The sequence below is a fragment of the Pteronotus mesoamericanus genome, unplaced genomic scaffold (genome assembly GCF_021234165.1).
Source record: "Pteronotus mesoamericanus isolate MK-2021 breed Mesoamerican mustached bat unplaced genomic scaffold, CSHL_Meso_final scaffold_167, whole genome shotgun sequence".
NCBI lineage: Eukaryota > Metazoa > Chordata > Mammalia > Chiroptera > Mormoopidae > Pteronotus > Pteronotus mesoamericanus.
Window position 1 is genome coordinate 847,652 of NW_026555308.1, and position 121,596 is coordinate 969,247.

At 50.3% G+C, this 121,596-nt stretch overlaps 9 protein-coding genes and 1 non-coding gene across 19 annotated transcripts; 4 read left to right on the top strand and 6 right to left on the bottom strand.

Annotated features, from left to right (window-relative positions):
* Positions 1-4,653: 4,653 nt before the first annotated feature.
* Positions 4,654-56,109, top strand: MAPK8IP3 (mitogen-activated protein kinase 8 interacting protein 3). 2 transcript variants are annotated; one of them, XM_054589393.1, is made up of 32 exons: positions 4,654-5,141; positions 19,109-19,229; positions 21,670-21,740; positions 22,056-22,147; positions 30,842-30,986; positions 34,683-34,929; positions 35,867-35,969; positions 36,227-36,345; positions 43,743-43,754; positions 44,672-44,689; positions 45,971-46,028; positions 46,343-46,495; positions 47,395-47,476; positions 48,711-48,841; positions 49,386-49,442; positions 49,525-49,695; positions 50,489-50,615; positions 50,780-50,875; positions 51,009-51,164; positions 51,829-51,994; positions 52,309-52,491; positions 52,572-52,761; positions 52,866-52,988; positions 53,066-53,146; positions 53,234-53,301; positions 53,428-53,576; positions 54,016-54,187; positions 54,276-54,389; positions 54,585-54,623; positions 54,778-54,957; positions 55,064-55,213; positions 55,291-56,109. In XM_054589393.1, the coding sequence occupies exons 1-32, from the start codon at positions 4,824-4,826 to the stop codon at positions 55,410-55,412; spliced, it is 4,014 nt and encodes a 1,337-aa protein (XP_054445368.1). In that variant the 5' UTR covers positions 4,654-4,823; the 3' UTR covers positions 55,413-56,109. The 2 variants fall into 2 exon arrangements, with proteins under 2 accessions (XP_054445368.1, XP_054445369.1); XM_054589394.1 differs by having other exon boundaries at positions 30,845-30,986.
* Positions 56,110-56,835: 726 nt separating this feature from the next.
* On the bottom strand, positions 56,836-58,050 carry NME3 (NME/NM23 nucleoside diphosphate kinase 3). The gene is made up of 5 exons (XM_054589389.1): positions 57,974-58,050; positions 57,744-57,874; positions 57,538-57,639; positions 57,354-57,466; positions 56,836-57,246 (listed from the first exon to the last, which is right to left on the bottom strand). The coding sequence occupies exons 1-5, from the start codon at positions 58,017-58,019 to the stop codon at positions 57,129-57,131; spliced, it is 510 nt and encodes a 169-aa protein (XP_054445364.1). The 5' UTR covers positions 58,020-58,050; the 3' UTR covers positions 56,836-57,128.
* Positions 58,051-58,348: 298 nt separating this feature from the next.
* On the bottom strand, positions 58,349-59,723 carry MRPS34 (mitochondrial ribosomal protein S34). The gene is made up of 3 exons (XM_054589392.1): positions 59,345-59,723; positions 59,162-59,204; positions 58,349-59,079 (listed from the first exon to the last, which is right to left on the bottom strand). Exons 1-3 carry the CDS (start codon positions 59,663-59,665, stop codon positions 58,787-58,789), a joined length of 657 nt encoding a protein of 218 aa, XP_054445367.1. The 5' UTR covers positions 59,666-59,723; the 3' UTR covers positions 58,349-58,786.
* Positions 59,724-59,725: 2 nt separating this feature from the next.
* EME2 (essential meiotic structure-specific endonuclease subunit 2) lies at positions 59,726-66,546 on the top strand. The gene is made up of 9 exons (XM_054589380.1): positions 59,726-60,034; positions 60,354-60,490; positions 60,912-61,004; positions 61,763-61,854; positions 62,050-62,143; positions 62,319-62,434; positions 62,571-62,760; positions 62,850-63,104; positions 65,341-66,546. The coding sequence occupies exons 1-8, from the start codon at positions 59,803-59,805 to the stop codon at positions 63,018-63,020; spliced, it is 1,125 nt and encodes a 374-aa protein (XP_054445355.1). The 5' UTR covers positions 59,726-59,802; the 3' UTR covers positions 63,021-63,104; positions 65,341-66,546.
* SPSB3 (splA/ryanodine receptor domain and SOCS box containing 3) lies at positions 63,554-69,728 on the bottom strand. Of its 5 annotated transcripts, XM_054589378.1 has the most exons (8): positions 69,648-69,695; positions 69,297-69,425; positions 68,170-68,307; positions 65,321-65,501; positions 65,028-65,215; positions 64,836-64,938; positions 64,630-64,755; positions 63,554-64,368 (listed from the first exon to the last, which is right to left on the bottom strand). In XM_054589378.1, the coding sequence occupies exons 3-8, from the start codon at positions 68,293-68,295 to the stop codon at positions 64,028-64,030; spliced, it is 1,065 nt and encodes a 354-aa protein (XP_054445353.1). In that variant the 5' UTR covers positions 68,296-68,307; positions 69,297-69,425; positions 69,648-69,695; the 3' UTR covers positions 63,554-64,027. The 5 variants fall into 5 exon arrangements, with proteins under 5 accessions (XP_054445353.1, XP_054445348.1, XP_054445352.1 ...); XM_054589373.1 differs by lacking the exon at positions 69,297-69,425 and having other exon boundaries at positions 69,648-69,728; XM_054589377.1 differs by lacking the exon at positions 69,648-69,695 and having other exon boundaries at positions 69,297-69,476.
* A 309-nt stretch (positions 69,729-70,037) lies between these two features.
* Positions 70,038-75,602, top strand: NUBP2 (NUBP iron-sulfur cluster assembly factor 2, cytosolic). Of its 2 annotated transcripts, none has more exons than XM_054589386.1 (7): positions 70,038-70,212; positions 72,561-72,679; positions 72,832-73,030; positions 73,752-73,906; positions 74,039-74,149; positions 74,318-74,387; positions 74,964-75,602. In XM_054589386.1, exons 2-7 carry the CDS (start codon positions 72,668-72,670, stop codon positions 75,107-75,109), a joined length of 693 nt encoding a protein of 230 aa, XP_054445361.1. In that variant the 5' UTR covers positions 70,038-70,212; positions 72,561-72,667; the 3' UTR covers positions 75,110-75,602. The 2 variants fall into 2 exon arrangements, with proteins under 2 accessions (XP_054445361.1, XP_054445360.1); XM_054589385.1 differs by having other exon boundaries at positions 70,038-70,149.
* A 799-nt stretch (positions 75,603-76,401) lies between these two features.
* IGFALS (insulin like growth factor binding protein acid labile subunit) lies at positions 76,402-79,786 on the bottom strand. Its single transcript, XM_054589370.1, has 2 exons — positions 79,641-79,786; positions 76,402-78,582 (listed from the first exon to the last, which is right to left on the bottom strand). The coding sequence occupies exons 1-2, from the start codon at positions 79,654-79,656 to the stop codon at positions 76,781-76,783; spliced, it is 1,818 nt and encodes a 605-aa protein (XP_054445345.1). The 5' UTR covers positions 79,657-79,786; the 3' UTR covers positions 76,402-76,780.
* Positions 79,787-85,543: 5,757 nt separating this feature from the next.
* HAGH (hydroxyacylglutathione hydrolase) lies at positions 85,544-115,082 on the bottom strand. Of its 4 annotated transcripts, none has more exons than XR_008530490.1 (10): positions 114,943-115,082; positions 111,739-111,911; positions 111,158-111,222; positions 108,972-109,089; positions 108,123-108,231; positions 104,424-104,527; positions 104,002-104,103; positions 96,211-96,290; positions 95,546-95,697; positions 85,544-87,997 (listed from the first exon to the last, which is right to left on the bottom strand). XR_008530490.1 is itself a non-coding variant. In XM_054589384.1 (10 exons), exons 3-10 carry the CDS (start codon positions 111,841-111,843, stop codon positions 95,598-95,600), a joined length of 783 nt encoding a protein of 260 aa, XP_054445359.1. In that variant the 5' UTR covers positions 111,844-111,911; positions 112,356-112,427; positions 114,943-115,022; the 3' UTR covers positions 95,414-95,597. The 4 variants fall into 4 exon arrangements, 3 of the variants coding, with proteins under 3 accessions (XP_054445359.1, XP_054445358.1, XP_054445357.1); XM_054589384.1 differs by lacking the exon at positions 85,544-87,997 and adding an exon at positions 112,356-112,427 and having other exon boundaries at positions 95,414-95,697; positions 114,943-115,022; XM_054589383.1 differs by lacking the exon at positions 85,544-87,997 and having other exon boundaries at positions 95,414-95,697; positions 104,451-104,527.
* LOC129083984 (U6 spliceosomal RNA) lies at positions 106,858-106,963 on the bottom strand. Its single transcript, XR_008530548.1, has one exon. It is a non-coding gene; the product is annotated as a U6 spliceosomal RNA (small nuclear RNA).
* Positions 115,083-115,179: 97 nt separating the features above from the next.
* On the top strand, positions 115,180-116,387 carry FAHD1 (fumarylacetoacetate hydrolase domain containing 1). The gene has a single exon (XM_054589387.1). The coding sequence runs from the start codon at positions 115,438-115,440 to the stop codon at positions 116,101-116,103; it is 666 nt and encodes a 221-aa protein (XP_054445362.1). The 5' UTR covers positions 115,180-115,437; the 3' UTR covers positions 116,104-116,387.
* Positions 116,388-121,596: the final 5,209 nt, after the last annotated feature.

The following is a 121,596-nucleotide window of genomic DNA, read 5'->3' on the forward strand; positions in this document are numbered from 1 at the left end:
ACTTGATCAATTAACATTTTAGTATTTCAAAATACCTAGTTATTTAATAATTTTTCTTTTTTAATTTAGTAAAACTCTAAAATTTTAAGTTACCAAATACTTTGGAAAACTATATTTAGGCATATATAATTATTACTGAAAAGCTTTATCAAAAAACCTTTCATTTTAGTTACATTTATTTATTAGTTCTTAATAGCTCAATGAGATTTTAAAGTCAATTTTTACCTAAGCCTTTTTTAAAAAGATTTTATCTATTTATTTTTAGAGAGAGGGGAAGGGAGGGAGAAAAAGGGAGAGAAACATCGATATGAGAGAGAAGCATCAATTGATTGCCTCTTATATGCATCCCAGCTGGCAACCAGACTGAGAGCCCAGACATGTGCCCTGACTGGGAATTGAACCGGTGATCTTTCCCTTTGCAGGATGACACCCAACCAAATGAGCCACACTGGTCAGGGCCACACCTAAGCCTTTTTCTTGACAAGTTTTGTAACAGATAAATTACATGAATTTACTTCTGTAAAAGGCAAAATAAACATGTATTTTATGCTAATAACTTTAAAAAACATTAAAGTTAAACCACCCATTTAGATTTTTGGTGATTATTACATTCTTTTAGAGTATTTAAAAGTGAGCTGTTTCATTACCTAGTGTTCTAAGGAGGCTGGAGGAGGGAAGGGTACCAGGCTTGGGCGACTTCAGCTGCTTCAGTTTTTTAAAGTGGCACTTTTTTCCTCCACACTGAGGTGGGATAGTCACCCCTGCTGCTCAGGCAGCCTGCACAGGGCTAAGGGGTGGCACCCATTCCCCGCATTGTCCCTGGGACAAGCCTCTAGGAGGAGGATTTAGGGTGCTCAGAAGCCTCATTTTTAAAGTTCCCTTTCATTTTGCTAGTGGAAGCTTCCACGTCACTAATTCCAGGACCGAAAGTAGGCCTGCTGGTGTTTTCAGGGCACCCCCCCCCCGCTCACACAGTGGCCCCTAACTGTCAGGGTTGCCACATCATACCACATAGAGTTCTTTTTCCAAACAGGGATTCCCCCCACAACATTGGCAAAGTTTCCAGCCCCATCTCTACCAGCCCTAGACTCTATGGAATTTCTCTGGATCCTTGCCCACTATACCAATTGTTATGCAAAGAGCTGAGGTTCTAGAAAAGCCAGTTCCAAAGAAATAACCCAGAGGACTGGCTGTGAAAGACATGGGTGTATTAGACTTACATGCCCACTGGTGGTGACTGGCTGGTGAAGTTTTCTACAACACAGGCTTTCCCAGCACCAGGTTATGTAAAGTACAGAAAACAAAGCAAACAGGGCACATTGAAGGGAGGTACATTCTTGGACACAAACTGTGACATCAAAATGTTAGCTATTTCTCTGCAGTTGTTTACAGTCTGGGCTCATCTAGAAGCAGTTTCTCTTTGGCCTTTTCTTGACCCAGGAACTGGCCAGGCTTCCAAGGTTGGTCCCACAGTCTGCTTATGGATGGTCTTTATCATATTCCCACAGGGTAGGAGGGGGAGTTGGAGCATGGGAAGGGCCCATTTTCTCACATACCACACATATGCTCACCAGGAAAAACAAAAACACAAACATTTCATTTCTTTGTCCTGACTCATTTTGAGAATAAAACTAACAATTCTATGTGTATTTACTGCATGCTTACTATTTGCTAGACATAGTGCTGAATCCCTTTCATGGATTACTTTATAGTATTCCTAGTAGGTTGGTAATATTTTTAGGCTGAGTTTTACAGGTTTGGAAACAGAATGATTAAGGCACTTAGCTAGGATCAAAGCGCAGACAATCTGAATCTAAGATTGAAACCTTAGTTTATTTTTTAGTGGATGGGTGTGTAACTGAACACAGGTCCAGCTGCCTGCCGCTACAAAAGCCAGTACCCAAGAAGCAGGTGCTGGTGTAAAGGAAAATGGGTTATTTGCAGATGCTGGCCATCTGGAAGGTGGGGGACTCACGTCTCAAAGCCCACCTCCTGGAAGATGGGGGAAGACTTACGTCATGAAGCCCATCTCCACCTCTTAGTGGAGGCAGAGGTTTTTTATAAGGAGGGAGAGGGGAACAGAACAAAGAGATCAAGGGAGAGGGGTGCAAAGTTCTCCATTTGCAGACTAGCAGTCCATTTTGATAAGGCAAGTAATGGTCTGATGTGCATCATCCTGGTTTAGTCATCCTGACCTCACATCATCCTGGTTCCATGGTTAAACAGCAAATCTCCCAGAGCTGGGATGCCTGAAGGTCAAGGTCTGTATCTTTTGAAGTTAGTTCGTATGATTCTTATACAAACATGCTGTTCATCTACAAGCTACATATTAGTCAGAGTCAGAAACATTGTCAAAAGAATTGTTGGGTGGGTTACCATTTCCCACCGGTACAGTTTTCCACTGTCACAAATCTCCACTGTTCATTTTTCTTCCATTTCTGTGGAAGGTAGAAGGTTAGCCAAAACATTTAAGAAATTGAAAAAGTCAGGATCCATTCTTGTTTTCCACTGTCACAAATCTCCACTGTTCATTTTTCTTCCATTTCTGTGGAAGGTAGAAGGTTAGCCAAAACATTTAAGAAATTGAAAAATTCAGGATCCATTCTTGTTTTTTGGCGAAAAATAAAATTTTACAGACAATTCAGTGAATTAGAGTCTCATTTACATAATTGTGTGTTATGGATTTTATTGAAACATATTTTTTCTCCTAAAATTGCCCTCATTTTTATCATAGAGCCAAATTCAGATCAATTCATTTACTGTATTAAGTAGAGTTTCAATTCAGCCTATTTGCATGAACACAACAAGAATAGCAATTGATCATATAGGTTTTCTTAAATCTACTTTCCTGGAATGTTACAAGGAATTTTCAGAATGAACTTCAATTAGCCCCTCAAAGTGGAAAAACCAAGCCACACAGTTGGCATCAGGCTTTGCCTACAATACCTCTATACATTTGGGTAAACTCAGGTTCTTGAGGTCCCCAAAATGTCTTCAGGTTCTTCCTTGCCATCTCCCAGGAAAGCAACTTTCACTTCTTATCTGGAAAGACTGCCATAAACCATGTAAATAAGCAAGTTATCAGGCCATTTCTCCAAGGGGCTTTTCTTGGTCAAGTTCAGTCTTTATTCCTTAAAGCCTTTGCTGACATCCAGAGTCTAGGCATGTCTCTCAGGCATGGCATTCCAGTCAAAGTCTTGGTTAATAAATCCACAATTGGAAACTGGAAGAAAATCAGATTACTATTGAATTTCATGTGAACAAATATATTGCCATGAAAATAATAATACTCACTAAGAGTTTCCAAATTCTGGAGGGATCAAGTAGGGAGAAAAATATAAATACTTCATCATTTCTACAATTTATCAAATTGCTCTATGAAAACAAGAGTTTTTTTAAAGTCAGCGATATTTTGAACAAAGTCACAAGAACATTTTCAATTCATTCAGCTCCATAATCAATTCCTGTTTATACCAATTATTTGCCAGTATCTGTACAAATCCAGTCATTCTCCAGACCCCTATGAATCCCCATTTATTTCGAAGATATGATCTGAAAATTTGTTCTGAGAAACTTTTATTTTAGAATAAGTCAAAATCCTTTCCATTAATTACTTGGTTTGATTTTGGTCAGAATTCACATTACCTGTGGGGCCCCTAAGCTGAAAGCTTTGGGTTCATGGTGTCCTCTTACCTGTGAAAGAAAATAAATCCTCAGAATCAACTCATTTTAAATTCCAGCCTAAAAGTATTTCCACAGATGTAGTCCCAAGGAATACTACCTCAAGGGAAGGGAGAAAGAGCCTGAGCAAGAGTCAATCAAAACAACGTATTGCAAAATCAGATCTGCAAAGGCTGCAGATATTGTTAATTATGAGATTTTTAAAAAGAAACCTAGAGATTTAAAAGAAGTAGCTAAAAATGGAAGACATGAAAGTCTATCCAAATTGATAAAAGAATAAAATTATATAGTAGAAATTTAAAATATAACCATTAAAATTTATAACTCAATGGATGGGTTAAATAGGCTATACATAGTTGAAGTGAATGGGAAATCTGAAGCAGTTACACAAAATGCAGGGCATGAAATAGACTAAATGAAAGAGCTTATTAATTGGATTTTAGGATGATGAGCAACTTGCACTTAACTGGAATCCCAGAAGGGACAGTGTGGATGGCAGCCACTATTTGAAGAGAAATTCTGAATGCTTATTGTGTGAGCGTGTGCACTACGGAGTAGTAAAACTATAATGATAAATTAAAGTACACCAGGTCAGCACCACGGTCACTTCTGAAGGGGAGGGTGGGCACACAGATGCTCGCTTAAGTCTCTAAATTGTACACAATCCCCTATTTATGCTCTTGGGACATATACTAAGTCACTTAAAAGTCCGGGCCAGTGTCTGAGAGCTAACGGGAACACGCTAAACGCTACAGGCGCTAGCGACTGGCAGTAAGTGCCACAGCCTGACCGGAAATCCTCCCCACCATTCTCCTCCGAGTTTCCGGTCCAGAGGGAAGCTTTCTCCTACGCAACGGCCCCTGCGACCCCTAGCGGCGCGGCGCCGCAGGGCTGCGGCAGGACCGATGGGTACTATTCCCTCTGCCCGGTGGGCGGGACTTCCTGGAGGCGGGACTTCCTGCCACTGAGTGACGGGCGCAGCATCAGCACCAGCAGCAGCGGAGGTGTCTGTGCTCTGGGGCTGTTGCGATAGCCGCTGCGACCGAGGCGACTGGCCCCGGCCTGCGAACTAAGGGCAGTCGGGGTGGGAGAGCGGGCGCGCCGGCGGACAGCGGGCCGCGCTGGCGGCAGCGGTGGCCGCGATGATGGAGATCCAGATGGACGAAGGCGGCGGCGTGGTGGTGTACCAGGACGACTACTGCTCCGGCTCCGTGATGTCGGAGCGGGTGTCGGGCCTGGCAGGCTCCATCTACCGCGAATTCGAGCGCCTCATCCACTGCTACGACGAGGAGGTGGTCAAGGAGCTCATGCCGCTCGTGGTTAACGTGCTGGAGAACCTGGACTCTGTGCTCAGCGAGAACCAGGAGCACGAGGTGGAACTGGAGCTGCTGCGCGAGGACAACGAGCAGCTGCTCACCCAGTACGAGCGCGAGAAGGCGCTGCGCAAGCAGGCCGAGGAGGTGCGTGGGCCGGCCGCGCCGGGGACCCGCCCGTGGACCGCGTACGCCCCGCCCCGGGACCCTGTCCCACCAGCCCCTCCCAGCACTGCCCCAAAGTCCTGGGGCCCCTAACCCAGCCCAGGGGATGAACCCTGCTCTCCCCCGACCCCGCCATCCTCTTCGCCTGCTGCTCCAGCCCGAAGGCCGGAGCCCAGAACCACTTGGTTTGATCGGTGGAGCTTGCAACTTAAACAGCCCCTAGCCTCGGGCCAAGCCTCGATTTCCCCTCCGTATCCGCCTCTGGTTCGACACTCCCAATTCTTTTTGCTTTCGTGTTTATTTTTCGCAAACTGGACCCCAGTTGCTACCTCTTGTTGCTACAATTCTTAACGCCTCCACCCCCTCCAGAAAAGGGATTTCTGAGATTCTTACGGTTCTGCAGTAGAAGAGATCTGTTGTCAGACCTTTTCCTTGTCCCTAATCCAATGTTTTGAAGGTCTATGACATGGGTCAATTTGATAATTGATGTAAACCCATGACTAAGGCTAGTTAGGCTCCTTCTCTGGCACCAGGTGAAAGACTCCAGGTTTCTGGAGGTGATTTCTGTGCCCTGTGGTTTCCCTTGGTTGGGAAGATTGTTAGCATAGGTGGAAAAGGCTGAGGAATTCCAGTCTGGCTTTTAAGGAGCTAAAAGTAGAATTTTGAAATACTTATGTTCTAGGATACCTCCATAACCGGGGAATCTCTTACTCGTGAACCAATTAGAAGAACAGTGCATTGTAGGGAGTATCACTTAACTTCATTCATTCACTATTAAATATTTAACACTGACTATGTGGCAGACCCAAACAGATGTGGAATGTGGGTTCCCATCCCTGCTTTGCCTTTGTGACCTTGTCCATGTTGCCTGCCCTACCTGCATTTTGATTTTCCATCAGTAAAATGAGTCAGTTGCCTTAGATGATCTCTAAGACCTGACATTCTGTTATTCCAGGCATTAGGTGATGCTGTTTGATTTACGAATAGGCAGTTTCTTATTCAGTGAGTTAAACTTTTCAATTAATTTGGCTGAACACATTCTTTGCTTTAGCATTGAAATAGAAGATTGTTTCAGTATTTTTTTTCTTTTTTACTTGAACCAGAGTAGTTCATGCCCTAGTTTGGTTTAAAGCATGTTTATAAAAATTATCACTGCCTTGTATTAGTCCTGCTTAGAGTGATTTATTTTGCTTTTGGTTTCATGCGTCTGTCAAGAAACTGTTGTCTATTGATTGGGGTGCCAAGCTCTACCAAAATTGATTTAAAACTCTCAAGGGGGTGCAAAAGCTCATAGGACTTTAGAGTTCAGAGTGGCCCTCGGCATTTACAGGGGAAGGAACTGGCTCTGTGAAGCAGTGGGACTGTACCAAGGTCACATGCCCTGGAAGAGCCAAGCCAGGACCCAGTCTCTTAACTCCCGGCCTAGACTCTTCTTTCCTTGTCATGCTGCTATGGAAGATCAGAAAGCTGCACCCCCTGAGGACTGGAGCACTGAGGTTCCCCTTGCCCACCCATGAGGCTATGGCTGCCTCTCTAGTAGTGGGCAGTGCCGTCTGCTTCTCCGACCACTCTTGGTGGCCATTTGATGCCTAACTGAGGTTTCAAGTAGGTTTGTTTTCTTTCATCAGTATCTATGTGGTCAACATAGTGGATGAGAAGAAACTAAAAGGAGAAAACCAAGGTGGCCAACCATAAGACTAAGAATCATAACCTCTAGCTTAAGATTTATTCTGCCTGGATTAGGTCTCTGTTCTGCTCTGTGCAGTCCTATGCAACCACAAGTGAGTATGCTTCTGACCTCTCACCTCCACTCCCCTGGACTAAGAGCTGGGGGGCGGTGTGCTTGTGGTTTGGAGGAGAATGCCTTCAAGGCCAAACCCCGCTATTGCTCCAGCTATTAGAAGAAACTGCACAGAGCTTCCCGAGCAGAGGGCCATGAGCAAATGCTTGGCTAGCCAGCATTGAGGTTGTGATTAGATGTGATTAGACGTCCACCCTTGGAAAGACTGCAAGTGGTGTTACAACTAAAAAAATGGCCAAATCTTGTAATCATTTTGGCATTCTAGTTCATTTATGAAACCCGGCAGGCATTCACTTTCAGTTTTGTGAAAAGGACCACTGCTTTGAGGATTGGCCTCTTTTTCTAGGCAGGAATTAGATCACAGATGTGTGTCTGATAACATAGGAGCTGGCATGTCATAGGCTGCGACATGTTCATGTTACAGTGTAGCTCCAGCATCCCATCGACTCTGCTCTGGCTCAGTCAGAGCTGAGTAACCTGAGCCGCCTGCAGCCTTGTGAGCAGGCAGAATCTTCAGGGTTTGGTTTTGTTTTGTTTTATTTTTTAAGTCTTGAGCAGAGCAAACAACCCTGTCCTCTACTTCTTGCCTGTAACAACAGCAGTGAGAGATTGCAAATATATTCTGGTCCTAGGGTGGCTCCTTGGTCCCAGGACTGCTCATTCAATGAGAGCGATGATGGCTAGAGGCAGTGGGGTCCAGGGAGAGGGCTTGAGCCTTGGCGTCCGCAGATGCAAGCTTGAGCGCCCGCCCTGCCCTTGGGGAGCCACATACCCGGTGACCAGTCTTCCCTTCTCTGGCTGCAGTGGCCACCTCTGTAAAGTGAGTAGGTTGCCAGACGTGGCAAATCACTTTCCTCTTAAGTGCCAAGTCCATCACTGGCTCTTGTTTTTCTGCAGAATTGCTGCAAGGCAGATGTAGCGGAGTCAGGGAGGAGCACCTTGGTGGATTTTCAGGGAAGCTTTGGTTGGTAAGCATTGGACATCTTAGTCTCTCCTTGTGCAGGATTTACCCTTGTAATTGAGGCCAGTGAATCGCAGTTAAACTTGCAGAGCTAATTGGACCTATTGCTGGCTTCTGCAATTTCTAACAGAGGTCTAAAAAATGCTGAAAGTTTTTTAAAAAATCTAAGTTCTTTCCCATTAGAAAAGAAGGTTGGAAACGAGCAGTTGTCCGGGACAGCTGGAGAGCAAATAGGTGCCTCCCAGTAGTAACCCGAAGCGGGGTGAACAGAGGACTCCATGCATTCTGTTTCCCTGGGCAGCAAAGAGCCCCCTGCCTTGCAGTGCTCAAGCACTTAGCTGATGAGAAGAAAAATGTTTGAGAGACAGGTGTGAGTTTAGTAGCCATCATCTGCCTTAAAGTCTTCTTTGCCTTGAAGAAACTACTGTTTATTACAAGCAGCCCAAGTGGATGTTGTCGAAGAGATATGTATGTGGCTATTTGCTGATACTACCACATTTGGTACTCTTTAAGAAAAGCACCCAGTTGGAGGAAAGTTTGACCCAAAACTGTTTTCTAGTTATATAAAAGTAATCCATTTCACAGAAGAGCATTCGGATTGGATTAAGCTGGAGTGGGGGCAGGGGAACCATATCCTACTCCATAGAGATTATCATTTTGCATTTTTTTCGTGAGCAAGTTAATACATTGAATCAGAAGTTTTTCTTGTTGCCCCCATTACACCGAGTAAATTCACCATTGCTTGGACAAGATATGTGATTTCGTCTTCTGTCACGTTGTAATGTTAAGAGCAGTTTTTAAAAATTGTATGTTTGTTTTAGATGAAGCCATTAAGATTTGGTGGCCTGAGTTGGCTTTCCTAGTTGCCTCCTAAATGTTGGGACATTGCAGCTGTACCAGAGCCACCAGGAGTACACCAAAACCTCCCCCCCAAAAATGGAAAAAATAGGTGTACAAAAGCAAAGAGAGGCACTTTTCAGCAAGGGTGGATGTGCAGGGAAGATGCCCGCTTTGGGAAGGAGGCCTCTAGCCTGCAGCCCTGGTGCTGCCCCCTTCCTGCCATGACAGGAACCCTCTGGTGGCAGTTAGACAGTGGAGTCAAGGACTGGGACAAGTTAGTTCTTCCAAAATTGGGGTTTCTAAATTAAATTTAATATCTGCTTCTTTATTTTTAAGTTTTTAAAAAACTTCATTTTGAAACAATTTATAGAAAGATTGCAAAAATCCTACTTTTAACCCAGATTCCCAGATGTGAACTTTCTCCCACGTTACTCTTTCTCCGTCCCTCCCTCTTGCTCTGCTAAGACCTTAGGGGACTTGTATGTTCCCATGGTCCCCTCTTTCTGGATCGGATCTGCTTTTCATGACCTTGATGATTGTGACATCACAGGTCAGTTATTTTGTAGGATGTCCTTCAGTGTGGCTTTCCTATGGCCTCATACCGAGATTCAGGATGCCCCGAGAGGTGATGTTGAGCTTGTCTAAGAATCTCTTAAATCTTTACTGTTTGCAAGATGGGTGTTGGGGAGGAGACACAGAAGTGTGAGACAGGCTTCCTTCTCTCAAGCTCTGCTTATTGCAGGGTGGGAGGATGACCCCTCAGTGCATAAGAAGATGACTGACTGCAAGAGACCCAACCAGGAGCATTGTCAATAGCAGCACAAAGGGATTTTCCAGGCATTTGTTTCCTGTGCTCTGTTAAAAGTCAGGGCTCTGGGGCCTTCCTTATTACCTCCTGTATCGAGCCACTCACTAAGTTCCAGCATTCTTTTGGTCCAATTTTTTGTCTTAATATGCCTTCTTTTTTTTTTTTTTAATTATTTTTTTAATCCTCACCCAAGGACTTTTTTTTCATTGCTTTTAGAGAGAGAGAGGAAGGGAATAATAAAAACATCAATGCAAGAAAGAGACATCAATTTATTGTCTCCCATACACTCCCAGACTAGGGATCGGCCCCCGACTGGGGATCATTTGTGTCCAGACTGGGGATCAAACCCTCAGCCTAGATATGTACACTGACTGGGAATTGAACCTGCAACTTTTCGGTTATGGGACGATGCTCTAACCAACTGAGCCACACTGGCCAGGGTAATATGCCTTCTTTTTATAATCTTCATTATACCATCCTGGTTCCAGTTGCCACTAACACATTGGTCTCTCTAACCACTCTCTCCTGCTCCCAACCCTTCTCTAGCCAGAGTGCACTACTTTGGAAGCAGATCACACCTCCCTCTCTCACTCATCCATTTATTCATTCAACAAAATATCCTGAGTGCCAGGCTTGGCTGCAGGCTCTCAGGATTTAGGTCCCTTCTATCCCGGGGCAGGCACTTGAGTGGGGAGATGTCGGGGGGCGGGCACTGCCATACATCCAGATAATGATAAAATGGGGGCATGGATTGTAGAGTGAAGGTAGGAATGGGGACTACTTTGAATAGGCAAAGGGACTTCCAGGAGGGGACCCCTTCTGCTTGAACCCCTGCCCCATTGCTCTTATACTCCTTTCTATCCCTTTTGCATGCTGTTCCTACTCCTCAGACCACCGGGTGGTTCCTGTGCACGTCTGGCACAAAGACTGCATGGAACACATTCAGATGCTGGCTGCTTCAATGAGTAAGTGCATGCTGACAGTGAATGGTTCCCATCACTACCGTTGGCCCACCCCAGACCTTCCACACTGCCCCGACCCAGGAACAGACCCCCACTGTGCCTTGCACCCCAGCTTCCCCACACCTGTTTCACCAAGGGCCAGTGCCCTCCCTGAAAACACACCCCAAAGAAGTGCTAATCTGTGAGTGTGTGTGTGTGTGTGTGTGTGAGAGAGAGAGAGAGAGAGAGAGAGAGAGTGTGTGTGTGTGTGTGTGTGTGTAAGCAAGCAGCTTTCCCCTACCTCTGTGCAAATTACACTGAGCTGTCTATTTAGTTCCTGAAGGTCAAGTTGAGTGTGAAGCAGCTGTCTCGTCCAACACAATGTTCTGTGGTGATGGAAATTTCAATTTTGTGCTGTCTGATTCAGTAGCCCATGCCGCACAGGGCCATTGACACTTCAAATGTGGCTCTAACTAATTTAAGTGTAAATAACCACGTGTGGTTCATTGGGATTATCATACTGGGCGTCGCAGCCAAACAGTCAGGCTCAGTCACTTTTCTATAAAGGCAGGCAGTAAACATTTCTGTTACTCAACTTCAGGCAAGAAAGGAAGATGCTTAAAAGATGGATTGTTTTTGTTGTTTCAGGGAACATATTCCAAAAAGAGGGGAGATCCCAAAGCAGTGGGTTTTGATACAGGATACCAGACAAAAGAAAATATGTGAGATGAACCAAAAAAAAAAAAAAAAAGAAGAAGAAGAAGAAGAAGCATGCCAGCTATTTAGGAAACAACAGAGAGGTGATACAATCCTTGAAAGGCTGAGAAGAGGTCTGGTGGGAAATCCCAGGACCTAGAAATTGTCTGGTGCTCATGACCCAGAATTAAATCTTTGACCTGGGACTTTTCTTTTCTTTTCTTTTTTCTTCTTTCTTTCTTTCAACAACTTTATTGAGGTCAGTGCACTAAATTGAACATATCTGAAGTGTGCAATTTGGTGAGTTTTGACACCTTAACACCCAGAAACCATGCCCGCAATCAAGATAATGATGATGATCATCACCCCCAGTTTCCTTATGCCCCTCAGGGATCGCTCTTCTCCTACCCCCGGTAATCAACGATCTGCTTTCTGTCACTGTAGATTAATTTGCATTTTTTAGAACTTTATATAAATGGAGTCATGCAGTGTATACTTATTTCTGTTGTTTTGGCTTCGTTCAGCCAGCAGGATGATTTCGAGGTTCATCCAGGTAGGTGCTAGTTATCCTTTTGCTCAGTCCTTTAGTGCTGAGAAGCGGCCCCCGGTGTGGGTGTTTATCCACCTCCCATGGCTGGAGTAGCAGCTTCCCTGCTCCATAAGCTCCTGCATGTGTCAGTTCTGTTCCCTGCGGCACTTCCACAGTAACTTGTTCTGGAGAGGCTAGAATCAGTTGGTGGCCTGCCTCGGAACTAGGGCATCCTAAGAAAGAATCCTTATTACCAAGGTGAAAAAGTCTCACCCCAAGGAAATGAAATATTTGCAAAGACACTGAGAGTCTGCCTGATCTCAGTGCGGGCCACCTCTTTTGGGCAAAAGATTGGAGAAATGCCAAGTTAAGTGGGACAAGGGAGATGGGGGTTAGGAAGTTTAGATTCTGATTATCAACAGCAACAGATTCAAAGGGATACCTTTCATTAAAGTTTCCTAGGTGTACCTATCCAGGTCTCAGGTTCTCCATGCTCTCTGAATGCCATTCCTTCTACCTCATTGTGGATTCCTGTTCTCTGATCTTACCCACACCAGCCTTCTTACTACTTCCCTCTTCTCAGAAAACAAATACCCAGATCAGGGCAAAGGCCCCTGGGTGCTTGCTTGTGCATGTGGCTGTGAACCTGTCTCAAGTTTACAGTGTTCAGTTCTGGAAAAGAGCCTTTGTCTGCAGAAAGGCAAGCTACAAGCGTCCTTAGCATGTCCCCTGTTAAATTGTACAAGAAGCCAGTGTAAACTGTTAAGATTGCTTTGAAGAATGCAGTTTACTTGAGAATAATTTCTCCCAGGAAAATTTATTCCAAGGTGGGACATATAGTTTTATCTTTCCTATTTCTCCATGCACCAAACATTACATATATGCTATATTTAATATATAAAGTATGTGCTATAAAGTACTATATATTAAATACATAGTATATAAATAAATATATAATATATAAATATTTTATACACTCATACATGTATTTTTTCTGTCTTATTAATTCTGGAAAATCAGTGTGAGTTAAACCAGTGCCATTTGTTGGGATCCTTATTAGGCAGATGCTGAACTAGCAGTCCATTTAACATGAACTTGAGGAACCTTTGCTTTTTTTATGACTTCAACCAGGTTCCTGGATTGCTGCGCAGTGGCCTGGTCTCTCAGACGGGTGTCTAATGCTTGAATACAGAAATGCCCTTCCTTCCCGCTCCTGTGTGTCCACCCAGAGGGCCTTGGGGGCAGCTCTTGTAATTCCAGGGCCCACACGCATGTCCTACCCTACTCACCTGCATTCTAGATCTAAATGGTGACAGTTGTGAGAAATGGAAAAATGAAGCTGTAGAAGAGCATCTGTGTTTGAGGCGTTCCGTGCCCCCTGCGAGCCCTTGGTAAACGTTTGATCATGTCAGGAGGTCCCTATCAGTGCCAGGAATTAGCCATCAGGAGAGGGGCGTCTCCTCCAGGCACGGAAGCCTGCGCCAGGCATCCCCAGTGTTTACCGCTCTGCCTGCCCTAACATAAAAGACCCCCCCAAAAGCATTTTCCTCCTGGAAACTCACTCTGCACCCTCACTCCCAGGAATGAATTAAATGATCAATAATGCAAAAGAACAAGTCTTTTTTTTTTATTTAAGATTTTGTTTATTCATTTTTACTTATTTATTTTTCAAATATTTTATTTATTTATTTTTAGAGAGAGAGGAAGGGAGCGAGAAAGAGAGGAAGAGAAACATCAATGTGTGGTTTGCCTCTCGTGTACTCCATATGGGGGACCTGGCCTGCAACCCAGGCATGTGACCTGACTGGGAATTGAACTACCAACCCCTTGGTTTGCAGGCCAGCACTCAATCCACTGAGCCACACCAGCCAGGGCTATTTATTCATTTTTAGAGAGAGAGGAAAGGAGGGAGAAAGAGAGGGAGAGAAACATCAATCAGTTGCCTCTCTCATGCCCCAACCAGGAGCATGCCTGCAACCCAGGCATGAGCTCCAAGTGGGAGTGAACTGGCGACCTTTTGGTTTGTAGAATGATGCCCAGCCCACTGAGTCCGAAAGAGCAAGTAAGTCTTCGATTCCTGTTGGGTTCATTTCTGACAAGTCAGAGTTGAGTTATTTCCCGTGTGTGACCCTGGCCTAAAGGACATCTAAGAGGGAAGAATTAAATTTAATATGGTAATTTACTTTGATATTAAATAACCTTGAGTTAGAAAAGTCACCCAAACTCTAATGATTACATTCTCCAGGAGTGTTCACCTAGTGAGCTCTCTTGCATTCTGGGAATTGGGAATACTGGCTTCTGTTGCCATTTTATATTTGACATGAAAAGTCAGTTTCTTAACTCTGCTTTTATGTATAAAATGGGAAGGATGGTCTTGTCATTCCCTGGAATACTTGGAAAAGCTTCCTTTGATTCCTAGATTTTGGAAGAGCCCACACTCAGGTTATTTCAGTTTGTATCTTGAATTCACCAAAAAGCAAATTCTGAAAACCAAAGTTGAATTTAATTTTAAAATAGTACTTTATTAATGGGGAGGATTACATCTTAAATCTAAAAAGGGACTCCTGTGGTATGTTGGTCTTTAGAAGTAGGAATTAAGTATTTCATATTTACATAGTAAGAATAAGCCATTCTGGCACATTTTCAATTGTATAATTGCTGTCATTGTTTTTTTGGAATACTTAAAGGTTTGTCGTAAAAGTTGCCTTAAACACCCATGGGTTTTCATGTACTACATGACATTTTGAATAGGCTTGGTAAGACAGATGACAATTCCAAATAAACACAAGTCCATAGCATGTGCAAGGGAGAGGGGAAGGAAGAGAGAAAGAGAGGAAGAGAAACATTGATGTGAGAGAGAAACATCGATCGGTTGCCTCTGGTAGGCACCCCAACCAGGGCCAAACCTGCAACCCAGGCATGTGCCGTAACCAGGAATTGAACTGACAACCTTTTGCTTTTTGAGTTGAAGCCCAGCCAACTGAGCCACCCTGGTCAGGGCAAGACATACTTTTTATACTCCAGTGAGTGCCATGCAGACCCACTTAACCCAAATGCTGAGAGTTAAATTTTTATTTTTCTAAGTTCCATTCGTATTTTGTTATAGTTGGATTCTACTTGAAAATTTTTTCCTTTTCTTACAGAAGACTTTCTTTGCAGACTTAACTTAGTTTCTACCCTATCTTTCTCCCACTGCTGAAAGTTCTTGATTCTTTTAAATCTAAAATAAATGATTGGTAAATAAAAATATTTTTTTCTTTGAAAACCTCTTGAATTTTTTCTGACTTTAATCCAGTTTAAAATATTCCCTACTGACACCTCTCCCCACCTGCCACAGCTGCACTCCCTTGTGTTGGCAGAGCACTTTGATTTGCAACTTCTTTTCCTCATCTGTTTATTTAACTACCAACACAAAGCTTCTGCTTTATTTCTGACCCCATCAACTACTCTTCACTTGTCAAGATAATTTTTACTTCATCTCAAGTCTAGTCCTGAGCATGTCCTCATAAAAAGCAAAGGTTAAGTATTTGTTTAATCTTGGCCAGGCACTGTTCCTTCACATTAGCTATTCCTTATAATATTTGATGAAGATTGCATTGCATATTCCATTATGGTTAAATGGCTAGCTTGCATTTTTGTTAACTAAAATTACCTTAATGACTCTGAAATATTCTTTTCAAGAGGAGAAGAGAAGGATTTCTTTTAAGCTGTAGAGCACCATATTGTGTTTGTAACATTTTCTTAAACTCATAGCCCCTAAGGGTCCCTGGTCATCACCTCTGGTAAGATGCTGACCTCTGAGACTGGGAAGGATCGCACACTGGACAGCAGTGGTCCTCACCCTGCCAGGGAAGCCGGTCAGGGAGGGTGAGGCTGGCCAGGGTCCTCTTGAGTCTGCTGGTAGTCCCTTGTGGGTTTCTTGATGCTTTTTATTCATGTAGGGAGTTGCTCCCCATGAGTGCTCACTCATACCCCTTATCAGCTGGTAGTGCCTAGAGAATGGAAAGGATGTCAGTTACTAAGGTCTAAGCATTTCCTGCCCTGTGGGACCATCTCTTTGGCACCAGGATTCCATGTGGCCAGTGGACTACAAATGATCTTGTGTGTCAGCCCACCCTCAGTGGGACCCATCTCCCTGCCTCGACCGTGCCTTTGCCTTTGGCCTTGAGGCAGTCCGTGTACACAGACATTATGTAGATGTTCCCTCTCTAGGTTAATGTCTCCGCAGTTCCGGATGCTGAAAGGCCTTAAAATGCCATAGTCACAATTTCTGCATGGGACCTGGTTTGGGGCCAACTTCATCAGGAATATATAGGCATGTGGATTTTATGTCATGACAAGGCTTTTTGGCACTGTCACCTATTTTGGATGTTAATGATCGCCTGTCTGGACAGATTTAGGAAGTCTGTGTGACCTTAAGGAACTGGGGGTAGGTTTTCTTACATTGTCTTTAGTTTGAAAATCTTTTTAGCTGACTCCCAAATATCAAATACAGGTAATATGATGAAATATAGATGGGAAAAACTTATAGTGAAATGGCAGTAGCATCAAAGAACCCTTTTTTTTTTTTTTTTTTTTTTTTTTACAAAGCCTCCTTGAAGTGATGAGTTTTAAAAAAGAATTTTCCATCTTCCACCTTCAGCTGCCCCATCAAAGAGTTCTTCACTGGCTCAGGATGACTTTTCACCTCATCCCATACTTAGCCTTGAGCATCTCTGATCAAAAATAGGGACCTCTTTCTGAGAACCAGCAAACTGGTGCTTTTTGACAGGTGAAATGTTTATTCAAAAAATAAACAGGTGACTCAGGATGATTCTCAAGTTAATCTATAAGAATAAGCCAATGGGACTAACCAAGGAAAATGTTTAAAAGGAGACTTGAAGAGGGTGAATATGTATCAGCTGTTAAAAGATGTTGTAACGCTACAAGCCTTTGGCGCTGGCTCAGAAATAGATTGAAATATATGTTAGAATTTAGCATATGATAAAGGTGGCATTTCAAAGCAATGAGAAAAAGATAACTTGTTAAATAAGTAAATGGTACAGAAGTAAATAGCCCCAGCTGGTGTGGCTCAGTGGATTGAGTGCTGGCCTGTGAACCAAAGGGTTGTTGGTTTGATTCCCATCCCAGGCAGGGCACACGCCTTGGTTGCGGGTCAGGTCCCTGGTTGGGGGCACGCGAAAGGCAACCACACATGGATGTTTCACTCCCTCTCTTTCTCACTCCCTCCCCCTCTCTCTAAATATAAATAAATAAAATCTTTTTTAAAAAAAGTACTTGCAGGCATGAGATCGACAAATCTGTGAATAGGTGTATAATAAAGGTTCTTATAAATCATTAAGAAAAATATGAACGTATGCTGGGAAATGGCACAAAGGGATATGAGCTATTCACAAAAGTAGTATACAACGGGTCCTCAAATAACGTCCTTTTGTTCAAAGGCATTTTGTAATAACATTGCTAAGATGCCGTAGGAACTTAACTCTTGTTTATATCAGTTAGCCTACGGTAAAATGCCTTCGTTATACGTTATTTCACTTAAAGTCACAGAAGTTGTTGATGACATTATGTGAGAACTTACTATATATTACGAATAAATTTATGGAAAAAATGTTAAATATTACTAGTAATCAAAGAACTGAATTATTCTAGGCCATTTTCCCACCTGTCAGATTGGCAGCAATGTTGTCAAGCTAAATGGAGAGATGGTGAGAGCTCTGGGAAAGGGGACCACCCCACTGTGTTGGGCGCATGGATTGGGATTCCCATCTGAAGAGTGAGCAGCAGTGTGCGGCCACAGCCTTAGACAGTAGGACGCCATTGGGCAGACACAGAGGTAGTAATGATGGTAATGGACATTTTAAAGAACGATAGGCTATCAAATGAGTAAACTGTGCTTCATGCACACGTACAGTGGAACACATACCTCTTAAAAATGGAAGTGGCAGAATGTGTTTCTTGATGTAGAAAGATGCTCCAGTTTAAATGAATGGTCGGTCACAAAATACTGTGTGCAAAATGGTCGCACATCTGCCCTGCACACTCATACACTCACACACACAGACTTGCCCAATTTTAACTACCGGTGGATGGTAGATTTATGGTTTTTAGAAAATAATCTCCTTTTTAACTTAACACTCTCATACGATTTTTCTACAAAAGCATATGTTGTGTATGCCATTCTTTTAATTTTTTTAAGGAATAAGAATTAAAATTGCCCAATTTAAAAAATATTCTTGCCAGTCAATTAAGAGCATTTGTTCATTTTACATATGTTGGTTATATCCATGGTCATTCAAAACCACTTATTTTTCCTGGCTGTGGGGCGGTTGTTTTTCTTTTTCTTTTTCTTTTTTTGTAATTCACATTACTTAAATTACATGTGATGTCATTAATACAGACTTTCTGCCTGAAGCCAAGTCTTCCCCTGCCCAGTCCTCCTCTGGGGTCCCCACCCTCTCAGTCCTTGCACAGAGTAAGTCAGCCTTCAGACAGGGGCCACCACCCCCCGCCCCGCTGCAGTTTTTAGCGGAAAGGCCTTTGAATAGCTGCTGTTGGGAGAAGTGTCCAGGACCCAGTGTTGGAGTCGGGGTGCTGGACGCAGTTACTACGGGAAACACAGGCGTGGCCTACCCAAGTTAATTGACATTTCTAGATATCCAGAACCTGACATCAGCGATGTTTCTTATTGCCATCTTCTAAGGAACTCTTGTAGGTCTTAACCTACCTGATACTAGTTCTTACTACAAATGAAATTTCTCAGTAATAGTCTTTTTTTGTCTGTTCAGTAATATCGAGGTGTTAACACGTCCCCCTCGAGGCTGTCATAGGAATTAGAGTTGGTGGCATCGGGGTGGCAGCCAGTGCCCATCCCTACCCCCCTCAGAACCTGGCATCGCAAGCCACTTTCAGTGTCAAGCTGGGTGTCCTCCTGTGACCTTTCAGGAGCTTCTTTTATTTTTCAAAGAGATTTCTTTTCACTTGGTTTGAGAATTTTGCTCAGAAACTTAGCACAAGGACCAGCTACATAATTTGTGGGGCCCAGTGCAAAAATGGAAATGCAAGGCCCCTTGTTAAAAAATTATTGAATTTCAAATTAAACCAAGAATGGAACTTTCTAAATTCTGGACCTCATATGATTTCCCGGATAGCTGGTTACAAGCTACAGTTACTCATTCCGTTTGGCCCTGTGGTCTGTGTCCGGGTTTGCCCGAAGACGGTGACAGGTAATGTGACATAAAGGGAGCCTTGCATTCTGGCCCTGAGCCTGGTCTTTCACTTTGGTCCTTAAAGCCTGTGGCCCTTCTGTGGAGGGTTGCCGCCATCTGACCATCCCACATTCATAATGCCAGTTCTTTCCCTTCCATGTGTAGAAATTCATTGAGTTTGAAGATGCCTTGGAACAAGAGAAGAAAGAGCTACAAATCCAGGTGGAACACTATGAGTTTCAGACCCGCCAGCTGGAACTGAAGGCCAAAAACTATGCAGACCAGAGTAAGTAGCCTGCCCGAGGGCTGACATTGAATTCTTTGTTTTCAGGCCTCCCGCAGCTGGGCAGAATGGTGAGAAACTTTGATGAAAAGAGTGAGAAAATCCAGCAATAGCCTTATTTTATTTTACTGTGATTCCTTCAACCAGTACACTGCTATATATTTCTGTAATCAGCCTCCAATGCTTTGTGGAAATAAAATAAATAATTAAGTCCCCTTTGATGATGTAGCACTTTCGCGCATACTGCAGTCTCACCCCAAATCACAAATCTGTGATCCTCACATGGTCCTTTGGGACAGAGCTCTGCAGCTGCCTGCCTGCCCTGCGAGGCTCTTGTCTGCGCACCACTGAGGAAAGATTGCTGTTTTGTGACCTGGAAGTTCGGCCTGATGACGCAGCCCCCTGGAGTGACAGTCCCTAGGAGGGATGCACAGGCGATTTAGGTCCCTATAGGAACACCCTCTGCCTTGCGAAGAGAAGGGAAGAAAGGGATTTTTTTTTTTTTTTTTACTATTTTTGTGACAAGAACTATGCTTTTAGTTTTCAGAAGTCTTTGTTTAAATTATACTGTCAAAATTAAAATGATCTGTGTGATTTCAGTTTTCTGTAGTTAGAAGTTTTGACGATGGACACCTAGTTTGCTGCTTTACCAAGTTCCCTTGGATGGCAGGTGCTTTCATTTCTCTGAAAAATTCAGATAAAATTGGGAAGAAAAATGGTTGGATGAGTTGGGTCTATCACTATCCCAAACCAAGACTTAAAAGGCAGTACCCCACATTGTGTTGGCGAGTTGTGGACGGCCCGCAGGCTGTTGGCCACGTACCTGTGCAGACCTGCTTGTATTTGCAAACTGGAAGCAAACAAAAAGGCCCAGTTTAGGTATGTGTAGATAAACCCTCTCTATAATTACGCAGACTCCTTGACATTTGCTGTGCTTAGAATACTTTTCATAGTGAAACCTTTTCAGCTCTTCTTAGAAGGAAAACATTTAAACTCCAAATTACAGATTGAAGTTGTTCATTTGGTCAGCGCCATGAATGAGAGCCAGAGGAGAGAGGACAAACCTCTGGGCAGCGGTCTGTACCCCCGACCCAGCAGAGAGGTTAGCAGAGGTCCTGGGGCTCTGACCCCAAAGTCCTCTCCAGGGACTCGTGTGCAGACAGGCAGCCCCTGCCGAGGCTGGTGCAGAGGCCAAGGGTCTTCCTCTCGCAACCAGCTCTGTGTGTGTTATGTACCAGCGTCTGTAGGCACTTAAAGCTCTTCCAGGGATGACTAAGCTGTTACTCTGCTTTGTGCAAATACCTGTTGCTCCGCAAAGTTTGGTCCTTGGACCAGCAGCGTCAGCATTACCTGGAGTAATAGAAATGCAGACTCTGAGGCCCCACCTGTTAGGGAGGGAATGGCCTTGACAGTGTAGCCTCCCAGGATGCTGCTGGGAAAGCTACACTGGGACTCATGGAACAGGAGAGTGTATGGGCTGAGTGAGATGTTGAATAGTGTCATTGTTCAATCAGTTTACAACAATAGCCAGAAAGTGGGGCAGACGGAGAGGCTCACATACTGAGGATGGAGCGGGTGCTGGGAGGACTGGCACATGAGTCCTGGGCCCATGACTGTCATGTGTTCTGTCCCTGGCTCTGCATGTCAGCTGTCCCCTCTTGGTGGGACTACAAGGACAGAGTTGCAGTTTGAACAAAGGACTGCAGACAGAAGGTTTTCTTGTCCAGTGGCATGCTTGCTCTGTTGGTGAGATGTAGGGGTGTGGTCACCAGCTGCCGCTATAGTTCCCCAGCGAGGCCTTGGAACAGTCAGACACAGAACACATGCAGGCCAGAGAGGACCGTCCTCTATGTCACAGGGGCTGCCGATTTAGGGGTGACACTGCTGCCAGCCTGAAAGTAGTATATAATCATGACTTGTTTTTTTTTCAGCCCTTGGTACACACATGTAACGGACACTTGTGTGTCTGTTGTGTGTCTAAGTCGTGGATATTCTTTGGCTCTTTAACACATCTTAGAGGTTACTCACTTACGAATTCTGCCCTTTTCCACAGCCTCTTGCTCACTTCTGGTCTACCCTTGACACATCCTGTGAGTTTTGCCTGCATCTCCGGAACCTGCTAGCTAACTTAAGCTTAGGTAGTAATGCTTTGTGTGTTTCACTTGCCCTGTATCTTTTTGTAGCAGAACTGAATAGCCTCAAGTAACACAACACACATACAATACACACCCCCAGAACAAGTCTTCATCTGCATTCTAGCATCCCCAGGGGATTCTGTCCTGCTGACAACAATCTCTGAGCTTCAGATGCTGCAGTAGTGTGCGCCAGCCATTGGCTTGTCCTGTAAACCTCCACCCTCCACCCTCCATTCCGTAAGCCTAGAGCAGTATGGAATTGTGAGAACTGGATTGTGTGGTTGACAAACAGCTGTTGTGTTTTCCAGTTTCCCGGTTAGAGGAGCGGGAATCAGAGATGAAGAAGGAATACAACGCTTTGCACCAGCGACACACAGAGGTAGGTGCCCAGCCATGATCTGCATCAACCTCTAGGCCACACAGGACACACTGGAATGAAACCACAAGAAAGCAGCCACAGCCAGACACATGGGGTGGCCACTGACCTTGGTTGCCTCCTTGGCTTTTCTTTTCCTGGAGTCCGGCTGCCAGGCTGGAAAGCTGTCAGCCTCATGCTGATCAGGCTCCGTTTTGCTGAGCTCTGTCATTTTTTCCATCAGAGCACAGCAAGTCAAGAACATTGCACATTAGAGAGGGGAGGCAGACGGGCCTTGGTCAGCCGGCGTTACTCACACAAAGGTGTCCTTCTCCACAGATGATACAGACCTACGTGGAGCACATCGAGAGGTCCAAGATGCAGCAAGTTGGGGGAAACAGCCAGACCGAGAGCAGCCTGCCTGGGCGAAGGTAGGCGGGGCCAGAGCCTGCAGAGCCCAGTGGCGCCTTGTCCCAGAGGAGGCCAGAGAGCTGCATCCTCCTGACTCAGGAAGAGGGGTGTCTGGTCGGAGTGCGTGGCTTAAGACAAGAATGTGTGCTAAGATTTTTCCAGGTGCCAGAGTAGGGGGGAGGGAACGGCCCATGTGCAGTCACAGGTGCCCAGCGGAGATTGTGTACAGTCCATCCTAATGCTTGCAGATTCTGTGTTTGTGACTTCGCCTACTCACTAAGATTTATTTGGAGCCTCAGAATCAACACTTGTGGTGCCTTTAAGTCATTTACAGACACGGGCAGAGCAGTGAGAAGTTTGCATCACCCAACACACCTGATGCTCACTGAGGTCAAACAAGGTATCGCTACCTGCTTGTCTCAGCCTCACGAAGGGGTGCCCGGAGGATGGAGATGGAGGGCGGTGCCGTGTTGTGCAAGTCTCAGTGGCCCCAGAATCCGAGAGCTGCACTCCTCCTGCAGGGCAGGGCAGTGCTGATACTAGCAGATTGAGAGGCCCTGGCTTGTCTGAGCCCAGGAGCCCAGCGCTGGTTTATTAGAGGAGTGGGGAGAAATCTGCAGAGGCCAGGCTCCTTCTCCATCTCCTGTGCCCTTCGGTCAGATAAAACCAGCCCCCAGCCCCCAAGGGAGCAGGTTGTCAAAGATCTTCAGGGTGTTGACAGCTTCAGGGAGTTGACCCATGAGAGATCTGAGTTATTGACCTGGGCTGGGGAGGTTGGTGCCAATTTTCAAAGCCTCCATCAGGTGAGAGGATGGACCAAGCTGGGAATCCCAGGCCTGACAGATTGTGCTCAGCCACTGGCCCATTTCTAGCTGTGACCTCTCATTCCTGCAGGCAAAGGCTTACAGCACCTAGTCGGGTCATAGGTGTGTAGGCCTTGTTGGCTACAAAAGCTTTTTTTGTCCTGCCTCCTTATGGGGTTGTATCTGTAAACAAGTAGGCTCAGATGCTTCCTTGTGAGCATCCTCTCTGGGTCACTGTGGGCAAAGCTATTGCATTCCTGTATTGGAGTCTTCAAATGTGGAAACAGAAATGCGTACTGTGGCACTTTCAGTCAAGATGGCAGCGTAGGCAGACATGGCTCGCTTCTTTGTACAACCACAGCAAAATTACAACTAAAATATAGAACAACTGTTGCTCAGAACTGACAGAAATCGAGTTGAATGGAACTCTTGACAACTACAGAGTTAAAGAAACCACATCCATCCAGACTCGTAGAAGGGGCGCAGATGTGCAATGGCCCACATTCATGTGTGGTGGATAAAAATTCGGGAGGGCTATCTTGGGAGCGAGTAGTCCCAGAACCACACCAGGCCCGCCCAACCCAGGGTTCCAGTGCCAGGAAGATAAGTCCCCACAACTTCTGGCTGCAAAACCGGTGAGAATTATCTGTGGAAGAAACTTCTGGAGCTTCAAGCAGTTCCTCTTAAAGAACCCACATATGGACTTGCCTACGGGGACTCACTCACTCTGAGCTCCAGTGCTGGGGAGGAGGCAGGAAGGGGACCAGTGGCGTGCAGGGGGAGGCTGAGGTGTCTGGCATCAAAGCAGGCAGATGCCATTGTTCCTTTCCTGGGCCCTCTCCCCACAAAGTCAGAGGACTGGTGCCTAAGATTCCATCGACCTGGCTAACATTGTGTGACCTGCCTTGGAGGTCCCCAGAGACTCGTCCCACCCAACATACAGGCCCATCCAAGCTGATTTTCCCTGTGAATGGCTCATGCTTCACAACTTCCTAAATCTTCTCAAACAAGCAGCATCTAGCTTCAGTGAGCCTCAGACCTGGAACTAGCAGCCTAGATTCATAGCTTGGCTACGCTTGGAAATCTCCAGGCCCAGCACAAGTAGCAGCCATCTCATATTCTTTATAGCTCAGGCAGGGCAACCCTGGGCAAAACACAGATGGGGGCTGATCTTCGCTTCCACCACCCAGGAAAACCCAGGGCCGGCGCACCCAGTGGATGGCTACAGACCACATCTGAGCACCACCACCCTGCCCCTGCACAGCAGATCCTCTGTGGACAGCAGAGATTGGTGGTCAGTGGTCATAGCCAGTCCTTGTAGCTGACTGGCCTGGGTAAATCCCTCCCATTGACCTGCCAACAGCAACCAAGGCTCGACTACAAGAGGAGGGTGCACTCAGCCCACACGAAGGGTGCACCTCAAGTATCCAGCTTGGGTGACGGGAGGCTGTGCCACTGGACCCTACAGGACACCTACTGCAATTGGCCACACTACCAAGACACGGAATCAAAGCAATTCGTGCCTAGTACATAGAAACAAACACAGGGAAGCTGCCAAAACGAGGAGACAAAGAAAATACCCAAATGAAAGAACAGATCAAAACTCCAGAAAAAGAGCTAAATGAAATGGAGATAAGAAATCTATCAAGTCCAGTGTTCAAAACACTGGTTATAAGGATGCTCAAGGAACTTAGTGAGGATCTCAACAGCAAAAGAAAGATCCAGTCAGAAATGAAGGACACACTAATTGAAATAAAGAACAATTACAGGAAAACCACAGTAGAGTGGATGAAGCCGAGAATCAAATCAATGGTTTGGGACATAAGGAAGCAAAAACAAGCAATCAGAACAAGAAGAAAAGAGAATCCAAAAAAAATGAGGACAGTGTAAGCAACCTGTAGGATAACTTTAAGCATTCCAACATTCGCTTCATAGGCATGCCAGAAGGAGAAGAGAAAGAGCAAGAAATTGGAAATATGTTTTGAAAAAATAATGAAAGAAAACTTTCTAAATTTGGTGAAGGAAATAGACATGCAAGTCCAGGAAGCACAGTGAGTCTCAAACAAGATGGATGCAAAGAGACCCATCCCAAGACACATTATAATTAAAATGGCAAAGGTTAAAGATAAAGAGTTGGGAGGGGGGTATGGGAGAATGGGTGAGAAGGATTAAAAAGTACAAATAGGTAGTTACAGAATAGGCATGGGGATGTAAAGTACAGTGCAGGGGAGGGAGCAGCCAAAGAACTTAAGTGCGTGACCCGTGTACATGAACAAGGGTGGGGGGGGACTGCCTGAGGGAGTGGAGGGTGCTGGGTCGGGGGGAGCAAAGGGGGAAAAAATCAGGACAACTGTAATAGCATAATCAATAAAATATAATTGAAAAAAGAAAGACATGCATACTGTATATGCGAAGGCCTAGCGGGGCCCAGGAAGGGTGGACGTCAAGGGATGAGCAATATCTTGCAGCTTTTTGTGAGGAGTAGGATCTCCAACTGCTGTGGGTGTTCTTACTGGAAACGCTCCTGCCCTAGAGAAGGGTATGGAAGCTGTTCTCTAGCCGACCTTGAGGCCCTGTGGGAATTGAGGGGACTTTGGGTCAAAGACTTTGTTAAACTACAAAACTCTGCAGGTATTATTCCTGGGTCAGGTATATCCAAAAGTGGGGAATACAGGTCTCCAAGCTACCGTGTCATGGCTTTGGACATTTTCTCTTGAGCACACCATGAAATCCTCACTCTCGGTTCTCATCAGTTGCTGAGGGAATTTCCAAAAAACTGCATTGGAATTCTAACCTGGAATCAGGGGTCTTCGTGTTGTTTAGGGGGAAGTTTGGTAGGGCAGTTGGAGCTGAGGCATCTCCAGTGGGTGCTGGGCACTTGGCTCGTCCCCGAGCCGCGGCATTCTGGAGCCTGAGGCCGTGTCCCCACTAGCTTTCTTCAAGGCAGGAGCGCCTTGAAGGTCATGCAGGATTGGGCCCAAGGAGAGGGGTGCAGTTTTCCTGGGTGCCAGGGAATTGTGACCTCTGAAATCAGGGCTTAGAGGCCATAAGCATGCAGGGTCCCAAGTCACAGTGGTCAGCACTCTGGACTCCAGGGTTGCTACAGAAATAGATGTCCTCGGAACCTCAGGATGACGTAAGCTCAGCCAAGAGCAGAGGCTGCCCATACTCCATAGCTGGGCCCTGAGGGTCCCGGTTTTCATCAGGGCCGAATCTGACCTCCAGTTTCTCCTCTGCTTGGAAGAGGCACTGTGCTTGCAGGATGGGCTGTGCCTTCTGTGGAAGTCCGCATGTTGGTGGAGGCCGGGCCTTGTCAGGGAACCTGCCATCAGTGTGTGTCATGTGGCCGAGTTTATATGAGCACAGGATTGGCTCCTCCAGTTTCCTTGTCTCTCAGAGCTATGCTTCAGCCCCTGTGGCAGGCAGCCTGTGGGAAGTTAGCCCCTTCTCTCCCCAGAGAAGCCCCTGACCCATGACAGGCACTGTCTGCTTGCTCATGACTCCTGGTCCTTCATGGGGTGGCTCACAGGGTCCCCTCTGAGGCCCTTCAGCAGCTCTTGAAGACTGTGTTGGACCTCCTCCTCTCCAGGGAATTAGAACAGGCTGGTTGTAAGAAACCCATCAAACTGTTGCATAAGGGATGGGTCTGTAGGTCTTTTCTGTCCAATGCCAGCAAGTCCAGATCCTGTGTCCTGCCCGCAGCCATGTGTAGCCTCTGGGTGAGCCGGGCCTTGGGCGCCCAGAGTAGACAGCAGTGCCTGTGGTGAGGTCGTGCCAGGCAGGGGCCTCTCCGCACCAAGCTGTGGCCCACAGAGCGCCTTCATTTGTAAAACAGACCCACTGGCTGTCCAGGAGAGGCTGGGGCTCTGGTCCGGATTTCTGCAAGCCTTGCCTCCCGATCCGGTCCTGCCAGGAGGGGATGCCTGGGGCCCAGGTGTGCACGCTGTGCCGACTGTTGCCGTCCTGTCTAGGCCCTTGGGCCTTCCCTGTCCAGAGTTGCCACCCTGTGCCTGGGTGCCCGGGGCTGCCAGCCACACTCCTCCTGAGGTCCCCAGCTGTAAAGAGGAGCATGCCTCTGTGGGGTAGTGGCTGGAACAGCACTTGTTTGGGCAGCACGGCACAGGAAACGGGGGTGAGTGTCGCGTGTTTGGGTGCCCTCACTGCCCTGCCAGCCAGCTGGAGGCATTTAGCTTCCCCCCCAGTCCACGGGTGGTTGTCCTGTGGCTGCGGCAGCAGTCGTAGGGGTCCTGCCTTCCCTGCAGCAGTTTCTCCGTGGCCCAGACACTGGCTGGAAGCAGGATGTCCTGAGGGCCATCATGTGTGCCTGACTCTGCCCCTGGACCTGTTTCCAGGTGAACAGACGTGGATGGCAGCCACTGCCTCACGTTTTTACAAGGAACACTTGTGGACATAGAGGAAGCATGAGCTTTCGGTCACTGTGCTGACCCCTGGCCTTTGTGCGTCTCGCAGGTCCGACATTCCTTTATGACCAGTGCTGCTACATTGGTGGGTTACGGGGAAGGCCCTGCCTATCACCCTGGATCACTCTTCTCTGGGATGTAGCCTCTGCTGCCACGACTTGGGATCTTTGGGGGACAAATGTGTAATTCCGCCCCAGGTCTTTGTTCAGACTCTCCAGCTCCCGCCATGAGGCTCGTCCTTAGTGCTAGGGAGCCTCTGTTTGCCGCTGACCCCAGACAGGCATTTTCCTTCACTCCTGACTTGGTTTCTGGAATTGTGTGTCTTTAGAATAAAAATCAGTGTGTGCTTGAAACACTTGGTTCAGTTCATGAACACGTGTAGCTGTGTGCTCCCTCCCTGCATGTCCACGTACACATGTGTGTGGAGCCATCTGGAGAGCACACTTGGCCACCATCCTGTGCTGGCTGAGTACATGTGTGACCTGCTGACCTGCTGGACAGGCCTTGTTTGGAACCTTTCCTCCAAGCTAAGAGGGTCATGTGTCTGTGTGCCATGTGTCTGTCACATGTAGACGTCTGCACGTTTCAGCATCTGTCTCCGGAGTGTAGAGTGGGGCGCCTGACTTTGCCATTGCATACGTAGTCTCTGTGTGAGCAGATGCGCTGCCGGAGCTCCCTGATGCTCTCTAATGCTGTCTTCTTGTCTTGCTCTCTGTGCTGTCACTGCCGTTTGCTGGCCCTGTGTATGTCGCTGTCCACAGTCCTCGTCAGTCGTGGAGGAAAAGGTAAAGCCTGCGCAGTATTTGCACTGTCACGCAAGGTGCTTGGGGGCCTTCGGGGTCAGGAAAATTAGGACTCTGGTGGTTCTTAATTATGAGCACAGGAGGTCTCTGAATCCTCTCGACACATTTCCTGCAGCATGGTTACAGATCACAGGCTCTTGACGGGGCATTTACAGGGCCACGACATTGAGGAGACAGCAGGCGGGCCCAGGTTCCCCAAGACAGTCCCAGAGTAGATACTGGTATAGAGACTCCATTCAGCAAATGTCTCCCCGTCCACAGATGGGACTTTGCACCTAACGCTCAGGACTGGCACTGCCGTAGTGGGCAGTGGGTGGAATGGAAACCTTGTGTTCTGGGGTCAAACAGCCTGGCTCAGCCACTTAGAGCCCCGGTCCCCAGAGCCAGCGGCGTGACCGCGACCCCACAGGCAGCATGACCTTTGCAGGCAGTGTGACCCCCTTGGGTTGCAGCCTCTGAAGTGGACAAGAATAGGCATCTCCTGAGGGAGCTTCGGGGATGTAGTGAGAGGACACACTGGACAAGCTTCAGACGGGGCTCTGGGCTGTCAGTCAGCAATGCCCAGCAGGTGCTGACAGGGCTGAGAGAATAGGCCCATTTGCGATTCTGTGGGGAGCTTCAGAGAGATGAGGCAGAATTCCTGGTGATTTCTGTTGGGCGATAGTGGCCTGGCTCTCTCTGGGTGTAGTGTGTGTCTGCACGCAGAGCTGTGGGAGCAGGTTATGGACAGTTGTCCCCTCTCCTTTGAGGGTGCCCATATTCTGCCCCTGCCATTATCCTGAAGGATCTGGTGACAGCTAGGATTGAACTTGTCTGGGAACAAGGGACGCATTGCGTGCATTTCACCCGGGGTCAGAGCCGGCCAGGAAAGGGGCTCCCCGTACCGGCACTGGGAGTCCCAAGGAGGAAAAGTGAGCGAAGGGCAGGCTGGGAGCCCGAGGGAGCAGATGGAAGTTGCAGCCAGTTCTCACCTGGCCCTCCTCCAGGGACATGCTGAACATGTGGCAGAGGCTGCCTTCCCAGATGCCTCAGTCCTCGTGGACTGTGTCAGAGCCTGAGTGAGTGCTAAGCCATGGGCCACTAATGTCTTGATAAATCTGCAGGCTCAGAGCTTTCCGACTTGATGTCTTCCATAGGATCTGAGTTTCTTCAACTTTAATGGACACATCTGAGAAAGCGTCCTCTGTCACAGGTGAAGGGGGCTGTGTGAGGCACTTCCTTAGGGGCCTAGGCCCTGAGCGGGCCCCTCTGTATGGCTCCCACAGGCACGGGCAGCCCCAGCCGCGTGGGAGCACACTGCTCCTCTGGTTCTGTCCCGGCCATAGACTAGCTCCCATGATGGTACAGCCAGGTGCCAGTGGGTCCAGGGACCCTGCTCTACAAGAGGCAGCATCTTCCTGAACAGGGCAGAGGAGCTGATCACAGAGGGGATAAAGCAGGACTCGATTGACAGATTTTGTGTTTCATCCTGTGTGGGGACCCCAGCTAGAGAGACCCCTTCCCAAAGTTGGACTTCACGAGGCCATCTACCCAAACACAGGCAGTCCTGGCCAACAGGGGGTACGCTGCTCCCCCTTTTCATGACCTGCATCTACCAGGCACCATGAGGAAACCTGTTGTCTCCAGAATATTCTAGCCTCTGTGCCTAGTTTCTTGGAACTCGAGGAAGCCCCCCGCCACCCCTTTCATCTCCATCTCTGGGGATGAGCTCTGAGCAGGAAAGGCTGTGGTATGAGGGACTGTAACTTTTGGCCTAAACAGCTCTGAGCAGCTTGGGCTCTATGGGTGCCGGCCTCTGGGGTGCACTGTCTCCCCTGGGGCAGGTGGGAGTTGGCCTTGTCTCCGCCTTCTGGTGCCTGATTTGCCCTCACTGGTATTAAGGCCCCTAAGTGTCTTCTCAGGGACAAGCCCAAGTCTAGGCCAGCAGAATTCCCCAGTTTCCTAGCATAGCTTTAAAAGAACCCCTCCCTGGCGTCAGTGCTCCCTGACAATGGGAACAATTCTGTGCATTCAGCTTATCTGGGAACAGCAAGAGAAGGGTGCCCAGGGGACTGTAGAGGGGGTGACACCCAGCAGAAGGGCAGGGCCCTCTTACTCTGTACTCTGTTCAAACATTTTTTTCAGTGAGGTCTTATGGAAAAGCAATAAAGGAGTAGGGACAGGGGCTGAGGCGGGGCGGGGGCGGGGCGGTGGAGACAAGTAACAGAGTGGAAGCAACAAGAGTTGATTTTTTTCCTACCTGGCTCCAAGACATGAGTCTGGGCTCCACATAAAGGAGACCATCGTTGTAACAGCTGTCACTCTGAGGGACCAGTCAGAGCTGGCCCCTCATCGGAACTGCTGCAGGGTATCTTCGCTCACACACACCAGGTGTCTACTTAAAAACCAAAACTAAAAACGATACATCACAACATAGTGGACAGGGAAGTGTTATATAGGATCGCAGTGAAACAGAGATTCCCCTGAACGTGCAAATGCCTTTGATGAAAGAGGGGCCGTAGGTAGGAGAGGACAGGAGGTTCTTGTGAACGATAGGCTTCCCAGAAGACCTCGCCCTCACAACAGCTGAGCCAGGCACGTAGAACAGTTCCATCTGCAAAATAGGCATCCGCATGTGCAGTGTTCAGCTCTCCTTTCATGAGCCACCGTCTGACCATCCTCTTCCTGTCCTCCCTCTCACATTTCAGCAGGAAGGAGCGCCCCACTTCTCTGAATGTCTTCCCCCTGACCGACGGCATGGTACGTGCACAGATGGGGGGCAAGCTCGTGCCTTCGGGGGACCACTGGCACCTGAGTGACCTCGGCCAGCTGCAGTTCAGCTCCACCTACCAGGTTTTGTAGCCGTGCTGTGGAGTGAGGGTCTTTTCCCTGTCGCCCCATGTCCATTCAGAAAGCCCAGTCTTTGCATACAACCCTTTGCAGCTTTCCCTGGGTTAGTGGGACCCGTCCCTGAGGTGCAACAATGATGGAGAAACTGGACCAGCTTAGGGGGGCCTGGTCTTGCCTTGGCACCTATTAGTCCAGGCTAAACCTCTCTGCATTTGAGGTGTGCCCATTTAGGACTGAACTTAGCGACCGTCCCCCAAATAAACCCCAAAGCACTGGCCTTGCGACCAGAGTGTTCTGTGCTTCTGGTGTGTGAGGTTTGCACAGCAACCAGGAGAGTCAAGGCCAGGAGGCAGTGTCCCTTCCCTGGGCTCTCCTCTCGTGCCTGCACATGCTGATGACTTCTGGATCTCTGAGTTTGAGAAGGCGACATCCTGGGGGTGCACGGCTAACCAGGGAGTGCACCCAGAAGGGGGGGCCCCGAGAAGGCCGAAGGCAGGAACTTTCCATGGCCCATCACTTGTTCAGGGTCCCTGGTCACTTGCAGCCAGTTTTGGTCTATGAGCTCAGCTTGCCTGGCGGAGGCAGACTGACAGGACAGGACACTGACCCCTTGCCAGGTAAGGATGCCACCCTCAGGGGTGGAGGAGGTGACCCTGGGACTGGTGGACTTCCTGTAGAGGCTATTGGAAGACACCTGCAGGTGGCAAAGGGCTTTGGCACCTGGGTGGGGTTAGGCTGTGGACATGGGGCCCAGACGTCCTAGAAATTTCCTTTCTGCTGTAGCTCCTTGCTGACTGTGCTCCGCCTCTGACTGTCTGGCTTGCCCGCAGGAGGTAGCTGCAAGCTGTGACTCCGGTGGCTTCAGCTTTTGTTCCAGGGAGTGAGCGTGTCCCTGTGACATTTGACCCAGGTGCTCACCTGCCAGTTACAGGCTGTCCTCCTATTGGGCGGGGCTGGGCAGAAGGGCGTAGGCCTGTGGGGTCCCAGCTGTCCCCACCATTCAGGCCAGGCTTATCCATTTAAGCTGACTGCTCACACTCACTCTCACCTGAATGAAAACTGGGCTTGGAGCTAGGGCTTCCCTGGAAGCTGTTGAAGAAGCCGCATGAGCCTCAGAAAGCCTTAGCGGCCCCTCTCGCTCACTCTGGTCTCTTGGACTATCATTTCTCCTATTTGTGTCTGAGCCAGCTTTTTTTTCCTCATGACGTCTTTATTCTCTTTTACTATGTTGTCTGACATAGTCTTTCTCTTAATAAATTACTGTTTTGTCTTTTAGTTCTTAGGTGTATTTTATTTGATTTTTATTTTTTTAAACAATTATTTAAGTTCATTTAACTTCATGCTCTAGGTTTTAAGGTTTTTCTAATTTCTTAATTTTTTTTTGTTGTTTTTGTTTTGTTTTTTGTTTTTATGTACTGTATTTTCAGTGTTTTAACCAAACAGTTGTGGCTACTCATGGTGAGGAAAGACCGCTAAGAGTTTGGGTTCTTTGCATTTGGAGGTCACTGCTACACGTTGATGTTTAGGAGGTTGAGAGGTTTGCCTTTAGGTAAGTGGTGGCCAGGGGGAGTGTCCGTGGGTAAGTGGTGGACTGTAGGGCAACGGAGAGCTAAGGGAGCTGGGGGTGTCCTGGTTCTGTCGCAGAATTTCCCTCAGTGATTACCAGGGTCGAGGACACCCACGGAAAACCCACAGACACAGGTTTAAGCGTCAGAGATAGGCTGGGAAACGTGGCTGATGAGGAGCGGACGGTGCGGTTCTGTGAGAGGGGCCTCTTGCACCTAACCTCCCCTAGTCTTCCTGGAGTTCCCATGCATGCAGTCTCCTCTCCCCGTCTCTCCTCAAGTGCTAGCATGGGACCAGGTGGCAGCAGAGTGCCCCCTCCCCGTAGGGCGCCCAGGTGCCTCGGTCACAGTGACAGAGCGCCGGGGGAGCCATCACAAACGCTTTCAGTGTGTGTTGGTGCTATGAAAAGGAAAGAATTTTTCATTCTCAGTTTGACCCTAAGCTATAGACCCCGAACCCAAATTGAAGTGCTTAGACAGAGGCGCTTCTAGGGAGTGAGGGCCAAGTTCTCAAGCAGGGCTTCTTGTCGGCAGTCCAAGGGCGTGGGGCTGCCCTGTGCTCTGCGGGGTGTTGAGCGGCACCCTCAGACTCATCCACTCCACGCCAAAAACATTTACCCTCCCAGATGTGGCAACCACGAGTGTCTCCAGACATCACAAGTATCACCTGGGAACGCAGCCTTCCAGGTCAGAACCCCTGCCTAGAAGAGGATATGGAATTGGGGGGTGCTTGGCAGAGAAGTCTCAGGAGCCTGTTAGATGAAGCCAGAACTCACTCTCCCAGGCTGAGAAGCAGAGTCCTGTCCTGGGCCTGGCCGTGACCAGCCCCAGAGATCTGTTGGGAAAAGACAGGTCTCAGAAGTCTCCCGCCAGTTCTGGCTCCCGATCCCCTAGAGGTCAGCCCTTCCAGCTACAGGCGGGTGCAGGTCGGTCCCAGCATTCACCCAACTTTATGGAGAAGGCGGAACACCCCCCTCATCAGCCCTGTTACAAAGTTTCCCTGGAAGCATGCCCTCTGGGGAAACCATGTGACGTGGCACTGTCCGATGACTGGGGTGTGTATCATGAGCCACCTCTTGGCGGCACCCGTACTCCAGGAGCTTCAGCGCCTCCTAAGACCATGCCCCTTCTCAGCACCACAAAAGAGAGGCCAGGGGCCAAGGGGAACTGGCACCCGCAGGCTGTGGAGAGGCTCTGGGGCCCCTGCTGAGGGGTGACTCAGTGACTAATATTAGTTAATAGAGGAGTGGGAGCTATTTGTATTGCGAGTGTCCAGTAGTTCCATTAGGAAAGACTGCAGGAGAGGAAATTATTTCTTTCAAGTCCTGTACTTAGTCAAGTAGCATGTGTTTTCTCCATGTAATTCTTAAGGTTAACTGTTGGTTGCAGTTTTTAATAATCTAGTTTTTTTTTCACTCCTAGAATATTTTGAGGATATCCCACTCTGTGGAAATGGAATTTCAGTTTGTTTGTATTTATGTAGATAATTAGAGTAGACTTCGGTCCAGCTGAGCTGTGGAGGCTAAGCATTACATGTCCCCTGGTGTCTCTGTTTGGGAGGCCACAATGCGCAGAATCAGAGAGGTGCGCATCCCTTCACAGCTTCTGACGGGCCAGGGTGGGAAGCAGGACTCGGGTGCAGGGGGATAGCCAGCCACTGCCGAGCAGCCGAGTGCTAACCAGGTCAGAAAGCTTCCTCCCTGGCCCCGTTATTAGAGCCCTCTGCCCACCCTGGACTGCAACTTGTTTCTGACCCCCCAACGCGTGCACGCATGTACACACACACACACACACACACACACACAGCTAGCTGCAAAGGGTTGCGTCATATCCATGTAGCTCCATGTCCATTACACACGGCATCATCGGGGAGCATGCAAGCTGAAAGCCCCATCTGAACCGTTTAAATAAGGTGGCAGCTGCCTCCGGAAAGCCAGAGGCAGTGGCTAGATGAGCCAAGTGACTAGGCCATGAGGAATGAGCCGGGAGAACAGGGGTCCACCTGTCCCTTCCAGTGCGGATGCTGTTTTATTATGGTCAAGTGGCAAAGCAGCCGAGCGAGGGGGCCTCACCCAGGGCCCCAGGGGGCAGTGACCCACACAACGAGCTTCCCCTCTTCTGTGTTTGGCCCTAGTGTCCACATGATGAGATGTCTGAGTCAGGCCAGTCCTCAGCGGCTGCCACGCCCAGCACCACAGGCACCAAGTCCAACACGCCCACGTCCTCTGTGCCCTCGGCCGCAGTCACGCCCCTCAACGAGAGCCTGCAGCCCCTGGGGGACTACGGCACGGGCACCAAGAACAGCAAGCGGGCCCGGGAAAAGCGCAACAGCCGCAACATGGAGGTTCAGGTCACGCAGGAGATGCGCAACGTCAGCATAGGTACTGCGACTGTCAGGCGCTGCTGGGTCTGGGCAGGGGGACAGCCACCCACCCCCTGCCACGTAATAAACACCATAAACTGGGCACTCTACACCATAGATGGTTATTTCTCCCAGTCCTGGAGGCCAGAAGTTGGAGATCGGAGCGCCAGCAAAGCTGGTTTCTCCTGAGGCGTGTCTCCTTGGCATGCAGATGCCTTCCCCTCCCTGTGTCCAAGTGCCGCCATCCCTCTGTGTGTCTACATCCTAATCCCCTCTTCTTATAAGAACGGAGTCATGGGATCAGGGTCCACCCTAATGGCCCCGTTTTACCTTGATCGTTTCTTTAAAGCCCCTCTCTTCAAATACACTCACATTCTGAGGTCCTGGGGGCTAGGGCTTCAACATGTGAATTTGGGGGGTACAACTCAGCTTCTAAAGGTAGACCACCATCATCCAGCGGACACAGAACAGAGAAAAGGGAGGAGAAAAACTAGGACATTTGTCCAGTTCAGATGAGACCATGAGAAGGAGGCAGTTTTGGGGGAGAGCTGCCACCCGGCCACCGGCCTGGGAAAAACCTTTTTTTTTTTAAGATTTTATTTACTTATTTATTTATTTTTATTTAGAGAGAAGGGAAGGGAGGGAGAAAGAGAAGGAGAGAAACAATCATGTGTAAGAGAGACATCAATTGGTTGCCTCTCACACGCCCCTCCTGGGGACCTGGCCCGCAACCCAGGCATGTGCCTGGACTGGGAATCCAACTGGCGACCTTTTGGTTCACAGGCCAGCACTCAATCCACTGAGCCACACCAGTCAGGGTGGAAAAGCCCTTTCTTGATAGTCTCTGCCTGGCAGTAGTCTGCAGGGGGCTCTAGACATCGGGTGAGAGGACAACCGTGAGTAATGCAGGGAACTGCTGGGCACCCTCCTGACCTCAGCCCTACTCTGTCCCCCAGGCATGGGCAGCAGTGATGAGTGGTCTGATGTTCAAGACATCATTGACTCCACCCCAGAGCTGGACATGGGTCGGGAGCCCCGCCTAGACCGCACTGGCAACAGGTACTCACTGGGCCCAGGGTCCAGGTCCTGGTCAGCTCAGCGTTCACCTCAGGAGTCCGTGCCTTTGGTGAAGGTGCCCCAACAGCCTCTCACAGCAGCAGAATATCTGGGGCACTGACCTGTTGTCCCCCACCACACCTGCACCTGCACAACTCTTGTTGACATAGAGCGCCTATGTAGGGTGTTGGAGAGTCTCCATACTTGGCCCGTAGATGTTGCCCACTCACTCTGCCATTCCCTGCTGCGTGTCCTCACAGCCCAACCCAGGGGATCGTCAACAAGGCTTTTGGCATCAACACTGACTCCCTGTACCACGAGCTGTCGACTGCGGGGTCCGAGGTCATCGGGGACGTGGATGAAGGGGCCGACCTGCTAGGTAAACATGAGCTGTCTCGTGACCCTAGGGCCCTGGGGCTATTGTTGGTTTTGTCTGTAACAAAAGCAAAGTCGCTGTGAGCTGTGAGCTGGGAATGTCTTTTCTACAGTTTTGACATACACTTCACATACCACAGAACTCAGAGTTGTGCCACTATCTAGTTTCAGAACAGGACATCACCCAGAAAGAAACCCATACCAATTAGCACCAGGCTGGAACACCACCCCTCCGCTCCCCACCAAGGGAGTCCACTCCTAGGAATGTATTGGGTGGTGACTCTTGCCAGCTCCTCTGCTCTGAAAGGAAAATGCCCAGAAAGGCTCAGTGCACCTCCGTGCCCTCGGCACTTCTGGTCTCCACCGCAGCTCCCTGCATCTGGGTCTGACGTGGGTGCAGAGCTGGCTGCTCAATAGACTTGCTGTTGTCCTCCCGTCCTGGGATGGTCATCAGGCATGTAGAGCACCTGCTTTTGCCCGGCGGCTGTTGGTAGCCAAGAACTGCCCTGCTCATATGGCTTCAGGGCCAGGCTGGGGCCCTCCGGTGCAGCAGGCAGGAAGTCGGAAGTGTCACCTCAGGAGTCTCAGTGGGGATCAAACCTCCTGTCCCCAACTATGTGTCCATGTGCCCCTCCACCCCAACCCCTGAACACCCCTAACCCCAAATATCTGTCCAGAGCCTTGAGTCTTGAGAAGCAGCCTTGTCCCCACATCCATGCTGTGGGAAGAGCTCCAGGACCTCAGGGACTGCAACTCAGTGCTTCCTCCCCACTTGACCCGCTGGTAAGGTGGGCTTTGGGGGCAGAGTATGTCTATGTGCGGGGAGCAGTGGTTCTCTTGGTCTTCTCCCCACCCAGTTCCCCTGATATGGCCCACAGGGAAAGGGCCTCTCTGTCCTCATCACTTGAGAGGAAGCAGCATCTGGTACTGCAACCATCAGCGCTCCCTCAAGTGTGCATGTGACAAGTTGGGGTAGAAACTTCCAGAATCTTTGAGGGCTGCCTTCTGATGTAATGATCTGTATTTTGTTATCTGCCAAGGAGAGAGAGCTGTCTCACATTGAAGAGGTTTTATTGCTCGTCTCTGCACATGTCACTTCACTGGTTAACACTGACATTCCAAAAGGTGTCTGGGCTCCCACGCTCAGCACCTCTGTGTGGTCAGCGCCGTCCCCAGTGACGTGGCCAGCCTTCCAGCTGCAGCCATTGCCAGGCCTGGGTCTGCAGGGAAGGGTCCAGTTGGTATTTTCAATCTATCAGTTGTCGCTTTCTTTGCTTGGGGCTAGCGTCTGGGTGTAGGGGGTACCTCCTGCGAGCATTATGATCTGGAGTGTTGACACTAGCACTGCCTTGTGTCTGGAATGGAAGTTTTTTCAGGCAATTTTTAAATTTTGGTAAATTACACATAAAATTTACCATCTTGCGCATTTTTGAGTGTACGGTTCAGTATTGTAAACTGCATTCACGCTCAGTGGTGAAAGACTGAAGTCTTTTCATCTAAGATCAGGAACATGCCCACTTTTGGCAGTGTATATTTTAATAGAATCTTTCTCAGAAGCGTAAAAATTTATATTTAAAAATGTACAGAAACTTTATATTCAGAAAATCTAATTAGGGGCAATCACTTTTAATACTTTGACATTCTTTCACTCCTCTTTATATAATTCATATATATATTCACATATATATTTAGATAATGCGGTACATACTATATTTTAGGCATTTTTTAATTTTAGAAAAACTGATACATGCATATTATAATATTGACATAATATCAGACATTACCGAGGAGGGAGTTAAAACCAGGGGGGTGCCCCCCGTGCCGTGTGTTTTCATGCCTTGGCGATACCCTTCCAGGCATCATAGATCACGCGGGACGTGGATTGTCAGCTCATGTCTGTCCTTTTCTTTGTGGATGACATTACCATTTCCCTGAACCCCTCCTATTCTACACATTTTAACTTTGTTTCCTTTGTGTGACTGTAAGTTACCTAATCAGTTCTCTCTTGGTTCTGATTTTTGCTGATTGAATACGGCTACTATGGATATCTGTGGCTGTACATCTTTGCCCACATCTCTGATGATTTCTTTAGGACAGGTTTCTAGGCATGGGAACCCCAAGGTGAAGAGTGCAGACTCTTGAGGACAGGCTACATGTTGCTTTCCTAGAGGCTTCTTCCCTTGGGTTTGCACTCACACCAGTAGGCGTGGGGCCTGGTTACTTCGGGCAGGTGTACTCGCCATGGGAAGGCCACGTGTCAGCAGCGTGAAGTGGCCAAGGCTCTTACATAGTCCCGCACACCGAGACGCTGGGGCGGCACCTTTCTGTCCTGGTGAACCTTGGAGGCTACACCCCTGCGGGCCTGGCAAGCACGTCCTGCAAGCGTGCCTCTCCGGCAAGGGGGTGTGGTGTGTCCTGAGAACTGACCCAGTAGATCATGACGTGCTCTTAAGCTTTGGGGACTTTTTTTTAAAGATATTATTTATTCATTTTTAGAGAGAGGGGAAGGGAGGGAGAAAGGGAGAGATATATTGGCCCACAACCCAGGCACTCGCCAGGACTGGGAATTGAACCTACGACCTTCTGGTTTACAGGCCAGTGCTCAGTCCACTGAGCCACGCCAGCCAGAGTGAGCTTTTGGGAATTTGATAAATACATAAAAGCCTCCTCCCTAGAAAAGCACATAGGCAGGTGACATTTGCATCTCTGTGCCAGGGTCTGTGGACCCAGCTAGGCATTCCCACTGCCACCAGAGGAGCAATGGAGGAGGTCTGAGGCTATTGCTGGGCAGCCAGGGGTGGCAAGTGGAGTGTAGGGAGGGGTACCAGGAGCCCACTGCACCTGTACCTATCTCCAGAGTAACGCCAGCATTTTATGTTCATGGCCACTGTTACCGCATCGTACTGTTCGTGTCCCCATTTTAGAGATGAAACTGAGGTTAGCGAGCGTGAGGTAGAGTGGCAGGGCCAAGAATCAAACCCAAGTCTGACTTAGAGTGACATCCCTGCCTCTGACCCCCTGCTATGCTTTCTTTTAAAGAGCTTTATGGAGAAGGAATTTCACACCGTACAGTTCTCCCACCTAAAGTGTATCTCGTGGCTGTGAGCATATTCAGAGATGCACAGTCATTAGCATATAAGTTCAGAACATTTTACCTCTGGAAGGGAACTCTACCTGTGAGCAGTCGCTCCTTGCCCCTCCCCAGCCTGCAGCGCGCTCTTCTACTGCCCACCTACACTCTTGCCGATTTTTGATGTTTCATACCAGTGGGCCTTTCCTGTCTGGCTGGGTTCATTTAGCATAATGCCTTCAAGGTTCATCCAGGCTATACTAGGTACCAGAATTTCATTCCTTTTTATGGCCGAATACTGTTTTATTGTCTGGATGGATCACACTTCCATACTCATTCATCTGCTGATGGACATTTGGGTCATTCCACTTTTGCCTGTTGTTACCAGTGCTCCTGCCACACTTGTGGCCCCTCACATGATTCTGGAGGGTTTTACCAAAGCTAACCAGCCTCCTTACTACCCAATGACTCCGGGTAGCCCGCTTGTCTGTCTGCCGGGGGCCCCAGGCTGCAGAACTCTCCTCCCTGGCGGGCCTCTTCTTGTCACCATTTCCTCACTCCCATCTTGGAGCCCTACGGGCTGTCGGATGCTCTAGCATGTGACTGCCTCTTGTCATCGTTGACTCCTGATTTAGATAACATCACTCCAAATGTCACTTTCATACAAGTCTCCACAAATAGTGATGGGAGGAAAAAACAGTGAACTAGAAAGTGCACAGGAGTGAATTTTACCTGGAGGCCACCTTGACTGAATTGGTCATTAAAGATGGGGGTCCCTAACTCTTAGATGCGGTAGGTTCCTGGAAGGTAACGATGTCTGAACAGTCTCCTAGGGTCAGTTCACTAGCACAGGGAGTTTGGCATGGTCTTTTCATGAGAAGGCCTAACCAGTGCACTGGATGGGTCTTTGTTCTGAAGAACCGGAAACCAAAACCCTTTTCTCCTAGGGGTACAGAGCATGAGTGAGTCGCTGTGCAGTCAGCATTTCTTCTGTGATGCCTTTTTCTTTTTTTTTTTTTTTTTTGCAGGATGGTGGTCGTCCTGGGCACCACTTAGTTCTGGTGGGAATGAGCCCCTGCTCTTGGATAGACCTTTTGGTGCCTTTCCAGAGCCTTGAACACAATGAGCATGTGAAAGTCAGGCAGCCTTGAGGAACAGGAGGACCGAGTGCTGTTAGGGTCTGTTGATGGAGCACTGGCAGGGCAGCCTGCCCTATGTCTGACAGGGCGGAGGGATGAGCTGGGGTCTGCTCTAGTCCCTTCCCCTGAGGGACCCCCTCACCAGAGTGTGGCGCAGCCACAGTAAGTGTCAGTGGCGGGAACTTTGGTCCCCTGGAACCATACTTCTGAAGGTATCTGCTGCAGGAGTAAGCACCCGACTCAGTTCCTTGTGTGGCTGCTAATCTGGGAAGAAACTGGGACAGTGGGTGGTCCTGTCAGTCTTGGTTTTGTGACAGCTTCCACAGTGGGAAGATTTTGTAATTTCAGAAACACATTAATGTGTTTCTAAGCAATAAGATTGGTGGTTCTTAAGGCAGTTGGCATGGTTTATGACAGCATCCCCAACCTCTAAATGCTTAGATTGGCTATTTCATGCCTCTCTTGCCAGGACTGTGAATCTCTTTAGCAAAGAAGGAAAGCAAAAGGACCCCAGGTAGGCATATATTATCATATTTCACTGAACCCATGACACCATTGATTATGTGATATACCATTATTTTAGAAATCTCCAAGAAAGAAAAAAAATGCTGCAAATTAAGCTATAACATGTCATTGATTATAAAACCCACTTATAATTTCAGAAATGTTATAGTATGAAAATAGACATCATAGAATTAACCTAAGTGGGGAGTAAGGGAATTAATACTTACTGACCGCTTAGCAGGGAATGAGCCTACACTAAGGAGATTATGTCTTCATTGCACAAATGAGGAAACAGAAGCTCAGAGAGACTAAATAGCTTGCCCTGCATCACTTAGTTTGAATCTGAAGTTCTGTACAGACTGATCTGACTTTGTCACACTCTGCTGCACTCAAGTCCAGCAGCAGGTCCCAACCACTTAGAAACGAGACCTAAAAAATGTCTATAAATAACCATGAGAAATAGAAAAACCTTTGTAAACAAAGTTAAAAAATATAATTGAAGAACATGAAAGAGACCTCATGTAAACAGAGAACTATGACACGTTCTTGGATCTAAAGGCAGCTCAGTAAAGCTGTCAGGTGGCTCACACACAGATCAGCCCATTGTTCAACTGTGAATTCATTCAGTACCAGTGAAAAGATCCACACAGCTGGGTTTTTTCCTGGAACTTCCTGAATTCTGAAGGTCACCGAGAAGAGTAAATGTGTGAGAGTAGTCCAGAAATTTTTGAGAAAGAACAAGGTTGCAGGATGGCCATCCAGGTATCAACATTTTGTAAAGCTGCAATGATGCGAACAGGCAGCTCTGGGACAGCAATGAGCCAGTGATTCTGAGTTCCTGGTAGAAGAGCTAAGGACAGACCTGGAGTCATGTGGGAAATCATTTATGATAAATGCAACATTTCAAGTTGTTGGAAAGCTGTGGATTATAGATACTGAATTAGTTGAATAGCCACTTGGAGAAAAACAAAGTCTGATCCCAACCTCACATCATACACAAAAGTAAACTCTAGGTGGATTAAAGATCTAAACAAAAACACAAGGATAATAAGAACTGGAGGAGAGTATAGAAAGTATTTTCATAATCTGGGTCTCTGTGTAGCTGTAGCCATAGTGGAAAACATTGACAGGTGTGATCACATGAAAATTGAGAATATATGTTTATGATCTCTATCATTAAAATGGAAAGAAATCAAGTACAGTAGAAAATGGGAAGAGGATAAAATAGGATATTCACAGAAGATACCAACAATTGTGAAAAGATACTCAATTTCAGAAATAATAGAGAAATGCAAATTAAGAGAAAATAGAGATAACTCTTTCTGCAAAAGATTGACAAGAACAAAGCAGGCTCGATTTCACCCCACTGGTGGGACGGCGCTGGCAGTGGGTTAGTAGCTGCACACTCAGAGCAAGCAGGACCACACGCTCTCGAAGAACACCACCTTGCCCACACATGGGGCTTTTCATTGGAGGATCCTGGGTGGTCATGCAAAACCGGAAATGCCCTAAATGTTAATGGAATGAGCACTGTAGTAAATGATGGGACATTCCTATACAGGAATATGACGAAACACTTTAGGTGATCATAGGTCTTTTACATGGTAAGTTCTGTGATACAGTGTTAGGCGAAACGAAGTAAGTTGCCCAAGAAGATGGATAATGTGGTTGTGTTTTCTTCTTTAAAAGCTGATGTTTATCTAGAAAGAGGTCTGAGAGGAAGAATATCACGTATTAAGAGTGGTTGCCCTGCGAAGGAGAGATGAGAGATTGCACTTTTGAACTGGTGCACTTCTTTATTTGAATCCCTATGATTCATTTCATTTTGCCACTTAAGTTAAAGTGACTCTTTATAACTTTTTCTTTCTTTGGAACCAAGTGAAACAGTACTGTCTCATCAAGTCTTCAGCTTTATAGCAGAGAGCGGTTTGGACCCATGTAAGGATGGCAATGCTAACATGTCCCATCCCCATCTCTGTTCTCTGACTCAGTGTTTTCCTTCCTGCACAGTGGGGCCCTGCCTCCTGGTCACCTCTTACCTGAGGTTGCAGCCTTCCTGCAAGACCTAGGCTGGCCAGGGGACGCTGCAAAGCCAGGTGCCTGTCTGCTGCTCTCTCACTCAGAGAGTTCGCACACTCTGAGAGGCGTCTTTGTGGTTGGACACCCTCGGCACCTCACCACAACCCACCCACTAGCAACCAGACACATACATACTACATACCCAACCACACTTATGCACACATGCCCAGCCACTCACACGCTCATGCAACCACACACACACAACCATGTACATGCACCTGCACACAACCACACAGACACATTCATCTTTGCAGGCCTTACCCATTGGGTCAGCAGAGGGCCGATGGATGGGTAATGGGGTTAGAGGGGTGAGCAGGCTTTAGATTCCCATGCCTGCCCCCCGGTGTCTTGGGTACTTCGGGCCCCCGGGAGCCTGAGGGGTGTTCTGTTCTGGGCTCCCTTTCCCTTCAGGGTTTCTGCCCCCAGTGGGATTTGCCTCTACAGCTCTGGTGACAGGTGCTTGTATTCTTTCATGCTCTTCAACATAGAAATGGCTGATCATTGTTGCCTTTTTCTTTAATAAGAATTTATTTTGTTGGTTCCAGTCACCAATTGACCTTTGTCACTTCCTCTCCCCATCTCTTTGTGCTTCGCTGGACATGGCCCCAGGGGAGTTCTCAGGTGTGTATCTCTCCCGCCTGTTGGTAGCCCCCTCTTCTCCTCAGAGGAGTCCGGGTGGAGTGGGGTAGTGCCCCAGGGACGCTCCCTGCTGCTGTCACACTCCAGTCACCACTGGCCGGGCAGCCTCTCCTTCCTGATTCCGTTGCGGTTTACTAAGGCACATGTGCTTTTGCTCACCAGCCTGCTGCTGCTCGGAAGCTTATTTTGGTTTGCTCTGCTATCCCACTGATAGCGACCTTGATATCTGAGGGAGAAGCTGTGCCCTGACCCTGTCTTCTCAAAGGCTGACAACCCCCCACGGTCACTTGGGAAGGTCTTACAGAGCTGTGAGAAGCGTAGGACAGTTACCTGGACAAGGCCTGCGGGCCCCGTTCTGCGGTGTCGCTCCTCTGCCGGGCATGTCCCAGGAGTCGGGGACACCGTGAGGCCCCTGCCAAGTGCAGCTCAGGGGTCTTCTCCTCATGTGGCAGGTGGACCGAGGTCCCGCTCTTTTGCTTTGCAGCAGGAGCTTTTGAGGCCCCCACCTGCCCAAGTGCAGCCTCTGCAGTGTGTAGAGGCACGAAGGGCCGGGCACAGCTCTCCTTCCCTGCAGAGACTTCTTGACTTTTTACCCCACCCCTCACCACCCCGGTTGTGGTATAAGGTGTCAGTGCATTGCCTTGACCTTCTACCTCACTGACAAGTGCCCTTGGCTGGATGGTCTGTGCAACCTTAGGATAAACTTTCCAGAAGGAGTAGCTGCCTCCCTCCCATCCTGCTCCTCTGTCTACCTCCAACCCAATAAGCAGCAGCCCTAAAATGCCTCCACCTGCTGTCCACACAGGCTTAATGCGCTTGTTTTCTCTCCCTTCCTCTCTCCTGATCCTTCCTCCCGCCCTGGTTGCCCATCTCCTGTGGGACTGGGACGGCTCCTATAGTACGCGATGATTTTTTTGGTAAGGCCAAGGCCCTGTTTCAGTATGTGTTTCTCCTGGTTTGGGCTTCCTTTGTGTCCCCAACACCTTCTCATGCTTCATGAGCCGTCTGTCTGTTCTGCATGGTGGGGCAAAAGTGGGGTCAGCAGGGACTCCCGGGGTGGGGGTGGGGGAGTGTGGGCTTCCGCCCTGCCACCCCAACAGCCTCCCGCAGAGCAGACCCTGGTGAGCTGAGGAGGGGCAGCCCCAGCCTCTCTGAGCCCCCGTAAGCTTAGGACAGGCCGGCCCCTGGTGTGCTGAGCTGCCTGGGGTGAGCCTGCCTGGTGCCTGCTGTGTCCCCTCCGAGGGGGTAGCAGGCCGCATGTGAGGCAAGGATGTGAGAATGGAGACGGGCAGAACCCTAAGCCGAGCACAGTGTGTGCCTGTGTAGCTTGTCTCACAGTTGTGTTAGGCTGTGGAGGGAAGTGACGATAGGAGGAATAGACTTGGGTTTCAGGGCTTTCCCAAAGGGTTAGATTCAGTACTTTGGGGGGATTTTGTGATGCGCCTGCAGAGAGCTCAGTCTGCGGGGTCCACTGTGGGGCCTGGTCACAGAGGAGCCGGGTGCTTTTCCTCACTTCCACTCCCTCTTTCATCTCCTGCTGACCCCACCACCGTGGGCCACTTCCCAGCAGTCCTGCTCCGAGCCCCAGCAGAGGGCTGTGCTTGCTGTGGGGCCATCCTGTCTCCTCTGCTAGATATTCTCTGTTTCTTGTGCTGTCTTCTCTGTTCCTATCACCACAGCTCTAACCTCCATTCCCCTGGGGGCAGTTCTGTGGAGTAAAGGGGGTGATGCTGGAATGGGGGGGGGGGCACAGAGATTGAAGTGGATGCATAGAGACAGCTCAGAGTCTGCGCAGGTGGGTGTTGTCAGCCCTGATGGTATACAGGCTTCATGTCGGTAGAAAGCTGTAGGAACCCAACCGTGAGGTCCAGAATGTAAGCCCAGGGCTGCTGCATCCACCAAGGCAGTGGGGACCTGCCCGGTGCCTTCCAGAGGCCATTGCGGGCCCCCCTTGGGGCTTGCATGCAGTAGGTTCATCCCTGGCTGCATTGCTGGATGGCGAGCCCTCCTGACCAGCAGAGGCTTTTCCCGTAGTCACTTGGCCTCCCTTTGCAGGTCAGGCCTCTGTCCTGATCGCTTCTCATCGGCGCCCCCAGGAGTGGGCCCCACCCCGGAGGGTGTTTGTCACTCTAGAGTAGGTGTGTTAGCATCAGTGGCTGGTTTTGCCAGGCACAATACCTCTGCACTTTTTGTTTCAGGAATGGGCAAGGAAGTGGGGAATCTGCTGCTGGAGAACTCACAGCTTCTAGAAACCAAGTAAGAATGCCCTTCTCCAGCGCCTCGGTTGCTGAGATAGCCCCCAACCTGGGCCTCCCTGTGGCAACTGTGCCAGCCCAGCCCTGAGGGCAGCCGCAAAGGAGACCTGGAGGCGCACAGCTGAGCTCGGCCCTCCTCGGAAGAGTGGTCACTGCCTTTCTTGGAGGCATGTGGTAACCACCTTTAGCCACATTCTGGACCAGGATGTGCCTTCTCAGATACACAAGTGCAGGCATGTGGACCCCTCTGCAACTCCCATCACATAATGTTCATGCTGGTTCACACAAGGCTCCGGTCTTTCTGCCTTTTCAAAGAAATGCTCTGAACGTGGTGAAGAATGACCTCATCGCCAAAGTGGACCAGCTGTCAGGGGAGCAGGAGGTGCTGAAGGGGGATTTAGAAGCCGCCAGGCAAGCCAAACTGAGGCTGGAGAGCCGCATCAAGGACCTGGAGGAGGAGCTGAGGAGGTGAGCAGGGCTGGGATTGCGCCCAGAGCTGAAAGCTTGGAGGGCAGAGTGAGATACCCCTCCCCGCGCCCCGCCCTCCACCCCCGGGCCTCTGTTCCCTCCAGCCTGTCTTCTGCCAGCTACGCCCCACAGGTCATTCCTTCCCAAAGTGGCTCACTTTGCATATGCACTTCAGCCTCCCAGCGCTCTTTGAGTTGCGTCTTGTGTTTGACTCCACCCACCCAGCTACTGAGTTGTCCGTCAGCCTGTCCCTTTCCTCCCCTTCCTTGTTGGAATCCCACAAAAGGGATAGTCGTCCTGTCTTTGGTGCCTTTTCCTTAGGGGCTGAGCTGGGCCTCTTCCTGCTGCTCTCACACCATTATGTTTATTTTGGGGGAAGAAAGGGAGGACCAAGAGCTGGCTGCCTTCTGTACCCTGTGCTCCCCAGCCCTTGGTCAGCCAAGATGCAGCCATGCAGCCCATTTGGGAATCTCCAGGGTTTCCTCCCCAGCACTCTGCGCTTCCCTGTAGCCTTTTTCTCTCAGCCTGATCCTCACCCAGTTCTCCCAGAGCAGTGATGGGAAAGGGGAGGTGTGAGTGGAGGGCCCCAGATAGGTGGCACCTGTGCCGGGTTTGTGGGAGTGGGAGCCAGATCTGCTCTGGGCTTTCCGGAAGCCCGCACTGCCTGTGCCCTGAAGTGTAGCTGGCTTGGCCTTCCCATCAGCACTTGACTGCCCACGGGAGGTCATGTTCCTTGGCTGGAGCAGCTAGGACAGATATCTGGGCTTCAGGGCACTGGCAGGAAGGCCTAGGGCCTAGAACCTGAGGGAAGAGTCCTGAGCCCAGCTCAGAGGTGGGACAGTCTGTGGGCTGGTGCCCAGGGGGCCCTTACTCTACCTGGCATCCTTCTCATCCTGCAGAGTGAAGTCTGAGGCCATCATAGCTCGCCGTGAACCCAAAGAAGAGGGGGAGGATGTAAGCAGCTATCTCTGTACAGAATTGGTATATTCCACTATTAACATGTGGGGCATGGGGGGATGGCAGTGGGCGGGCTACCAGGGAAGCACTTGTTCTTCTGGGCCTCTGGGCCCCTCATCCAACCTATAGGACAGCCACACCTAGCAGTATCCTCCCTCACCTCGGGATGTCATGAAGTCAGAACAGTTCCTCCTCAGCCTCAGGTCCTAGCGGATACATTTTGCACAGTCTCAAGCAGGGTTTCCGTGCCTACGCAGCGCAGCCGCTGCCCCCTACACTCCAATTTGTAGAACAAGGCTGCAGAAATAGCGTCAGTTACCACTGTCCCTAGTAGTTGAGACGCAGTGAGGCCCTCGGACTGCTCACCGGTCCCCGCCTCCACCCTGAAGTGTGCAGAATGTTCTGAGGAAAAGTCGGCCCCTCTGCTGCCTGAAGAAGGCAGTCATGGGTCTTCACCCCAGGTGAATTTTGGACCTAACCTTTCACTAGCTATTCATTTCCTATGATGCTCACATCAGGATGCAGTTCACATAGCAGACACTCAGGAAACAGCAGCTATTCCTGTACAGCACTTCACTCCAAATACTCTAGGAGAGAAACAAAGCTGCCGGTGAATCGTGGAGTTGCCCCAGGCGCCTCCCATGTGGTGATGGAGCTACCCGTGTGGGTGGGGCCTGGGCTGCATATGGTGGCCGCCACAGGGGGAGGGTGCGTGCACTCTCTCACCTGGCAGCTCCCCTCCGGACCCCCCTGCCCCTGCACCAGCCTGCAGCCACCTGGCACACAACCTCACAGAGCAGACTTGGTCCAGCCACAGAACTCATCACTAGCAGACCCCTCATAGACCCACCAGGACTTCAGCACTCAGCTTCCTTCTCCTTGCTGGACTTTCCTTCCCTAGAACCTCTCTTCCTGTGGATTCACCTTGGGCCAGTCCTACCTGTTAGTTTGACTGGAGACATTTGGGATTGCCCCAGTGTCCAGGGGCTTATAGGAAAAGTCACTTTGTGTCCTTCAAATGTATCCTATGACCTTCTGGAAAGAAGGGGGCACTGTTGGTAGACTTCAGCGTCTGCTGTTCCCTTGTCCACACTCTCCCCACCCATTTGCCCGAGTCTGTGAGAATCCACACTTGGGTTCACCCATACCTGAAGGCCCAGCCCAAGAGGAGTCTAGGTGTGGCTTGGCCTCGGAGGGCCCTGGACTGACCTGCCAGTTGGTCCTTCACTGGCTGAATAGCAGTGCCTCTTCCCTGCAGGACAAAATCCCGATGGCACAGCGCCGCCGCTTCACGCGAGTGGAGATGGCCCGTGTTCTTATGGAGCGCAACCAGTACAAGGAGCGGCTGATGGAGCTCCAGGAGGCCGTGCGGTGGACTGAGATGATCAGGTAGGCCCCTAAGGATGCCCGCAGGGTCTCGAAGATGTGCTGCTGTCTCCATATGTGAGACATGGTCACTGTAAGAGGTCCTGGCAATGGGCTTGAGGCTGACCTCCACCCCACCCACCTCCTTCTTTTCTAGGAGGATTGGAAGGGTGAGGGGGCTCTCAGGTGGGAGCCTGCAGGGGGCAGGAGAGCCTGGCCTCAACTGCAGCCTGGACTGGCAGGGAGATGCCCGCCAGACTAGAGCTGGGCAGGGACACGTGCGGGCTGGTGTGTTAGGGCCCCTCTGGGAAGTCTGAGTGACCCGCCCAGGACCCCCACTACTCTGTCGCTGCATTCCCAGTGTGTTCTGGGTGAGGGTCTTCTGCAAGGGAGGCAAGGGGGAACCCAGGAGAGTGGGGCCTAGTCAGATTGGGTGGGGCCAGGCCCAGCCAAGGCAGATGGGCTGGGCAGTGGGTGGGACAGAGTGAAGCCGGCACAGTTGGGTGGGTTGGGAGGTGATAGTCCGGCAGTGGCTTAGCTGGGCTCCCTCCCTGCCCCTCCCTTGTAGGGCATCCCGGGAGCACCCATCTGTCCAGGAGAAGAAGAAATCCACCATCTGGCAGTTGTGAGTTGGGGCGCTGGGCTGAGGAGAGGGCAGGGAAGCTCGCCCCAGGCCCACTCCTCACCTCCCGTGCCTCTGCTGGCAGCTTCAGCCGCCTCTTCAGCTCCTCATCCAGCCCCCCTCCAGCCAAGCGGTCCTACCCCTCGGTGAACATTCATTACAAGTCGCCCACTACAGCTGGCTTCAGTCAGCGCCGAAGCCATGCACTGTGCCAGATCTCAGCGGGCAGCCGGCCCCTGGAGTTCTTCCCAGATGAGTGAGTGTCCCGCCCTCCCCCTGCACCTCCCTCCTGACCAGCACAGGGCGGCCACCTGGCCCGGAGGCACTGAAGCAGGAACCGCCTCACCTCCATGCTCTGGGGCTGTGCCGCTCGAGCGGATAGAGTCCCTGGTGGATGGACACTGGCTGGGGCATCAGCGGAGGCATCAGGGTCCGTGACCTCTCTCTGAACATACTTTGCGCCCCTCTGCCCCCTAGTGGGAGCGTTGACTGTCCCTTTGCACTCCCCCTCACTGTCTCACTCCCAGTGGGCTGCGCCCCCTTCTTGAGGATCTCACTGCAGCAAGCTGATCCTGCACACCTGTGCTTAGCAAGCTGACAGGAAGTTTTCCTGCAGGGTTGGGTTTCTTCCTGTTTGTAAGTTGGGTTTTCCTTTGTTTTGAAACCAAGAAATCCAGGGCTCCAGGGCAGAAATGGGGAATTCTGTGCCTTGGGTCAGAGCTGTGGAAGTTTCCCTAGAATGCCCAGGGGGGTGGGAGGCTACACTGTAGGTCCCTGTCAGCTGGCCCTTGGTGACAGGGACAGCAAAACGGGAACCTGGACGGTGTCAGGTGCTAGATATGATCTCCAAGTCCAGTGCTTGGAGACCCACCCTCCCATTCGATGGCAGCTCAACCAGGGCAGTAGGAGCCCTACCTCAGTGGCTGAGAAAAGGCAGGACAAGATCCGGAGGGAGAGCTCTGGGGGCATCTTGTGCTCCCGGTAGAGCAGGCCAGTGGGCCTGTGGGTCACTAAAGCCTGAGAAGTACCCCATCATTCCTCCCACCCAGTGACTGCACCTCCTCTGCCAGGCGGGAGCAGAAGCGTGAGCAGTACCGTCAGGTGCGCGAGCACGTGCGCAACGACGATGGGCGGCTGCAGGCCTGCGGTTGGAGCCTGCCGGCCAAGTACAAGCAGGTGCTGCGGGGCACAATACACATGTGCAGGGCGGGGTGGTGGCACAGGGCGGATCCTCAACCTCAGCCCCAGTTCTGGAGGGGTGGGTAGCCGGACCACTATCCGTGCACCTGAGCCACCCCTCAGGCCTCGTGCCCACGGTGCCTCTCTGCCTGTGGTTGCAGCTGAGTCCCAATGGGGGCCAGGAGGACACGCGGATGAAGAACGTGCCTGTCCCAGTGTACTGCCGCCCTCTGGTGGAGAAGGATCCCACCATGAAGGTGAGCCCTGGCCTGACGGGGAACTGGATGAGGCAGGGGACGTTCCCATCTAGAAGCTGAGTCTGGGCAGGTTTGGGAAGCTGGGGAAGGCTGTCACACGTTTGCAGCAGTCCTAATGTCCCTGTCCTCTCAGCTGTGGTGTGCTGCGGGTGTCAACTTGAGTGGGTGGAAACCCAGCGAGGACCACACTGGGAATGGAGTCAAGCTCGAGCCAGGCTCTGACCCTCTGACCTGCAACCAGGAAGTAGAAGGAGAGGCCAAAAGCAACCATACATCCCCCGAGAAGAAGGTCAGAATGGCAGGGGGACCAGGGCTGCCTCCACTTGTACTGTACAGCCTGTGTCTGCTCTTGTTTGGATGCTTAGCCTGTGCCCAGCACCAGAATCTGGGTGGCAGTGACAGAAACAGAGGAGAGTTAGGGACAGTGCTCAAGACTGGGCTCATCCGAAGTTCCCTTCCCCTTTCTAGGGCAGGCCTCTGGTTCTAGCCCAGCGCCCAGGAGCTATGAGCTGTGGTGGCAGGGGAAGATCAGAGGGGTCGAGCCTCGGCGGGCAGTAGGTCCAAAGGCGTCAGCTTCCCTCTCTTTGCAAGGAACAAATTTCACTGCCTGCAAAGGAGCAGTGGAAGGGGCTAAGCAAGGAGGGTGGCAGAAAATGCTTCACACTTGGAGCCCAAGCCTTTGTTTTATGCCCAGCTTGATATGGAAAGCCAGAGACTTAATGGCTTGGAGCTCATGGTCTTCTCCTGTGGAAGACAGACCACGTGTGCCAGCAATCTAGATACAAAATGCAGTTTGGAGTGCTCCCCATCCTGGTTATGAGACAGGACCACCATGCCCCCTAAGGCCATGGGCAAGGCTAGATCCTAAAGATTCCAGGAGGCTCCCAGGACCTCACGTGACTGCTGGAGTCGCCCACCTTTGGGCACCAGCCCAGTCTCTTGTGCTCTGACAGACAAAGGAGCTTCCTGAGACGGATGCCACCTCCAGCCGGGTATGGATCCTCACCAGCACCCTGACGACCAGCAAAGTGGTGATCATCGATGCCAACCAGCCAGGCACCGTCGTGGATCAGTTCACTGTCTGCAATGCCCATGTCCTATGCATCTCCAGCATCCCCGGTGAGTGCCGCCCCACACCGGAGCCAGTGCTCAAAGGGGCGGGGTTTGCGCTGCTCAGAGGACACCTTGGATGTTAAGGAGACTTGCAGAGCAGCACCTGCCTTCTGTGACATGCTTTGGACACAGAGGAGCTGGTGGGGGAGTGTCAAAGCAGGGCCTCATGGGTGGCCTTGTCCTGCTTAGTCTTAAGGATACAGGAGAAGATGCAGTGTGATGCTCACCTGATTAAAAGTAGATGGAATGGTCTCAGCAGGTGACCCCCATTTCCTCCCTTGCACCCCACTGGGACATGAGCTCTGGGTGTGGTCTTGCAGCGGCCAGCGACAGTGACTACCCTCCAGGGGAGATCTTCCTGGATACCGACGTGAATCCTGAAGACTCTGGTGCAGATGGTGTGCTGGCCGGCATCACTTTGGTGGGCTGTGCCACCCGCTGCAATGTGCCACGGAGCAACTGCTCCTCCAGAGGGGACACCCCAGTGCTGGACAAGGGCCAGGGTGAGTCCTGGGCCTGCGCCCTTCTCTCTGCTCCCTTGTTCCTCTGCTTGCCCAGCCAAGCTTCTCCCTCCCTTCCACAGGGGAGGTGGCTGCTGTCACCAATGGGAAGGTCAACCCATCTCAGTCCACGGAGGAGGCCACAGAGGCCACAGAGGTCCCTGATTCTGGGCCCAGTGAGGCAGAGGCAGCTGCAGTGCGGCCTGGGCCCCTCACAGAACATGTCTTCACAGACCCGGCCCCTGCCCCACCCTCCAGCGAGCAGCCTGGCAGGTGGGCGCTCTCAGATGGGCGGAGGCAGAGGGGAGGGAAGGCTGACGGAGGTGGGCAGGGATGGGCCTCCAAGGGCTTCCCTGGAGCCGTCATCCTTCCTGCAGTGAAAATGGGCCAGAGGCCAACTCGAGTGGTGCGCAGCAGCCCGAGCAGGAGCCCACTGGAGACCCCAAGGGGGCCAGCAGCAGTGCCTTGCCCACCATGTGGCTGGGAGCCCAGAATGGCTGGTAGGTAGGGTTCTGGGGGCAGGGGTTGTGGAGGGCCCCTTGGGCAAGCCCCTGCCTACCTCGGCCTCCTCCTACAGGTTGTATGTGCATTCAGCCGTGTCCAACTGGAAGAAGTGCCTGCACTCCATCAAGCTGAAGGACTCTGTGTTGAGCCTTGTGTACGTGATTCCGAGCCAAGGGCCAGGCATTGGGAGGGGCCCTTGGACGGCCCAGCCTGCGCCTGGCTCACCACCTTCCTCCTCCAGGCACGTGAAAGGACGAGTGCTGGTGGCTCTGGCAGATGGGACTCTAGCCATCTTCCACCGAGGTGAAGGTGAGGCCTGGCAGCAGTGGGCCGGTGGGCGACATCTGATGGGCCTGGCAGGGTATGAATCCACCCCCACTGTGAGCAGAGGTGGGAGCTGGCCAGGCCTGAACAGGTGTGGTGGGCTCTCTGCAGATGGCCAGTGGGACCTGAGCAACTATCACCTCATGGACCTGGGCCACCCACACCACTCCATCCGCTGCATGGCAGTCGTGTACGACCGCGTCTGGTGCGGCTACAAGAACAAGGTGCACGTCATCCAGCCTAAGACAATGCAGATAGAGGCAAGTGCTAGCGGCGGGGGCTTCAGGGATGGAAAGGGGCTCTTGGCTGCCAGCATTTCTGCCGACACATCCAATAGATGTTGGGGACAAAGGAACTGCACTTAGGGAGGTGAGTCATTTGTTCAAGGTCACAGGCAGGCAGAAGGCAGCTGGGCTGTGAATGCCAGACTCTCTGGAGCCCACCTGCTGCCTCACCTTGAAACAAGTCAGGCCGACACCTGCATGGGATCCACATGCCTACCCTCAGCCACCTGGGTGCAGGCTCATGGTGTGGAGTGGTTGGTTGGGGCCCTCCTAGGAGCCTAGACCCGTGGGAGCAAATCGGGCACTAGAGCAAATGTCACATGGAGCTGGATAGACGTCAGGGTGAAGTCTTGGCTGTGGCCGATTCAGCTCCCCATCCTCTGTCCCCCGTTGATGGGCTGCTGTGACCTTGCAGAAATCATTTGATGCCCACCCACGGCGGGAGAGCCAGGTGCGGCAGCTGGCATGGATCGGCGATGGGGTATGGGTGTCCATCCGCTTGGACTCGACGCTGCGGCTGTACCACGCCCACACCCACCAGCACCTGCAGGATGTGGATATTGAGCCCTATGTCAGCAAGATGCTGGGTAAGGTTGTATGGGGCTGGGCCTAGTGGGGCAGAGAGGAGGACCCAGGAGGCAGTGCTGACCCTGCCTACTCCTCCCCCAACCCCAGGCACAGGCAAGCTGGGCTTCTCTTTTGTGCGCATCACGGCCCTGCTTATTGCTGGAAACCGTCTCTGGGTGGGCACCGGCAACGGAGTTGTCATCTCTATCCCACTGACCGAGAGTGAGTGACCCCAGACATCTGCAGAGATGGTGATGGCAGCTGCTAATGGGCATGTGGCAGGGCCCTGGGGCGGGCATGCTCTGCCAGGCCACACACAGGAGGACACGGGCTGCGTTGGCCAGCCGTCCTCAGCCTGCCCCTCCTGTGACTGCTTCTTTCCTCTCCCTTCCATGCTCTGCCCCTCACCTCCCCCAGCTGTGGTCCTGCACCGAGGCCAACTCCTGGGCCTCCGAGGTAAGTCCAGAGGCCTGCCTCCTGCTCTCAGAAAGAAGCCCCCCAACCCGACTCCCTGGCAGCCCTGCTGTGCTCCTGCCCTCTGCCCTCGCCCGCCTGCTGGAAATCTCCACCAGGGACGCAGCCCCTCCCCAGGCACTCTTTCTATCTCCAGCCAATAAGACATCCCCCACGTCTGGGGAGGGGGCCCGCCCAGGAGGCGTCATCCACGTGTATGGCGACGACAGCACGGACAAATCGGCCAGCAGCTTCATCCCATACTGCTCCATGGCCCAGGCCCAGCTCTGTTTCCATGGGCATCGGGATGCCGTCAAGTTCTTTGTCTCCGTGCCAGGTGAGTGGCCCGGTCCCACTCCCTGCAGGCAGCCCCTATGGCCTCCCTTCAGGAGCCTTCATGGGTGCTCTGGCTGTCCTACTAAGGTCCCTGTACCCCATGACAGGGAATGTGTTGGCCACTCTTAACGGCAGCGTGCTCGATAGCCCATCCGAGAACCCTGGGCCTGCCGCCCCTGCCTCAGATGCCGAGGGCCAGAAGCTGAAGAATGTGCTGGTGCTGAGCGGTGGGGAGGGCTACATTGACTTCCGCATTGGTGAGTGGGTGCTGCCTTCAGGCCCCGGGGAGTCCCTGATAAGGACAGCCCCTCATAGCCATCTGCTCTCTCTCTAGGAGATGGAGAAGATGATGAGACGGAGGAGAATGCGGCAGATGTGAGCCAGGTGAAGCCCATGTTGTCCAAGGCTGAGCGCAGCCACATCATCGTGTGGCAGGTGTCCTACTCCCCTGAGTGAGGCATGGCCTACACTGCCCCCTGCCTGACATCATGTACATACGCTCCGCCCGGCTCACCTGCCATGACTGCCTCTTGGGGCAGCCCACCAGCCCCTCTAACCTCTCAACCTGCAGCTTTCACCTTAGGTCTGGCCTGGGAGCTGACAGGGGCAGCAAGCAGCAAAGCAGGTCTGGCTGGGAGGGAGGATGTGGGTGGGAGGGGCAGCCTCTGGGGATACCCTTTTCCCAGCAGTTCCTGGCCCAGAGTCCAGAATTCCAGAATAAGCAGCCCCCAGGTAGCTCTCAGCTGCACCCTGGGCTCCCCATTCTCATTACTCATTCCCAGGATGCCCAGGACAGGAAGCAGGGACTTCAGTCTGCCAAATATTTCCCCAGCCAGGGCCCACTTGCCTTTGCCTGCTGTCTATGAGAGTGGGGGCCCGAACCTATGGGAGCCAGCCCAGCCACTAGCCTGCCCCAGGTCCCCCCCTCCAGCCCTACGCCTGCCACCCCAGGAACTGGCACGAAAGCATGCATCCAGGCTCCCTGGGGCGGCTGTTTGAGAAGACAGATGCCCTCTTCCTGCTCAAGCCCCCTGATTGTCCTGTGTGGCAGGCTCTCAGGAGTCCTCATTGACCCATGTCTCCTCTCCCTGTCCTGGGCAAAAGACCACATTATAGAAGCAGTCCTGTAGTCCTGCCCCTCGCTGGAAGCTCTAGGGAATCCCTAGGATGGAATATCTCAGTCCACCAGGGCACACCCAGGCCTCAGCATAAAGGCGGGGGGGCCATTGGGATGCAGGCTCAGCCTCAGGGTGATGGGGGAAGGTGTGATCCAGAGCCTGCCTCCCAAGCAGTCTCCAAGGTGCCCAGCTCCCTAGACACACTAGTAAGTGCCTCGGGCTGGTGGTGTGGTCTTCTCCCTTGAGGGCAACTGACAGGTTGACAGCAGAGACCCTAAGGGCTAAGGACAGGGACCATCTCCCCAGCTCTAGGAGCATGCACTCACCTGCTTTGAAGGGCACTGCCCTGGACTGCCGCCTCCCCACCTGCCCAGGCCTTACTCCTGCTCCAGAAGGCACTGATCAGGCAGTCCCAGGCCCTGCTGCCCACCCACCTCCCACCAGAGAAGCACAGATCTTGGGCAGCCATCCCACAGCCCAGCCAGACACCACTGCAGTCACACGTAGCTGCAGGCTTCTCCCCACCGCCCTGCCACTGTCCACTGTGATGTCCGTCAGGTCCCTTGTCTGTTCCCACAGGGCCATGAATGACTGGGGTTTATCCGGGTGGGTGCAGCTGGGGAAGGGCTGGGTGACTATTCTCCTCAGGCTTTGGCCCTGCAAGCAAACCCATGTATCTGCTCTGTATGTAATAAATGTCTTATCATGGTACCTCTGTGTCCCTGAGTCCAAACCAAGATGAGCTCCAGGTTCTCTACAGTTTATTGTAAAAAACAAAAACAAACAAACCCCACAACACTGGACCAAGCTGGGTGCCAGGGACACCGCCCCGGTGCATTTCCAGGCATGCTGTAGACAGTGGCATGCCAGGGTTTAGGCAGACCCAACCTCCCCTGCTGGAGGTCCTAGAGGGGTACTGTGAACCCTGCCACAGAAGGGGTGTTCTGAGTACCACTTCCAGGGCTGCAGCCTATTGTAGCAAGTCTATCCCAAGAGGCCCTGGGGCCCTGGCGTCGGGTCCCCTGCCACTTAAAGAGGAACGGCCCGCTCCCCATTACTCATACAGCCAGTGTTCGGTGCTGTCCTCCCAGCAGAGGAGCTCCTTAGGATGGAACCAGAGTGCGATCTCACGGCGGGCGCTCTCCACCGAATCACTGCCATGAATCACGTTCCTGCGCGGGAAAGGCGCAAATAAGCGCCGGAAGGGCAACAAGGGCTCCCACGTTGCCCTTCCGTGGTCGGGACCGAGGATAAGAACGTCTCCAGGGGCCGGCCTTACTTGCCGACCTCGATACAGAAGTCCCCGCGGACGGTGCCGGGCAGGGCGTCCGCCGGATCCGTGGCCCCGATTAGCGCCCGCGAGGCACTCACGACGTCCAGCCCCTGCCACACCTACGGACGGGGTCAGTGGGGCGGGGTCCGTGGAGCCGGGTCCAGCGCGCCTCCCGCCCTCCGGCACTCACCATGGCCACTACCGGCCCCGAGCCCATGTACTTGACCAGGCGGTCGTAGAAGGGGCGCTCGCGCAGGTCGGCGTAGTGCTCTCGCAGCAGCTCCTCCGAGGCCTGGGGAGGGAGGGGGTCCGGCCGAGTGCTCCGAAGCACCGTCCCTTCCCGCGCCCACCTGTCCCGCCCTGCCCTCTCCTGCGAACTCCCGCTCCCGACTTCACCTGCACCAGCTTCAAAGCCACCAACTTGAAGCCCTTCCTCTCGAAGCGCCGCACGATCTCACCCACGAGCCGCCGCTGCACGCCGTCCGGCTTGACGGCCAGGAAGGTGCGTTCGTGCACGCCGCAGCAGGCTGCGGGACCGGTGAAGTGGCACGCGTCAGGCCTGGCTGCACGCCCCCCCACACACACACACACCCGGCGTAGCCCCTCGACACAACCGCGCCGCTTACCCGCTGGGAAGAGGTTAGCGAAGATGGTCAGCACCAAACAGATCATGATGGCGGCAGCGGCTGGGGCAGAGCGCAGACTGGGGAGGCGGGGGAGGGGTGGAGGCGGGGCCTGCGCTTAAAGGGACCGCCGTCCGACCCCGCCTCGTGCTGTCCTTCTGGACTGGCTACCTCTGTGGATGCGTCGAGGAGGGCGGGGGCTGGGAGAACGCGGGCGAAGCAGTGAACCCTGCCTGTCGTCCACGTCCATCCTGGGACCTCTCAGGCAGAGGGGCCGGAGATTTCCATGCGACGACCACATCTGTGCCACCCCCAATCCGCTCCCGTCTCAGTCCCTCCGGCCAGGTACACCACGGTGTGTCTTTCTCCCAACACTCCTGCAGCCCATCCACCACGGTGTCTCCCAACCCAAACTCGAAGAAACCACAACCCGGGGCTGCTTCATTTGCTTTTATTCGCGTTCAAGCTTTGTGCCTGGCTGAAGTAATGCACGGATAAGGAAGGCAACCCAACATGGAAGTGACAGGGGCCAGTGCTGGAGCTCTGCAACCGCTAGTCCAGCTTTCAGCTTTCTCCCAGCAGCTATCTCCTGTGTGGCCTTCTCGGTGAAATTTAGGTGTTGGGCAACAGGTAGAGAGGAAAGAAACAAGTGGGTCTGGCGCCAACCTTTGTTCAGTGCAGTCTCAGAACAAATCACGGAGGTCGGATAAGATAATCAGCACCCAGGAAACTGATTCAGGTGGAACCCAAAAACATTTTATCAAAATGGTGCTCACTGCCTTACACCCTTCAGGGCAGCCTGCCTCTTCTGGCATTTTAGACTGGAGTGCCCCTGGCCTTACTCTTTGCCTGCTGTTTCACAGGGTAGTCCCAGGGATCAATGCACGTTCTCCCCAGATTCAGCATGGGCTCCTCGGTGCTATTGTCCCCATTTTTCTGTCGCTCTGCTAGAATCATGGCCCGGAGCAGCGGAGGGTAGGGCACAGAGTGCTGAGTGTCCTCTGGCACCGGCGTGAAAGCGGTAAACGCTTCCTCCTCGTGCTTGGGCACCAGCCGCCAGTCGTGGTACATCACCTGTTCGATCTCCCGGGACTCGCCGTCCGTCTTTCCTGAGGAAAAAGGATGGAGTTTATTGCACAGACTCGCGAAACACTCTGTTAACCGCCACCCCACCTGTCTCCGACTCCTTACCTTTGAAGGTCAGGATGCCCCAGGCCTTCCCATGGTCCAGGTTCTGCAAAGCAAATAGGGAGGGGATCAGCACACAAAGCTTTCTTGCCCCCAGAGATCAGGATGCAGGAGACCCAGTCCCACAACGCCGCAGGCAGAAGGGGCAGTGCAGCTCTGCGTTGCTCGGGAGCCGGAAGCACGAACCTGCGCCGTGTAGTCCGGCCGGACACGCGTGAGGCGCCAGTAGCACGGCTCGTCGTGCTGCCACAGCCAGGACTTGCGCGTGACTAGACGGCCCAGGCCGAAGGACGGGAGGCGGCCAAGCAGCTGCAAGAGGCGGCTCTCGCGCTGCACGTCGGCCCAAGCTCGCACTGGCAGCCGGCGGCCAGAGTGCGGCCGCGTCAGCGTCTCGTAGTCTAGGGAATAACGCTGTGAATCGCGCGGTCGCTCCCGCAGCTCGCGCAGGGCCCGCACCCTGCGGGCCAGCTCGGCGATCAGCCGCGGCCGCACTCTCTTGCGAGCCATGGTCTGTCCGTAGCAACCTGGTCCAACTGGAAGCCGCCGCCGAATTTCGCTACGCCCGCCCCGCTGCCGGAAGTGGCTGGTGTCCTCCGCAAAGGTGTCCGGGCGCGGCCGGAAGCGGAGGAGAGACCGGGCTGACCATGGCGAAGGTTGGGCCCCAGAGGGCCGGGGGCTCGTGTCGGGCCCGGGGACAGCGGCGGCCTCCCACCTGGGAGATCTCGGACTCGGACACGGAGGCCGACGCAGACGCCGACTCGGAGGCCGTCAAGAGGAGCCGGGACCCGGCGGAGGAGCGCAGAGCGGCGGCCGAGGCGCTGCGGCAGCTGCGGCCCGAGCAGGCGCTGCGGCGCCTTACGGTGCTCGTGGACCCAGGTGCGCCCAAGGGTGAGGGCAGGGGTCCTGGGAGACGCTGCAGTTCTGCTGAACCTCGGGCGTTGGAATCTCTTGGGAGGTTGTCCCCAGCCCACTGTGGGGTGAGAGGAGCATCTGTCAAGGCCGCCTCTTGGTCAGGAACTAGCGCCCGCTTTCCAACTGGGGAGCCTTATGAAAAGACTCCGGGATCTGGACCCGATTGCACTCTTGGAGCTGGGGGAATCCGTGTTTGTAACACGCCGCCCAGGCTGTGGGTCCACTGTGAGTAGCATTCTCATGGAAAAAAAGGAGTAACAACTGTCTATTCTGCCTACCCCAGCTATTCTGGAAGATGCTGGTGCTGACATCCTAATGGAGGCCTTGGGCACTTTGGGCTGTGAGTACCGCATCGAGCCCCAGCACCTCTCCCGCAGCCTCAGGTGGAGCAGAGTGAAGCCAGAACCTTGCCCCAACAGTGTGAGTGTCTTAGCAGCCTCCTTTCCTGGGTTTACATAGTGTGGCCCTGGGTTGGATGTTTTACCTCCGTGATTTCATAGGAAGCAGCAGTTCTAATCATGCATATAAGCAAGAGTGGGGAATGCAGAGTGGGTGATGCCGAAACCACTCTGCTGGTCAGATGGAGGCCTGGGTCCGGGGTCTGAACTCAGCTCGTGCTGAGGGATGTTCCACCCCCATTGATGCTGTGGTCAGTGATCCTGCCAGCCCTATGGGCCAGCCCTGGTCTTGGCCTCGGCAGGAAACCACATTCTTTAGAGCAGTCCTTGTGGGCATGGGCTTGCCTGTGGCCATGAGCCTTACGGCTGCTGTGGTGCTCAGCCCGAGGCCCTGGGCACTTGAGGCTGAGGGTGGGCAGCAGTACCCCTGCATGTCTCTATAGGTGCCTGCTGAGGTGTTGGCTGCAGGTGAGCAGGAACTTCTGCTGCTGCTGGAGCCTGAGGAGTTTCTGCAGGGTGTCTTCCAGCTGACCCAGGTGCTTGGTAGGGGCTGGGTTCCCTGCTTGGATGTGATGTTCTGCCAGTCCTTATCAAGGGCAGAGGGGCTGGAGAGGGCATGCAGTGCACTAGGCCCCCTGTCTGTTCAACAGCCAAGATGTTGTGGCTGAGATGGGGGAAGCCAGCTGGGCTCTTGGCCTTGGGAGCAGACGGGAACTGTAGCTGTTTCTGGAGGGCAGAAGCAAGGATAAGGAGGGCCCTCTGAAGAGCTGAGTCAGAAGCCAGAGGTAGGAAACTGGTGGGAGGAAGCCTGGAGATTTGGGCTGTGGGTTGGTTGTGCAGTCCGGCAGTGCAAGCCAACAGCTCAGCCCCGACCCGGCTGAAGGAGAAATAAGGACTGCTCAGCTGGTATTTGCACCAGAGTGTCATTATGTTAGACCCTCTTTCGGGTCCCAGCATCTGAGGTTCAGCATTTATCAAGCACCTGCTGCCAGGCAAATGCCAAGCTGTGGTGCAGAGTGGACCAGGAATAGGAAGAGGGACGCAACCCAACTCTTCTAGGAGCCTGAGGCAGGCTCCCAGGCTTTCATAGGTTCCCTTGACTTCATGGGAGGCACACAGCTGGTTTTCTAAAGAGAATTGGCTGGGAAGAGAAAGCCTGCTCCAGTCTCCTCCCAGCAACAGTGGGCCTTTCTTGCTCCCCGTCTTCCTGCAAACTGGCAGTGGCCTGGTGGCCTGTGAGCCTGGCCTGCCGCAGCCCTAAAGAGTAGGTGTGATAAACCTTCTTCACTTGCAGATCCGTGGCCCAGTCTGCTCAGTGCCCTGGGTCTCTCCTGAGAGCCCCACCTGCCCCCACCTGGCTGTCATCGGACTGGATGCCTACCTGTGGTACTGGGCCACCCTCATACCCTTAGCAGGCCTGGCTGGGTTGGGGGAATTCAGGGAAAAGGTCAGGGTAGCTCTGCAGCTACTTTGACGTGGCTAAACCCCTCTTGTGGGCGGGCTCTTGGGGCAGCAGGAGAACTCAAGGAGGGTGGGACTGATGGAGTACGGGGAGCTGGAGGGATAGTCATCTCTACTCAGGTCTCGCGAGCCCAGTGCTCAGAAGATGCGGCAGCCAGAGAGTCCAGGGGTGGCCCATGCCGAGGTGGTGGTTGGCTGGCCTGAGGTGGAGGAGGTGAGAGCAGGTCAGGTTGGGTGAGGTGGTTGGACTTGGCCCTGGCACTCAGGCTTGTCTCTGAAGCCCAGCACCTGGGTTTGGTCACAGGGAGAAATGTGGGGTTGGTATCAGCCGGGTGTCCCCCAGGGGATCCCTCCTCTGACCCACCTCTGTGGGTTTATGTTTTCCTCAGGCCCTGGTGCTCCTGCAGCTCTGGGCGAACCAGGACGTGTTGCTGGTGGCCTCCTGGCAGGAGCTGAGTCAGCACGTGTGTGCCTTCACCAAGGCCCTAGCCCAGCGCCCCTTCAAGTGCGTGCCCTCTACCCCAGCTGGTGGCTGCTGCCAGGAGGGTGATAGGGACACCTGGAGGGGTGGCTGCTGGGGGGCTGGGTGGTCGGGAGAGATGAAGCCTCTAGAAACCTCCCTGTACCCTCCCCATCCTCAGGCAGTGCCAGGAGTCCACTGCCTTTTCCTTCTGCACAGCCAGGCGCTGGGTGGCAGGCGAGCGAGTGACAAGCGATGATACAGGGCTTCGGGGGGCCTGGTGGCGGCAGGTCAGGCAGTTCAACCGGGTCAGCCCAGCAGTGGCAGATGCTGTTGTCACTGCCTTCCCATCCCCCCGCCTTCTGCAGCAGGTGAGCCCTCTCCCATCCCCCTACCCTGGACTCCCAGAGATGGAGGCCTGGTCCCTGAGGCCTACCCTGCTCACCCGTGCCTAACCTAGGCGTACTTGGCCTGCGGCACCGAGCACGAGCGCCTGGCCCTCCTGGCTGACCTCCCTGTGAAGGTGGGTGAAGGTGCTCGGCCCCGAAAGGTGGGGCCTGACCTTTCTCGCCGAATCTGCCTCTTCCTGACCTCCACCAACCCTGACCTCCTGCTGGATCTGAGCTCCTGACTACGCCTGCCTGACCTACAGCCTTCTCGGCAATCAGCAAGACAGCAGGCAGCCCAGCCAGCAGGTGACCAGAAACCGCAAGAGGTGAAAGGGGGAAGGCGGTCACCTAGCACAACCTGTCCTTCAGCCTGGGGAGGGGCTCTCTGTCAGGTCTGAACCCAAGAGGAGGGCACAGGTAGCAGGAAAGGTCCTTGAATAACTGGGATGACCCTCCAGGTGGTAGGCTGGCTCAAGGGGGCTGGAGGAGATGGGGGCAGGGCCCCACACATGCTGGCTGCAGGCCTGGCAGCCAACTGGGACAGTCAGAAGGGCTGGGGAGCACCCAAATCCCTGCTGGGGGACAAGCACCGGTCACTTGGAGGCTTGGGGGTGGCACCTTCAGAGAGTAGTGGTGAGACAAAGTTTTGGAGAAAAGAGAACCAGGCTGCCTCTTTCCAAGGCAGAACCAGACAGCACTACCAGAACCATAGGGGAAAAGCTAGGAACACCCGTGAGTCCCAGGTCCCAGTATGGATTCCTCTTCATTCTACCACTATGGAGGTGTCAGGCATAAACTCTTAAGTTTATTACGGCTGTTTCGGTCTTGGACAGGAACAACTGACAACATGCAAAGCAAATAAGGACAAACCCAAGGTTCCCCAAGGCTGGTGGCTACAGGAAAGCTGACCTCTGATGAGGGTGCAGACCACAGCCTCCCAGTCCTGCAGTCTCAGTCCAGAAGTGCTGGGGTGGCCACTCCCAAGGGACTCTAAGGAGGGAAGCAGCTGCTTCCATACCTGCCACACGAAGCAGATGGACTCAAGACAGTCCTGGTATCAGGATCCCAGGGCCTATGGCCCCTGGACTCCTGTGGCAAGGCCCGTCCCAGCCTCTGATGGTGGAGGGACAGTCCAGACAGACCCTGGGCTCAACTCCTCCCTCTCCTGTTACCCTGGAGCATGGCCTGAGGGAAAGGATGGAGAAAATGCTGTCTCAGCCTCAGAAGGCAGTTTTCACTGGAAAATAAGTTAGGTCCTTCGGCAGCGCTTCCTCTGGTAGCGCCGGGTCTCTGGGCTGTTGGGACTGGCCGTGGCCTTGGGTGAGGGCGCAGGGGACTTGTGGTGGCCACAGCTCATGCTCAGGACCCAGCCCAGCTTGTGGTGTAGCACCTGCTTGAGGCCAGGTGGCAGGGGCAGGCCTTCAAGTGTGTCCCCAGAGTTGGGCCGCAGCTGGCGCAGGCGGTGGCAGCACAGGTACTGCAGGGAGGTGGCGCTGGCACAGGAGCGGATGACCTTCATGCTGCTCTTCGCCGCCGTGGAGCACACCATCGGATAGAACTTTCTGTTCTGCAGCTTGGTGGCTGCCACTCCTAAAGGAGGGGGCACAGCCTGAACACTGGGCCAGGAGGAGGCTTAGCTACTCCTTGGACATCCTCCTGGGGTAACAGGTGGCACTTGTGCTGGCCCACCTTCTGGAGACCTTTGGACCTTAGACTTCTTTCTTCAAGGACACCTTTTCAGGGAGCCTCAAGACCGCTCAGCCTGGGCCCCAATCTCTGCCCCTGCAGTACCTCAGTAAGAGCAGCACCCCACAGGCATAGTGTCTCCCCTGGGATCCTGACCACCCTTACCTATGCACTTCCTATTCTTGAAGAAGGTCAGTGTTCCATGCCAGGTGTCCAGGTGCACGCCAATAATGGAGCCCTGGCCGAACCGTGAGGAGAAGCTCGTCTTATCACCCTTGTGGTGGAGGAGCCCTGGGAGATAGCAGTGTGGGGATTAGCTCTGATGCACGGGGGCTCCTCCCAGCCAGCCTGCCCTTAGGGACCCCATGTACCTGTGTAGGAGAGGCCCCAGCTCTCCTCATCCCTGCCAAGCAGGCTGCAGAACGTGTGGTGGTACTTGTCTAGGTCCACGTCTGATGTCCCGATGCCCACCATCTGGAGATAACAGGCCAGGCAGAGAGGACCCAGGGCCAGGACACCCGGCAGTACAACCCCCCACCACCCCCGCCCTGCCAGCCACTTACCATATCAGTGCCATAGACAGGTGAAGTCATCTTGATCTCCCAGAAGTGCTGCCCTTCCCCCAGCTCCTTGGTGCCTCGAATGGCCGCTGTGCCACAGCTATACTCCACATGGAAGTTGACCTTCCGGTTGTCACAGCTCAGCAGGGTGGCCGAGGACTTATTCAGGTCGTCCCAGACCCAGTCAAAATCTGGGAAAGGCCAGATCGGGGTAGTCTGAGCCCCTGCTGCGTCCTCCTTACCTGGTCCAGGAGATCTGCCCCAGCTGCCCCAGGTGACCCCACACCGGCGCTTACACTCATCTTCTTCCCCACAGCGGCAGTCCTTGCCCCGGTGGGCCGCCGTGTACAGGCTGCTGCAGAAGGAGGCCTCGCTCTGATTATCACAGTTGCAGAAGGACTCTCCTGTCACAGGCACAGCGCTGGGGATGGACGGCGGCAGGGACAAGTACTCAGGGTCAGAGTCAGAGTCACTGTGCTGAGGAAAAAAAGGCAGGCTGTTCCCCCCTGCTGTGCCTTCTGCTCTCCGCCTGCCAGCAACACGCACCACAGGCCAATGGATGAACTGCTCCAATGCCCCCAGGAAAGGATCTGGGAGTTTGGCCCTGGGTCCCAAGGGCACAGCTGGTCCACACTCCTAGAGTGACCCTGGACACCTCCTGGCTCAGGAACTGGGAGGGCCTCCTTCCAAAGGCCTGCCAAGCTACTAGTTTCCTGAGAGTAGGCTTAAGGGTTCAACCCCATGTTTGCACATCCAAAGGGGCCTGGCGGCCCAGGCACTGATGAGCCCACAGCAGTACTTCCTGCTTGGCCATTGTTCTCCAGGCAGCTTCTACATCATGGAATAGCTATGGACCCACCAAGGATGGCCTGAAGCAGGGAGCCTCTTGGCAATGTCCACTGGCAACCTACTGAAGGCAGCCCAGGTCTCCCCACAGGCAGAAGCGGGGTTCCAGTGGGGGCTCTTAACTGTGGCTCTTTTGTCATCCTTGCAAGGGGTGGCTCTTAACCCCTATCCAAGGGCCCTAATGAGCCCAAGGGTTTCATGCTGTTTCTTTTAAGCTTGTCATAGAAAAACATTCAGTGGGTACCTGGCCCTCACCATGCGGGGGGTTGATTCTGGGCCTGACCCCAAGCTGAGCTCATCAGGTTATGGCAAATGCTGCCCCACCCTCTCCTGGAGGCTGGTGAGAGATGCTCTGTGCAACTAGTCATTCCTGCTCTGAAGCCACACAGGCCCCTCTGGATACCTGCCTTGGCTCGGGCCCCCCAGGCGAACCCTGGTCTCACTGCCCAGGGCCCAGAGGGTACAGACAATTTCTGCTTGCCTGCTCTGCCAGCCCTCTTGGGTGGGCCCAGGGGTGGAGTGGGGGTTGGTCCTGGTCAGGATTCAGCCTCCACACTAGTCTCTGGGTGTTCCTCTTGCCTTCTTGAAATACCCTCTATGTATTGGCCCAGGTGACCTTGCTCAGACCTGGGGCAGATCATGCCACCCTAGAATAAAGCCCACACTCTCTATCAAAGCTTACTAAGCCCATTCCCTTGCCCTGAACCCTCCCCCATTTCCCCCACCTGTCATAGGGAAGGTCTCTTTGCCCCTGGATGGCAGCTTTCAGATATCACTTCAAAGATGCTCTTCTAGCCCTCCCTCCAGGGTCCTCTTCTCATCTCTCCTCCGACAGTCTCCTTTGTCCTGTTGGTCTGTCTCCTCCCACCAAAACTGAAGCTCTGCAGGGGAAGAGCCTTGTCCTTGTTACTTTCCTATTATACCCAGGGCCCACACAGAAGCCTGTGAATCAACCAGAGAGACTGAGCTAAGGGGGTTGAACCCAAGTCAGAGAGAGATCCCAGAAAGGAGACGGGAGCAAGCCCAAATCGCCCCACTAGCATGGGCTGGTGATTCCCCCAGGAGCCAAGGCAGGCACACTGTCAGCCAGACGCAATCCCCTTCCCAGAGTCAGGAGCCAGGGGTGCAGACCTGCGTACTGCAGGCCTGGCGGCCAGCCTGGGCAAAGGACAGACCCAGCCCCAGGGCAAGCCGTAAGGGCAGAAGGGAAGGAAGGTATGTGTTCAGCCTTCAAAGATGCCAAGGTGACACACCCACCTGTCAGCCTACACACTCAAGTACTCCAGACCAATTAGGTGATGGGGCAGGCTGCACGCAGGCATGTGTCAAACACAGTACCCCAGCCCCACAACACTGCCTGCATCCCAGAGTGATGAGCCAGCGAGGCAGGGACAGACACAGGAACACAGACTGCTTCAGGCCACATGGTCAGGACAGGAGCTGGAGGCGGGACAGGAATGCAGGCCAGGGTCTCTAGCTGGCCTGGGCAGGGATTTTGGGGAGGCCCCAGAACGCTATCAACCCAGAATAGTTGCCTCCAATTCTCCTTCAAGGCCTAGCAGTTCCACGGGGCTCAGCCCTCACTCTAGGGAGGAGAGGTGCCCACAACCCCACCCCCAGAATGCCTGGCTGAGCCAGGGCAACATGCGGAGTGTGTGTGACAAAGCACAGACAAGTCACCCAAAGATCAGCCTTGTAGGAAACAGCGGAGGTGACTCAAGGCAGAGCCAACCCCCTGCTCTTATTCAACAGATTCTGGAAGATGACTGAGAATCCACCTCCCAATCACCCGGCAATAGGCAAAAAAGCCACACAGCCTAGGCATTCCCAGGGAAGAAACAGCCAGTCTCTGGCTGCAGAGCCCTCAGGTACATCAGGCAGTCTGCATTGAGACAACAGCTGACCTGTGGTTCCAACCTCAACTTGGCAGCCACTGCGTGGGGGAAGGCATAGGAACTGTGGTTTTCAAGACTGAATGTCTTTTTTTGCATACATACACACAAATACAGATCACACATTTGTACAGAGGAACTGTCCAGGAGGCTAACATGGAGTTAACAGCTACTGAGAAATGGAATGGAGATGTTCTGTTGAATGAACTGACCAAAAAACCAACTACCACCCTCCTCAGTGGAAAGAGTATAAAGAGGAATTTGGTATCTGTCCTGAGGTCCTGTCACCTTAGGGTGATGTGGGTCCTTCACCAGGGCAAACCCAGGGTGAGCACCAGGATCCTATTGCCCCAGGGAAAGGCCTGCCTCGGGGGTCTCCTCACTTTATTCCAGTAGTACCCACTTACCTGCCCATCAGAGTCATAGCTCCAGTTAGTGGTCCCTGCCAGAGCCATGGCCCGGGCATCTGCATCTCGGTGGGCTGCACTAAGGACAAAATGCCATGCTCTGCTGCTCCGGGGGCGCCTGGCCATGGTGGACAGGATCTGGGGGGAGGGAAAGGGGGGCAGGAAAACAGGTTTTGAGCAAAGAAAATACCCAGCACATTGGAAGGTCTGCAAAAAAACCCCTGCATTTGGCCCTTGGCCAGCCATGCCAGACCACCCTACCCCCTCCATAAAAGGTGGAGGATCTCTTGAGCCATGTGGGTGCTAAGGTGGGGCTCCAGAACTCTCCTCACCAGGTCCTACCTCACTCCAGTGTCCAAGCACCTTGATAAGACATAGGTACAGAGTGTGAAAAGCCATCCAGACGCCCATGACTCTCAAATGCTTCTCAGCCCTGCTCTGAGCACAGCCTAGGGAACCCAGATGGGCAGCCTATATGTCCCTCCAGCATCTCAAATCTCACCTGGCTCCTCCTCCGTTGTCCAGTTTGACAAATGGCATCTCCAACTTCCAAGTTCCTCATGCCAGACTCATAGCTGTCACCCCCACCTACCGGCCTTCTTCCTTCCTCTCATTTCCTGAGGGCCCCCACACACCCCACGTCACCTCCACAGGGCCAGTTCCACCCCGCCCACTTCACTCCCTGAGTCAGGCTGTTTTTGAAACAAATCTTGAACAGTTAAACAAATCTTAAAACTTCTCGGGGCTTACCACTGTTCTTAGAATAAAAGGCAAAAATCCCACAAAACCTATCATGTTCTCCTGCGCTTCTCCAATCTGCAGTGGCCTTGTCCCAGTTGCTATCTCTTCGTTGCCCTTTGCCGGGAATGCCTTCCCCTGCCTTGTTTGGCTCTCAGCTTCCGTATCCGACTTACAGCAACACCTCGATTTCTGTGATTATCTACTGCCTCGCTCTCCCTTGGACTGAAGTCCCCAGGAGGGCAGGCGCTGTCCCGCAGTGAGGACCCCGCCAGGCACAGGCCAGCACTGTTGGTGAATGAGCGTAGGCCCTGCTTTCCAGGATCGGGAGCGCCGTCTGCAGAACCAGATTCCCTCCCTCCAGCAACGCCGCCGCACAGCTTCTTCACCTGCGGGTCGGAGCCACCCCATCGGCCGGCTCCAGTGGGCCAGCCTAGTCAACATCCGCTGTGTCTGCAGCGCCCAGTAGGCGACACGCGATACACGCGGAGTGGCCGGCGTACGAGATTGTCTCCAGCCTGGAAGCAGGAGGACTCTTACTAATTCCAGTTTCGGGCGGCGTTGCGGCTCCTCCCCGCGCTGCGCGTCGGGCCTACCGAGTGGGTCAGACCGCCCCGCCCGCCCCGCCCCAGCTCCGGCCGCAAGAACAAATGCGCGGCTGGGCCCCGCCGCCGGGGTCCCGCAGGGCCCCGATCCCCGCGGCGGGCGGTCGGGGAGGCGCAGACGCGACCCGCTCTCACCTGCACTGCTCCGCTGTCGCCGCCGGCCGTGACCCACTTTCCGCTCCCAAGCGAGACGTAAACAATCCCCGCCCCTGGCATCGCATTGGCCGAAGAGCCACAGGCGGGGGCTCCCGGCCCGGGGCTTTGGTGGACCTCGCGGCCCGCGCCGCTTGCCAGGAGGCTGCTGAACCTGTCAATCTTGACTCGGTATCCTTATTGGTTACATCTCAAGCTGTCGGGGACAACGCCCGCCCAACCCGTGGGACGACGGGCGAGGTGGGGAAGCTGCCCCACCCTCGGGCGTTGACAAGGCAGTGGGTTCATCTCCGGTACGGCGTCCGCGCCGGAACTGCGTACACCCTCTCTGCAATTTGGTTGGTTAGGGCCTATCACTAGAGGGGACGGGCTCGAGCTGCCCATTGGCCCACTGGCACTTTACTCTGGCTGGAGGCGGATGGAGAGAGAAAGAGGAAGCCGACTGAAGGCTTGCAATCGGCAACAGGGATGGAGGTGACGGCGGGTGAGTGTGCGGTCACCTGAGGTAGAGGGAAGAAGTCGCCCCGCATCTGCTGGTCGGGACTCGGTGTGTAGCGAATTTGTAGTGTAGTCTTATTTGCAGTGAAAAGGAGACGCACGTGTACTTATGCGTGTATCGTCCTCAATTTATAAGTTTTCGTGTGACTGCAGCGCTGGTAGGGAACGTGAATACAGGGGTACTCAGGAAAGGGGACGTAGGTGTTTGTCGTTAAAAACACCGTATCTACCGGATTTATGCCATGGTTTTTTTTTTTGATTTGGCGATGCCTCAAGAAAACAGAAAGAAGTTTAAATCCAAGGATTTAAAAAGACACCAGAACGTCACATACTTTTAAATTATTTTGGGGAGTTTTATTCTAGGTTTCTAAACCTTAATACTTGAAAAAAAATGAAAGTTGTGTTGGATGGAATACAAGTGGGTATAATCAGATATGCAGAGATTAACCAAAATGGACTTTTATAATTAGCGGTTTGCCATATTATCTTTTGAAAGACCTCTAGTCTGGTACTTGGGTTGCTAAGCTCGTATATGGTGGATTCATCTATCAGATTGTAAGCATAACACTGAGGGGGGAAAAAAATCTGAAGCAGGTTGTTAGAATAAGGGCAGACTTGCTAAAAGATAAGGACAGCTTCTAGATTGATTAATGTTATTAAAAAGAGCTAGTTGCCTTTTTAACTAGGAGGAAATGCACATAAAAATAAAAAGGCCTAACCAGGTATGCAGGGGGGGAAAAAAAAGTTTGACCAGGAATCCCAGGCATCAGTTACTTGTATCTTTCTAGAAAGAGTCCTTACATACAAAGAATTACAAACTTGTCCAGTGTATCAAGTAATTGGGATTGGATTTAACCTTGGTTGTACTTGGACGAGACTGAGTGGGACTTGTATTCAGGAAAAGGGCTCCTCACTTTCTTGTGAGGGGAGGATGCTTCCAACACAGCCTCTCACAGGTCGTAGGAACTTGGTAGTTTACTTAGGAGTCAAAGGTTCTGTGGTTAACCTCTGAGGATTGTTGTCTGAGAAGCTCGCCTTCCAGTTACCAGATGAGAGGATGAGTGTCCTGTTTGATTCTCAGCTAAAATTTCCCATTCCTACCAGTAAAGAAAGTGAGTCATAGTGATTAGAAGCTTGACTGAATTAACTAAACTACGATCCAGATCTGGCTTTTCTTATGTGTCTACCTAAGCCCTCCCCTCTGTCTCAACAAAAGCAAAATTCATTCCTAAATACCTTTTGATGTTAAAGCAATTAATCTTTTAAATTGCTGGAGGGGTGACCTCAAGCCATGGTGTGGGGCTTCGTGTTTGCAGACAGTGATCCTGGTCGAGGTTGTGTCCTTTCCATGTCACCTTACAAGATATCCCAGCCCCAGGTGCTGGACGCGTATCTAGAAAAAGCATTGGCAAAAAGGAACTGCCCCAAAAGCCAGGGTAGGCACCCTCTGAGTTCTTCCTGGGGAGACTTTGGAGGTGAGGGCCTCTGGACATACCCTTGAGGGGTGGGTCAGGAGGAAGGACTGTATTTCTGTGTTGATTGCTGAGCCCTGTCTGCGTGTGCAGAGGGCAGTGGAGAAAGCAGCTTGTTGGAGGAATGGTGAGGTCCTGAGGGTGCCCGGGGCAAGACACGGGGGTATTGCAGAGGTGCTGAGGGTTGTGTGTATGCAGATGGTAACCACTGCAAGGTGCAGGGATTGGGTTGGCAAATATTTATTTGGGGCTCATTGGTAGGAAGAGAGCTGGGTGAGAGTGCTTGGCTGCCAGCAGGGGTCCACGGAGTTGTTAGGCCCAGGACCTGTGGGAGTCCAAAGAAGGCAGGGACATCCTCTGGTCACCCTTGTGTATCTAGTGTTTCTTAAGGCATGGCTGGCAGCCAGGTGACACCAACATTCACACACATGCATGACTGCAGCTGCTCTAGGTCCCCAGAGGTGTAAGGGTCCCTCCTGAGAACTGGAGTCCAAGGCTGCCTTGAGTGCCTCTCTGACCCCAGATGAGTGGGCTGGACACCAGCAGATCAGACCTGGGTTTTAGGAGCAGGGTGGGAGCTGCCCATGCACAGCGGTGTCTCATGGCCGTAATGAGCCCATTTGCGTTAGTCTCCATCTGTTTCCATTGGAATCAGCTGGGAGCCAGCAGGCTTTGGCTCACTGCATGTGTGCACACCGGAAAGAGGAGCAGTTTGGGGCATTGCAGACAAGAGTGGGAGCAGCAGCATTGGAGGAACCAGTGTGTCGGGTCTGGGCCCTACAGGGAGATGTCCCAGTGAAGCGGCAGGTCTCAGGACTGCCCTCGTCTCAGGACTCGGGACACAGGAGGAGGGACGTGGTTTCCCAGTGAGTGAGCAGTAAAGAGCATCTTTGTAAAGGGCCTCCTCACTTATCCTTCTGCTCAGAGCCTGGAAACTTGGCTGGTGTCCGGCACATCATCCTAATCCTCTCTGGAAAGGGGGGGGTCGGGAAAAGCACCATCTCCACGGAGCTGGCCCTGGCCCTGCGTCACATGGGCAAAAAGGTGAGCACCTCCCACCCTCAACCACAGTACCTGTTCCCTCCTGAGCCACTCCTGCCCCTGCCCCTTGTGTGTGGACATACAGGGAGGCCAGCTGGTTTCTTCCTGCCTTGGGAGACCCCTACACACCATGTGAATGTCCTGGCTCCTTGCAGGTGGGGATCCTCGATGTGGACCTGTGTGGCCCCAGCATCCCCCGCATGCTCCGGGCACAGGGCAAGGCCGTGCACCAGTGTGACAGTGGCTGGGTGCCCGTCTTTGTGGACCAGGAGCAGAATGTCTCCCTCATGTCCGTGGGCTTCCTGCTGGAGAAGCCAGATGAGGCTGTGGTGTGGAGAGGCCCCAAGAAGAATGGTAATGACCAGGCCGGGGACTCCACTGTCAGCCTTCCAGCCTCCCGCAGCTGATCCCTCGATGCTCAATTAGAAAGCCGAGCAAGAGGCTGGTCCTCCCCGCCTCACAGGCCTCCCGCTGCTCGCCTGACCAGTCAGGCCCGGATGCGGTATTCGTGTCCACGTGGCGGGCATGAGCCAGGACAGCAAGATGGCTACGTGGCCATTAGCAGTGGAGTCCCCTTCCCCAGGCAGGAAGGGTAGGTCTGCTCAGACCTGAGCCTGACCTGTGTGTGTTGGGTGTGAGGGGGCGCTAGGCTGGGCTCCTGTGCCTCTGCACCGCCAGGTGGCATTAAGCCCCCTCCAACCGGCACTGAGGCTGCAGGTGTGTCGGATCGGGCGCATGGTGGGCGCTGTTCCACTCATGTCATTTCTCAGGCTGTGAAAGCTGAGGTGTCCACTCGGCATCCCAAGAGGGTCCCGGCTCCAGCTGGCCTTTACTGAGGCCTGAGCAGAAGCCCTGTGGGGTGGGGTGGCCCCTGCTGGGAGGAAGGGGTGCTTGTGGTGGACAGGGCTGGGGGTGCCTCCCCGCTGCACTGTGTTCCCCCTGCTCTGGGTGAGGAGCAGCTTGGAGCCCTCCTGCTCGCTGAGTCTGTACAGATGGCTGTGCCCTGGAGGCTGGGTGGAGACGGTGGGTGTGGAGGACCCCTTTTGAGACCCCTGTCCTGCCTGGGTCTTTGCAGCTCTGATAAAACAGTTTGTATCTGATGTGGCCTGGGGGCAGTTGGACTACCTGGTTGTGGACACGCCTCCAGGGACCTCTGACGAACACATGGCTGCCGTGGATGCCCTCCGCCCCTATAGCCCTCTGGGGGCTGTCGTGGTCACTACACCCCAGGTACTGCAGAGTATCATCCTCTTTTCTGTGTGCCACCTCACCAGGGTAGGCACCTTTCCCTGCTCTTCACACTCATCTTGGTTACTGCTCAGGATCCCCACTGGCTTGTCCCTGTTCTTCCCTGGTTGCTAGGCGGTGTCAGTGGGGGATGTGAGGCGGGAACTGACATTCTGTAGGAAGACAGGGCTGCGGGTGATTGGCATTGTGGAGAACATGAGCGGCTTCGTCTGTCCACACTGCACAGTAAGTTGTGGAAAATTGTGGGGCAGTGACCCACGGGGGGTGGGGAGTGGGGGGTGAGCCTGGGGTGAAGAGGACACTGCACCGCAGCTCCCCATTCTGCTCCCTGGGCCCGGGCCGCACTCCCCAAGTGTGAAGAATCCTCAGGTGGACCCTGCGCCCCTCTCTTAGGAGTGCACCAACGTCTTCTCCAGGGGAGGCGGCGAGGAGCTGGCCAGACACGCGGGAGTCCCCTACCTAGGTGAGAAGGTCGGGGCTGCCCCTTGGCCTCTGCTTCAGGTGGTCCCACCTGCCTATGCCTGCACTGCCCAAGAAAGGGAAAGATAAGAACAACAATGTCCACTTGTCTTCCTTGAGTTCTGGGTATCAGTTCCTCTTTAATGCCAGTCCGAGCTGACCAACTGGAAAGAAACGGCCTGAGGAGAAGGCAGGCCTCCCCAGGCTTTGAGTGGGCCCACAGCTGATGGCCGCTGAGACCCCATAGGAAGCAGAAGGACGGCTGCAGCTCTGGCTCTGGGAACGCCTCTGTGGGCGTGGCCATGTGTTCCTGGTGCTTGCCTTGCACTTTCCGCAAGTGGACAGAGTTCAAGGTGGCAGAACTGGGCCTGCTGGGTGGGCGAGTGCCTGTTCAGGTAGAAATGGAGCCCAAGGGCCCTTGCAGGCACCTCAGCAAGAGTGAGGCTGATGGGTGTCCAATCTGGGCTAAAGCAGCACTGACAGCGGCTCCCAGGCAGTGGGAGGTGTAGGGACATGGCCTCCCAGGCCTCGCTCTCACCGCCTTGCCCCTTCCCGGGCCCCCTTCCCTCTGTCTTCACAGGCTCTGTGCCTTTGGACCCTGAGCTCACGAGGTGCCTGGAGGAGGGCCGAGACTTCATCCAGGAGTTCCCTCAGAGCCCTGCCTTTCACGCACTCTCCGCCATAGCCCAGAAGATTTTGAAGGAGACACCTGCTCAGCTCTCCTGACTGAGACGTCTCCTCCTGGTGCCACTGTGGGGCTCAAGCTCACAGACTCGAACCTGGGTCCGGGGTGTGGTTCCTGGAACCTACAGAGCTGGCCCATGGGGCTGTGCACCTCTCCCTGCCTGGGCCCTTTGGAGACTTTTCAGCACTTCGGCAGCATTTGGGCGCCAGAGCTGCTGACAATGAATGGTTCTGCTGGGTTGGTCTGTGGCAAGCCCCAGGGGACAGCGTGAGGTCCTAGTGCCATCACATTAGCTCTGGTGCCTGCACACACTCTCTTCATGTTGTATTCATGTGCCCCAGACTGACAGGCCGCACCTGATCCCCAAGTCTCCACACTGCCCACAAAGCTTGTGGGTCTAGAAGCCGGCAGGAACTTTGTCGTCCTCAGATACTTTGCTGCTGGCAGGGCTGTGAGCGACCATGATGGTGGTCGTGGACCATGATGGTGGGAGCACCCTGTGAGGTATTAACCTCAGAGGTGCTCACAATTAAATGTGTACCACCACCACGGTTACAGGTCTGGCATTTCTAGGTCATTCCACTTCGGTCCTGCCTCTGCTTTAGTGTATGGCTGTGTCCTATAGCGACAGTGTTCACTCTCAGTCCCGGGGCTGGGTCAGTAGTTCAGTTGTCAGCAGGCCCCTGAAGACGAGGGTGAGGATGTGTTTGAATGGAGTTTGCAGAGGAACCTGTCATGCCAGAGAATTGTGTGCGCGGGGGCTTCGGCCAGCCAGTAGTGCCAACTACAGCCCTACCCTCCACACTGCGGGGGCCTGGGGACAGAGCTAAGAACAGAAGGGGTGCGTGTGAAACGCGGTCAGTTCCGCGGCTCTTCTGTACCTTCCCCAGGGAGGCAGGAGAGAAGACCGTCTGGAAAGCCAAGTCAGTGGCAGGAGTGCCCCTCCTTCCAGGGGAAGAAGGGCTGTCGGCAGATAGGGTGTGGCCGCCCTGGGATGGCAATGGCAGGGGGGTCTGGGGGGGCAACCCCGGGTACCACTTCCTGGGGGTGTCGGGGTGCTGAGGGTGAGGGGATTGTGCCAAGAGGAGGAAAGTGCAGGGAGATGGAAGCAACATTAAGGGCTTTGGCCAGGAGGAGGTTCTGGAGGGGGGACTGCACCCACTCTGGCCCTGGTTGACACTAACTGCTGGGCCTCCTGGAGAAGAGGCTGCCTCAGAGAACCCGAGTCAGTGCCCTCTGCGCTCAGGTGGAGGCGGGCACCCTGGGAGGACCCGGGGTGGGTGGGCATGAAGAGGGTCCAAGCACAGGGAGGGAAGAAGAAGGGTGAGGGGCTGAGGCAGCCACGGGGTGGGCTGAGCTGACATCAGGAGAGGGTTCCACAGGCGCACAGGCTGATGCTTTACTCCCCTCCCCCAGCTTTCATCCCTGTGGTCACAGGCAGTGTTTATAAGATTGCTTTTAATGGATGACAGCTGGGGAGGGTTGTGCCCCCACCCCTCCTGATCTGGCCTTCAGGGACCAGGTCAGCACCCACAGGTCCTGAGCCCTTGGCCAGCAAAACCCCTGGGACTGTGTGTTCCCTGGGGGAGAGACCCCCCCACAAGTGAGCAGTGTGGGCCCTGGGAGCTGAGGGGTGGAGTGCCCACCAGGCTCCAGGGATGGCGAGGGCTCATTCCGACTCCACGGCTGCATCTGGCCTGGACAAGCCTCGATCAGCAGTGAGCAAAGTGGTCCTCACCAATGTCACGTAGGTCAAGTCCCGAGATGCCAGGAGGGCTGGCACAGGTGATGTTGTTGTAGGTATACACAGGTGGCTGGCGATCGTCCCCTTCTGGGACGGCCTGGACAAAACGGGGTACCACAGTGGGGTGCTGCAGGGCAAAGGCCCTCAGGGCCCGGAGGGGGCAGCCACAATGCCAGGGGTTGCCTTCCAGCCATAGGCGCTCCAGGCCAGGGGCCTGTGGCACAAAGGTCCGCAAGGAGTTGTTTCTGAGGCTGAGGTAGCGTAGCCGCCCCAGTGGCGAAAGGATGCTCTCCGGCAGGACCTCCAGGTGGTTGTACGAGATGTCCAGCCAGAAGGTGCGCTGCAGGGGCCTCAGGATTTCTGCTGACAGTGCCGACAGCCTGTTGTGGGACAGGAGCAAGTACTCCAGCTTGCTGAGGCCCTGGAAGAGCTGACTGGGCAGCTGCATGAGCTGGTTGGAAGTGAGGTCCAGTTCCAGGAGCTCGGGGAGCCCCCACAGGCTCTGCTCCTCGATGGCCGTGATGCCGTTGTTCTTGAGGAAGAGCCGGCGCAGCCCCGAGAGGCCAGTGAAGGTATGCTGACGGATGCGGCCCAGGCAGCTGCCCTCCAGGTGCAGGCTGTGCAGCTTAGCCAGGCCCTGGAACACTTTCACTGGAAGGTTCCGCAGGCAGTTGCCGGAGAGATTCATGACAGCCACATTCAAGAGGCCGAGGAAGGCGCCCGCCTTGACCTCCTGGATCTGGTTGTCATTGAGTGTGAGCACCTCCAGCTGGCCCAAGCCCTCAAAGGCCTTGTCTGGCAGCTGCTGGAGGCGGTTGTGGCCCAGCCGCAGCTCCTCCAGGAAGTGCAGGTCCTTGAAGGTCCGGGGTCGCAGGCTGGTGATGGCGTTGTGTGAGAGGCGCAGGACATGCAGGCCCAGCAGGCCTGGGAAGGTGTCCTCCTGGAGGCCACTCACACGGTTATGTGACAGATCCAGCCAGCGCAGGGCTTTCAGGCCCAGGAAAGCGCCCGGGGCCACGGCAGCAATAAGGTTGTGGTCCAGGTAGAGCTTCTGGAGTTTGGGCAGCTTGACAAAGATGTTGGCTTTGATGCTTCGCAAAGCATTCCTGCTCAAGTCCAGCTCCCGAAGCTCTCCAAGGCCATAGAAGAGAGGAGGTTGCAGGTAAGCCAGCTTGTTGCCTGCAAGTACCAGCTCACGCAGGTTGGCCAGACCCTGGAACACAGTGTCAGGAAGCACGGCCAGGCTGTTCCAGCCAAGATTGAGGTCCCAGAGATTGGCTAGGCCCTGGAAGAGTCCTTCATCCACCCTGCTGAGGAGGTTGTTGTTGAGGCCAAGTGAGGCGAGACCCGGTGTGTGCAGGAAGGTGCGGGCTGCAAGGCTGCGCAACTGGTTCCGCTCCAGGTGCAGATGGTACAGGTTCTGCAGGCCCAGCAGCGCCTTTGACTCCAGGCTGGCCAGCCCACTGCCCTGCAGATTGAGGAAGCCCAGGCCAGAGAAGTTCTGGAAGGCTGCCTCGGGGATGGAGGAGAAATTATTGCCATCCAGCCACAGGGCCCTGGTGCCGTCTGGGATGCCATCAGGCAGCTGTGTAAGGTTCCGGGAGCTGCAGAAGACGCTGAGCTCATCCGTGTAGTCATCGTGGCCGCAGGTGCAGACGGCCGGGCACTGCAGGCCCTCGGTGTCCCCTGGCACTTCGTGCTCCACTCCCTCCAGGCCACAGGGGCCTAGTGCTGCCCAGGAGACCAGCAACACCACCAGGGTCAGGCCTCCTGCAGGGAGAGGAGCTTGGGGAGAGGCGGCACTGAGGGGTTCAGGATGCGAACCCCTGTGCGAGTGAGGCAAAGGACGCTTATGGGCCTCAGCCCGTACGTGTGGGCCACCATTTAACTTAACACCTGGCCCACAGCAAGCCACTATAAAGAGAGGCACTGCTGGTTGAACTGGAGAAAGTTGAGACATGCGGTCACCCCACTTAGAAGCAAAAGGCAGGCAAATCAACTGGGATGTTCTCTGGCTCAAAACCATCACAGGATTAACAAGGTAGTGACATCTGTTCCAGAACAAACTGAGGACCGGGCACCTGGCAGTTAGGCCATGTGTTCATTTGTATCCCCAAGGCGGGACACTCAAGCCAGGCCAGGCTGCATCTGGGCCTGGAGGGAGGCATGAGCAAGAGAATATTCTGGAGCCGACCTGGGTGGGTGTGCACTTGTTGCCTTTGGGGGCTGGATGGACACGTTCAGCCTGCACCCAGGTACTTGGCCCAGCACCACTGTGGGGAGAGGAACAGTGCAGGCCTTGGTGGCAGGCAGGGACCCAAGACTGTCAACTCACAAGGGTCAGGTTTTGTCTCTGGACAAAGGGCGCCAAGCCACCCAGCCACAATGCCCCAGAAACGCTGCTGGGCACCGGGCTGCCCCCCACATTGGCCCATCCCTGTCCTTGGAGAGCTCGGGGTGTGACAGGCAGCAGTGGAGAGTGTCCTATATCCAGGTAGATGGGGCTAGGCCCTGAGATGGCACAAGATGGCAGTGGCTTGGCTTCCAAGTGGCTGAGAGGGCAGCAGGCCCTCGCCCAGCAGAGGATCCAGAGCGTGGCCCCAGGTGAGGGTGTAAGGAGACACCCACCCTTCCTCCCTTGTGTTGTCCTGGGCCCCTGGGCAGGGAGAGGAAAACGAGACCCTCTGGGGCCAGGCGCAGCTGCACCCTCCAACACCCCTGCAGTCCCATTCCCCCCAGGGGCTCCCAAAAGTTCAGGCTTTCCCAGAGCTGAGCCATCCCTGGGGGCTGCAGGGCCCCAGTGGGCTTGGGGACACAGGGAGCCTCACCTTTCCTCAGGGCCATCCCGCATGCAAAACAGGCAGCAGGTCTGCTGGGGGCTGGCTCTTCCTGCCCTCTGGATTTCCCCACCTCCAGGGCAGCCAGCACCCTGTCACAGGCCAACCCTTCCCCACTACCCTGGGCTCCATTAACCCCCTCCTGTCTGGTGGCCAGGTGCCCTGGGTGTAGATGGCACAGAGGGGAGGCTGGGAGCCGCATCCACCGTGAATCCACCCTCAGGGTCCAAGGTGGGCCATGGTGCAGCTCTGAGAGGCAGCAGGGCCCTGCTCTGGCTGCACCGCCTCCTTCCCGCCCAGGCAGACAGAGTTGGGCCGGCAGGCAGGTGGGGGGTGGGGGATGGGGGCGCCCATTGGAGCAGCCTGTGAGGGGCTGGTGCTTGGCTGGTTTGGAGAATCCCGGAGAGGAGGCCCCATGCTCAGCTACCCTGGCCACGGATGGGCCTCCTTGGGCAGCACCTGGGGCCCCTCCACTGAGCAGATGGCCGTTTGAGGGTTAAGCAGGAACCACCACATTTCCCAATGGGCCTGCCCATCTGCCCTGGCATGCTGACCACCCCCTTCCCATTTCCTAACAGCCTGGGTGGGGTCGCCCAGCCCAGCCTTGGCTTTTTCTGTGACCTCAGGGTCAGCTGGTGTCTGGCTACTGCCCCTCCCCCACTCTCCTAAAAATGCCTGGCAGAGCCCAGCCACCTTGTGTTTGCTTTGAACAGGCAGGCACTACTTTCCCTGGAGGAGAATGGGGCTGGCCTGGCCTTGGGAGCAGCCTCTGCCTGCTGGGAGCCTCTAGGGCTGTCCTGTAAGGCTCCTGTGGGGACACGACCACCCCCTTCCATACATAGGCTGCTGGGATGTGTGCCCAGTGCCTGGCCTGAGGTCAGCCCCAGGTCAGGAGATAGAAGAAGGTGACGGCTGGCAAGGCTGTTGGAACCAAGGGAGTCCCACCACGCCCTTATCCGCCAGCCCCCGTCTCTCAAGGAACAATCTGGGGGACCCTTCGTCTGGCCGTCAGCTGCACCTATCCACCGGGGTCCCTCACTGCCTCGGTTGGTGGGCCTGTGTTTGGAAAGGACTAGAGAAGGCACAGCTGGGTCTGGGGAGAGCAAGGCTCGTTGAAGTTTCAGGGACTCTCAAATGGAACAGGTCTGCGTCCAACTGGATGGACAGTGGAGAGAGGAAGAGGTGAGGCAGGCGCAAGCTATCGGAATAGACCCCTGTGGGCTCTGAAAGCTCTGCCTGGCCGCTGGGTTGGCTACTCACTGGGCCCAGGGGCTGGAACCCTCACCCTACCCCTCCCCTGCCTCACCAGTGGTAGGGTAAGGGGAGGCGGCTTTATCTCCCTCCCTTTATTGAGCTTTGATATTTTTCCAGGTCGGCTCTCAGCTTCTGAGAAATTATAGATCTGCCAGGGAGAAAGTCCACACCCAGAAATTTACAGAGTAAACACACATTTACACAGTAGAAAGTGCAGACTCAGCAGGAGCTCTGGGGCCTGTGGGGCCTCTTCTGGAAGGTTCCCCTCATGGATGGCCCTCTGTGCTGGAGAATGAGGCTGGAGCAGGGTGCGTGTAGGTAGGCGCGGAAAGGAGGGTTAGTGGTCCTGTCATTGAGCATTTGAGGGTTGGGACAGGGAATTCCTGTGACTCCCAGTCGAGCTTGTGTGTCTGGGAGACCTTCACAGGATTTTGGCAGCTGAGTTGGGCATTTAAAAATCTTCCTCGAGTTCAGCAGTAACATCAGTGCTCCATATTCTGAAGAGAACAACTCTGCCACCACTGCCTGGGTAGCTCTGGTGCCTGCTCCCCGCTGGTGGCTTGACTGGTCACTGCCCAGCCTCTTTCTAGTTGACCAGCTGAGGGTCTCCCTGAGGAGTTCTGGTTTGTCTGTTTTGATCTTCCTGTAAATGGTGGTACACAGAAGCACTGGGTCTGGCTGCTTGTCAACACAAGTGTGAGGTCTAGGAGATTAGCCAAATCTGGCTAGAAACAGCTGTCCCTGTGTTCTCATTTGGGGACAGCTGTTTCTAGCTAGATCTGATGCATTTATCCACCTGCCTAGGGACATCAGGACATTTCCAACTGTCAGTGCTGCTGTGAGGCTTTCGCGCCTGTGTCTCCTGGGGGCAGAGATACATTTCTGTTGGTCCTGAATGGGTGTGTCTTAGCAAGTGAGGCCAACCCTTGCTGGGTACATAGGGGGCCACACCCTGCTGGGGCACCAGAGGCATCCTTGACACCATATGCTGCTCTGCCTGTTCTTATCCTGGAGGGGAGTAGACAGTGGGTTTCCTTGTTCTGTGTCTTCTCCATCACCAACTGGACGGCAGCTCCTCAGAGGCTCACTGGCTGGTCCATTGTCCTGTCCTGTAAAGTGCATTTTTCAATTTGGTTATCTGTCAAGTCTGACTTATAAGATAAGCCATTTGTCAGGTGTGTGGGGCCCATGTTTTCTGCTCTGCAGTTTGCCTATTTTGTGCTCTTTATCGTGGTTGTGGCAAGAGTTCTTAATGTAGTGTCATAAGATATTCCTTAAGTGTTACATATTGAACTTGATTTCTCAAATACCACATTAGCCAAAAAGTTGGTTTTGTTTTTTCCATCCGATGGCTCTAGTAATGCTTAGTTGTCTATAACTTCATTTGAAGCATTTGTTAGATTGTATTGTGTCAGCTGTCATATCAGTGTGCATTTTTAAAAAAACATCAAAATTGGTGAATTTTTGTACAGCCATTTTAAAATTGAAGAAGATATGCAACATTTTTGGTGTATTATGCTTTATTATTTCAAGAAAGGACAAAATGCAACTGAAATGCAAAAAGAGACTTGTGCAGTATATGGAGAAGGTGCTGTGACTGACTGAACGTCTCAAAAGTGGTTTATTAAGTTTCTTGGTACTATTGATATTTTGGCCAAATAATTCTTTGCTGTGGGGCTGTCTTACGTGCTGGAAGATGTTTAGAGCACCCCTGGCCTCTACCCACTAGGAGTCAATAGTGGGAGATAGCCAACACACTCAAAATATCCAAATCAATGAAGTTATTGCTAAAAATGAAAAATGTATCTTTTATGGAAAAAAATAAACAGACTTTTTGGCCAATCCAATACCAATAGTAAAGACAGAAAAAATCAGCCCTGGCTGGTGTGGCTCAGGGGATTGAGCACCAGCCTATGAAACCGAAAGGTCGCTGGTTTGATTCCCAGTAAGGGCACCTGCCTAGGTTGGAGGCCAGGTCCCCAGTCAGGGGTGTGCAAGAGGCAACTGATCCATGTTTCTCTCCCTCCCTCCCTCTCGCTAAAAAAAAAGTAAAAAAACAACAAAAAGAGATGGAAAAAATACAAAAAGGTTTTTCTTATGTAGTCCAATTTACCAAACTACGGTTTCAAGTCCTGTTTGGCACTTGACTTTAATTTCTCCTTGATAGATTCTTAGGAGTGGATTGCTGAGTCATGTAAAGTTTAAGTCTAATTTTAAAAACAAACAAACAAACAAACAATTTTCCACTCAGTGGCACCCACTGAGCAGATGGACTCCTCTCGTTTGTGCACCTTGCTCAGCTTCCTCTGCAACCATGTCTGACAAATCTGATATGGCTGAGATTGAGAAACTCAGTAAGTCGAAATTGAAGAATACAGAAACACAAGAGAAAAATCCACTACCTTCAGAAGAAGTGATTGAACCAGAGAAGCAGGCAAGCAAATTTTAATGACACACTACTAGGATGCACTGTACAAGCGTTGCTTTATTTCTTTTAGCTGTTTAACTTTGTAAGATACAAAAAGGGTAGATCAGTTTAAATGACTGTGCTGCCCCTTTTCACATCAGAGTACTACTAACAATGAAGGCCGCACCTGCCTCTCCCATCCACCTCTCCGGCTGGCAGGGAAGGAAAAGAACTTGCATGTTGGTGAAGGAAGAAGCGGGGTGGGACAACAGTGAAATGTAGTCCAAGTTGGTCCAGGGTGTCCTGCAGGCTGTAAAATGCTGTTTAATCAGAGTGCCATTTTTTTTTTTTGTTCAAATGATTTTAATTATTGGAATGCACAATTTTTTAAATATGCAAATAAAGTTTTAAACCTGAAAAAAATTAAACTTTTCCAAAGTGACTATAATATTACAAAGTATAAGACTCCAGTTGTTCACATCCTCACCAACTGGTATGGTCAGTCTTTTTTTCAATTTTTAGCTATTCTAATTTTAATTGTGTTTTCTCTGACAATGTTGGGCCCTTTTCAAATGTTTATTGGCCATTCTTATACTTTCTCTGGTGAAAAGAAAACATGTCTGTCTGTTCAAGTATTCTGCCCATTTTTTAAAGAATTTGTTGATTAGAGAGAGAGAGAAAGAAACATCGACCTGCTGCTCCACTCATCCATGCATTTATTGGTTGATCCCTGCAAGTGCCCCAACTGGGACCGAATCCTCAACCCTGATGCTCCAACTGAGTACCTGGCCAGAGCTCTTCTGCCCATTTTTAAAGATTTTATCTATTTTTAGAAAGAGGGGAAGGGAGGGAGAAAGAGACGGAGAGAAACACGGATGTGTGAGATACAGAGATCGGTTGCCTCTCACAAGCCCCCAACCGGGGACCTGGCCTGCGACCCAGGCATGTGCCCTGACTCACAGGCCGGCACTCGGCCCACTGAACCACACCAGCCATGGCAAAATGCTGTCTTTCAAGGTGCAAGTTTTTAACTTTAATGAAGTCCAATTTATCAATTTTTTTCTCCTTTATCCAAAAGTGGATCACACTTTTGGAGTTGTGCCTTAGAAACAATACCTAACCCAAGATGACAAAAAAGTTTTCCTGTTTTCCTCTAAAAGCTTGATTACTTTTAGGTTTCACATTTAGGTCTATGGTCCAATTCGGGTTATGTGTGTAGTGTGAGTTAAGGGTCTAGGTTCCTTTTTTACATACAGATACCCAACTGTCCCTACACCATTTGTTGAAAAGACTATCATTTACCCTACTGAAATGTCTTTGCATCTTTGTTGAAATCAGTTGACCATAAATATAAGGGTTTATTTCTAGACTCTCAATTCCATTAAACTACGTGCTTATTATCCTTGCACAAATATATTTTATTACTGTTGCTTTATAGTAAGTTAAAAATTTTTTTTATCCTCACCCCAGGACATTTTTCCATTGCTTTTAGAGAAAGAGGAGGGGAAAGAGGGAAACATCAATGGGAGAAACATCAATTGTTAGCCTCGGGTACATGCCCCAACCAGGGATCAAACCCACAGCCTAGGCATGTGCCTGTTGGGAAACGCCCTGTCTGGTTTCAGGAACTGTAACCCCGCCGATAGGCAGGAGGGCCCCAAGGCTGGAAATCATCAGGGAGGCCTTAGAAAAACAGGCCCCTGAGGAGACAAAACCTGTCCTCCTGGCAGGGGCAGTGTCCCTGCCCCTCCTCGCATCACCCTGCTTGGCTCTGTGATGGTCACTTGTTGATGATGGGTAAGTTTTTCCCATGCAGAGAAAACAACCTAAGACAGACATCGGTCGGCACGGGCAGCAGACATGGGCATGGGGGGACACAGAGAAAGGGCAAAAAAGCCCGCACCCCTTGGCTCGGCTTGGACATGGCCGGAGTCCTCATTCTATCTGAAAGCAGTCTCCTTGTCCCTTGGCGGCTCCCTCCCCCGACCTGGCTCAGGCTTGAAACAATACCGGAGACAGCTCTAAACTAGATCTGGCGGTTCCCAGGGAAATCAAGCCTAGAAGTAAATTCTTTAAAGTGTGCTTTGTTTTTCCCTCAAAAGATACAATAGCCAGCTCATGCTGGGAAAGAAAGTTACATTATTCACAGACCCTAACCCTTTGGTGCTTTCATGTTTACTACGCTCTCATGTTTAGTTGCTTGTTTACTAGCCTCCTCTCGGACCCACTGTGTTCCTGCCATTTTTTTCCTTCAAAACATCACCCAGTCTCTGTGAACATTAACACAGACGTAATGAGATAACCTGTGCATTCCTGTTGCCCAGCTCCACTGATAACCCTTTCAATAAAAGCCTTTGGACAAAGTGGCTTGGGGCCTTCCCCACTAAGAAGGATGTGCCATGTCCTCTCTCCAGGCAAACAGAGAAGTGTTTGTAACGACTGGTGTTTATACCCCCCATCAGTGACAACCCCGGGACAGGATCTCCGGGATTCAGAGTCCGTGGTCCCATCTCAGCTGGCCCCGGACAGTAACCCTCAGATCCCAGAGCGCTGTGCTCCCGACACGCTCCCTCTCCCGCGGCAGTTGTTGTCCAGACCAGGGATGAGCAGTGACCAGCAGCGCTCCCCCATGCACCACACAGCATGTGCCCTGACTGGGAACTGAACCCACAACCTTTCGGTTGCAACACTCTAACCAACTGAGCCACGCCAGCCAGGGCTATAGTAAGTTTTGAAATTAGGCAATATAAGTCCTCCAACTTTGCTCTTTTTCAAGATAGTTTTGGCTCTTGTATGTCCTTTGTATTTTCATGTAAATTTCAGGATCAGCTTGTTGCTTTCTCCCAAGATCCTGCTGGGATTTTGATAGGGATTGCATTGGATCTAAAGATCAATTTGGGGAGAGGGTAACTTTTTAAAAAATTTTGTAAAAAATATTTTTAAAATATATAATCTTTATATTTTTTCCATTACTATTTAGTCCCCTTATACTCCGCTCCCCCCAGAAATCACCACACTGTTGTCCATGCGTCCTTCTTCCTTCTCTGGATCCCTGTACCCTGTAACCTCCCCCTCCCAATAGCTGTCATCCGTTCTCTATGAGCCTGTCTCTGTTTTGCCTGTTAGTTAAGTTCCTTCATTAGATTCCACATATGAGTGAAATCACATGGTATCTGTCTTTCTCTGGCTTATTTCACTTAGCATAATGTTCTCCGGGTCCATCCATGCTGTTACAAAGTGTAAAATTTTCTTCATTTTTACAACTGAGTAGAATTCCATTGTGTAAATGTTCCATAGTTGTTTTATCCACTCATGTATGGATGGACACTTGGGCTGCTTTCATATCTTGGCGATTATAAATAGCACTGCAATGAACATACGGGTGCTTTTGTTTTTTACTTTTTTATTGAAAAATTTTTAAGAAGATGTTATTTTTAGAAAAAGGGAAAGGGAGGAAAAAAGGGAGAGAAAAAGAAAGGGAAAAAAAACACGGACTGGTTGCCTCTCCTACATGCCCTGAGTGGGGACCGAACCCTAGGCGCCCTGAATGGGGACGGAACCTGCAACCCAGTCAAGTGTCCTGACCGGAAATCAAACTGGCAACCTTTCACTTTGTGAAAAAATGCCCAACCAGCTGGGCCACATAGGGCGAAATTTATTGGGGTGACATTAATAAAATTATATAGCTTTCAGGTGTACGATTCTATAAAACATTATCTGTATATTGTGAAAATTGACATCTTAACAATAGTCTTTTAAGTCATGGAATACCTTCCCATTTACTTACATCTTTAATTCCCCTTACCAGTTTTTTACAGTTTTCAGTGTATAAATCTTACACTATTTTTGATAAATTCCTCAGTATTAGTTTATCATACTACTATGAATAGAATTGTTTTCTTAATTTCATTTTTGGCTCATTATAAAAATAAAATGGATTTTTCTTTATTAATCTTGTATCCTAGGACCTTGCTAAATTTACTAGTTCCAGGTATGTGTGTGTATCTGAATTCCTTAGAATTAGCTAAATGTAGGATCAGGACATTTTTAAAAAATTGACTTTAAAGAGAGGAAGTGGGAGAGAGAAACACCGACTTATTGTTCCACTTATTTATGCATTCATTAGTTTCTTCTTGTATGTGCCCTAACTAGGAATCGAACCCACAACCTTATGTACTGGAATGATGCTCTAACCAACTGAGCTACCTGGCCACAGCGAAGGACATTTTTACTTCTTCCAATATGTCTACTATCTTTTTCTTTTTTGTGTGTGCCTTATTGCATAGCCAGTAGTGTTAAGTAGAAGTAGCAGGAGAAGACCAGACATTCTTGCCTTGTTCCTGATTTTATAGGTAAGCATTCAGTCATTCACCATGAATTATGATGTTAGCTGATGGTTTTCATAGATGCTGTGACAGGCAGTATGTTCCCAACCAAAGATATCCATGACGTTATCCCTGGAATTGTGAATATGTCAAGTTACATAGCAAAGGGGAATTAAGATCAGTAATCAGCTGACCTTAAAATAGTAAGATTCAATGGATTTTCCAAGTGGACTCTGTAATTACAAGGGTACTTAGAAGTGGAAGACAGGGTCAGAAGAGGTCCTCCTCTTCTGGAGGAGTGTTCCCTCCTCTTATTTTGTGGCTTAAGATATGGTCCATCCTGGAAAATGTTTCATAGGTACCTGAAAAGAATATAAGTCGAATGTTCTATGAATAAGTAGGTTCATTTGAGTGATAGTGTTCAATCTTCTTTATTTTTGCTGACGTTCTGTCTAGTTGTCCTAAAATCTCCACTTATGATTGCTCCATTACCTTCTTTTCCTTTCAGTTTCTAAGATTCTTTTTCTACATCAATTGCCCTACCACCCCGCCCATGAAACCAGACGTGAGGTGCTTGTTGCTGAAACAGAGGAATGTTATAACAAAAATCATAGAGAAAAGAGAAATTATTGGTTGTAGAGCTTACGTCAAGGTGATGGCCTAAGAATATTTGCTGACAAACAGAAAGAATGGAAAAACTCTGAGCTAGGGTTCCAGGTAGAGAGTGAAAGGAGACTAAGGACCTGGTCCCCAGTGTCCTGCCTCCTCAGTCCCTTTCCCCCACAAACTCGCCTGGCCTCAGTGGAATCCTGGATGGGTGTGGGGGTCTGTGTTCAGAGGTTCAAGCAGACAAAGGTGTGCGGGAGGAATGTGTGTATCCTGGGGCCTTTCTCTCAGGGTCTATCTAGGGTCCCTTGACCAGGCTCCCTGCACCCATGGAGATCCACTTTTTTCCCAGGCCTCTCTGCTGTCCCGACTCAGAACCAGTCATCCATAGAAGTGGGGGGACCGGGAGAGGCCTCTCCTTTTACAGTCTCACTCATAGATTAATGTAATGATTACAAGTTTCAGATTACTAGGCAGAGGAGGGGGCTGCACAACATTGTGAATATACTAAATGCCTCTGAACTGTATATGTTTAAATAGCTAACTGTATGTTGTATGACTCTTATCTCAATTTAAATAAATAAAAGTAATTCTAAAAGGTTCTTATTAGTAAAACACAGTCACTACTAAATCCTAAGCAATTTTATACCCAGAGAGAAATGTACCATACTGGGACTAGAACATGATACACAGCACATCAGCGAGGTAACTGTCAAAGAAATAGTAAGGACCTGGTCAGGCCAGTGTGCCGGCCCGCTGGGTGTGAGACCACCATTCAGTGGGCAGGTCCCAGAGGCATCCGTAAAGGGTCACACTAAATGCACAGGGACATGGCTTGGTGAGAGATGGCGCTCGTATCCAGGGAAACAGGTGACAGACCAGTTGGGAAATACTTTAAAATAAAAATCCTCAAAAGGAAGAGGGAGGACACTGTGATGAGTCATCGGTAACAAGGGCTCTGTTTATATTTGATAGAATAACTTCAGTCCACCTCAGACCCCTGTGCATATGTCAGAGAAGAAATAAAAATGAGACGTCATGAAAGTTCTATGCAGCCACATGTGTCATGCCTGACACTGGACACCTGAGGGGCATTTTTAGCTTTCTGCTCCTACTGGGAAAGAGGAGAGATTCCCCAAGTAGTTGAGAAAGCAGGAGCCTGAAGCAAGAGGACAAACAGCAAAGAAGGACTCTGTTTAGAAGGAGAGGGAATCCAGGCGCTCATGTTACAGACCCAAGGACATTGCGAACACGATTTGTAAATATAGGGGGGGGGGAAACAACTTATCAAAAGCAGCAGCAGAAGAGAAGTAGTCCTTAAGCCATTAAAATGCCCACAAAAGAAAACACCAGACTCAGCCTAGAATTACCTTCTACAAACTCTTGAAGAAGTGAAGAAACATTGCATGTTACTTTATCATTTACCAAAACTAGACAGATTGCATGAGAAAGGAACCAGCCAATCAAACCAGCAGCTGACGTTCTGGTGAAATGGAATTTAGCCCAAGACTATGGTATGACGACTTAGCATTGAAAACCGTTCCCATGATTCATCAGACCAAAGGAGAATGGTCAACTTTGCAGGAAAATTATGTGATAAGATCCAGTTCCCATTTGGGATGGCTTCTCTCAAAGAAGAAAAAGAAAGGGACGTGCTCAATGTAGTAACAGCTACTCAGCCTAACAGCCAAACTTGAGGGGACGAGCGGCCTTCTGTGCCCCTGCCAAACCTGCCACTTCCTCTTGGCAACACCACTCCTCTTGTTTTCCTCCACCTAATGGGCTCCGCGTTGGTTCTAGACCTATGACATTTTGACTTCACTCTTGCATGACAGCACCCATCTCCTGGCTTTAGGACTCACCCACAGGCTGGTGACTCCTTCATGTGCATTTCCAGGCTGGGCCTTGCCCTGAACTTCCTCTGCCTACCCAGGTGTTTCAAAGGCATTTCAAACTCGATCTGTCCAAACCCAACCCCACACATCTCCAGTAAGTAAATGGACATGGGGTCCCCTTAACTCAGCACTCACGGCTCAGATCCAAGCTGGGAGTGGCCTTTGCCTACACCTCAGCTCGCACTGGGGACCTGCCACCTCTCCTACTTCTCCCCGGCCCTCCCCAGGCTACCACCCCAGCTGCCTCTCCAGCAACCTGCCGTGACATTTAGGGAAATCCTACTTAGGGTCAGCTCTGGCCGGCCTCTGCACATGTCAGAACAGATGCCGAGGTCCTCACATGACCTATGCGCTGACCCACCCCGCTTCCCTCGCTGCCCTCACAGGCTTGCTCTTCTGCAGACATACCTCAGCGACTCTGCACTTGCTTTTCTTTCTCAGATATCCAGGCAGTTTGCTCCCTCAATCCCCTCAATTTTTACTCTGTCACCTCCTCAGTGAGGTCTCCCCTTAGCTACTCTATTTAGGGAGATGTCCTGGGTGCTCTATGTACCTTTTCCTGCTTCAGTTTCTCTGCACTGCTTCCTCCATCTGACCTGCCAGCACTTCAACCACCTACGCTGTCTTCATCCCTTCATCAGAACAGAAGTTCGACAAGGGCAGGGACTTTTGTTCACTCTGAATCCCCCCGAGTGTCCACCATCTGCCACATCATCAGTATTCACACATTTATTAAACTAATGAAGTCAGAATAAATGTCACTGTGCCCATTCGCCTCACTTTAACAGAGAGAGATGTGGAAAACAAATGTCCCATTGTTGTGTTGGGACTACAAAACATCTACAAAGGAAACAACATCAGGATGAGCAAGTTTAGAGGGTTCCCAGGAACGAAGTAAACCCCCCTTTACTTTCTGACCACTGGAGGAATTTAAAAGAAGGTGTCACTGTCCTGGCCAGGTAGCTCAGTTGGTTGGGGCATCGTCCCAATATGCCAAGTTGTGGTTTCCATCCTTGGTCAGGGCACATACAAGAATCAACTGATGAATGTAAAAATAAGTGGAACAACAAATCGATGTTCCTCTCTCCTTTTCCCTTTCTCCCTCTCTCTAAAATCAATGTTAAAAAAATCTTTAAAAGATACTATTTACTACACATCAAACAAAGTACCCAGGGACCAGACATTCCCAGAGAACTGGCCTCTGGGGAGGTTATAAAATCTGCCGATAGAACAGCATCTGCCACAAAATAAAGAGTTTCTCTGGCCTTTTCTCCCTATTGAGGGGAAGGAGCCTCTAATTCCTTGGAATTCCCCTGGCCACCTAAGTTTACACTAATGAGGTGACTCAATGGGGGCCGTCACACAAAAAAGACCTACCCTGTGATCAGAGGACTGGAAGTGTGTGTGGCAGGGAGGGCTGGAGTTCAATCATGTGACCTGTAATTTCATGGCTGACAGAGTGACACCCCAAACCAACTGGATAGTGAGGCTCGTGGAGTTTCCTGTAGGTGAGCACCCTGATGTGCCAGGAGGGAGACACATCTGTATTTTATAAAGAGGGCATAGCTCAGTGTCCTGGACCCTCCCAGACCACCCTGTGGGTCTCTTCACTTAGCCAGTCCTGGTTTGCATCCTTTATACTAAATAAAACTTTTTTTTTTATCATATCTTTTATAATAAAGTCAGAAGTATGATGTCTCCCTGAATTCTAAGTCATCCTAATGAGTTACTGAGGGGTTCATGGGAACTTCTGTAGCCAGTTGGTCAGCAGTGCAGGTGGCCTGGCGGCCCCAAGCTTCCAGCTGGTGTCTACGGTGAGGGTGGTCTATGTCTATGTTGGGGACCGAGCCCTTCACCTGTAGGGCTGCACTAACACTGGTGGTCAGCATCAGAGGTGCGCTGTAGTGGCACAGTGTGGATGGCACTAGAGATGCAAGTGGGTGGACAAGCAGCATGTTCAAAATCTGAAATTGTCCATATCACAAAGTCATTTCTTCCCAATCTAGTGAGTCAATATTACTCCATTTCAAATCTCAGATATCAATATCCTAATATTTACAAGTAAGAGCAAAGGGCCAACACTCTCCTGAAGGATGAGGTTGGGTCATGTCCCTTCCTGGAAATGAAGAATTATTCTAAAGCTATAGTGACAGGGAAGGTGGGGCTGGTGTCGGGACAGACAGACATATCAACAGAATGTGGAGCCACGAAACATGCTGTGCTCCAGAGACTCACCAGGCCTGGCAGAGCTGACAAAGGAGGGGCACCCAGGTACCCCATCACCAGCATAAGTAGCATTTGCACATGAATTATAAACCTCAGTGTGAAAAGCAAAACAAAAAAAGACTGGATGAAATTATAGGAAGGCATCTGAGGAGGGAAGGAATTGTTAAACCGGACACAAAAGCATTTACCATGAAGTGGAAAAAAAAAAAAAAAGACTCATTTGACTATGACAAATTAAGAATTTCTTCAACGAGACACCAGAGTGTGAAGCTGGGTACAAACTAGGTGGTAACTGCATACGTGCATAACCAAAGAATTCATGAAGTATGATGTATGAAATGAAAGGCCTCCTGGTCAATAAAAAATAAAACTTAGCCCTGGGTGGTGTGGCTCAGTTGGAGCGTTGTCCCATAACTGAAGGGTTGGTGGTTCAATTCCCAGTCAGGGGACGTACCTAGGTCGCCGGTTCGATCTTCCATCTGGGTGTGTACGAGAGGCAACTGATTGATGTTTCTCTCTCACACTGATGTTTCTCTCTATCCCTTTCTCTTTCCCTTCCTCTCTCTGAAAGCAATGAAAAAAACAAATGTCCTCGGGTGAAGATAAAAAAAGGAAAGGAGGGAGGGAGGGAGGGAAAGAAAGAAAAGGAAGAAAAGGAAGGAAGAAAGAAAACCTAGTAGAAACCTAGTAGAACCTAAGAGGAGAGGCCATTCACAGATGAAGAAATCCTAATGGCCAATAAGCCTGTATAAAAATACTCAACTTCCCCAGTAACCAGGTAGATGCTGGTGAAGCCTCCATGAAGTGCTGTCATTCCACATCCTCTAGATGAGCAAAAATAAACAAGTTTAAACCCCGGGTGTGGCACTGGTGTGGGTTTGCCTGCTGATGCAGTGCACTAGTTCACTGTACTAGAGGGGCCAAATGTTCTCCTGAGTTCAAATGCACATCTTTCCGTCCAGCATTTCTGCTGCCAGCTGCAGCAGGGGCTGGAGGAGAGTGGCTCAAAGCTGTGAATCCAGACCCAGGACACAGGCCACACATCCAACATCGACTGTAAGAACACCGGCCCCACAGACCAGGTACAGCGCCAGAGACCCCCAGCAAATCCAGGAGGGCAGCTGCAGGACCCCAACACAAGGGAAAGCAGCCATTCTTCAAGGCTCAGCTCTCCCAGAGGATGAGGAAGAGGGATGACCCTGGGCAGCTGGGCTGTGGGGCACATTTTCCTTATGTTCCGTATATTTTATAAATATTTTTTCCCTACTCTTTGATATTTAAATGTGCAATCAGGAAGAGATGAACTGAGGGAGACGGAGGGTGCTGGAGAGAGGGTGATCTGTTGGCAGTTGGTTAAAAAGAGAACCACTCCTCCTGAGCACAGCCTTCCTGTAGCCAGGGAAGCCACGCATGCTGGTGGGAACTAGCAGTTACCACAATGTCCCTGGGATGGGGCTGTCAACAACACGAGACACCTGGTGAAACAGACACCAGGCCCAGGTGTCCACATGGACCTTTGCAACCTCCAGTGTTTCCAGCTTTCATAAAGCAATGGAACACCATGTCCAGAGGCATCTGCAACAGTATTTCCACAGTTGGTAGAAGGCTACAAAATGAAGCATCTAGAAGGACCTATGAAAACCCCATTCCATGACACCCCTACATGAGTGGGGAACTGTTGGTCACAAAGAGTTTTGGCTCCATCTAGAATATCTGGTCTTCGGACAAAGAATGTTTCTATGGGATTTTCACGCAATTTTTAAATGTCCTGGATTCCCGGACTCACAGCAGCATGGCCCATGCAGGCAACTACAGAGTGATGTGTGCCCCAAGCTCAGCCAAGAACAGGGACAAATGACCTTTGGGATCTGAGGACTCTAGGGAGAGTGATAACAGACAATCATGCTTCATCATCACCCGTCTGGGATAAGGAATAAAAGTGCTATCAATAGAAACAGTGGCACACAGTCTGAATATCAACACAACAGGAAATACTGACCAGTGGCCAGTGCCTGGAACTATTATTTTGTCACAGATAGAAGCCAAACTGAAAATGTCAAACACAGAAGAAAACTTCCAGATCCAGAAAAATGTTATTTGGGAACAAACGCCCTTCTTTCTTTCACCAATTGTTCTCCAGGTCTGGGCCACCCAACCTGAGTCCTATCCCGACCCCCTCCCACCTAAAACCCTGAGGGCCATCAGGACACCCCACGGCGGCCCCTCCTCATTCCTCCTTGCTTGGACAGCCCACCCTCTCTGCCTGGGAAGGGATTCAGTGCATGCAGAGCTTACCCAGTGTGCTCAGGGCCTAGGACTAGCCTGACATTGCAGCTAAGGAGCCATGCCTAGTATGGTGGCTTCCCAAAACGGCTGCAGTTCCAGTTTTCTCAGGCAAAAACAGAGGCTACAGCTGCAGAGTGGGGACACCTAGATGTCCCCCTCAGCCTCAGCCTCAGGCTTTCCCACACTGCCACTGGAAACCTTGCCTGCCCAGCTCTCAGTTGGTCAGACCTTGAGCAGGGCTCCAAGGTGCCAACATTCATGTCTCACAGCCACATGGGCGCCCAATGAGTCTCCACTGCAGATGGCATCCTGATGGCCCTCCCATCAGCTCCTTTGCTCACAATGGTCCCTAGGAACGTCCCCAGGACAGGCCAGCCTTTGCAGGGACTGGGGTGTGTGAAGTTTGGACCGTGTGGATACTGCGTGCCAGAGGTTCCCAGCCCAAGCCCCCAGGCCTGGCCCCAGCCTCTAACCTCACTGCATCAATGACCCAGCCAAGGGAGGTGCTCAAGGCCTGACTACATCTACACAGAAGTGACTCTGTGAAGATGATGACACAGAACCCTTGAAAGAATGACTTCCTTGAGAAGTAGCTGAGGGAGGAGGAGGAAAAGGGGGAGAGTGCACCTCCTTCCAAGTGCCCTGTTCTGGTGAGCACAGGGCTGCTGGCCTTGACAGGGGAAAGAGGAACAGGCATTCCTGGGGTGTCATGCAGGGGCCCCATACAAAAGCCAGAGAACACACAGTCTGCAAGCACAACTTCCAGGAATAAATACTTTCTAAATTCTTCTCTTATAAATATGCATTAAAACATTTGATAACACAAGCAAAGGACTCTGGAATTAATTTAAAACTAAACCAAGACTTGATGTCCTATACTCCCAGCAGAAAGTTCACCTAAATGCACTTGAAGTCAGCAGCCACGGGCACCCCAGGCCCCACGGCCACCTCAGTCCCGGGGCACCTTGAAATGGTCCTTCTCTTTGCGGATGGCCCTCATGGTGGTGACAGGGTCCACCTCGCTCGCATGCTGCTGCACAGTCTTCTCCCTGCAGAACCAAGCATCAGGATGCAGGCTGCAGGCTGCAAGCCCCGCCTACCACCCCTCCCAGGACACCAGGGAAGAAAAGAGCCTGGAGGAGTCCGGGCATTCTTAAAAATGAAATGCAACAGCGCAAGGCCAACTTAGGTGTTCCTAACAGCGGACAGCATGCTGCCCAAACCCAGTTCTGCTGGCAACCCAGAGAGCGGGGACATCTGCCCTGTGCTGGCGTCCAGCACTGCCCCACACCGTGAGGCTCCCCAAGAATGCACCTCTCCCACCTACGGATCCTGACCCCATGCCCTCGCTAGGGCACCAAGAAAAGTGTCCTGCCCCCTCCCGCCCCCTCGCCTTTAAGAAAACATGTCTGATTCTGTGGCTATACTTAATAAAGATTTCAGGGCAGTCTCCTCCACCATTTGGGATCTTCAGAGGGAGTATCAGCGAGTGGACACAGTGTTTGAGTGAAGCAGAGGCCAAGACGCCCAAGGACAGCACGGGCCCCTGCCTGCACCCTCACCTCACTCTCATGAACGGATTATAGGTGAACTCCTCTGCAATGGTGGACGGCACTGTGGGTTCCCCAATACTGTACTTCTCCTGCAAAAGAAACACATCGCTTTAATACAGAAACTTCTAAATACCTTCATTTCAAAATGCCTTCTCATGATCTTCATACCATCTGACTGAGAAAGCAAAGTGAGCAGTCAGGTCACTGTAAGGTCGGGCCCCTCCTGCCTGTGGAGATGAGTGTTGCAGCTGCCACCGACAACTCGTCCTCCTTCCCTTGGAGTTTTGGAGGTGGAGGGGAACATGGAGCTTTCTTCTCATTAATATGAAGTTTATGTTTTACATTACAGAAGTAATAAACAGCAAAAATGCAGAAAACACAGAAAAGGAGAAAACACCCACTGCTCAACTCCCAAGACAGTGCGTAGATTGTGCACAGCTCTTTGCTGGGAAACACAGTAAGACAAATACCCAGGGTCCCTCCCCTGGGATGACAGCCCACTCTAGAGGGTAGTAAGTTCTCATCATGAGGTGTTCAGGCAGGGCTTCCCCTACACGGGCTCCCAAGAGAAGAGCACCCAGGAAGAGCCTTATCACCTCCAGTCAGGATGATTTCGCCCCTGATCAACACTGACCAAGGCAAACAGAGAGAAGATGCAAACCAGGCTGTTTGGCCAACTGTTCGCTTCTACAGAAACTCTAGGGGAAGGTCAAAATTAATAGCTGGGGGTCTCTGTCCTCCCAGCAACCCTTGCCCTTTTGTCTAGCTAACCCAGAGGGTCACAGGGCCAGAGCTTGGACAATAGCTGCTGACACCCAAGCCCAGGCTTCCTGACCACCAGTGGTCCCCAGACCTGACGGTCTGGATTTTACCACCCCCAGCACTGTGATCACTGGCATCAACAAATAATCCTTCCACTGCTTTGAAAGAATGTTATGTACCACTACATTCATTGCAGCATTATTTACAATAGCCAAAATTTGGAAGCAGCCCAAGTGTCCATCAGTAGATGAGTGAATAAAACAGCCACGGTTCATTTACACAATGTAATACTACTCGGTCGTATCACCCTTTGCAACAACATGGATGGACCTGGAGAACATTACGCTATGTGAAATAAGCCCGTCAGAGAAAAGACAAGTACCATATGATTTCACGCAAATGTGGAATCAAATGAACTGAATTAGCAAGCAAAATAGAGCCAAACTAACAGGGAGCAGGATGACACCTCTGAGGAGGGTTGGCACAGTAGAAGGATAAAGCAAAAAAGGGAAAAAAGAGAGAAAGCACATGCACATACATGGACAACAGTGTGGTGACTGCAGAGGGGAGGGGGTGGGTGAAGGTGGAGGAGGGTATGGGGGGATAAATGGTAATGGAAAAAATACAGTAAATGAAATAATAAAATAAAAATAAATTAAAAAGTAGAGCCTTAAAAAAAAAAAAAGAAAGAAAAGAAAGGAAAAGAAAGAATCCTTCAACCGTTAGAAGTATATCCAGTAGGGATCTGGCAGGAGCTCAAGATGAAGGTTTACTGCTGATCTCTGTTCTTTCCCTTCGGTAAAAACAAGCTTAGAATGTTTTATAATATCCTCTGTGTTTCTCCAGTGTTCACTTCTCCTCAACAATCTCTTTGGCTGGTGTGGCTCAGCAGATTGAACACTGGATTGGGAACCAAAGTGTCTCCAGATCCATTCCCAGTCAGGGCAGATACCTGGGTTGTGGGCCAGCTCCCCAGCAGGGAGCGCATGAGAGGCAACCACATCTTTATGTTTCTCTCCCTCTCTTTCTCCTTCCTTTCCCCTATCTCTAAAAATAAATAAATAAAATTTAAAAAGAGAGAGAGAGAGATGATGGTGTTCATTTGAAAATAATATTTAAAAAAAATCTTATTCTATCTCCTGTGAGGGAAGAAAACAAGTTAACACTTCTAAGGATAATTTTAAAACAGGTTCTTACACATTCAGTTGGGGGAGTGTAAACTGTCATAACCTTTTAGATTATCTATTAAAGTGAGGGTTAACGTGTAGTGATTTTCCTACAGAAGCAGGAAGGATGCAGAAGTATAAATACTGCAGCACAGTTCATAAGAGCAAGAGGGTTGGAAACCCTAAATGTCCTCCCTAATGGAATTGGTAAAATGATACATGGATGACATCCACACATGAGTGTATTTGAAAGTAAGAGGGATGGACAGACAGGGACAAAATAAGTACAGTACAATGTTAGTAGTAGAAAGTAGGTATTAGGTATGTGAATGTTCACTATGAAATTCCTTCAACATTTCTACATATGTGAAAATTCTCATAATAAATGTTTAAAAGACTAAAAAAGTTTAACACAATTCATTACATGCCATGTGTCAAAGAAGCAATCACAAGGGATATTTTTTAAATATTTCAAAGTGAAGATAATGAAAATACAACAGCTGAAAGTTTGTGGGATGCTGCTAAAGAAGTACTTGGAAGTAAGTTCTTAGCTTTAAGTGCTCATATTAGAAAAGGAGTAAATGGGACTGGAAGAAATGAAAGAAAGAAAAGAAAAGAAAGAGAAAGAGAGAGAGAGGAATGAAGGAAGGGAGTGAAGGAGGAAGGAATTAAGTAAATCGATCTAAAATCAATGAACTCAGATTCCATATTAAGAATCTATAAAAAGAAGGGCAAAGTACATCCATAGTAAGTAGATGGAAGGAGTTTTAATAAATAAAAGCAGAAATCAGTGCAATGGAAAAACAAACAAGGAAAATTAAGGCAAAGTTGTTCTTATGAAAAATCAACAAAATTGTAAGAATGATGAAGAAAAAGAAAACAAATTTCCAGCATAGAAAATTCTGACCTTGGGAAAAGTAGAGATTTCTTAGTTAGGAGACAAAAAGTATGAACCATAAAAGAAAGTTAATATGCTGGACTTAATCAAAATTTAAAACGCTGTTCAGAAGACATTGATGAGAAAATAAAAGGCAAGCCACAGAATGGGAGAAACTATTCACCACACATATACCTGACAAAGGACTTGAATCCAGAACATACTTTCAAAAAATGCTCGTATTATTAAGTAGAAGACAATCCAGTATTTTAAATGGGCAAATAGATTTGAACAAACACTTCACAAAATGGCCAGTAAGCAGATAAAATGATTCTCAGCATTACGGGGCACTAGGTAAATGCAACTTAAAATCACAATGAAACACCACTACATAACCATTAAAATGATTAAAATTAAAAAGACTGACAATACCAAGTGTTGGTGAGGATGTGGAACAACTGGAACTCTCATACTTTGCTGGTAGAAATGTAACATAATACAAATACTTATGAAAATAGTTTGACAGTTTCTTTATAAGTCAAACATATATTTAATACAACCCAGCCATTTCACTTCTAGGTATCTAAAAGAAATCAAAACAAGTCACACAAAGACTTGGAGAGGGATGTTCATAGCAGCTTTACTTACAACAGCCAATTACTGTTGTAATTGAAAAAAAAAACAGATGCCTATCAATAGATGAATGGATAAACAGAATGTGGTATATCCAAACAATGGAATACTATTTAGCAATAAAAAGGAATGTACTACTGATACAGGCAGCAACATGAATTAATGTGAAAATCATTCTGCATACTGGATAGTTCCACTTATATAAAATACTGCACTAAAAAATGTAAGCTAACCTCTACTGACATACAGTAAATCAGTAGTCCTCTGGAGCCAGGGCAGTGAAAAAGAGGCATGAGGAAGATTTGAGAGTGATTAAAATGTTCTGTGACTTAATTGTAGTGGTAGTCGTTTCACTGGTATACACATCTCTCAAAATTCACTCAGTTCTTCACTTTAAGCTGATAGTTTATTACATGTTTACTAAACCTCAACAAAGCTGATATTAAAAAGGGAACAAACCGTATGAAAACTCTGGCAATAAATTTGAAAACCTTGATGAAATGCACAAATTTCTTGAAAGATACAGGTTGCTAACACAACTCAGGAAGATATAAAAATCTAATAGCTCTACACAAAAAAATTAATTCATAACAAAAAATCTTTCCACAAAAAGAATTCAATATCCACATGGCTTCAGTGATGAATTCTAACAAACATTAAAGAAAGAAGGAATAACAATCATAGAAAACTCAAAAACTAGTAGGAGGAAACACTTTCTCATTTTATGAGGCCAGTATTACCTTGATATTAAGATCAGACAAGGATGATGCAAGAAGATAAAACTATAGACCTATTTCCCTTAAGGGCACAGATACAAAAATAGACTCTAGCAACATATGAAAAGGATAATAAAACTATGACTAAGGTTTATCCAAAAAGGAAGGCTGGTTTTACACTTGAAACCAACTGATGTACTCCACCAGATTAACAAGAGTAAAAAAAAAAAAAAGAGAGCGAGAAAAAAAGTGATTATACAATAAATAAAGAAAAGCCATTTGACAAACTTCAACACCAACTCATGATAGATACTCTCAGAAAACCAGGACGGTAAGTGAACTTCATCAGCTTGATAAAGAAGATTTATGAAAACCCACAGCTAATGTCATATTTAAAGGTGAAAAACTGAATGCTTTGTCCTTAAGATTGAGAACAAGCCAAATACATCCACTCTCACCACTTTTGTTTAACTCTGTACTGTAGCCAGTGAAATAAGGCAGGAAAAATAATAAAAAGCATATAGATTTGAAAGGAAGAAACAAAACTATCTCTATTAGTTGATGACATAATTGTATCCTAAGGAACCTATGGAAAACATGCTAGAATAAGTGAGTTTAGCAAAGTCACAAGGACGTGAGGTCCAAATACAAAAATCAATTGTATTTCTAAAGACCATCAACAAATAATCATTTACAATAAAATCCAAAACATGTAGTACTTAGGGATACATTTACCAATGTGTGCAAGATCTTTAACAGAAAAAGTTAGGCACTGGCTGGTATGGCTCAGTGGATTGAGCACCGGACTGTGAACCAAAGAGTAGCCAGTTCGATTCCCAGTCAGGGCACATACCTGGGTTGCTGGCTATGTCACCATTTGTGGGTGCTTGAGAGGCAACCACACATTGATGTTTCTCTCCCTCTCTTCCTCCTTCTCTTCCCCTCTCTAAAAAATAAAATCTTTTTAAAAAAATTACAAAATATGCTGAGAAAAACTAAAGGACCTCAATAAATGGAAAGTTATATCATGTTCATGGAAAGACTAAATTTTTTTTAAAAGATTTCATTTATTTTTAGAGAGGGAAAGGGAGGGAGAAAGAGAGGGAGAGAAAAATCTATTGGTTGCCTCTTGCACACCCCCAACCAGGGACCGAACCTGCAACCCAGGCATGTGCCCTGACCAGGAATGGAATCAGCACCCTTTCATTTTGTGGGACGATGCCCAACCAACTGAGCCACACTAGTCAGGGAAAGAATCAGTAGTGTTAAGATCTCAATTCTCTACAAATCTTTTGTTACAACACAGTCCCAATCAAAAGCCAAGCTGACATTTTGTAGAAATTAAAAGATGACCCTACATTTTACACACAAATGCAGGAGACTTAGAAGATCCAAAATCCATTTAAAAAAAAAATAAAGTTAGAGGATTTATACTATTTGATTCCCAGATACACCATAAGCTATAGTAATTAGGACAGTATTATTGATACAAGGATAAGTCATACAGGTCAATGGAACAGAATAGAATGCAGTAGATTCCTACTGGGTATATTTTATTCAGCAAAGATGCTTAGGTAATCCACAGAGGAAAGGAGAGTCTTCAAAAAATGGTGCTGAGCAATGGACTGTCAATATGCAAAAAAGTGAACTTATACCCTTACCTTATACCATAAACAAACATTAACTTGAAATGGATCACTGACCTATGTATAAACTTATATGAACATGAAAACCAAAACTGTACAGCTTCTAGGAGAAAACAGAGGAGAGTCTTTGTGATGTAGGGGTATGCAAAGATTTTTTTACATAGGACACAAAGAGCATTAAAAAAGTTAATAAACTGAGCTTCAACAAAAGTATAAACTTCTATTTTTTGAAAGATACTGTTAATAAAATGAAGCAGGCCACAAACTGGGAGAAAATATTTGATATCTATATCCAACGAAGACTTATTTCCAGAATATACAAGGAATTATTACAACTCAGTAAGAAGACAACTCAACTTTTTAAATGGACCAAAGATTTGGATATACACTTCACAAGGAAGACATATATATACCAATAAGCACAGGAAAACCGCAAGGAGGTACCACTATATACATATTTGAATGGCTAAAATTTAAAATATCAGCAATACCAAATATTGGTAAGCACATGGAGCAACTGGATTGTTTATGCATTGCTAATGAAAATGCAAAAAGGTACACCCAATTGGAAAACAGTCTGGTAGCTTCTTGAAAGTTAAATATACACTTACCATACACCCCAGCAACTTTACTCTTAGGTATGTTCTCACATGTGTCCACACAAAGACTTGCACACAAATATTCATAGTAACTTTATTTATAATAAGGAAAAGCTGGAAACAACCCACGTGTCCATCCACAGATGAGTGGGTAAACAAACTGTAATATATCCATATGAGATACTACTCAGAAATAAAAAATGAATGAATCTTAAAACCATTATGCTGAGGAAAAGTGCCAGGCACATTAGAGTAATGTTATATGAAAGTCTAGGAAACTGTAATCTATAGTGACAGAAAACAGACCAATAGTTGGGGGCACTGAATGGGGAGGGGCAAGGAAACCTTTGGGGATAGTGTAAATGTTTATTGTGATTGTGTTGGGGGTTACACAGGTACATACATTGTCGAAATTCATTGAACTGTACAATACTCACTTGGGTACTTTTCATTGTATGTAAATAATGCTTAATAAAATTTAGTTTTCAAAAAGTAGATAACCATGAAAAGAATGAGTTCAATATGTATAAAATGCTATGGAAAGAGCACTACGACCCAGTATTAAGTAAAAAGAAAACCACAAAGCAGTATGTATAGACTACATACAGGATGAGCTTTATATATTAAGTACTCATACATGTGCAGTGTTAAAAAATGGGATATTTATCCACTGATTAAGACAGTATTTGAATTTGTATAGGTATTATAAGCCCACCCTCAAAAATTGATAAGGATGCTCAACAAAATCAGTTAATTAATTTATTTTTTAAAAAACCCACAAAAAACCTGTGTGAGGTAGTTTTACTCACTCAACTCAGCAGAAGGGAGCCCACCCAGCCCCTGAGGCCTTCCAGGTTTGTGTTTCTTCCTGACAGCCTTTCTCAGTGACTCAAGTGCGAAGACAGACACCTGGAGTCCAGGAGAACCTCTCTGCCTACCCAGGGCACCTGTGGCTGTCTTTTCAAATCCCTCATAGAAGACGCCTCTAGGGCAGGTCAACCCGTGGGCTGAGCAAAGGAACAAGTTTGGGGCCATCGTTGAAATAAATGACAAACAGCCTCCAGAGCAAAACCGCTGCCACACAGTCCCACCTGCTGCCCAGGACATGAGGAGTGTGTGGGGATCTGCCACTTTGGTCTGCTGGGGCACTGGTTGGAAACTCAGACTCCCAGGCCCACCCCAGACCCGCTGAGTCAGAAAAGATCTGACAAGCCACCAGGTTCCTGCACAAAGTTTGGTGGGTCTACAAGCTAGTCTGTTTATGGCCCTGAGGAGCACTTGCTGCCCATTCTGGAAATGATGGCTTGAGTGCCAGCAGACTGAGTCCTACATGGTCCCAGGAAACCACTTCACAGTAACTGACCCACAGGAAGTGCCCCATAGGATACATGTCCCACTCACCTTGGCCCAGGCCAGTTTCTCCTGAATGGCAGTGTTGTCGGGCTCCACGTGGCGAGCAAACTTGAGGTTGTTGATGGTATATTCATGGCCACAGTACACTCTCTAAGGAAAAAGCCAAACCCATGAGTTCTGAAGAGACTTCTTAATCCCTCCTCAAACTCCTCAGAGATGGGCCCCAAGGGCCCTGCGCTGGGCCAGTGACACCCAGGGAGACATCCGTTAGGACAAGACACTCCTTGCATGTATGTGAAACAACAATAAAAAGTACTTTGAGAGAAAACCCACCGTTCTAAAGAAAAATGCCTCCACCCTCCCACTCTTCCCCACACACAGGGGTAACCACGGGATTGGGGGAGGTGGGACAGGAGGTAAAGGGACAGAATAGGAGAGCAGCCAGGGAACTTGATAAGTGCTCTGCCTACTGTGTCAGGAGGGAGCCGACCCAGGACCTCGAGCAGAGCTTTGTACATCTCATCCGCTGTCCCTTCATAGAACTTCCCGCAGCCAGCCACAAACAAGGTGTCACCTGAAAGCAGACAGCCACGGAGTGGTGAGGCCACCAGTACAACACACCCCCTTGAGAGGCTGGCGGTTCACTACTGGACGATGCTAATCGCCACCATCTGTGGGCCAAGGCTTCACTCCGTCCCCTGGGCTGATGGGAGCCCAGCCTCAGATGCATCCTCCACCTAGATACCTGACAGGGCCCAAAGACAACCCGCCCCAAAACTTTTCACTGAACTTTCACCCACTGGTGCCACCAGCCTCCAAACAGCTGCTCAAACCCAAACCTTAGAGTCATGCTGACTCCTCCTTCATTGCCCAGTCCTCTCAGCAGTAGTGCCAAGATCCCCTCATCCAGCACTTGTTCCTACCTGCCCAGCAGCCCCCTTCACAGGCCTGGCCTCCACGCATCTTCCCTTATCCCAGGCATCCAGGGCGATCTGTAACACCCTCTGTGATCTCATCAGCCTCATCTGAGCCCTCGGGGAGCCCCTCACAAGGGACAACAGACCATGAGGGCCCTCAAGTGCAAACGTGCCGCCAGCAAATCACTCCTTCCTGCTTCCGACCTTTAGACAGTGTCCCCTCTGCCTGACACGCCAGGTCTCTATGCACTGTTGCTTCCTTCTCCTGAGAACCAGCTCTGCGCCAAGTGAAGCCCACAGGCATTTGTTCTCTACGCCCTTTATGTGAGGAGGGTCTGGGACCCGTCAACACTGAGCAGCATTCCTCTTCCATCAGCACCTGCCAAGCCTCATCCCTGGCACATACAGTAAAAGCCAAAGCTTCCCCTCAAAGCTTCCCCTCCCTGTGGAGTGAGGTAGAGGGATAGCCTATGAGCAGAGCCTCAACACACAGGTCAAGGGCCCTGCAATTTGAGTCTGGGGACTGGCAAGTGGACACGGAGACCCAGAGGAGAGCAAGCCACTTAGGAGCAGGAATCCCGTCCAGGGACAGGCAGCACCTGCTACTTGCGCACCTAGGAACTTCATGGGCCTTCTGCCATTGCAGCCAGGGGAGCCGGGTCCTCATAGCTTGCATCATGGAAGCAAGGACACTAAGAGAGCTGGGGGCCTCTGTGGCCCTCCCTGACAGCCAGAACCACCATTCTTCTGCACCTTGGCCTCTGAGTTGTCTTTCTCACCCTCTGCGATCAGCTATGATCATAGCTGCGATGAGCTATGAGTGCCAGGGGGCATACCACCTCTCCAGCAGGCCGCCCCTCTACCCCCAAGTCCTGTGGAGCTAGCCATGGTTCTAGCATTCGCTGCAGCCTCCTTCCTCAAGCACCTGAGCTGTTCCTGTGGCTTTGGCACTCACTGCCATGAGCTGGAGTCCAGGACCTGAGGTCCAAGACGATCCTAACCTTTCAAACGCAAATGTCCCACTGGCCAACATGCCACTGCCCTGCTGCCTCAACCAGGCCTGTCCCCCAGACCACCTTCCCCTCCTCTTCCCCTGACCTGTCAGTGCTCAGTCCTGCCTACCACATCCCAGGGCCAAAGCCACACCCTTCTCTGGGCTGTCACCTCCTCTGATTACATCTTAGGGGAAGGGAGCATGGCCCTGGATCACTCAGACCTGGGCTCAAAGCCTGGGGCCATGAATATTCCCACCTTTGGATGCTGCTGATGCTGCAGGTTCCTTTGCTGCACACACAGGCCAGCTGGGGCCCTGCTCAACCGTCCTCTTTCCACACCATTAGTCCTTACTGTAGATGCCCCAGACCCCTTAGCTGCCCCATTGAGGACACTGAATGATTTTTCACATATTTATTATTAAAGTCACCAATAAGACAATATACTGCCTGCCAGCTGCTTTCACACAGACAACAGTAAAGACTCATGCACAACATAGTTCAGGTCTGTGTTTGCAGCAATCAGTGCTCCACACCTTCCAAAGTGGGACTCAGCTTCTAAAAGCACAGTCCCCAGGGACCCACCCACTCCCCAGGTCCTGACAACCTTGAGAGGCTGACAGATGAGCAAGCTGATGTCTGGTAGGAACAGGAGAATGATGTACTGAGGGTTTGCCAAGCCAGGCACCAGTTTGTACACATCTTACACCTCAGGCCCACACCACTCAGTGGGGAATACTTTGCTCTCATCACACACACAAAGGCAAAACCACTTCAGGGTAGTGTACATATGGTATGCAGGCCAATTTACCTACTCCATACCACAGTGAGACTCTGTCCATTATGAGGCCAGGGGCTGCGACAATGTGCCCAAGGACTTGCAACCTGACTCACAGCCCCATGTCTCCTTCACTGCAATAAAGATACTGAGAGCAGCTGTATATTTTATAAAAAACAAAAACAAAAACAAATCCTTAGATCTGGAGATATTTTTTTTCAATATGGAACGCTTCATGAATTTGCCTGTCACCCTTGCGCAGGGCTACGTTAATCCTCTTCGTATTGTTCCAATTTTAGTGTATTTGCTGCCGAAGAGAGCACAGATCTGGAGATAATCTTGGGTTTGTAGACAAGCTACAAAGATTAACCAGAGGCCCCTTATGCACCCCGACTCGGTTGGCATTTCCCTTAATATCTTATGTCACCTGGTATATTTGTCAAAACTACAAGCCTGCATCCCTATATTGTTATTAACTAAACTCTACCCCAGCCTCAATGCACATTTCCCATTAACACCCTTTTTCCATGGCAGGATCCATTCCAGGAGCCCACAGTGCATTCAGCCATCATATTTTTAAACTAACTTTCATTGCAGTTACAATATCACAATTGTAACTTACACTTCTGGAAGGGTCGGAGCTTAAAAACTGTTTACAGGTAGCAGTGGGGCTCTCTGAGGCCAACAAGCCTGCTCTTGGCTAGACAGTGTCAACCATTACTGCTCATCTGTGGCCACTCGTTCATGCCACCCTGGTTGCCGCATGGCCATTCCACTTCACAGGTTCCCCAACTGGCATCGACACTCTCATTTTTTCTCCCAAAAGAGGAAAAACACCTCTAATTGCTGGAAAGGCCTGCTTGCCCTGACTGAGTGCTGCTCACACAGCCCAGTGCTGGGCCGTGCTTCACAAACCTTACCCAGGGTCACAGCCACTGCAGACTGTAGCCATTACCCGAACTCATCCAGCACCATCTGAGCTTGTCTGGGCTGCCAGGCAGGCCGCTTTCAGGGTTGCTTTGTGTAGGAGACCACGACCGGGGGCTGGCTACTGACTTTGCCAAACCCAGCTCCCAGCCCATGGAGGGAAGGGCAATGTGAGTACACTGAAAGGCATCAGCCCCACATGAGGCAGGTCAGAGACTCACTGCCCACCTGGCAGCTGACGGAGGTAGTGGGGGCTGGGGCTGCATCCCCACCAGGCAGTGTCTCAAGGAAAGGCTTGTTCCCAGAGCACCTGACAGTGGTTAGAGGGAAGCACAAGACCAGCCCCACCAGGAGGTGCCACTCTCCTCTACATCCACCCGGCCTGCCCATGCCCCGGTGTGTCTGAAGCTAAGCCCCAGACTTTACCCCTATGGCTGTGGTCTTCCTAATTCAGTCCTGTGTAGTTTTAGGCAGGAAATGCTCTGCTTCTCTTCCTCTGTGCCAAGGTCTTTGCAAAGAATGCCCAACCTCCAGCACACACACCTGAATCCTCACCTGTAAACACTGCAGGGGGCTCAGCACTGCCGGGCTTGCTCACAAAGTAGCAGATGTGTCCAGAAGTGTGACACGGTGTAGAGAGGCACTTGATGTTGAGAGACCCCACCTGAAACAAAGCATGTGCTGGGACTCAGTCCTTGAGTACGCCTCCAGGGGCAGGGACCACTTTAGAACCTGGCTGTACAAAACTAAAGGGGTTTATTTTGTTTTCTCCCTCAAAATCGGGCCAAATCTGAACCAGGAGTCTTGCTAGAAAAGACAGTTTTGCTACTAAGGAGCATGGCCTTTTTTTCTTTTTTTCTTCTGTCTTCCTCCCCGCACCCCTTTACATCAAAAATACAAAAAACTGAAATAAAGATGAACATCTGTATGACCTTTACCTGAATCACCAAATGCTGACAGTTCCATCCGCAGTAGGCGCTCTCTCCACACACATGCATTTCAAGTCACACACGTCCTGACAAATTGCCCCTAAATACTCCAGCTACATCTACTAAGAAAAGAACATCCTCCTCCATAACCTCGCTATCATCACATCCAAGAAACTTAGCATCAGCACGAGAATATGATCCTACGCAGGGCCTATATTTAAATTTCTCCAATTATCTCTAAGTGGTACCCTACAGCTTCTTCCCTTATCGCGTCACCAATTGCACACTGATTTGCTTGTAATGCTCTCAACACAGGGGTCTGTCCAGGCCCAGGCAGCCCCAAAAGGCCCGCCCCCATCCACAGGTCAGGCTATCTCCAGAGCCCAAGCCTTTACGTGTCCCTGGGGTAATGGAGGGGATGCCCACACTAGGCTCTAGGGCTTGGCATCCCTTTCTGTTGGGGTTCATTCCTCACCTGCAGTGTGGACAGTTGTGTGACCTTGTGAGTCAGGGCCCCGATCCGGTCATCGCCCCCATACACCTTCAATCCAGGCTCCAGCTTGACCAGCTTCTCATTCCCGCCAGCATGGTCCCTGGAAGTCGAAAAGACCTAGGAGTGCTGCTGATATGACGGGGGTTTGCTTGCTTGTAAACCCTGACCAAACAGAATTTTTTCCCTTTTTATTGAACTTACTGGGGGTGACATTGGTTAATAAAATTATATAGGTTTCAGATGTACAATTCTATATAGATAATACATCATCTATAAAGTATTATGTATTCACCACCAGACAGAATTTTTATTTGCCTAGCTGTGTTTCTTAGAAATAAAAATGAATCTCCCAACACAGGAAACTGGCTCCACTGAAAAGAATGTCCTTAGGCATCCTGTTCCTATGCTAGGTGTTTTGGTGGCTCTGCCTCGGCAGCACTTCAGAAAGGGGGTCAGGAGAAGAGCTCCATTCCCTGACTTTGTGGGGCCAGTTATAGGGCAGGGTAAGGATGCACCAACACCTGCCATTCCAGGACAAGGCCAGGGCTTTCTGGTCACAAGGGAACCCCTGCTCCCCATTACACATTCACTTATGGACTCTTCTGATAGGCCCAGAAACAGCAGGGCCCGAGATCAAAGAAGGCCGGCCCCTGCCTCCCTCCGCTCAGAGGGCTGTTACACACCAGCCAGGGCCAGCCCCTCAGCCCGCTCACCACCACCACCCATAAGTGGGAGGGAGGCACAGACAATACCCTAAAGCTAGTTTAGGGCCTTGTTTAGGATTTATGTTCTAGTGAAAACTTAAGGTACTGAGAAAATCCTCCAGAAAAGTGACATCTGTTATAGGGGTGTCTTAATGTGGGAGAGAGAAGCAAACTGTGTAAACCTGGGGGAGGAGGAGGCTTCCTGCACCCACATGGAGGCCCAAGAGGCCTGAAGCACAGAGCAGGCAAATTTCTCAAAAGAAAGGGTGGCTGTGCTAAGCAGTTCAGGCCAAGGACAGGGCTGTAGACCCTGCCCCTTCAGAAATTAGCACCTGACATCCCAGAGACTCAGCAACTTAGTTATGTAAACCCAGATGTTTCTACCATATAACAAATGCTGGCCAAACCACATCCATTTAACACTCCAGGTGAAAGTCCTCATTTTATTTATTTGTATTTTTTAGATTTTATTTACTTATTTTTGTAGAAAGGTGAAGGGAGGGAGAAAGAGAAGGAGAGAAACATTGATGTGTCAGAGAAACATCAGTCAGCTGTCTCTCGTACATGCACCAACTGGGGACCATGCCTGGAAGCCAGGCAGGTGCCCTGACCAGGAATTGAGGTGGTGACCTTTTGCTTTGCAGGACAACACTTAGCCACCTGAGCTGTGCTGCTAAGGGCAAGGCCTCATTTTATTACTGGGAAAAAGAGGCCAGTGAAGTTGAGCTCCTGCAGCCTGAATTACAGTGATGCTACAGGGACAGGTTCATTCAAAGGCATTAGCTGCCCTCAAGCAGTTATTGGGAAAAGAAAGTTCAGAGCCAAATAAACTTTTTTTTTTTTAAGCTCTGAAGAGCCTCAAAAGTTTCAAAAAATCCAAAAAAAGGACCTTGGACAGATAACTCTAGTCCTAAACCCAAATTCGAGTGCTTTTTCATCATTTAGCCTTTTTATTAATTAAAAGAAAAAACAAAACAAAAAAACCCCTACAACCTTTCCAAATATGGTTGTTGATTTTTAAAAACACCAATGTCTAGCCTAGTTTCTTCCCTAACATTGAGGCCAACATCCCATCACACAAACCCAAGTGCTTTTAAAGGCACTGCTGGGGGTCCTCTCGCTGCAGAAGGACCCACAGCACAAGCGTCTTCCCATGAAGCCCCTGAGTTACTAGAACCCATCTAAGGGCCAAGGGGCTAGGGCTGGAAGACCACGGGAATGGGGCAGCAGCATGGAAGCTGACGCCTGAAGCCTTTTCAGAGTCCCACAGGAAGCAGACCCTCAGCTGCACAGTGGCACAGCTGTGGGGCACAAGTGATCCAGGCTGCCAGCTGCAGGAGGGCCCGGACAGCCTGTGAGAACCCCACCCCACCCCACCCTCAGGGTGTGCCTGGCTCGGAGCTATCAGACCCAATCAGCTCTGCTGCCCTGGAGGGAACTCAGCCTCTGGATAGGAGCACTTACCAATGGTGGTGGGTGGTGAGCACTGTAGTCAGCTTCACACCATGCTTTTTCACCGTTTCTACAACCTGTAACCACACGTGAGGCAGGACAGGGGCCACCATCACACTCCCAGAGCTGGCTCACCAGCCTGCAAGGTGGGGGTGCCCAGCAGAACCTAGGGTGTGCCAGGAATGGTCAGGTCCTGTCCCGACCCTGCCAACTCAGCCTAACTTCAGTAGAGCCGGATGAAAGTGGCCTTTATCTCTTTTAATCCACTTGGCAGCTCAGTAACCCCCGTGACCTCTCCTAGCCCCTCTGGACAAAAGCCCGAAGGAAGAGTGGATAGTGCAAGGACAGCTTCTGCTTCTTTGCCCAGGGACTTTGCAGACAAGACCTTTCCTTTATCTTTCTGCCAAAGCCTCTGGTCACCCCCACCCCTTTCATTGGCCCTTTGCCATGATAACACTGGCTGGGCACTAGTTAAACTGTCTGTTAAAAACTAATTCATTAACTAAGAGTTAGCTTCAGCCAAGTGGCAAGAACACCACAGTTACCAAATCCATCAGGGGATAAAGAATTGTTGGTGGGGACACACCTCCCACCTTCTGAGGCTGCACTGGGTCCACAATGGCGGCCTCCTTGGTGTCATCATCAATGATCAGGTACATGTAGTTGTCGGTCAGGGCTGGCAGTACCTCAACCTTCATGGCACCCTGTTCCACAGCCAAGCTCTTCCTCAAATCTGTGTGATAGAGGATTCCCAGCAGGGCTGGACCTGAAGACAGAGCACAGTTTTGGTCAGTGTCCAAATGAGGTCACATCAGGCATAGACTCAAAACAAGCCCTCAATGGCCCAGCAGTAGGGACATCCTATGACATTCTGGACTGACACGTAGCAAACATCCAAGCACGAGGCTCACTGTGCAGGGTTTTTTTACATTTCTTTGATAGAGAAGAGGTGGTCTCATTTAACCACATCAGTAAGGAAAATCTAGAAAATGATTCATGTTCATATTCAAGGAAATCAGCTCTTTCAGATTTATGATCCTTATTTTCTTTTTCAAGAGCTCTAAAGGGATAGAAAGACCAGCCTGTGGCTGTGATTCAAACAATTGGCATACATGATTATTGTAAGCTGGTTGTTCACACCTGACTCAGAGAAGACCATGAAAAGAAGAACCCAAAATAAAAGTGCCAAGCTAGGCTGTTTCTTACTCACAGCACACACTGCTTCCTTACCAGCTAACACAGCTTGAGTCACCTGTAGTTACTCACAGCTCTTCTTAAGCCTCTGGCCAGAAAAGAAAATAATATAGCAGGAACTAGAAAGTTGGATAATGCACAAAATCACCAGGGCCTGAGAGATGGAGAGTTGGCTAAAACTGTTCCAGATTTGGGTGTGCAGGATACAGAATCACCATCCAACTGAGCCAAAGGACTCTGCCAGGATGGCCAGGAGTGACTGAAGGGCAAAAGCATCTTCCAGCCGGCAGGCAGGTGCCAGACTATTTTCAACAATGAAACTCCTATTATTCAATCTAAAAATTCACAGAGGCCCCCAAAATACTTTAAGTCTTAGCATAAAAGGGATTAAAAATGCACAGCAAAAGGTGACAGAAGGCAGCCATGAAATTCTGAGGTAGGTGCTGGGATGAGGATCTGTCCTTAATGGGATCTGGAAAGCAGGGAGCACCCACTGACTGACTGACAGACAAACAGGGGCCATCAAAAAGCAGATTCAACCTTATATGTCATGGTCAGAGAAAATGCCTGAACTGCAGCTTTAATGATCCCACACAGATATCCTTTCCTTTGACAACCAGCTGGGCATTTTCCAGGCCCCTCTAGTAATACACAGCAGAACAAACATTTTTGTAGGATTAAGTCTGTGGTGTTCCACCTTCCCTGAGCCTCAGGCTTCTCGGAGCCTGATAGCTATACTATACAGAGCAGCATGTGTATTGGGGATGGGCGTTGGAGGAGAGCAGAAGGATAAAAACAGAACTCCATGTCTGGAAGCATCTAACTCAAAAGGGGCCCCGTTTACGTATTTCCCATAGGACATTATCTACACTGCCCAAGTGAAGGAAACATTATTCACAAGTCGTGCTTGGGAACCTGGAGAAGATGCCATTATCTCTAAGGAAAGAATTCATCTGGTGCAATCACCACCAGAAACCTTATTCCTTTTCCAAAAATTGTATCGCCTAGACTACCACAGTCTGAGAAATACTCCCAGCTCACTGGTTTGCAAATGTAATCTTTTGTGTAACCAGAGGGCACAGACCTACGGCATATGGTCTGGGCCAAGTACTGAGACAGGCTTTGTCTGGCTTCTTTTGAATGGGGCCAGTTCTTCTGCATGGCACTGGCCATTTGAGACAGCTGCACTCCTGGCAATTCCCTACAGTCCCACTTACACTGTCTGTCTGACTTCTGACACGAAGACTCAGCTCTGACACTTTGACAAATTTCCTTAAATGGGGAAAAAAAATAACATCAGGCTCTTTCCTTAGTAATGGTGACACTTTACCCACCCGAGAACCTTGACTACTTTCAGTGGTTTTTGAAAATGGCCAAGGGTGGCTTCACTGCTTGTTAAATCGACGTATGTAGTGCCCTTCCACCATTTAGCTGTAATCAGGTCCCAGAGGCTGGGGTTAACCTATGCCCCTATTGCCATATCAGCCAGATAAAATATCAGGAAATAAAGAAAAGGAGATTCCCAAAATAAATGCCAAAATATTCCAACAAAGCAAGAGGTTAGACTCTAGCCCTGGCTGGTGCGGCTCACTGTACTGAGTGCCGGCCTGCTAACAGAAGGGTTGCTGGTTTGGTTTGCAGTGCAGGGCACATGCCTGAGTTGCGGGCCAGGTCCCCAGTAGGGGGTGCACTTGAGGCAACTACGCATTGACGTTTCTCTCCCTCTTTTTCCCTACCTTTCCCTCTCTCTAAAAATAAATAAATAAAATCTTTAAAAAAAAAAAAAGGTTAGACTTTAATCTGACAGCAGGAAGAGCAAGCTCTCGGGAGGCCAGTGTACCCAACGCCTCTCATTTTAAAGGCACTTATGAAAAGACAGCTAGGGAGCGCCAGGGTTCCACAGATCACAGGACCCAGTCTTGTTGAAATCCAAGCATTGCTCCACTCCAGGGTTCTCCCCTTTAACATCACTTTAGAGTCCGTCCTTCAGGTTCTTCTTGTCAGCCAAAGCTTGAGATGAAAAGATGTGATTTAATTTGTGGAGAATATACACAGCATTCCTCGGGCTATAAGCAGTTTCACATCACCCCAGGTCATTAGAAACACGGAGTCTGTGGGGTGGGGACGATGGAATTATGTGAGAAACCCCCGCACCACCCAGCGTCAAGGAAGACGAAGGCTGCCAGGTAACAGCAGGGAGGCCGGTCCGAGCGCCGGGGAACACGTCTCCTTCCTTACCTAGCACAAATCCTTCAGCAAACCCAGCTGACCAGTTACCCCACCCTCAGCCGTCTCAAAATCTAACCCAACTGCTGTGCAGCCTTTCTCGACAACTACCGGCCTGCCCGCCGCCGTCAGCGAGGGTTAAATATCCTTCGTCGATAAAAATCAGTATCAGTCACGGCGCTCCGGTGACTCCCTGCCGCTCAACGCCCGGCTTCGGGCTGCCAGCGCTTCTGGAACGTCTCAGGGAGCGCGACTGGCCTAACTGCCTCTCCCCGGCTACGACATCCGGCAGAACCCAAGCACCGAGCCGGTCCTCGCTCCCAGGCCCCTGCCGCTGTTAGCTCTGCCCCAGCTCCGGCCGGAATCGGCAGACTTACCCAAGCCGCGGCGAGCGCAGGCGACTCCTAGTGCGGTGAGACTCCGAGAACCGAGAAGCGCGGCCAGCACCATGACACGGGAGGCGGACGGGCGGCTCTGCGAGGCGTCGGCGGGCCGCACAGGCCAGCCTCCCCCGCCCACCTCCCGACCAATCAGCGCGCGCGTCCAAACCCGTGCCCCTGTGCCGCCCGCCCCGCCCCCGCCGGCTGGAAGTAAGGGAGTAGATGGAGCCTGAGAACAACCCTAGAGCCTCCGCCTCTTTCGCGGGACCTGCCAGGCGTCCCAACGCCCAGAGGCCCAGGGGTTGCCACTAGACAGCGGTTCCCAGGAGGCCGAGCGCCGCGACTCCGGTGCACCAGAAGGAGCACAAGCACAGCGAGCGGTTACGGTCGGGATTGCGCTCTAAGATAGTTCGTCCTCTTGGGGTAGCCGTAGGCGTCAGGGGACCTGCTCCGGCCGAATCCACGTGACTCTAGGGGCTCTTGGCTAGGGCTATGGCGGCTTCCAGGCCGCTGTCTCGCTTCTGGGAGTGGGGGAAGAACATCGTGTGTGTGGGTAGGAACTACGCGGACCACGCCAGGGAGATGCAGAGCGCGGTGCCCAGCGAGCCCGTGCTCTTCCTGAAGCCGTCCACCGCCTATGCCCCCGAGGGCTCGCCTATCCTCATGCCCGCTTATAGCCAGAATGTGCACCACGAGCTCGAGCTGGGCGTGGTGATGGGCAAGAGCTGCTGCGCCGTTCCGGAGGCCGGGGCCATGGACTACGTGGCCGGTTATGCCCTGTGTCTGGATATGACCGCAAGGGACGTGCAGGACGAGTGTAAGAAGAAGGGGCTGCCCTGGACTCTGGCAAAGAGCTTCACAACCTCCTGCCCTGTCAGCGCTTTCGTACCCAAAGAGAAGGTCCCCGACCCTCACAACCTGAAGCTTTGGCTCAAGGTCAATGGCGAGCTCCGGCAGGAAGGTGAGACATCCGCCATGATCTTTACCATCCCCTACATCATCAGCTACGTTTCTAGGATAATGGCCTTGGAAGAAGGAGATATTATCCTGACAGGGACGCCGAAAGGAGTTGGCCCTGTTAAAATAAACGATGAGATCCAAGCTGGCATAGACGGGGTCGTCAGTATGAGATTTAAGGTGGAAAGGCCAGAATATTGAGTCTATACAAAACATCCTAACTTCTTAAGTTTCAGAAGAGAAGGGAGCCGGACAGAAAGGAGCCAAGGTTATTAAAAGTGACAATCCTTTAATAAGAAACCAATTTTTAAAGATGACTTGATTGGATTGCTGTGCCTCAACTCAGGAAAGATGGAAACTCCAAGAAAAACATGACCTAGAAGAGCTGGGTTAGAAATGGAAAGGAGAAAAGAGTGCCTGTCTGTCTTCTAGGAAACAAACAATAAAATGTGATGTCTCCAACGAGGAGAATTTATCAAACCAAATGTTCAGAAGACTTACTTTCCTTTTCTAAAATTGAACTGGATAAGACTTTTTCAGTGAGTCATTCTGGGATCAGTAGTCCAAGAACTGAAATATGAAAAGGAAGTTGAAAAACATGTTTCAAATCAGTGTGCCCATATTTCCTTTTTCATGGTAAGCATCTGGAGGTATTTGTAAAAAGATATTTGCAAATTACTAGTCTATACCACACCCACTGTATTATTAGCAGAATTAATCTCTAGTACTCCAAGTGATTCTTATGAAATGTGGAAAAACACTACTCCACATAATCAGTTAATTTAAAATTTTATTTGATAAGTTAACAATGAATGATGACCTCACTCGTTTGTACCCTGGCTCATAGATTCTGAATTTAAGAGATAATATTGAAACTATTATTTCCAAATAAATATGCTGTATTTTGTGTGGCCTAAAAGTGTGCTTCCCTGCCCCTGCCCCAACAGTGGCTAGGAGGGATATTTCCTTATTAAGGTACTTCAGACTGTGGTCACTAACCTTTGGCCTGGTGAGCACTGTGCTTTATTAACAGAGTTAATCAGTATCTCTTCCTCCTGACCAGAAATAAGGAGGCTTTAGGGAAGTTGAACGACCTGGGAGTGCTACTTTTGCTTTCATCCTCTTTCCTCTATAAAAAAAGATTAGGCACGTCCAGGCCAGGTTGTTCACTTGGTTGGTGCCTCATCCCATTGCAGATTCAGTCCCCAGTCAGGGCACATACATAGGTTTAGGGTTCCATCCCCTGTCGGGATGTGTACAGGAGGCAACTGATTGATATTTCTCTCTCTCCCCCCTACCCCTCCCTCCTCTCTCTCTAAATTCAGTGAACATATCCTTGGGTGAGAATTATTTTTAAAATAAAGTCTAGGGAACATGCAGAGTTCTCAAGCTGCTGGATGGAGTCCTTTAGGCTTAGGCAGGGACTCCTACTGTTAGTGTAAACAGGAGACATTTGCTGGCCCTTGAAAGCTTTGTTTCATAAGAACAGCTAACATTAAACCCTTAGTACTGCTAGATACTGTGCCAAACAGTTTTCCATGTATTATTTAACCCTCAACAAAGCTGTGAGGTTGGTGTTACTACCATCCCTATTATACAGATGAAGATGTACATTTAGAGGCTAGCCAGCCAGGCTCTCTAGAGCCAAGATGTAACCCAAATATTCCAAGACTGGAACCTGAAGTCTTGATCACAATGTAGGCTGTATCTTTTGTGTAAACATATAAAAAGTCACAAAGGTTTAGGTATTATGCATCCCCCATATTTAAGTTTAATTTACTATGAAGCACTCCCATAATTGTATTTATCAAATGTTGATATCTTAATTTTTTTATCTTTTAGTCGTTTTTTTAATTGCTTAAGTAATACATGTTTATTGCAGAAGAGTTAAAAAATATGGATAAGCAAAAAACAAAAAAACTCAAAATTTCATCTACCCAGAGACAGCCTAAGTTAAGCATTTGATGTACATTCTTCCAAATATGAATGTAATGTTTAGCACATGATTTGCTCATACAGCTTTATAACCTAGTTTTTTCACCATATATTGTGACTATGTTAGTCTGCACGTTTGTACAGTACTATTTTCAGTGACTGCATAAGATTGTGAAGTCAGTCCTTTATTTTTGGTCATTGAGATTGTTTCTAATTATTGGCTAGTAGAATCAGCTCACTGTTACTTCCTTTGGCTAGGTTCCCATAAGTGGAAGAGTTGAATCAAGGGTATACTCGTATTGAAAGTGTATTAGTTCACATAGCAGGTAAAAGATTTCAGCTGAGACAAGTCTACCAAACTGACAGACTTGAAAGCAAGGTAAAGGTATATAGCTCCCTTGGGTGGCACAAATCAGCATCCAGAGAGTGTATGGTGCCCCTAAGGTCAATGTTCACAACAGTGGTTCACAAGCTTTGTCACAAACAGCTGACAACATTTCAGGTGTGGCAAACAACGTCCTTGGCTGCAAGAATAAAAAATGGAAGAATCACTAATTCCCACAAATCCTGGTGTTGTTAAAACACATTAATCCTAGCACCTAGAAGGTACATTTGCCCCCTAACTTTTTGTTTTGAATAAATTTAAACTTACTAAAAAGTTGAAAGAATAATACAACAAACTCCATATACCCTTCACCACACACACACACACATGTGCGCACACACACACGATGGGCAAAAGTCGGTTTATAGTGGTGAGTACCCAGAATGGAGTTTATTCTTGTTTATTATTTATTAATGTATTATTTTCCATGTAAACAACTGCAAACCTACTTTTGCCTCACCCTATATATATATATATGTGTGTGTGTGTGTATATGTGTGTGTGTGTGTATATGTGTGTATGTGTGTGTGTGTGTATTCACAGGAAAATTGGGAGTTGCAGAAACACTCTATCTTTCAGCATGCATAGCCTAAGAACAAGGACATTTCTTCTATATAGCCACAGTACCATTACCACACTTAAGAACATTATTCCATCATATATTCATCCATACAGAATACATGGCTTCACATCTGTTCTTCTGGACTTCTAAAAACTTTTCAGTGGGCTTTTATTTTAAAAAAATGAATATTCTACGTTCATTTACTACACCAAGAACTCCAGATCAGTGAATATAGATCTTTCATCATCACTTTTATTGGCTGTGTCTTTGGTCATATATACCCTCCAGAGGCAGAGCCTAAGGTAGGGATTTTGTTAGATAACTTGCTGACAGTGCTCTCAAGAGAAAAAAGGTGAAAAGAAGGCAGAAAGGGCATGGAATAAATTAAAAGAATAAACCCTGACTGGTGAAGCTTGGTTGGTTGGGCGTCGTCCCACAAACTAAAAGGTTGCTGGTACAATTCCCGGTCAGGGCACATTGCCTGAGTTGCGGGCCAGGTCCCTAGTTGTGAGTATACAAAAGGCAACTGATTGATGGTTCTCTCACACATCGATGTTTCCCTCTTTTCCTCCCTCCCTTCCCCTCTTTCTAAAAATAAATGAACAAAATCTTAGAAAGAAAGGAAGGAAGGAAGAAATAAAAAGAAAAGAAAAAGGTCTCAAAGCTGGCTCAGCTTCAGTCCAAGGGGAGGTCATTACCAGAATCTACTCTGCCCACTCCTCCCGCCATCTTCCCCAGGTAATTCTCTGACACTTATGGAAGCTGAGGAATAGGTGCATATACGAGGTCTATCCAGAAAGTGTACAGCCATATAATATGAAAAATAGGTATATTGAAGAATATAAAAGATGAAAGAAACATTGTACATACGATTGTACATAGAACAATGACGCCTCGGTCCCCTTCAAAGTAGGCACCTTGACAACCTAGAGGCTGAAGGACTCCAGGGCCTTCTGAAAAGTTTAGATAAATGGTCATTTGCAATTTGGTCCTGAGTTACAAAAACATTTTGATGGACAAGGAAAAACTTTCAGTATTAAAGTTGACTTACACAGCCTTTCCTCCCATATTAAACGTATTTCTCAATTTGAAAAGTATATCTGAGGGTAAAATGACTGCTAACAGAGCTGGTAACATTAGTTTCAATATTTTCTTTGTTTTTAGATGGAGAGGTTGACCTCTTTGAGACAATTGAATTTAAAATTTTTATAGGTTACAGAAACTAAGAAATGTTATGACTCAGAAATTAATTCTGTTTTTATCTGCAGTAAGCCTTGCATTTTCTTTTTAGTGTGAAAATATAGCAAGTGTTCTGCATAGGCTTCACCTCGGGTAGGCCTCAAAAATATGTTGTCCATTTACACTTAGAGCACATTTCAATTTGGACTAGCTGCAGTGGCTTTTCATGTTGAACAGTACAGATACAGGGGAGAGCAGCTACTCCAATTAGGGCAAAAAAGCCAGAGGAGCCCAGAAAATTATACTTGTGTGATGAGAAAAAATGGAAAACAATGTCACTACCAAATAAGGTTGTATTTTGACTACCAATACATGTAATTTCTTACAGAATTATGTTGTGATAAACCCTAGAGAGGTATGGGGTCTATAGAGGGGTGTTGGAGGGGTGTCAAGTTCCTATAGTCTTGTGTGTGATAAACCGCCTTGGGCAAGATTTGGACAAGGGAAGCCAGCACTGATTGACCTCCAGTGAGGTACCTTGCTCTGGGCTAGAAATTTAACTTAATATTAATTCATTTAATTACCATCCCAACTCAAGACAATGATTACTATTCCTAATATACAGACGGAAACTGAGGTCAGGAAGTTAACTAAATTTCTCCAGGTTACACAGGTTGTAAGTCCTACTAAGCTCTCTGATTTCGAAGGTTTTGCTGTGTCTAACCACAGTATTGTGTTTTGTTTTGTTTTGTTTTTGCAAATCAGATTCTAGTCTTAACTCTATTTCTAACTAGTTGTATGACCTTGAAAAAAAATTTCACCTTTGGACCTTAGAATCTTCATTAGTCTAATTAGAGTTGACCTGGGTCCTGAGAAACTTTTCTGAGAAGGTGGGCCAGGGTTCTAAATGCTGTTGCTAGGAGAAAGGTTTCTCCAGAATTTACTGAACTGTTAAAGGGTCAAGTTTATTATATTGGTTCCAGTAGCACCATGAAGGGGTCAAAAAATAAGCCCTAATGTTATGGTGTACCTAAGAGCCATATACTGTTCTAAGTCTTTACATCTATTAACCCATTTAATCCTCACAGTCACCTATGAAGTAGGTTCTATTAATATTAATACTTCTTTTTCACAGATGAGGGCAGTGGAACACAGAGAGGCAAAGTAGCCTGCCCCAAGGTCACAAAGTTAATAAGTAGAACCAGGATTCAAATACAGGTATCTGACTCCAGACCCGTACTCTCAACTCACTACTTCCATTTAGGGAACTCTATCATGTTGGTCAGTCTATCACTGAGTGTTTTACTACTTCCCATAAAAGTTTAAAATACTGCTCCTGCTTTAAATCTGTTAGTCTTACTGATAGATGCACCAAGTTTTTTCATGTAGAAAAGTTACTCCATATGTGCCAGCTACCACAAATTAGTTTTAGAAATCAATTTGGATCAGAAAAACTTCACAAATGCATTGCTAGGACTTGAAAATAAGTATAATTTATTTATTCTGCATATCTCTGTAAGTGCATTATATATCTGTAAAATTATATAAAAATTGAGAATTTTATGATTAAAAATTTTTAGAGATCATGTTGAATGCTCTCGTTTCACAGATGCAGAGATAAGACCAAGAAAGT

Bases quoted from the DNA above. Each gene is read 5' to 3' on its own strand.
- SPSB3 (XM_054589373.1), bottom strand. From the start codon at position 69,728: ATGCCAGGGGCGGGGATTGTTTACGTCTCGCTTGGGAGCGGAAAGTGG. The intron at 68,308-69,647 runs GTGAGAGCGGGT...CCCTCCCCCCAG, and splicing joins GCGACAGCGGAGCAGTGCAG to ATCCTGTCCACCATGGCCAG. The intron at 65,502-68,169 runs GTAAGTGGGTAC...TTTTTTCCTCAG, and splicing joins GCTATGACTCTGATGGGCAG to CACAGTGACTCTGACTCTGA.
- EME2 (XM_054589380.1), top strand. From the start codon at position 59,803: ATGGCGAAGGTTGGGCCCCAGAGGGCCGGGGGCTCGTGTCGGGCCCGG. The intron at 60,035-60,353 runs GTGCGCCCAAGG...TGCCTACCCCAG, and splicing joins TACGGTGCTCGTGGACCCAG to CTATTCTGGAAGATGCTGGT. The intron at 61,005-61,762 runs GTGCTTGGTAGG...CTTCACTTGCAG, and splicing joins GTGTCTTCCAGCTGACCCAG to ATCCGTGGCCCAGTCTGCTC.
- MRPS34 (XM_054589392.1), bottom strand. From the start codon at position 59,665: ATGGCTCGCAAGAGAGTGCGGCCGCGGCTGATCGCCGAGCTGGCCCGC. The intron at 59,205-59,344 runs GTTCGTGCTTCC...TTTGCTTTGCAG, and splicing joins GGCCGGACTACACGGCGCAG to AACCTGGACCATGGGAAGGC. The intron at 59,080-59,161 runs GTAAGGAGTCGG...CTTTTTCCTCAG, and splicing joins GGGCATCCTGACCTTCAAAG to GAAAGACGGACGGCGAGTCC.
- HAGH (XM_054589382.1), bottom strand. From the start codon at position 115,015: ATGGTGCTGGCCGCGCTTCTCGGTTCTCGGAGTCTCACCGCACTAGGA. The intron at 111,223-111,738 runs GTGGGAGGTGTG...GTGTGGTTACAG, and splicing joins ACCCAGTGCAGCCTCAGAAG to GTTGTAGAAACGGTGAAAAA. The intron at 104,104-104,423 runs GTAGGCAGAGCA...CTTTTTCCTTAG, and splicing joins GTCGGCTCCCTCCTGACACA to AGAGTGTACTGTGGCCATGA.
- NME3 (XM_054589389.1), bottom strand. From the start codon at position 58,019: ATGATCTGTTTGGTGCTGACCATCTTCGCTAACCTCTTCCCAGCGG. The intron at 57,875-57,973 runs GTAAGCGGCGCG...CCGGTCCCGCAG, and splicing joins CGCTAACCTCTTCCCAGCGG to CCTGCTGCGGCGTGCACGAA. The intron at 57,467-57,537 runs GTGAGTGCCGGA...CCCCGTCCGTAG, and splicing joins CGGGGCCGGTAGTGGCCATG to GTGTGGCAGGGGCTGGACGT.
- MAPK8IP3 (XM_054589393.1), top strand. From the start codon at position 4,824: ATGATGGAGATCCAGATGGACGAAGGCGGCGGCGTGGTGGTGTACCAG. The intron at 51,995-52,308 runs GTGAGTGCCGCC...GTGGTCTTGCAG, and splicing joins ATGCATCTCCAGCATCCCCG to CGGCCAGCGACAGTGACTAC. The intron at 53,147-53,233 runs GTACGTGATTCC...TTCCTCCTCCAG, and splicing joins GACTCTGTGTTGAGCCTTGT to GCACGTGAAAGGACGAGTGC.
- FAHD1 (XM_054589387.1), top strand. From the start codon at position 115,438: ATGGCGGCTTCCAGGCCGCTGTCTCGCTTCTGGGAGTGGGGGAAGAAC.
- NUBP2 (XM_054589385.1), top strand. The intron at 72,680-72,831 runs GTGAGCACCTCC...GGCTCCTTGCAG, and splicing joins TGCGTCACATGGGCAAAAAG to GTGGGGATCCTCGATGTGGA. The intron at 74,150-74,317 runs GTAAGTTGTGGA...CCCCTCTCTTAG, and splicing joins TCGTCTGTCCACACTGCACA to GAGTGCACCAACGTCTTCTC.